The sequence below is a fragment of the Alosa alosa genome, chromosome 16 (assembly GCF_017589495.1).
Source record: "Alosa alosa isolate M-15738 ecotype Scorff River chromosome 16, AALO_Geno_1.1, whole genome shotgun sequence".
Taxonomy (NCBI): domain Eukaryota; kingdom Metazoa; phylum Chordata; class Actinopteri; order Clupeiformes; family Clupeidae; genus Alosa; species Alosa alosa.
The window spans coordinates 18,170,593-18,274,256 of record NC_063204.1 but is presented as its reverse complement, the minus strand read 5'-3'; the positions used below and the strand labels follow the sequence as shown (position 1 = coordinate 18,274,256).

Here is a 103,664-nt window from a genome sequence, read left to right as displayed (position 1 = left end):
AACGGTCTTGAGGCTATTGAAGGCCTTATCAGCAGCTGCTGTCCATTGGTACGGTTGTTTAGTGCTGGTTAGCGCCGCGGAGTGGTGCAGCCACTGTGCTATAGTTTCGGATGAACCTCCTATAAAAGTTTGCAAAGCCCAGGAACTGTTGCAACTTTTTCCGAGACTCAGGGACTGGCCAGGACATGACAGCCGACACCTTGGTGAGATCCATCTGAATGCTGCCCTCGTTGATCACATACCCCAGGAATGAAACGGTCTTGGCATGGAACTCGCACTTCTCTGCCTTCACAAAAAGAGAGTTCTCCAGCAGGCGGCGCAGGACCAACTGGACATGGTGCGTGTGTTCTGACAGTCTTTGAGAATATTAAAATATCGTCAAGGTACACAAAAACGAATGTATTTAGCATGTCCCTGAGGATATCATTCACTAGGGCTTGAAAAACTGCTGGGGCATTGGTGAGGCCGATTGGCATGACGAGGTATTCATAGTGGCCGGTTGGTGTGTTGAACGCAGTCTTCCACTCGTCTCCCTCTCTCACCCGCACCAGATGGTAGGCATTGCGAAGGTCCAGCTTCGTGAATACGGTGGCTCCCTGCAGCAGTTCGAAGGCAGACGAAAGTAAGGGCAGTGGGTAGCGATTCTTAACCGTGATGTCGTTCAGACCCCGGTAATCTATGCATGGACGAAGAGAACCGTCCTTCTTACCGACGAAGAAGAATCCCGCTCCTGCGGGGGAAGAAGACGGTCTGATTATCCTGGCGGCAAGAGAGTCATTAATGTAGTCTTCCATGGCCTTTCTTTCCGGGGCTGACAGTAAATACAGACGACCCTTGGGAGGTGCTGTGCCAGGCAGGAGATCAATCGCGCAGCCATAGGGTCTGTGTGGGGGTAGAGATGTCGCCTTGGATTTGTTGAACACCTCTTTCAGGCTGTGGTAACAGGTCGGAACATTGGATATGTCCTGGGTAGCGCTAGAAATTTCCCGGTGAACGGGCAGGGTGGCCCCCCTTAAACAGGTCTGGTGACAACTCCTTCCCCACGCACGGACTGTTCCTGTCTCCCAGTCGATGTGGGGGTTGTGCTGACGGAGCCACGGGTATCCGAGAATGAGTGGTTGGCCAGGTGAGTGTAGGAGGTGAAACTGGATGGACTCTTGGTGGTTTTCTGACAGCAGAATTGTCACAGGGGCTGAGATGTGAGTGACCGTGCCCAGATGATGTCCATCCAGGGCTCGTGCAGGAATGGGTTGTGCCAGTTGATGATGGTTCACGTCCAGTTGCCGTGCAAGCTCAGGGTCCATGATTGCTTCGGCTCCAGAATCCACAAGGGCGGCCAACGTATGAGTCGTGTCGGAAAGCTGAAGGCGGAGATGAAGCAGGGGTTTTCGGATGGAGGGAGACTGAAGACTTGTTGAGCTCACCCGGATCTCCCCTACACCTGGTGAGCTGCGGCTTTTGCCGGACAGGTGGCGACCACGGTGATTTTCACCACCACAGTAGAGGCAAAGGTTGGAGGTTAGACGGCGCCGACGCTCCTCGGGAGTCAGAGAGGCACGGCCAATCTCCATGGCCTCAGGCTGATTGAGTTGGCCTTGGGACTTGACAGGCAGGGGCTGGACAGAGGAGGTATCGACCCGAGTGCGGATGGCAGGTTGACTGAGACGCCCCTTCTCCCTCCTCCGGGTCTGTATACGGCGGTCAATGCGGACGGCAAGGTCAATGGCGGCATCAAGCGTTGAGGGCGGGTCATGAGAAACAAGCTCGTCTTTGATATAGTCCGCCAAGCTGTGGAGGAAGGCTTGCACCAGTGCCTCCGAGTTAAACGAGCTTTGACTGGCCAGGGTACGAAAGTCAATGGAGAAGTCTGCCACTGTCCGATTGCCCTGACGGATGGTGAGCAGAGCTTGTGACGCTTCGGCTGTTGGCGAGCCTAGATCAAAGACCTTTAACATCTCCTCCTCAAAGGCACTGAAGGAGGCACAGGCTGGGGTTTGCCGGTCGAATTCCGCCGTTCCCCACAACCGAGCTCGGCCGGTGAGATGGGTGATGACATACCCCACCTTGGCTCCCTCCGTTGAGAAGGTTCTGGGCTGTAGTGCTTAACTGGATTCGCAGCTGCTCAAGAATGGTCTTACTTGCTTTTGGTTTCCATCGAAACGTTCCGGGTTCCCAATCTTTGGTTCAGGAGCGTGGGGATCTGGTGGCAGCACTGCCGGTGGTACAGGAACAGAAGAACCAGGGGTGGGTGCAGGTAGGGGTTTGAGGGTTGCAGGGCTTGGGCTAGCAGTTGTTGCTGCAGTTGGAACTGTTGCTGTTGTAGCTGAAACTGTTGCTGCTGCTGTTGAAGCTGTTGCTGCTGGATCTGTTGCTGCTGGTTGGATTGCTGTTGTTGGTTGCCTAGCTGGAGAAGGGAAGCGATGTCGCCAGCCATCCGATTGATGTCTCCCTCAGTGCGTTCCAGTCGCTGTAGGGCAGTCATCTCGGGCTCTTCCTCCATAGTGGTCAGGAGTGTGCTGGGTCCATGATGGTCAGATCGCTCTGTCAGGGACAGAAGACGCACCCAAGAGCGCAAGTTCAAATTCAGAGTCTTTTATTGAAGGGTTCAGGGGGGAAGAGGAGTGAGAGAAACGTGAGGTCTTGGAGGTTCCGGTTCCAGGGGTGCTAGGAGTGCCAGGGGTGTCAGGGGTTCCAGGGGTTCTCGGGGCTCTGGGGTTTTCCAAGTCTCCGGGGGGTTCCAGTCCAAGGTGCTGAGTGTGTGTGTCCCCCAGTGATCGAGTGGCGTCTCGGGCTGAGGGTGGTGACGCGTCGGGGCTCGCTCGTCTGGTGGTCGGAGGCCTGGGGAATCACACACACAACGAGGTGAACAGCAGGCAGTAGTACAGACCAGGGCTAGGCACTAAACGTGGTGAGAGACAGAAGGCAGATTCGAAGTTACCCGGGGCTGAAGATTGGAGAGTAATCGAGAAGATCCGGAAGGCAGGTCGGGATAACCGGGGCAGTAGAACAGGGAGGCAGTCAAGAAAGGATCCGAATCACAGGTAGGAGTCAGAGAGTAGACAGGCAGGCAGGTTACTGGTCCAGGTTTGAAGACAATCTGACAGGGCTTGGCTGAAAAACAGGGCTTTATATACTGGGAGAGGTTAGTGGAGAAATGCAGTGCAGCTGGCAGAGTAATTAGAGCAGAGTGGGGCAAGGTGAGGATGGTGAGTGGGAAATGCAGCGCAGCTGGCCAGGTAACAAGAGCAGAGCAGGGCGGAGCCAGGTGGAGCTCGTTAGGCAGAGTAGAGAGAGAGTGAGCAGAGTGGCAGAGAATTGAATCAATTAAGGTTGTTACCAGGGAGAGAGAATGCTCATGACAGTAACAAATAACTTTTGTAAAACATCTGAAGCACCTAACTTTGTAGATGCAAAGATAGACCTCCTCCCAATGGAGATTAAATCTGCTCCAATAGTAGCCTGTTTTAAAAAGAGACATAAAACTGCACTATTTTCTACTGCCTTTGACTGATTGTTATTTTATTTTGTTTTAAATAGGCCATATGGATTGGAAAGTCATATACTATTATTTTTTATTTCTATTTTTTATTATTCATTTCTATTCTTTTATTTCTTTTATTATTTCCATTTAACTTCTTTGTTATGTCTGAGTCTAGGGCTCCTTCCATTCAATTTCTTTGTCCTTCTTTGTAAACCACATTGAATGACAATAATGTATGATAATTTTCTATACAATTGACTTTGACTCAATGCAACAAGAAAGAGAGTATTTTCAAGTAAAGCAGTAGTGAACTAGAATGAACTTTTCCACCATATACAAGCTAGATGTGCATGGAGAACAATTTCATTACAATGGTAGAAATTGGTTCTTGAGTCCAGTGCCAAAGGACATGCATAGCATCACAATACGTACCCATAAATATAGCCTCAATAATTTGACCAGCATCAAATCAATGTAAAACGCTTGTTTTGGCTAAGAAAAATATATTTGGAGACGTTTCATACTGACAAGCCCAACTATCACATCTCTGGTCGGGTGGCACTCGGGGTCGCCAACTGGATTCTGGGGGTGGCCTGTCACCCTGTGCCCCCCATTTGGCTCTGCCCCCGATGACTATGCTATTGACATACAGTATGCAAAGACATAACATAATGTAATGATTCACAATCATCAGATGTGATTATGTTTACAGTGGAGATCAGGCTGATTAGGCCTAGTGACCAGTCACTACAGAAAAATCTATATTTTCTGTATGTTGCTCTGCTTAAAAGGTGCAATCAGGGATGTTACAGTACATGATTTCAAGGCCATAATGTTTTTGTCACATTCAGCAATCATCTCCTCACGATCGCTAGCTGGCCATTCCATGAGTACACTGTAAAAAAAACTGGAAACAAACAAAGTGGGGGCACCCTGCCCCCAAACAAAAACGAAACCCTGCGTGGAATTTCTCTGGGGATAGGGGAGAACGAGGTTAATTGAACATAGGGGTAAAATGAGCCACCCCTTTTTTCTAGGAAACCATGAACAAATGTTATCATGTGACAGCATTTTGAGGAAGAGGCAATCATTCTTTACAATCTGTGGAAAGATACATCACATGGCAAATGTGGTAAAAATATACTGTATGTGGAATCTTTTTTTTTTTCCAGATTTTTTGCTCTTCAAGTGGATTCCATTCCTGTCCAGAGTTAGGGTAATTTAGAGAAAACATGAATAGAACAACATTCAGATGCATTACACCTCAATTGGTGCCCTTTTAAGCTGTGATGTGAGGGCTAAACTGAATGTTACCTTATGAATGGTACCTTAGCTTGTTGTGAGAAGCATTTCTTTCAAAATGGTTGTTGTGGGGAAAGATGAGCCACCAGGGCTGGGCTAAGTTGAGCTAGTTAACTAGTACTAGTAATGCATCTGTAAGATTTAAGTTTGCCTTGATTTTGTGACTTCATAATGACCGCCGCTAGCGTAGCATGTAGCTCCACTAGACTTTTAATAAAAATGTTTGGCCCCTAACCGTACCCCACCCCCGAACGCACTGGGGTCCCCAAAATCCCCAAAATGCAGTTTTTTCTAAATAACTACCTGAACCGTGGCACAGAGGAGGAAAAAATGTTTATGGTATGTTGGTCTCTTAGGCATTTTCCAAACTATTGGTATCACCAATTATAAAACTATTGGTATCACCAATTAACAGCCGATAAATAATTGTTTTAAACTCAGTAAAGGAAAACTAAATATTGATCCTTCCTTTAGTCTGCATTTCCAGTATTGGCATTACATAGTTTGTCCACCAGATGGTGCAGCGTCTTGCTGGAAGACACATGCATTGCTTGACTTGGCTATGCGGTACATCTAGTTCTATATGGTTCCGTAGTGTTACTAAGAGCTAAAGACACTATAGGCAGAAAATTAATCTGAATTTAACTGAATTAAATGGGCGAATTCAAAGGTAAACAGGCGACAACAAATGTTATAGGCACCTGTCTTGGCAAATTTTCAGTTGAATCTATTTGGCAAATTCTCAGTTAAATGTGGGTGTGTTTGTTACTGTTTGTAGAAATGAAATTATATTATTATTAAGAAAATAATAATATATACCTGATCAGGTTATACCAGAAATCTTAGTTTTGGCTCATCTTACCCCACAGAGGTAAATTGTGCCACGAGACCAACTTTTTTGCAGAGACCATATCTCTTTGCCCTTATAAGTAGTTGTTAGTTACAGAAGTAGAACACTTTCAATTTGTGTTTGGTGTGAAGGTTACTAAACAAAATCTCTTACACATTAGAATGATGAAGAATGTACCCCGTTCTCCCCTACTGAATAAGGGTGAGCTACCTCTCTGGCGTGTTTCGTTTGGTCTTATATTATATTAAGTTTTTTGGCAAAAACATCTGCTAATAAATATAGCAGATAAATAAAGATAAACATAAACAAACAAATGTGACTTCCTGCGAAATCCCTGACTGCACCTTTAAGTGAGCTTTTATACTGCCTGCTCAACCGTTTGTAGAGCACACTTTAAGACACCATATCTTACCAAAAAATCCAACTGTTTTGAGTGTAAACATATGGAGCCATATCTACCACTTGAGCACTACATGTTAAGCACCAAATATTTGCTTAGTACCTCTAATGTCGAAGGCCACACCTTCTCATCATACGCGATTTAAGAAATTAATTTACACGATTTTGGCCATATTTTGTAGAGTCACAACTACCAAGTTTTCAAAAGTAAAACTTTTTTTCTTCATTATTATGTTAAAATGAAGTGGAATACCACATGTATTAACTCATATTAAAATATATATATATATATTTTCATGGTCAAATAATTTTTTGTAAACATGCTCAACAAATTATGGTAAAAGTCAGGTCCGTATAGATAATACTAGAAAACATGACAAAGTTTATGAATGAATCATATTAACCATTATCTACTGCTTTTAAATGTATACTACTACAGTAAACACAGCATATATACATTTAAACATATTATGTTTAAAAAGCATACTGTTACGACCTAAGCCGCAACATAAAGAGGGAGTCGGGACAACAGAGATAACTTTAAGCAACTTTAACCAATAAAGTATTTATTTAAAAGTAACCAAAATCAATAAATAGCCATTACCAAAAGTTGTCTAGGGGAAAGTAAAAGCATGTATGCAAGTGTGTTCATGTGGGTGTGTGTGCCAAAGTCAGTATGATGTTCCAAGATAGAAAGAAGGTGCCAGTGGGAGAGAGATATAACCCAGAGGTGCCTGCAACAGAATGTGCCCCAAATCAAGAGAGAGAACAACCCCTTAAATACCCACACACCTTCACCAGGTGTATGATTAGCTAATTGGGCAAGCTAGGGCTGCATTGCCCATGCAATTGCCATGTCAGGCCTGAAGGGGCACAGGGGGTCGTGACAATGCATAAGCATGAAATATGTCAAATATGCTAACTAGCTATGCAATTCAATACATTTTGGTCTGTACCATAAAGGGGAAACTGATTCAACTATATAAACCATATATTTTCTGAAAGCTTAGACCCTCAGGATGTGATCTAACATGAAACTAGATGTACCGCAGAGCGGTACAAAATATGACCGCCTCCCAGTCCAGCACATTTTTTTCACAAAAATAAATCACGCTGAAAGGCCTATATGATTCTAACTGTCTCACTAAATTGCATAATCCACACTCAATTCTCACTGGTATCTGCTAGACAACAAGTACCAAAACATGATTAGTTCATAGATTTCACATGTAAAATTCATTTTATACAACCCCACCCCCATCTTGCCTGTTCATAATTCTGAGAAATTCTTGTGTGCATGTGTGCGTGTACATGTTTATGTTTATGTGTGTGTGTGTGTGTGTGTGTGTGTGTGTGTGTGTGCATGCTTGTGTGTGTGCCTGCGTATGTGCCTGTGTTTGTGCATGTGCATGCATGCGTACATATGTCTACTGTGTGAGTTTGTGTCATACGTATGATTACTGTGAATGTATGTGTGTGCGTGTGTATCTGTTTATGCACATGTGTGCTGGGTGTGCACATGGAATGGGTTAAGATGACCCCTGGAGGCAAACATACGGAAAAAATTGGTCATCCTAGGCCCTACGGTTCTCAAGATATTCACAACTGTGTCTGCCCTACTTCAGGGGGTCCAGTCCAGCAGGGGGGCTACAGATCAAAACGAAAAATGATGGTTCCATGCTATCCATGTGGGGTTACATGCCCAACAAGTTTCGTGTACCCCGGTCTTTCAGTGTCCCAGGAATCCTTGACGGAAATTTAGACATGCGAAAAAGAAAAGAAAAAAAGAAAAATCTGACTTCGCTGCGCGGCGGTCATAATAAGACATGTCCCACCCTCCTCACAAGTATCCTGCCCATACATTATACATTGGCTATTGGTAAATAGTGTATATGGCTAATACCATTTTGGGCTATCATGTCATGAGGAGGGTGACAAATGTCAAAACCCATGTTAGTTCACATCTTGAGGATATATGCTTTCAGACCAAAATGTATCAGTCATATGCTTAATTTACCAATACCCAATGTGTTATGAATGGGCAGCATACTAATGAGGAGGGTGGGACATGTTAGATCACATCACAAGAGTATAAGCTTTCAGAAAATATTTGATTTATATGTTTGAACCAGTTTTTCCTAAATGGCACAGACCCAAAGGTATCAGCCATATACCCGATTTACCAATACCCAATGTGTTCTGCAGGGGCAGCATACTAATGAGGAGGGTGGGACATGTTTCATGTCAGGTTAGATCACATCCCGAGGGTCTAAGCTTTCAGAAAATTTATGGTTTATAGTTGAATCAGTTTTATCTTCATGGTACAGACCAAATTGTATTATGTGTACACTTTCTTCACCTAAATCCATAAAATCCCATTAATTTCAATGGGAAATTTACTTAAGTGGTCTACCAGGTACAGTGGGAATGAGTTTATTTCTTGTTAACAGGATTTTTTTTAACTCTAGGACCAGGGCTACAAGATAATACCACTTTTTTGGGAAACAAACTTTTTTCTTTCAGTAAAACACAATGATCTCATGCCAAAGTCTGATAACTGACTTTTACCATAAACTGGCACCAAACCAGATTTTTCATACTACAGCCTAATAGAGCAAGATAAAACAAATAAATATTTTTTTCATCACTTTTATCATGGTGTGCCAGTTAGCACACAAACAGCAAGGTTATTGGTGCAGTTTCGAAAGATAATGATGAAAAATATGTTATGAAAAATATTGTGGACATATCACACCACACTAAATAATTAAACTGTATGCTTGTTTTATTTATATGACTACAGCAGTACATCTCAAATCATAACAACCAGGTTGTATCAAGTCATCTACACACAGATCCACAAATCACACTCTCAGAGGTGTGTATTGTTTATAGAATGAAACAAAACAACACAAAAGCAACAGAAGTACACATATTGTAACAAATGCTTCAATTAATTCCATCTTTTTACTGGGAAGCCACCTAATTTTGGGTCTTAATTGGTTTGTCCTGTTCTGATTTGTAGACAGCTCCCTCTCTCTCTTGTCAGCCATGTAACACAAAAACAATTATTTTTGCTAATGTTAGTTTGTTTTAAAACTCTGCCACAAGTATCAGTAAAGTGACAACACAATCTGGGAGGGAATGTTTGAACAATCAGGCAAATGGCCCCGTTCCCAGAGTCCCAGAAACACATTTAACCCTTAAATACCTCATCTACAACTGACCTGCGCTGTTATTGCTTACAACCATTGTATTTACTTTCCAACACAACAACAACACTGCCACAAGTGTGATGTGTGGCTGGAAAACCAACATTCACCATGGCCCGCCAAGACACGCAAATGTTTCTCCTACATCTGTTCATGGGTGTCCAACACATTGTCTATGATTATATGTTTAATTAAGGGCATGCCGTCAGCATTCAGCTGCCACCACAGGCACTCTTTGGCTTTCAGTGAACTACTGGGTTATACCCCTAAGAGCACTGGAGGCCAGAAGCAGAACTGAAATCTAAGCTCTGGCCTCTGTGAGCATTCCTGATAAAATGTTATTCTGCCAAACATATCTATATGTCCCTTCACTGACAATTTTGTGTATACCAGTGTAACTTTACAAATTTTGAAAAGTTAATAATTTGAAGACGTCATTAACCAAGTTAGTTTAAAGGTTGTCAAAAAAATACAATTTCAGCTGACACCTTCAGTAAAAACAAGTACATTGTGTGAATGTATACAATCAATTAATTTGGGTTTAGAAACCCTTACAGAAATTTCAGGTGTCTGGCGAACAGTTGCTGCAAATTTGCGGCAAGGCCATCTTTTCCCATGCAAATTAGGTTTCTGGCAAACAGTTGCAGTTAATTTTTGGCAATATTACAGCAAATTTGTAGCAATGTCATATGCAAATGAGGTTTGTCACCAGAAGTTCACTGAAAGTTTGCCATTATTGGCTAAGTGTGGTGGCAAATCACTAGCAAACACATTCGCCTCTAGTGGCAAACTTCTCATTATTGCCAGAACTTTACTGGAAATTTGGCTGTAGCAACCAACATGGGCAAATCTCTGGCAATATTTTCTAGGGAATTCATTTGTTTCCCACAAATCACCCATACGTTTGCTGGAAATATTTAATTTTTGTAAGGGAAGAGACATTTCTTATGAGGAGTAACAGATTGATCTATAGAAAGGTTGATAATAATTTTGAGCCTTTCATTGATAGTTACCAAAAGTGGATGAATGATGAACTGTACCAATTATTTGTTTGGTCAGCCCTATCCTAACAATTAAGTCATTTCTGTAATTAACGGCAAACTATCAGTTCCATTTGGTAACAAATGTCATACAGGGCATAATATGCAACAAAAAGTAAATGCAAAATCCTACATTTAATTATGTTGAAATGCTTTTTCAGTATTTTAATTTCCCATAGAGCTAAAGTTTTTTTTTTTTCAGAATTAATGAGATTTTAAAATCAAAAGACGAATGTTTATGACTGTGCTTTTAATGCATGTGGAGAAATGTTAAAATACAATAACTTTACCACTGTGAGAAGTATCCCAAGTTTGAACACCTTAATTCAGAAAGTCTTCCAGAGCAAAAATAAAGTTGTGTATAGTTTTACTGACAGATATGGAGCCATAAAAGTTTAATTGGTATAATTGGCAGAATATCATTTTATAATTTTAATGACTTCATAGCATATTTTTTATAAGGCCAAGTACAACAATTATTTCTTTATGTACATCTGATGGTGGACTGTTTTTGCACATAACCTCAATAAATTAGTAACTACGATGAAAAGGCTGTCTAGGTGGGCACTTAAGTATGTTCAATCCAATATTTCTCACGATTATTTTTAACTAATAAAAATGGATGCCGGTTTGTAGACACAAAGCATCCAGTGCAGCATATGCAGTACTCCAATACTTTAAATTGACAAGCTTTTTAGAGACTGAAGGCCAGAAATTACTGGTCCATAAGAAAAAATATTGAATTTTCTTCTGAGAAGCGTTCCATTAGAACAGTTCTGGGGTATAGTATACAAGAGAAATGTAAAAAATCTAATGGCAAAAATGTTACCACCTAATGAAAATATGCCTTTAAGTCAATATCTTTACTAAATGACCAACTGGGTTGTCAACTAGGAATTGACAAGAAGCAAATTACATGCAGACAGAGCTGTCATCTTTTGTTCTCTCCCATAACTTACACGCTTATGAAACCACGCTTGCTCTTGGTAATGTGGGTCCCCCCAGCAAGGAGGACATTGCCAACAGGGGAAAACAGAACATGGCTGCTCACCCTAAGGCATGGACGACACTCAGGTCTGAGATGGGCACAACTATCATTATCCCACAACAATGTGGGATGCCTTAGTCATGCCCTGGGTCCTGTGTGGGCCCTTCTCGGGCTGACATGTTTCTCTCTCTCTCTCTCTCTCTCTCTCTCTCTCTCTCTCTCTTTCTCTCTCTCTTTCTCTCCTGCTTATGAGCCTGATCTTCTCACTGATGAATCAATCCCTCTGTCCGTGTGCGTGGCACTTGGACTCTGTGCTCTGCTCTTCTAACTCTCTTTCTCATGATCCTCCTTATAAAGCATCTCCCTCTTCAGCCGAACAGGCACATCTGTCTCCATGGATCCCCCCTCCCCCAGTGGGCAGACTACTCCACAGCGCCCTATCTTCCCTGGGTCACTGTGGCAGTCACCCCGGACGTTATTAGGGATCCTCTGTGGCGACTTAATGCATCCTCAAGAAATGCCACCATCCTCTCACCATCCTCCTAGAGATGGAACAGGGACAGTAAAGGGACAAAATCACTGACAAGAAAATAACATACAATCCATGTACAAAATACATACAAAATCTTGCAATTAATGACTAACTGTGACTTGTGATCTGATAACTCCTCACATGCCTGGTACTCAACAGCGTAGCGTTAATTATGCCATTGACATAATTTCTGAGTTCTGTTCTGAGTTTCTGACAGCAGCAATTCAGTCTATTGAATTAAAACTGATGTTGAGAGGCCATATTTACCATTTGCATCAACCTCAGGTTTACTTACCTCACTGATGAAGGCATAGTGAACCAGCTCATTGACCAGGTCTCTGGAGCTGTCAGCTGGGAACACAAAATTATCAAATGGAAATTACATGTAAAGAATACCCATTTACAACATACTTTATGACCTTCAAAGCATGATTAACACGTCAAATAACTCACTTGGCAGGATATCACAGCTGAGTTGTCGATGTAATTTGTCCTCCATTTTGAGAAACAGGGAAAGCTGAGAGATGATGGAAACATTTAATACAGATAAACCAGGCCTGAACTAAACACACAAGCTTCAAATAAGCCATCTCAACTTACATGAGTTTTGGTCCCTTCGTCATTAGATTCCAGGTTGCAGTGCATCTGCACCACCTAGACAGGAAAGCACACACTCAGATAAACCACACACAATCAGGGTTGCTGTCTGGGCTCTGCTCCAAGGTTGCTAAGCAACAAGTTCCAGTTCAAACATATCAGAGCAAAGCCTCTAGTGTCAGAAAAACCTGTGTCAGTACTGTGTCAGTACTGTCAGTACGCACCTTCCTGCTCTCGGTCTCCTGGGGCTCAGGAGTCGGGGTTTTTGAGGTCTCCACCTGTTCCTGGGACATGGAGAGGGCGCGAGGCACAGGGTGGGGTTTAGTGGAGGCAAAATTCATCAAGGGGTAAATCCCGTTTCTGTGGACGACAGAGGATACAGTCCGCACACTACATACACAAGTGGTGTACAACCCATAGGAGAAAGAGCGGCAGCTCTCTCACTTCCTGCAAGTGACAAACGTCTAAGAGATGCTGTGCAATGACTTAAGTCTCATTTACATAAATAAAAGTGTTTTATAATGCAGTGCCAGGATAGACTTCCTCTTCCATTTAATTTCCTGATAGACCCTGAGGTAGCATCACTTAAAGAACAGGAAGTGATAGTGGGTATTTATTGTGTCCCGAGTCACTCACTTCACATCCTCAAGGAATTTATCAAGCTCCAGCGAAGACACGTGAGAGTACCTACAGGTGAGACAGAGACGGGAAGTGGAAGGGCTCCAAGTAACTGTATCTGTCAGATATTTTAAATATACAACATTATCAGAGGAGAAGGAGAAGAAGAAAAGGAAAAAGAAAAAGAAGAAGATAAAGAACAAAACGATGAGGAAGACATTCCTTACTTCAACTGCACTCCAGGTCGGTCTCCATGGGAAATCTCAGCCATGACAGAATTTGGGTCTATTGACTTTGTCTTCTCCTCCAAACAGTTCTCAGGGAGCAGGTCTTTGGGAGGCAAATAGGAATACAATGAATCTTCAATAGAGAACACCTATGAAAGGCATACATGATGTGTGAATTCCTGTTCAATGTGGTTGAATGTGAAAACTAATTCCCATTCACTGGCAATATACAATTTAGAAAATGTGATGGGCAATGAAAAGGTCTCAAAAAAGTGCAATTAATACAAGTGCATGAGTGTGTAGCTCTCAGCATGACTGAATGACTCATGGGTCCCCAACTATGTCCCCATCCCTGACCCTGTGGCTGGCCGTAGCCATGGTCAGGGGCCTCTCACTCACACTGGTTGCTGATGAGGCAGTGGGCGGCCAGCAGTTTGAGGGAGTGGACTTCAAACAGCACACGGTGGAACAGCAGGTCATGGGCTGTGGGCCTGTCGGTGGCTTCATGTCTCACACACGACTGCGTGAACTCCTGCCAGTGAGGACAGGGGACCGGGAGAAGAAGAGGGGTTTGGATGAAACACCAGGCACATACTAAATTGTACGCAGTCAACAGTGTTTACAATGACTGAATAAGGAATCATACTCTCATAAGGGGGTCCTCTAGCGATTGACCAGCATTAGTTATGGCCTCCTTGGACACAACAGCATCTCCATTAGCTTGGATTTCCAGCACAGCCATCTGTAAACATAGTGCATATTCAAAGTTCTGAAGAGGAAATGTGTGTAATAAATCATATTCTCTTTCTCTGCCAGTCTCTCTCTCTCTCTCTGTATGTGTGTGTGTGTGTGTATTGCAGGCTATTAGATAGCTCAGCAAGGGAAAGGAGAATGTCCAGACTTTTGGTGATGATACAAGTGATGAGTCCCAGCTGTCCCTGTCTAAAATAATTCTGCGCTCGCACACACACATGCACACGCACACACACACACACACACACACACACACACACAGTACCTGTAATGCCTTTAGCGGTCCAACAGAGGGCAGTGCTTACCTCCAAAGCACAGATCCCAAAGGAAAAAATGTCGATGGCGTAGTCATCCTCCCCCGCTAAAGAAGACAAGAGAAGGCAGAGGAGTAGGAGAACAGGAGCGATTACAGACTGCAGGTATGAGCAATGCAGAAGATTAACAACATGGACAGAACAACAGGAATCTGGGGGATCATATGTAAATGAATAAACCCTGGAGTAGCCATGGTAGGCACACCAATCAACAGACAGCACAGATTAACTGACTAAAATAAAATACAGTCCAGACCACAAGAGGATGACACAGACATGAAAACATAAAAACAGTAGCAACATAACAAGAGATTGAGACTGACAGACGGATTGACAGACTTGTCACAGCCCAGTAAGAGAAGCAGACATGCAGTCAGAAGTAATGATACGAGCAGAGGACACACAAGGATAAGGAACGCAACAGAGAAGCAGACAGATGGACAGAATGTCAGGGAGGAGCCTCACAGAGGAGATAACAGAAGAATGACTCTTTGCCGAAAGATAGACTAGAACAGGGACATGTGCACAAAACAGGCAGCAGGACGGTTCAGGAGGGCAGACATTACAACGAAGACAGACTCACAGACAGACACCCTGGCACTCACAGCCATATTCCGGGGAGAAGAAATGCAGGTTGCGCTTCTCGTCGCGCTGGTGTCGCATCTTCCCATGGACACTGGCCTCCGGGATGACTGCCAGAGAAGAGGAGGACGGCGGACATTATACTTACACTTTGTGAATAGTCTGGTCACTCACGATTGGAAAACCTTTTCAACACTAACATGGTGGTGGCCGTAGACATAGCCTAACTTTTGAAATCATTGGTCCAGCCTAAACGATCACATTGATCAGGGATTCATAACATTACTTACCTACTTCACCTACCTACACTTTACAAACTGACAATAAACAGCAGTCAGCAAACAATGTATGTGGGCCTACCTTTGCTGTAAAAAAAAGTACACATTCTTCCGAATGCAATTTTTGATATTTGCAGGCCTTGCTACTACTGTTTACCACAGCCACTTTCGATTTTGAAACTAGCGTCATCCCCTCTCGTCGCTGATTGGGCATAATCTGCCGACCGATGGAAATGTTAGTGAACTATGGTGTTCCAGACTAGAATCTCCCTGAACGGAGATCTAGGTGGGAGTGGCCAGGCTACATTACATACCGTAAATCCTCAAATTGTGGCCGTATTTCATGGTTCACTATTAAGTTTCATGTAGGCTAGTTGAAAGAGTGTCGGGATTTCCACCTGCTGTTTTTTGCGAGACAAGGCGGACGCTTTCATTCATTCATTGAACGTGCGCTGTGCCGTAATGGAAACCTTATTGCGTGGCCAGGTAGCCTAAATTGAGTTATTTTTTTTAATTATGCATGATTTACTTTTTATTAAATTCGTAGGCTGGAATGCCTCGCAGCAACAATTGTGTTTAAATGTAGTACCAATTCAGCAAGCTCAGACGGGGGCGGCAAGCGACTGGTAGCTTGACAGCCACGTGTTGGAGACTCATGGTGAAGGACAACGACTTTTCATTGGCAACAGTATTAAATCAACCAACAAGATAAAATATTAAAGAGCGCTTTTATTTCATTGAGTTAAATCGAAACAATGACTTCTAGTGCTCATATTGTGCATCCTCTTGTATTTGAGGGCCGGCCTTTATTTGTCAGAATCGACCATGCCCCCGGCTATTATCCGAGGCCCGGCTATAAATTGAATCCCGGCCATAATTTGAGGATTTACGGTACAGACACAGGCAAAATCAAAACATCTACACAGGCTTGAGTTTTCAGTTTGACCCAAAAGAAGAAGTTTTTAATTTAAAGGAGAAATTCCGCTAGTTTTCACATAGATCTCCATGAGCTCCCATGTACATGCCCCTAGAGTGTAGCGCTGTAGCTGCCTGATTGCATTAGCTGCTGGCTGTAGCAACTCGAGTTAGGTAACAATTGTTTTTGTTTTTTTTTGTACCAACAGACCTCGACAAAAGGAGATTTATGTGAAAACTCGCCTGATTTCTACTTTAAGCCCAGTGTGCATTGTATTGACTCTACGGTCCAGCCATGCACCATCCTGGGCTCCAACCTACAAACTTATGAGTGTGCTAGCAAGGTGGCTAAAACCAAAGGGTACTAGCTTCTGTCGTTAACACACACTCTCAAGGTTTTGGGAGGGTTTGGTTTTACTCACTGCACAGCACTCTTCCGGCTGGCTACCGTTACATAGGCTACTGTCATGTCTCCATGCACACATGGTGAACTAATTCTTACCATTTACAAACAGCCGATGCCACACTACAAAAGAAGAAAAACAAAACACAAAACTGAGTTCATGTTAATGTTACCTGTTTTGAAATGTTTATGACAAAGGTGTCACATGAGGATTTGTACTCATTTGTGTTTGTGAATGCTCACTCATGTTTGAAGTGTACTGGCTCTGATTTAAGTTTGCTGCAGAGATGTTATTGATGGTCTTACATAAAATATCCAAGTACAAACACCCACAGTACACAACAAAGAGATTCTCTAAAAAGTTAAAGAGAACTGTTAAAAGCAGACCCTGAGAGGAATGTCTGTAAATCACCTGAGCCAATCTTGAGAAGCCCATTGTGCTGAATGAAAATGGTGTCACAAGTCAAGTTGCCATGGATAATTGGGGGATCACATGAGTGGAGGTAGCTGGTAGAGATAGAGACATGTGTAAACATCACTGGAAGACATGCACTTTCATGCTAGCAACTTGTACATTCTTTTGAGGTTTTACACTAATGTTTATAGCTACACTGAAGTGTAAAAGACCGCATGCACAAGTAGTATGTGGCATCTATATTAATACAAATAGCATATAGACAGTGTGGAAAAACTCACAGTTAGTGTCCATTCTTACCGTGGGCAATTATCCCACCACTTCTTGACATACTGTAATTACACAAGCTAATGCCCACTCAACAAATCAGGAGAGCTCAAGATTCCCCTACACACCTGTCCATCATTTTAGACTGCACTACACAGCATATGTATGGGCCTTTTCAGCTGCTAAAAAACCTCTGCCAGAATGGGCCTACTGCCGCTTTGATAAACGGGTGCTCTCTCCTGAGTCCTCTCCACTGAGGCCCCTCTGTGTGAGGTCAGGCCCTTGCTGCAGGGGCGTCTGGTTCTTCTGTGTGAATACCTGATGACTGTGTCTCACCTGAGGGCTGACAGAATCTGAGTGCACCACCGCTTCCACGCCTGAAACACAAACACACCCATGTCACAGCACTGCAAATAGCATCACACTATTTTTGTCTGCCTATTTTACTGGACCCAGTTTTTCCCCAAAGTACTGGAAAACTACAAGCACCGATGACCATCCTAAAATTGTAAAATGCCAACATGTAACATTACTGAAATTAGGGTTAGGGATGAATTATAGTAATCTGTGTGTGTGTGTGTTAGCCTGGGATATGACATTTGTGGCAGTCTCAGTGTCTGTGCCCCATTGCTTGCCCACGTTTGAAGCCTGGCTCTACAAGTGGACTACAAAAGAGTCAGGCCAGATGCTAAAGATTGTTCTGATGCTGTGACTGACCTTTACATTCATGGTCTTGTGATTTTTCTTGGTTTTCTTGAGAAACTGTTTCAGGCTGCCCGAGGACATATACTCTGTGATAAACACAACCTGTGACACACAAAGACAATAATTATTGGAAAGGAAAAACAACATTCTTGGATTTTGCAGTGTGCTGATCTTGGCGTGTGCTGAGACATGTGGTGTTTGTGTGTGTGTGTGTGTGTGTATGTGTGTGCATTCATCTCAGTCTCACTCGAGCATGGTTATCTTTCGTGTCCAGCCAGTACTTGTGGAACTTGACTATGTTGGGGTGTTCCACTTGCATTAGGTTCTCAAACATCTCTTTAATCTTGTCCTGATGGAGACAACATGCAGCATCATAGAATAATCACGCCTCATAGTTCATAAAGAAGCCTTGTTATTTATAAACACACACACACACACACACACACACACACACGCACACACACACACCTCCAGAGCCGTGAGGACCTTCCTGTCTGAGAAGAACACCTCATTCCAAACCACCTCCACTCCCTCCTCGGTATCCATGGCGAGGAAGGCACTCTCTGAGCCTGGGACATTACCCTGGCTCACCTGCAGAGGGAAACATAAAAGAAAGGTTTTTGGGGCTGACAGGAGGTGTAGGTGTGAGCATGGCTGTTTCGTGTCGGGGTGGCATACTCAGGAAAGTGAACATCATAATAGTTGTAGATAATAGTGTGCCATTCTCAGCTTAAAGCTATTAGGGCCTGTGTCCAACAATCACGTTTTTTGCATCGACGACAGCTATTTTCTATACAAATCATATGAAGTTCAGCGTCCTCCGCAGCAAAAAGCCCTCGACGCTGACCCTTTTTTTCCGCAGTGCTCAGAGCGCTGACAGTTTAAATCTGTTCAACTTTTAGAACAGCGCTGGCCTCGTCAATGTCACTTCTCTCTCGACGACCAATCAAAACTTCATAACCTAGCAACAATAAACACTTGATAAAGTGTTCTGAAAATGAGGTTGAGGGCGCTGTCAAAAAACGCGACTGGTGGACACAGGGCCTTAAAAACTGCAGATGCCATAACTGCTTCTGTGCCAAGATGAATCTTGAAATAGAATATGAATGGCAATGAATGAGAAGGAAAGGGGGCCAGAGAGACAGCAGAATTGGGTACACTGAGAGAGACAGGGAACCACTGGGAGCTGGTGTGTCTGTGTCTGTGTGAGTCCCGCATCTGGGTCTGTCAGACACATAACGCCCAGGGCCTCATTCTACATGCCTGAGCTGAGCGCACATTACAGAGTCACACATACACACACACAGACACACACACACACACACACACACACACACACAAGCGTGCGCGACACACACACACACACACACACACACGCACACGCACACGCACACGCACACACACACACACACACACGTCTGCACCAGCCTGGATGCATATACAGGGACATGCTGAATGAACTCAGGAGTATCCACACATATCCACACATGGGACTCAGGACATTTAAGGCTAAACAACTAAAAGGCACATTTAACACAACGCTACATTATGTACTCGTCTAAAGACATGCTGGTTATCACCCATTTTCATCTGTCTAATCAACAGAGAACATGCTCAGGCACTCACGACTGTCTGTTTGTCGAGCCGCCTAGCTGCACATTTACTGTTGTGTTTCTTAAACATTTTTTCAGAAATGTTCTATACATACTGTGCCACCAAATTCTTGCCAATTGAACTGATATATGCCAACATGGCAACCTCACAAGAAATCTCGGGATGGCTTCCCTTAAATGTCATAACGCCTATGCTCAGGTAGGTGAATGGCACCAACGCCTGTGTCACCTATGTGTGTAGAGACAAGGAGCTGACATGTGAAAGTTTTACCGTCAGCAAACTAGAGCCTGCTGTGTATCTGATGCCAGACTGGCTCTTGCTTCAGTGTGAGGTAGGTTTCATTCAGTCTGGATGAGGTAATCCTTGGCCTCACCACTCACCACAGTTATAAACCTGCTCCAGGATGATAATCAGATTATAGGTTTTACAGAACCGGGACACAGACTGTCTGATACGCAGTTGGGCGTGACAATGCAGGGAGCGCCGTGATGCTCCTCTTAACCCATTTACTCCTAAAATGCCTGCTAAAAATGCCTAGAATCCTATGGCATTCTAGACTAAATAACCTTATTTCCTGAGGGTTTTCTGAAAAAATACTAAGAATTGTCAACGTCTACCAAAACCTTTATATCTAAGCCTCTGTACACCTAGAAACATGAAATAAAAAGCATGCTGCGCTATGCAGCAACCGGCGGGAGATTCAATGTTGCGCTATGCAGCAACTGGCGGGAGATAGAATGTTGCGTCGTGCAGCATCCAGCACGAATGGGTTAATGGCGTGGAAGATGAAACCACTTCCACCGCTCTCTGTGTGCCAATGCCAGAGCAGCACCTTGTCCACGTGAGGTGTGTGTGTGTGTGTGTGTGTGTGTGTGTGTGTGTGTGTGTGTGTGTGTGTGTGTGTGTGTGTGTGTGTGTGTGTGTGAATGAGATGAGTGCTGGTGACTGTTGGTATGGCTACCAGAAAAACAAGCAACAGTTCACAATCCCTTTGGATTGCACAACAGATGATTTATGTTGTTGACAACGGGCTAAATGGTGGATGACAAAAGAATTGTATAAATGTTACATTCAGCTGTAGAGTGAGAGTTGAGAGGAGGCACTGTTTAACAAGTCGTCCTAATTTTGTAAGAGTTATATTGCTATTTCTTGTCTCATTATGTGTTTTTCCCTGAATACATGTCACAATCTCCAATGTACTCTTATGGGCCAGACCCAAGATACCAGAGTGCTCTATCTAATTTATCTAAGGTAGTTCACCCTTCAATCTATCTGTACAGTGAAAAGATGGGACAGAAACACACTAAGCTACAGTATAAGAGGACTTTCTCCTATCGCTCTTTATCCCATTTGAGACCCAGCCATCTGTCTGGATTACCCACAATGCACTGCCTGGGGATACCCTCGTGGCTACGTTTGTGTTTTGAATCAGGGGTCTAGAGTTTAGAGAGCTAAAGAGCTAAGAGAGGTGTTTTGGTGAGAACAGAATATTATAGGATACTGAGCAACTGTGAACTGTTGTGACAAAATACTCTGTTATCTGGAGATAAATAAAAGCTATAATGTTCATAATTTAAATTTAAAACAAGTGGATTGCCCTTTCCAGTGTAGAAGAGCATTTGTTTTCTCCCTTCACAACGAGATTGGTAAATATCAAATTCATCAGTCTTGCGAGTGCACTGCATGAGTAAGTACTACACCAGTATTACAACAATAGGGAAAGTAAATAAATCTACTGATTTTGGTCAAATTAACTCATTTTGGCAGAGATTGCTCTTAGATTATTGCCACTTAGATTGCCACTTAGATTATTGTTTTTCTGTCCACTGCCTTCTGACATGCTCAGAAGTGAGAGTGCACTGCTAGTGAAAGGATACTCCACCTGTTCTAAGCTACTTATCTGAATGCCATAATTGTTAACTTGTGATTCAACATATTTACAGCTATAATAACAGCTACACCTTTTTAAAGCATCATCCCACATGATCCCATTTCCAGAGTTTCTCAATGCCTTTGTCTAACGACAGAGACAGTTATGCTTAACACTGCCATATTCTCAGATCGTGTGGAAGGAGCTGGGGGATGTGAAGGCTGACTGAGGCTGCCACTGCCACCACCACACTCTCTCTCACCAGAGTGGAGGTCTGCTGAGACAAAAGCAGCGTGTGGGGTGTCTCTCTGATGGGAAGACATCAGGCCTGGTTCCAGCGCAGAGCCAACTCCCCGTGCTGAGTTAGCCTGCTCCGGCGATACAGGCAGAGGAGGACGTTATCTCACTGACTCACAACCCTCGAGCCGCCCATGCACCTTCCGCCACTGCAGACGCACTCTGAGAGGGCTCCAGGAAAGCAGCCACGAAAGCACTTAGTGGCAAATCGAGCATGTGGTCAGTTTATTGCCAATATCCCGACATGGAGACAAGAGAGGGCAATAAAGGGAAAATAAAGGAAGAGTGAGCTTGGGGAGGATGGGAAGATGGAGAGAATCCCAGGGAGAACTATGGAGGCATTTAGAGACAACATGGGAGATATAAAGCCACACTTGTGCATCACTTTTTTGCATTACCCACTGAATCTTTAATAGTGCCTCATTATAAAACCCTTTCCATGACACAATGCATCTAAGTTTAGAGCCTGCCTCTAGCGCCTGAAGATTTCACAGACCAAGTAATCAGGGTTTCAACCAAGTTCAGATTATTATTCAAGACCGAAAGGCCTCTAGTCCCAGCTGCAACGTTCCTTATCGCCACTTCACCCGGCCTGTGACACAAATCCGTAGAGAGGAGAGGCAGATTAAATGGGAAATATAATCCAGTGTGTGTGACGAGCTTTTACATGTGCCCATTATGTGCCATCTGATAGGGCCGCGTGGCTCAGCATGTCACTATGCTCATCTCCTCAAAAGCAGCAGGCTCCATGCCACAAACCCTGTGTCCCTGCGCCGACCTCTCCTGAACCGACGCTTCAGCCAGATGCTGTCTGTTGACGGTAAAACAACATCGGCCGCGACTATGTTATTGTTCTGGGATGATTCTCTATGGACAAGCTCTATTCTAGAATACAACCCACCAATGGGTACCTTTTCCTATGAAGAAGACTAGCCATCAGTGGCATATCACATCACACTTGGTCATTACCTCTGAGGCCTCCTGGCAACGACCAGGCATGTCTTGTTTCCCACAGGTCTGAAGAATAATTGCAATTGTGGGGTCTCAGAACACATTCCAGCCATGGAGAATGTGGAGCTAATGGACCCCTTGATAAGAATCACTTATATTTGCTGAAATCATATTTCTGCAAAATGCCTTTACGTAACACTCCTACCTATCCAAGCAGCCTGCTCAAAAAAAGCCCTGTGAGTTGCCCTGTCTGGCAAAATACACAAAGGGCGGTTGCACTTAGTGAGGTCATGTTTTCCTTAAGGTCAGACATGCAGAGGGAGGTTTGCTTGTGAACCAATGGCTGTCTCAGAATGAGTCTACTTTTAGTATTATTTTGGCCTCATGTAAATGGTCGATTCACATGACCAGTGTACCTATTTGTAATGAGGGATATACAGCTGTGGGCATTACTCTGATACCATCAGGCAGGCTAAATCCATAGACAGACACTACCTCTTCATACTTCATACTTTTCTAAGTTTCTACATATTTTTCTACTTTTCTTCATACTTCATACTACTTCATACTTTTCACACCACATAAAAAATTCATCACACCGACATAAAATATTTAAGGAGTAGTAAATAAAGCCTACTGTTAACTGTTTTTCAACATGTCTTCAGTACAGCTGCTTAGTCATATTGCAATTAATTACTCATACTATTAACTTTTTCAAAGTAGTTTATTTGGTTTATCAGTGATTCAGTATGAAGTAGTTTACTCAAAAAAATACTTTTCTTAAGACTCCCAGAGGGCCCAGTCTTCAGACTGACCACACAAAAGGTGCTACTAAGCAGGGTGTGATTAGAATTGAAATGACGGGTCTTACATAACAACATGGATTTTTCAAGCTGCACTTATCTTTGAAACAATAAAAGCTTGCTTTGATGTTGATGGCACTGGTGTGTGCAATATTTACCTGTTATACACAGTATCTTTATCAGTATACAATTGCAGATTAACCCTGCATGCATAAAAGCATGCTGTATGTTTCTACATTCTATGAATGCATAAACTCGGTTCACTGTATAAAATAATCACTCTACATTTTATTGAATCTTAGAATGTTAACCAAAAAAGATAATGTACAGAATTTACTTTTAATTACCACATGAAATACTAGATGTTATGTCACCCGACAAAGCAATCTAGTGAACAACAAGGTTATTTTATCAGCCCAAATGTTTATACAGCACTCAAAGTTAATTAACATGACGTTAATCACAATTACACCAGCACAAATTCTGCAATGCAATATTTACACATACCGTAACACCGCCGGTGTCAGTCTGACCCCAAACTCAGCTCAAGGTCTTATCTGGAACAATGATTTTATTGAACTCATAAAAGTCAAGTCAAACTCAAGAGTATCTTCAGAGTTTGTGGCTAAAGGCTCTGTATCTCCCTCTATGCTATCAGCTTCGTAAGCTTCAGGGTAAATGGCTAAACACACATGGAAATCATTCAGGAGACCAGGCCTCACAGACTCTAAACCATTCACGTGGACCCAACGCTGAGAAATATACCACCTCCTTAGCATATGATAAGATGAAGAGTGGAAATGCCATAAGTTTTATCAGAGTGGCGAGCTAAGGATATTGATTAGCTGTCCATGTTCATCTGGAAAACAAAGCCGAAACTAGCACTACAGCTGAGCCGTTCAGCTATTCTTCCTGTAAGCGTATGAACAGAAAGAAAATAGGATCTTAATATAACTACCACTTTTTATTGAAATTGCATAAAGACGGAACACTGCCCAAGCACAGTTATATTATCCAGCTCAAGATAATATCTAAACACAGAACTTGTGGATTACACAGTTAAGCGATACAAGAAAGGTGTCAATATGGGCTGCAATTCTATGTTCAAGATGGAATGTATCATATATATGCTTATATATATATATATATATATATACATACATGCATACTGCTGTTTCTATAACCCATTCCATCTTGAGAACTGAAAGTATTGTCACACTGTTAGAAGCTGTTATACACAACAGGCCCAAATCTGGTCCAAACAATCAACATATTGTGGAGAGAAGGATATTTTGGTGAGGGGAAAACACATCCCCTTTACTGCTGCCTTTTCTATAGCCTTTGCACCCTGTAACAATATTGGCAGAGGACAAAAAGGACAAAAATGGGCCAAGCTGGCCGAGTACAATGAAGTGCTCAGAAAGTGGTCATATTTGGTTGGTGAATACTACCTACTTCCAGGAAAGTGGAATTATGCTGAGGCGAGACGGCTCCACAACACTTTCAGTTAATGTGGACGACTGATTTGGAAGTGTTTGTTTTCTATGGGCCTAAAACTGGCACACGTCCCATGCTTTTAAAGGAACATCTGGACTTGCTTTGTTCCCAGAGGGAAATAATAGGAGCTGGCATATAGGGGCTTTATTGAGGTCTACTATAAAGGCCTGGTAATTGCTGTCCGTTCCTCAACAACTTCAGTCCTGTGAAAGGTAAAGGGAGGGGAGGTGGGGGGACCTTATGGTTTCACAGCTACTGACACAAGTGTTGGCTTTATTTTCTGATACAAAAATATGCTAACCCCTTGAATATCAAACCTTTAAACTTTAATTAACCTTACAATAACAGAATGAATGAACCAATATAAAACTGTTCTTTTCAGATATCGCTATACAATAAACACTATTTTCCTCAACAACTTCAGTCCTGTGAAAGTTTAAGGGAGGGGGACCTTGTGGTTTCACAGCTACTGACACATTGTTGGCTTTATTTTCTGATACACAAATATGTTAACCCCTTGAATATCAAACCTTTAAATTTTAATTAAACTTACCATAACATGTGAATGAACCAATATAAAATGGTTCTTTTTAATAGATATCACTATACAATAAACACTATTTTGACCTTTAACATTTGTGAATTTGTCCACTTGTGAATTTCCAATGGTGTGGCATGTCATCTTAATTCCCAACATCGCTGTTAAATCCAGAAGAATGTTGTAAAACTTTATATAATTGGATTTAATTGTATAATATGGGGGGCGGGGGGTAGTTCATGCCAATAAAACCAAGCCACAATAAGTATTAATTAATGAGACTAAGGAATATCTTCATGAGAAAAAAAAAAAGATTGTCTACTTCTGATAGCAGGCAATCGAGAATACTATAGCAAAAATAAAACGCTTTGAACACAGAGCTCCAGGGAAATATAGAGAAAACAAGTTTGATGAAGGAGCGAGTAGAATAAGAAACAGAAAATGTATACTAAGCTGGTAAGTGTATTAAGCTGGGTGAAAGCTGAATCACACTTTAGTTGACGTCAGCCCGTTCTTCAGAGCGCTTTTTATGCCATCTCTCCTTTTTATTAAGGCTATTCTCTGACAGACACATTTCCAAGTTCCTGGTATTTGTCAGCGTTTTTAAAGACTCCAAAGACCTTCAAGGTGATGTGGCGTGGTGATGTTCGAAACCTCTTCAAAAGCTGTGATGAAGACCAGAAGTGGTCTTCATCATGTTGGCTGTTTTAATGACTTTATTATATTATAACAAAGGCTTTTAGAGACTTCCTTCCTCATTGTTACTAAATTTGGAGTGCCTTGATTCCTGCATTGGTTCAAGACATAATATTTCATTCTGACAGTCTGGGGATTTATTTGGGTTAAGGGTTTACATTTACCTGAAGTGAGATTAGATCAAGCACTCTCCATAAAATACTGATTGGACCATACAGTCCCAGTAAACACGTAATAGGAATATACTGGTACTCTCAGTTTCATACTTATGAATGACTTCAGAGAAAGTAGTGATTAATGCCAACATCAAACTTTTTTGTGCCTGACCTAATTTTTGCTTCCCCCCTCCATATAACCCACTGTTTAGTCTAAACAAGGACTGCGTTGGACGTCCTCAAACAAAAAGCACAAGAACTCCACCACAGTTCCTATTATGCTAAAATACAGCAGAATGTGACAGAGTGTGACATGGAAGTGGACAAGGTTAAAGGTCACTTCCTTGCACACAGGCCTCTTAATTAATCTTTGCCCTGCCGAAGGTGGCTGGAAAATAGCTTACATGCCTGACCTGTGGTAGCAATATTAGTGAAAATTATGCAAAGATGTCAAAATAATACAACTGAACTAGCATAGTTGAATCATTAAAACAATATAAATTAAAAAGAGAAGTTTGCAATGCCCTCAGCAGTTAAAAATGGGAACTTCCTATGAGAACTTGCTATATACTCTGTCTATTGATATTGTGAAGTGAATTGTGTTTTGACAAACATGTAACAGTAATAATAAGAGCAAGAAGAGACATTATTTATTTGATATTTGCTACTGCCTACTGATTTTTGTCATCTGTGTCCGCAATATTCACTACAATTTCCTAATCAAATGGTATGCCTATTATCACTGATGCCTCTTAATGTCTGTGTGGTGACTACACCAGAGTGAAATGAATCTAGGTATGAATCTAATGTGAATCTGTATGTCTGTCTATGGTAAATCCTCAGACTAATTGAATACTGATATGTGTTGCAGTGCCATTGGTTCTTCTTTAGTCTTGCTGTTTGCTGGAAAAAACAACAACAAAAACAACCAAAATTACAACTAGGGGGATCATGGACTCATAGTGTGTCCTGGCAACAGTATTCACACTTGTGCACCTGCCAGCTTCTATTCTTAGTTTTAGAGAACCACCCACTCTCTCTTCTGTGCTGCTTCTTATGGTAAAACTGTCCAACCCAGTCACACAAGAGTCCAAGTGTCCAGGACTCAGGTGAACCAGGACAGAACCTGTCTATTGTCTTTGGCATCATCAGTCTAAAACTATAATAATTCATTCCTATGGTACTACCACTATCCAGTGCATGAAAATCAGTATAAAAAAGTAAACAAAGAGATTAAAGTAATTAAAGTATACAAAATGACAGATGTTTGTTTTCACTGTATTCTGTGGTCTACAAGTCTGGTAAAATATTCCGGCCTACATTTAATTTGTGAGGCAATTTTTCTCAGTGTGGTCCTAAGGCAATTAGAGGCCATAGAAGAGGGTCATAAACATTGTGACATTGGGCTTTAACATGTTTGCTGACAGCTTTACAGCTATCTCTCCTGTAATTGCACACGGAAGACCATTCAAGGGTCACACAGGGGAAAGAGTATACCTTCAGTGATTTACAAAATGTAGAGTGTTGATGAAATATGTTTCATGTCTTTTTAATTCTAAAGTCACACTTTAACTAATAGAGTGTCAGTGATTTGAGTCGAATTTCGCCTGCTGATGTTATAGCATTTAAAATAGTCCACATAAGAATATTAAAATACATGAAAAAACCTGATTAATATAAATAACATAATAAATTACATTCATTTGTCTATTGTTTCCAATTTCCATAGATTACCACAAACCATGTGAGAGCTGTATCAGAGGTCAATCCAGGCTAACCTATTTCATTATTTAGTTAAATACTCTGGAAATAATCAATGACTGCTTCTGGGACAAAATGAGTCCATACTCCTAATTGTTATTGCATAACAGTGAAAGACGCTTTGAGTGACAGACAGCGATTATGTTTTTGCCCTACTGTAAAGTGCAAACATACAAACAGGTGGCCTGCAGCAGTGTCACTTGTCCTTGTGTCCCCCTGGGAGAAATCTGAGTGGGTGCCATTCCACACAGGACAGCTGCCATCCAGGGAGTCGACTCTGGCATCAACACACTCATTAGACTGCAAAGTGCACATCAGTAAAGAGATCCCCTACAGCACAACTGCACTTGCAGTTGTTTGTGTGTGTCTGTCTCTGTGTGTGGCTCTTTATACAGTATGGATCTTTATAACTAGGTATTAGACTAACTTACTAGAAACTTGCTAATGTCAGAGTTTAAGAAATATTAAAAAATGCACAAATAATTTAGCAATTTGTTCAATTAGCTACATTTAGTTTGTTTCAACGTAACCCTGAGAGTTCAGCTACTTAAAGCTAGTGGTCCCATGTTCTCTTTTGGTTACAATGGCAGGCCTGTTGTGTAGTGCAGCAGCACACATGCAAGGAGCAAAGGTCACAAGACGAAGGCCGTTCGGTTCCCTTCACAGTTCCAATGAATATCAGCACTTCAGAGGGGCAAAGCAAACACAACGCAAAAGTTCACCATGCACTGTTTGCATTTGTTCTGAAACATGTCTAACAGTCGTCCTGACTAGAAAATGGGATTTTCAGTATCTATCTGTGGTCAGCCACATGTTTCTTCACCTGGGATGGGTTTTTAGCTCGCTGGAACACTGAATTACAATGTCTTCACCCCTTTTCCTGGCTTTTTTGCAACATTTTGCAGTATTTATTTCATTTTGTTACTACTTACTAAGTGCAAGTTTCTTTGTCATGCCATTTTATGTGGGAAAACACACCTCACTCAAGGGCATTTGGCCTACTCAGTACCAAACATAGACTCATGTTCACATTTGTATGGACCTTGTTAGGGATAATCACTGGCAATTGGGCACTTCACAAGGCCAATACATTTTCCATGTTAACAAAGGTGAAACAAGTCTACCATCAGTCTACCAAGGTCGGGTAATCTTGAAAAGTTAGTCTTGATTTAGGATTTTCCCTCAAAGAACATTATCATTGTCTGTGTCTAGTATTTTAACATATTTGATCTGATGACATAGCACACAGGACAGATGTTGGTCTGTGGATGTAGGCCTAATACATGCCTTGTGGGTACAGCAGAGTTTTAGGTTTAGTCCTACTGACATGCACATTTACAGCTGCTATAATCTGTCAGTTCTTGTTACCTTTCTAGGCAAAGTCACTAGTAAGTGAAATTTGTGTTTGGATAGCAGGATTATTAATGTCTTCGGAGCTTTCCTCATCAATATCAACTGAAAAAGGCAGTGAACGTGATTGCTGTACCCAAATAGTTGTTTTCCACAGTAATATCAGAGTATGGATATTCATAGGATTTGGCTATGACCATAAACCCTAAGACCTCTGAAGAGCACCACTGACTTATGGTAGGCTGGTAGGCTGCCTATATAAGGGACCACAGCTTAGTTGCCCTACGTCTGAAAATGACTGGATACTGCGTGTTACTGACTGTGACTGTTGAAATCATAATTTAATATTGAACATTACTGTTGTGAGCATCTGTAGAGCGCGTCCCACAAATGTTTTCGTGGCGAAGAAACACACTTGACGAGTAATCAATGAATGGAAAAACACCAGAGGGGGAGGGGCGGTGCTGTGCCTGTCGGTCTAGAGAACTATTCTGTTGATATGACGAGTGCGTGTTGCAGAAAGATAACCTTCATCTAATCTAGTCTTTTAGTACACCACGACCAGAATATTCTGCTTTTACATGACATCGATATTATGGCGCACACCTACATTAATGTCGGTTTGGTACAAAAATGAACAGACTGTTGATTTGAATAAAATATACTAGCATTTGAAGTTAATAAAATTGTCTCGTAGAAGAAATGATAGGCTAGCTAATTGTGATTGACAAACAGGACAGGGCTCGCATGAACTCATGGTGCACCTGCTGCAAGAACATTATAATTGGTGAAAACATCCTTCACTAACAGAATACATTTTTTTAAAAACACCTGACCCATTAATCGTAATATGTTCACTAGATAGGTCAGCGCGCAACAATTTTCCCTAGGTGTGTTCGCGGTTTGGTTACCACCAGCATCGACATGGACGGAGCGTCGTCCGTCCGACCCCGCCCCTCAGCCGGTAACAACAAACGGTGGCTTGATATATGACAGCCGGTTGCTATCCACTTGAATATAAAACCACCCCGTGTAGCCTCTCATTGTCAATACGAGACCTGACTTATGAGTATTTCGAAATTGTACCCATGCACGGCCAGACCGTAGCCTAGACTGTAATGCTATGCTGCACACAATCAAGGTCTAATAACAAACAAAGCATATAATCAGTCTTACCTTATCCTTTCTTTTTTGCCAGCGTCCACATGGGCTCTCTTCCAGGATTTCACTTTCATCCTCACTCTCTTCTTCCTTGCCCTCAGAGCCTGAATTCCTCTCGGGTACTGACATAGTCATTGTATTCCTTCCGAATATTTTTTCTCTAGGCTTCTCCAATAACTTGGCGTCGTCGCAGACAAGCTTCTCAACTTGCTCAGCCTAAAGGCAGAATCGCTGTAGACAGAAGACCAACTGATAGCCTACAGTATGCCCCCAGTAATGACGCGCCTGCATCAATGCAATTTCATAGTGGGTAACGTAGCCTACGCTCTATCATATACAGGTAAGGTTACCGATAAAGATCTACAAACACGACTTTGCAATAAAGTGCATTAGGCCTATACGTTAGGCGACTGCTGGTTTCAGAGGAGATGGGAAGTAACCGTCTAGAACTACAGTTAAAAACAATTGGGTGAATTTAAAATGACAAATACGAAAAAAAATGCGAAATACCTAGCACTACGAGAGACGCTCTTCTCAGTGGTAAAAAGAAGACAGTATTCCATTTCTCAAATATCTCATAAAGATTCTATTTTCCATCCTTGCGCAGAGACGTTGTCAATAACCTGCTATTGTAATACACATCACTGTGGCTGAGTTATGCTCGGAGCTTGAAAAGCTCTCTGTTGGCGCAAGAAGACTACCGTAAATGACTGTAAGTGGGCGCAATCTAAAAAATGAAGTGTATAAATATATGCCTTGAGTTATATAATATTTTCTACTCTCATTTTTAGGTAAAGCTATGCAAACAAAAAAACGACATGTTAAATCAATGAACACCTTAAAACTAATCAACGTAGGCATATATTTTATTTGGGTTTAGGCTAATTGTAGAATGTAAACTGCACTGCCCAGGCTAGTGTGCCTGTTTGTGAGAGTAGGGTAGGCGGAGGCATACTATAATCTAAATCTAATCTGATATAGCCTATGAGACACAAATGAGATTGTGTATAGTTTATTCATAAAACACATTTTGTATGGGCTGTTTTGAATGAACTATTTATTCATTGTGGAGCTCATAAAGTATAATGTGACAAGCAGGAAAACGCTCACAGCCAAGTAGGCCAGAGGGTTTGTGTTTGTGTGTGTGTGTGTGTGTGTATGTGCTGTTGGAACTACTGAGAGTAAATTTCCATAATAAACACTGAAAGCAGTTGAGAAAACAGCCTTTTTGTTCTGTTTCTGAGCATTTGGTTACTAAAGGCCATTTCTTGTAACATTTGACTAATTCATTGAACAAAAAGGTTAAAAAATGTTTTTCAACTCTCTATAGGCTACCTTAAATAGAATATATTTTCATCTTATGTGCATACTGTTTGCATCAAGCTGTTTTCACTGTGCCATTATACCATGCAAAATACAGAAGGTCTAAGCATGAGAACATCATATTCAACATGTTGACCCTGTCACTGACTGGTGCAACTAATGACTGTAGCCTATAGACAGGATGACATGAAGGACACAGTGAAGCATGACAGCATGAAGGAAAACCTATAGGCCTAAAAGTCAGTCATGGTTTGTTGATGTGGTGATAGGCCTATTTGACATTAACTCAAATAGACAAGGATACAGTATAGTGAATCAAGTGTTCAAGTGTTTTTGCACAGTAGCCCAGTGTACTTTTTTCCTTGAGCAAAGGACTGTTACTGTTACTTGCATGGCTTTATGCAAGAATGGCATGGACTTATGATGTGTTAATAAAGTGCTGTAACAAGATCAGACAAACCAGAGAGTGGCCTAAAGTGTTCTACAGTGGACAAATTAAGCAGCTCTGCTGCCACCTTGTGGTGAGTAGGCGTATCTTCTGGTTAAGAAATACATACATGATATATAGTTAGAATTTGTCGAAAGTCAGAGCAAATAATTTGGACAACTGTGAAATTTTGCATTGACTTTGAGTATGTTGTGTTGAGGTGTATTTTCTGGACGTAAATGTGACTGGTAACATTTTGCCTGTATTAATCAATCACTGGCCAACATGTCTCAACATATTACTCCCTCTTACCTTTCTTCCCTTGTGACATGCCAACAAACTATTGTTTGACCTTAATGTGAAAAGAACATCACTGAGCTTGTCGTCAATCCCTCTCATCTTTAATGAGATTTATCCTTGGCACAGGCCACACCAGCAGGACAATTGCGACGTCTAGACAGGCCTTGTATCTGGCTATGGCAGACAGCACCCATGGGAATCCCAGTTGTAAAGTGGGCAGGGGGAATGCCAGCTCAGATGCAAGGCCATCCCATAGTGGCAGGAGAGCTGCCAAGGGCTAATGACTGAGTTTGAGTGATTTATGTTGGCCATCTCTAAAAATAGACATTTTAGAATTTAACATCTGAAGGTCTTTGTGGTCAGAAATAATTCAGAGATGATTACAACAGATATGGGTTAAAGGGTACAGTATATATTGTGATGCCAAATAACCTCTCCCTACAAAAGGGAGAATACATTATTTCAAGTAGTATTTACTAATACTGCATAATGTATTCTTTTGTGTGTATCACATATTGTAGCCAGGGTCCAAGGAAGAATTGCTGAACTTACTCAGGGGCCCAAGGGCTCAAGGGGCCCTGAATCCCAAGCCTCTATGTGAAGTTGCTACTATGTTCTCTTTCCTTGATATGGGACCCCACAGTCAAATAGCATGGGTTATGTTATGTAATATGTCTTAATAGTGCCCCTCAATCATATACTATAGGTTGATATGTGATAATCATGCTTTGTAATTGGTATCTTTTTTCACAGCAACATTCCTTGAATCTGTCTTATGTTATCTGTCTCAATCTGTCCATTTATTCCCAAAAAACTCACCAGAAGTCATCAATTAAGGGGTTATTTAAAAAAAAAAAAATCTTATGGGGGACCTGCCTCCTGAGCCCCCTAGCTTAGCTACCAACCATCTATGCCCAGGGGCCCAGTGGCTCATAATCCGTCCATGTTTGTATCCAAGTGAGCATTTGAAATGTACGTAATAGGAGAATCTCCAACGGCATATGCATATGAATAAATCAGAATAAATTGAAATCAACAAAATAGTTAATTGTATAGTAATGTCAAAAACACCCGATTCTTACTCTATCTCTCTGATTACAACCCTGAAAGCCTTAAGTTGAAAATGAACAGAGAATTACTCAAGACAGGCAGAATATATTTTCCTTGCAAGTTTTATTCAACAAGAATTCCAGTAAGAAATGACTTGCAGACACTGGGGAGGCACATGGTAGGTATTCTTGGTATCCTTGGCCTGACCACTCTGAGGAAGTGTCATCGCCAGGGTCCCTCTTCACTTGTGGCCCTTGGACTGGGCAGAGGACCACACCTCCTCGCTGTCCCTCTCCACCACCATGGTACCGTCGTTGCGCAGCCACATGCGGCAAGTCTTGAAGCCTCCGGAGGCCTGGCTTTTGGTCTGCCACATCATCTTGTTGTCCCTTTTGTACATCACAAAGTTGCAGTCATCTTGCATGCACAGGCGATGGGCATCCCTCTGGCCTGCCGTGTCCGAGCTCCACATGGGCTTCCAGCCGTAGATGACAAAGTTGCCATCCTCCTACAGAGCATTTGAGAGATATGTTATGGGGATAGTACATTTCTCCTTCACATGTGTTTGGTTTGAAGGTAGATACGGATTTTACATTCTTGTTCATAAGACACTTATGTCTGTAGACACAGTATTCTACCTGGAACACAGCCTTCCACTCATGGTTGTTGGACATAAGGTAGTCTCCCCTGCGGAGCTCATCATACTTGGACATGTAGTTTCTGCTCATGGTTCTGCAATGTACAAAATGTGAGACAGAGCACATTATTTCACATTGTTTTTTTATGTGTAAATATAGCCTGGGAAACAGACAAATATGAGACACATTGAATTTGCTCAGGCAGATCCTGGTGTTAGCAAGGCCAGTACAAATATGACAGGCCTATCTTTAGGACAGGATAGGATTGATCTTTCACAAAAACTATTGTTTTCCAAAACAAAAATATCAACTTATAAAAATAACAGAGAATCAAAAATACAGACAAGTAATACACTAGTAATATGCAAAGAATACAATATAGACAATACATACATTGAATATGACATTAATATCCCTATAACACATGCTTCTATGGCCAATACTGTCACAAAAACTACTGACGTCTAAACAGCAACATGGTACTCACAGGCTGGGACGGACGTAGGCGATCTGTCTGTTGAAGCTGGATTTCAAAGTGCACTGATAAGGCATAGGATGGGGCTCTTTTATAGCAAAATCCCAGAGAACACTTCTCAGTGATAAACAGGACACTGTTTCCACAAACAGAACTCAGTCTTTGATTTGCAAGACTGGTGTTTTATGTCTCTTAAATGGTTAAATGAGTTAAGAGGCAGATTCTGTTAAATGGGCTTTAATTGTTTACACCTGGTGTGTCTGAGTGGTGTTAGTGTGACACTGTCTTTTAAGTGGATTCACACTTTATAACATTAAGCAGAGGCTTGTATAGACTACTGTAAGTTACAACACTAATGTATGTGCATGTAAGTCTTGTTAACAAGTAATGTTGCAAAACATGTTAATGCACTACAGAATTCGTATTCATGAATAGAGATGCTATCAACACTCTTTCATAGTTATGTCGGTTGCACAATGACACTGTCTGAAAATGCAGTCCCACATGATTCAAAAGTAGTTTTCATTAAACAAGCCAACTTATGACATTATTTCATAGAAGCTCTCAAGCCAAATAGAAAATACAGTAATAACATTCTTATTTGAGATCGCCAATTTGAAAGAAAATGGTCTACAAGAGCCATCTGGTTTATGACACCCAAATTTATTGGAAGAGAGAATTCTATGTTTTTCAGATAACCAGTATGAGTGGATAGAGAGAGAGAGAGAGAGAGAGGGAGGGAGGGAGAGACAGAGAGAGCGAGCGCTCCAGGCATCTCCTCACGCTCAGCTTTAATCATGCATACTCCGGGTCCATTCTTGAGAAATTGTCTTTCATAGTGAACATGTTTTTAGAGCACAGAGCACTCTTAAGACCATTGATTGAGGTGGTAAACTGAGTGTATGATTCAATTAAAGTCTAAAGTGTATTTACATGCACCCAGAAAACAAAGCAACACTGTGCATGTAACTCTGAACTTTGTTTTTTTTTATATGTTTTTACTTTAAAATGAAAATCAATCCACACATGGTGGCCATAAGTAGTCTATGACTACATTTACATTCACTTCAGTATCCCAGTTATTAGGCTTGTCCCGGTTTTGATCATATTGGGGATGTGGTGTTTACATGAACACAGAGAAACTCGGTTATTAATATCCTTGTATACAACCCCAAATCAGAAAAAGTTGGGACGTTGTGTAAAATGCAAATAAAAACAGAATCTACAACTGATTTATGTATAGCTTCCAGTTGTGCATAAATATCTAGTGGTAGTTGATTAATTGAAGTTTATATACCTTTTTCAAAGGAACTCTATGGTATTGGGTGCCTGTTTGTGAAATTAGATAAGTGGGCCAAAACTGTGACCAATAAGGCTCCTTTGAATGTCAAATTAAATGTACCTGGAATGTTCCCTCATTTAAATGGCCTTTGATCTTCAAATAAACATAATCTATTGAAGTCAGTGTTCATTATCAAGTGTAATCCAAAAAGCATTTTTTTGCACTATGACAATTATTTTATACTGAAATTTGAATGACATTGTGAACATCTGGATGGGTTTACAAGGAAAAAACTAAAAAAAAATCCACAAAAGAAAAAAACAAAGACAAAGTGGCTACACACTGTCATTTTGATTTTAAAAATCAAAATGAAACAAAAAACAAAAGATGAATGGAAATGGCTGATGCAGGCACTGTTCAGTGTTGTGGCCTTTGCCATCCACAATACTCTAACCACCTTGGTTAACTTCACAGATGCTTGTTATCACTCAGTATATGATCCACATGGATACAATGATATGCCACTTTTTACGTGATACATTTTTATGGGCAACTAGTTTGGTATCATCTTCAAATAATTTTTAGGATATATGGTCATGTTTGGACAAAGGACAGATAAACACACTGGCTTGCAATCAAGGCTAAGCCCTCTGTAGTGCTGTGATTCAGGTCTGACCACCCTGTAAAAATGTAACACATGCTTTCCCAATATATTTTCACCAGCTATGACACCAAAATACAGCAGTTTAGCATACCAACACAAGCTTTTATCAGTTTATTGTTGGAGTTGGTCTTTTATGTAGTTTTATGTTACTTCTAGACAAAACTGCTGCTTCAAAGGAGCAATACACAAGCTGACAAATATTGCCATCTGCTGGGTGACCCTCATGGTCACTGATTTCCACTTTTCAGCATAAAACAAGGCACAACCAAGATTGATATTACGTAGGTCTACACTAATCATTTGGAAAGGTTGTTGAGCTTTGTTTGTTATGCGCTCAAATGACAAGAACTCAGATTAGACTTTTCCTCTGAACATGGCGGTATGAATTGCCATGTAATATATACTATACATCTGACAATATCAAGGTCTGAGGACTCAAAAGAACGACCAGTTTCAAGAGCTGCAAATTCTTCAAATGGCAACATTGATCATTTGCTTTACATAACAAGGGCAGTCAGATAGTGTAGATCTTGGCCAAAGTAATGTCACTCTGGTGTATGCAATGCAAGATATCAGTACAAGTAAGACTGGCGCTATCAGTAGCCTATGTAGTCAATGTAAACACTGTCCAATAAAAATCGTAAAATGTACTATTTTCATGCCTAATGCCATGCCATGAGCAACATTCTAAGCATAAACATTGATGGGTCAGTTCAATGCACTCACATGCCACATGATGGCTTTAGTTTATGGATTTGACAATTTATGCATTTGCAATTTGCCTTGAAATGAATGCATTAGACAGGTATACAGAACAATGAATCAGATCATTAAAATGAATAAACATGTATATGAACCAATCAACCAAAGAACATGTATCCTTAAAAATTACGATGTTATGTGTAGAGCCCTGCTTTATTTGACAACAAATACATGCTTGAAGTGAATCAATATGCAGTTGACTGAGACGGGTTATCGTGAAGGCAAGTCAGGGTCAGAAATGAAGCTGCATATTGATGGAATTTTTGGGTACAAGTAGATGGAAAAGGCTCATCATGTTCTACCCCTGAAAAGGCTCATCATGTTCTACCCCTGACATCCAAACCAAAAAAAATGGCATACCTAATGGCATAGGTTTATTTTTTCGTTAAGATATAACCAAAAACCAGGATAGAGCGGCTGAGTGAATGTGGTCTGGACTTTGTGCAGGAGGGTCATTTTGTCACTGCAGATGCTGTAAAAAGACAGAATTCCAGCATTGTGATCCACATACACTCCAATTCTTCTGCTGGGAATAACATTGAGTTGAGTCACCTTTCCATTGTGTATGACAGAGCTTGCACTAGTTGAGCAGTCTAAACTCCAAGAGTGCATATTGTACCCAAACCAAGCCTGTTGCCCGTTTCCTTTCCTGCAGATCGTTTTGTAGGATACTGCTACAAAAACTCTCAGGCTCCACTCCACCTCCCAGTAGCATATTCCAGTCACAGCCTCTTTACACAGCACCTGTTGCCAATAGTCAAACCTCTCTGGATTGTCAGGATATGACTGTATCTCACTTTTACAAGTAACTTCCTTATTATTATTAGACAAAGTAAGATTGGAATTTGCTGTGTTGGGATCTAGACTGAGTTGACACAGGTCTGGGGAAGCAAAGGTATAATAACAGTTATTGAGTTAATGATTGTCATATTTATTTTTTATTAAAAAAACAGTACTATGTTGTTCTAGAACCTAAAATTTTAGTGGTCATTGATTGTCACAATGTAATAGCTAAAAATGTGTATGACTAGTTCACTCCTAAATTTAATTTATACTTTAATTTACTTACGGAACACTGGAGGGGTCATTGCATGATACTTTTTGGTGTATATCCAGAAAACGTGCACTCATTTTACCAAATCGTGTGCAGGTTTTACTAAATAGTGCACTCATTTTACTAAATTGTGCTCTTAATTTTAGTAAATCGTGAGCACAATTTACTGTGCACACATTTTACTAAACAGTGTGCTCATTTTACTAAATTGTGCTCTCATTTTAATTTTTGAAAAGTTAGCGCAGAATTTAGTAAAATGTGTGCACAGTTTACTAAATTGAGCGCACAATATACTGTAATAAAATGAGATCACAATTTAATATAATGAGCACACAATGTACTAAATTGTGCACACAATCTAGTAAAATGAGCGCACATTCTCTCGATATACAGAAATATATTGCAATGACACCTCCGTAGTTACAGCCCTGCTGCAGCGTCTTCTAGCTGTAATGTGCATGATTCTTACATGTTAAGAAGTCTTGTCTGGTCAAGAGCTCACTGGGACGGAATATTCTTATCACTTTTGCTGTAGAGAGAAGAGATCAGTAATCAAACTGGTTTTCACTAACATAGAATACAATTTACCAACGAAGGTGGAGTCATATAATGTGTATGTTCCTTGCATATTCCTTACCCCTGATAGAAATCTGGTCTAGTCCATGCTTAAGTAAATCTTCCCATTTATCTTTCAACTGAGACAAATGTTCCTTCATTTTCTCAAATGACACTTCTGAACAGAAACTGATGTTGGATGATGAATCCTCTGGGTCAGTCAAAGAACACAGAGACTGAAAACTCTGTAAAGAGACACAGTCTGTAAGTTCATGTTGGTAAGTGAGGAAAACACATTTTTGGCATGACGTGTCATTTCATCACATCATTGCAGAAAGATTACCCGGAGAAAGCTTGTATGATCCTCTGTTTGTGAAAGCTGCTTCAGCTCAGCATCTCTCTTCTTCAGCTCAGCAATCTCCTTCTCCAGTTTCTCCATGAGTTCTTCAGCTCGACTCACTTCAGCCTTCTCCTGATCTCTAATCAGCTTGGTCACCTCAGAGCGTTTTCTCTCAATGGAACGGATCATTTCAGTAAACATCCTCTCACTGTCCTCCACTGCTGCATGAGCAGAGTGCTGTTTGGAGATACAAGAGGACATTTCAGTGCTATTGCCACTCTGTTTCATAACTGGCATAAAGGTTTAAATGGTTTTTAGCCCTATAGGTTGGGAAAGCCAGCGGTCTGTGTTGAAATTGTGCACTTAGAACGTTCAGACTAGGCATATTTTTCACAGCTGCCAGTGTCCGTTTCGAATTATAATCCTATGGAGTAGACTATGTTTTCAAAAAAGTCCTTGGAAAAAACGCTTACGGAGCTTTTTTGGGACAAAAACTATGGCAGATTTTTAAAATACTGAATAAATTCTCTTGTCAGAAAAAGAAGTCAAGTCTGAACGTACCCTTAGAATAAATAGCCTAAATATCAAAACTTTAGATAGCATGCCTGAGTGGACTTCCAATCTCTCTGGGCCCACATTGTGTTCTGGGCACCTTGAAACCTCCAGACTGCCCCTCTACCTCTCAGATTGGAACTCACCTTAAGAGACTTAATGGCCTCTTTCATCTGCTCCAGGTGCTTATGTCTCTCATGGATTGTCTGCTGGGTTTTTCTGCAGCTCTCCTCCAACTGTTTCTGTGAAGAGGTAACATTAATCCATTTGCTATCTCACCACATATTGTGAGATATTTTAGCAGAGTTGTATAAAGTATCCAAAACCCACAATTGAGTAGAATTACAGATATTTGATCAGAAAATGACTTAAGTAAAAGTAGCCTAATCTATAAACATACCTCTTAATTAAATGTCTTAAAAGGAACCCCAACTAGTACGAACCGTTGACGATATAATATTAACGTTGGCATCAGCTATAAAAAGGTGGTATAAAAACACTCCAAATGTTTTAGTTTTTATTAAAAAATGTAGAAAACCCGTTCACTCGCAGGCCTTTATGAAGCGTACATTTGTAGCAATTGATGTAGTGCTATCAAACACACGCACACAAATCGCCGCCAGTACGCACAAGAACCGACAAAACCCAATGCTATTTTAACCTCTATGATAATAACTTTATCATAGTTCCAATACAAAAACCGAATGTCACTTAATAACAGAAGCGTTATGTCATAAACGTTTATGACTTGTTTATGACACGTTCATGACAGTGTCATGTCACTCTTATGTTGACACTATCAAGTAAAGTGTAACCGCATTTTTCATGTGAAAACATGATAAAGATCCTTTTGAAATCCCCTTTGTAATCCATCTTCGGATATCTATTTTAAAACTCAACAGCTATGCTACCTCATTAGGCTATAACCAGAGAATGTCTAATAATGGGCTCTGCAAACAGTAGCCTAGCCTAACTGACAACTTTAACTGGAATCCACACATTTTGGAACTTCTAGCTCCCCTGCACCTCAAATCAATTCGCCCATGTTGGATATAAGAGTTGTATTAAGCCTAAATTGAGTAGGGCCAATTTTGAAATATGATTAATTATTATTTTGTACATAACATAACAACTGTTAAATAATATAAATATTACTCCATCAACAAATTATTATTGCATAATGTATTAAGTATTACAAATAATTTATAAGCACATTTTTATAGGCTTGTTTATTATGATCAAACCATTTGAAGAGTTTGGTTCCAAAATGCTATATAAATATTAAAAAAAATAATGCTATTTAATTTTATATTTCAAGTAATATCAATCAAACAGTTTTGTTGTTTTGATTGAGTAAAGATAAATCAAATAACAAATACCTAATTACATTTCTACTGAAGTTACTTGGAAAACAAAATGTAAAAAATATATATTCATGAAAATTCATTAAAATGATGGATATAGCGTTTTGGAACCAAACTCTTCATTTATAACTGTGTGTACAGATGCTTACTGATGATAATTAATGTAGGAACAATACTTTATAAATGATGAACAAACCAGTAATTGTTTGCAGATGCTTAATAAATGATGAATTGTGTGTAGTTATTATAAAGTGTTACCCAAAACTCTAACATGGAGAATGGAAACTATGGCTGTGACATTTTCACTTTATTTTAGCCTACTTTCTACTTATACTGCTAATAAAAATTTAGTGGAGTAAACGTATACATTCAATTTTAAAATTGTGAAGTAAAAGTAAAAGTAGGAAGAACAATAAAAACTCAAGTAAAGTACAGACACTCCCATACTTAAGTACTTACTTCACTGCATTTTAGTAACATTAGGTATTTGGTGTTCATACTGTACAAACACTCTCTTCAAATATAAGCCAGGGGGTAAAGATCACTACCTGGCTTATTGCAAGGCAAGGCAAGCAACGGATATTTTTAAAGTGCATTTCATACACAGAGGCCCTTCAATGTGCTTTACTTATTGTTTATTGTAGTCATAAGCAAACTAGGAAATAATTACTGGACTCTCTTACCTGTTTTTCCATTCTCTCTGCCGCAGCGGAAACTGTATCATGTCCTTTGTGTTCATCCATAACACACAGCACACATATGCATGTCTGATCAGTGCGGCAGAAGACCTCCAGTAGTTTATCATGACAAGAGCAGATCAGATCTTCTAGTTTACCAGCAGCATCAACCACTTTGTGTCTCTTCCCTGGGTTGAGATCATTGTGAACTCTGAGGTGAGTTTCACAATAAGAGGACAGACACATCAGACAGGACTGGACTGCCTTTCGTTTTCTTCAACGCAGACGTCACATTCCACATCTCCAGGTCGAGCATAGTTTGGGTACAGGGAAACAGAATTGATTGCTGTCTTTTTGAACATCTCTATCATATCAGCCAATATGGTATTTTTGCCAACAACAGGCCTTGGAGTGAAGGTCTGTCTGCACTGTGGGCAGCTGTAGATTCCCTTCAGCTCTTCCTGATCCCAGCAGCCTGTAATGCAGTCCATACAGAAACTGTGTCCACAGGGAAGAGTGACTGGATCCTTTAGCAGATCTAGACAAATTGGACAGCTGAACTGATCCTGAGATACTGAAAAAGTAGCCTCTGCCATTCTGCTGGAACAAACAACCACTTGTGGAGACAGGAAGCAGAAATCACTTTTGTTTCTAGTAAAGTGGAACAACACAGCAGTGCCAGTGGCTTATTGGTCATGTGAGCAGAGGGTGGTTTTAGGAAAACAGATAAAAAATGGTTTGCAAGACTATATTAAGCAAAATAGATTGTGTCTCTGTTTTTGCTTGCATAATTTTATTTAATGTATTTCAAGCCTGACTTGCCATACCATACATATTTCAGAACTGTTTCCCAAAACCCTTTATGTATTGCAAGATTCAATACTTATTTGTTGTTACATCTAATAGTTCTACAAGGAGAGAAAATAATCTTTATTTTTGTCTCCTCTACCATGTAGCAATACACATGAGTATTTTGCATATCCCAGAGGTACTTGACATGTCTGTGAGATGTCCTGGAGAGGTAGACTAGATCAGAGTTTCTCAATCTTTTCAGGGCTAAAGCACCCTGAGACCAAATCAAAATGCCAATTCACCTTGGTTATGGTTACTGATTCTAAAGTAATGTTATGTCACACTAGGCTAAAACAGTTTTCTGGGCGTTCAAGACCACAGACCACAGTGCTCACATGAATGTTGACTGAGCTATTTAATTAAGAAGCTGTGTCATTAATTCATTTAAAAATAGCCCTATAGTCTATTTCATGAGCCTGTGTAAAAATGATTTCTTTAACACTCCACGGGACACACTTAACGGCAACCACTGGACCATCAATATCTATCCAATCCAGCAGTAAAATATTTTCAGTATTTCAGGAATGAATGGGACCAGAATTGTCTTGTATATGAGGTATCCAAATAAAGTTATGCCCTCAGGACCAGAAGGCTGCTGAACACTAATAAGCTACCTCCCTCTTGTGGCCATTGGTGGAACTGTCACTGATGGAGTCGAGCACAACCAAACATTTATAACATGTTTCTTTTTCTTCCTTTTTTTCCATTACCATAATTTACAGTTGTTGCAGGCCTATCGAATCCAAATGCATGTCCCATGAGTTAGCTAAGCTGTCATTTTCAAACAATATGGTACTTAAGTTTGTCATTGTCATGTCCTGGTGAAATGTTAAATACAGGGTTCATGCAGGTTTCAGTAAGTCAAATTTAAGACCTTTTTATTGAGACATTTTAAGACCATAAAGTTTTAGCCTCCAAGCTCCAGTTTTTAATGAATAATGAGTAAAACTGAAAATGATACAAAACGGGGTCCGTGTATCATTCGTTCATTTGATATTCAATTGAGAATCAAAAACGAAAAAAAAAAAAATTACTTATTTCATTATTTGTTTATGAATGTGATACAAACAAACAACACGTTGTTTTCCAGGCTTTTGATTTCATGGTCAGATCAAAAGTATAACGTTTAAAAAATGGCTTCAGGGCCTAAACTGATTTTGATATTTATTTGTTCCGATTTCTGTGACCAGGGGTCCGTTGCACAAAAGCAGAATTAAGACATCCGGGATAAGTTACTAAGCTGCGCTCAATGAATCCAAAACACGATCGTACAGGCTTAATTGGTTGCACAACGAGCAAGGATGAGCAGACACGGATTCATCAAGCCAGGTGAAACCTATCCTGGATAAGTGCGCGCTCACGGCTCCCTCAAATAGAACCCGCCACCGATCACAGATTCACTGATTCACCATGGCAACTAGAGCGGCTTCATTGCTACGGTGTGAAGTAGGTAGATAGCCTTCTCACAACAGCAACAAACAGCAACACCTCTGTTAAGGAGAATATTGCAACTAGTTCCGCGACCACCACGCGTGAAATGGTTAAGCACTCCCGTGACGTCACATTGTCGCATATGCAGGTCGGGAATGGCGAGTATGTAAAAGTTATTTAATGATCACAAACGTTTAAATAATGACAGTGGGTCTAGGTATATGTGATAACAATGTGTAGTGGGTAGTGGAAAAATTATTGGTTTCCGTTTGTGGTGACTGCTGACTGAGATAAGGGATGAGATTAAATAGATCCTGGAACTTAGCCTGGTCTGGAGCAGGCTAGCTCCACAGAATAAATCGCCATGGTAACTTATACCATAACATATCCTGCTGCCCCCTATCCCGCGTTTGTGCAACTGGATCACGGATAAATTGAGCCAGGATAACCAAGATATCTCGGCTTAATCCCTTATCCTAGTTTTGTGCAACGGGCCCCTGGTCTAGACCTGTCAGTGCTCAGTGTTGCCAATTAGTGATTTTGTTGCTAGATTTAATTTTGGCCATCCCTAGCGACAGAAAATATTGTCTAACTATAGCCAGGGGCGTATGGCGAGCCAAACAAATCAAAAGCCTGGCCAACACAGACACCACCCATTCAGTTGCACTTCGAGCTATTGAGTCAAGCTGCGCTAACCTAAGACCATCGTGCGCTGTCCAATGTTACAACTGCGCTATCGAGTTGGCCGACACCACCTATTCAATCTGCGCTAACATAACCAGAGACCATCGCGCGCTGTCCAACAACTGCGCTATCGAGTTGGCCAACACAGACACTGCCTAGTCAAGTTGCGCTAACCAGAGACCATCGCGCGCTGTCCAACAACTGCGCTATCGATTTGGCCAACAGACACCACCTGTCAAGTTGCGCTATAACCATCTCGCGCTGCCTAAAATATCAATAACAGGATTGCAATGTTTTCAATGTGTGTAGAAAGTAGGGGTGTAACGGTTCATGCACTCGTATTGAACCGAAACGGTACGGGCGTCAAGGTTCGGTGCATGAATTTACACGGAGAATACACGGTATAAAAATACATAAAACTCGTGTGTGGATTAATTAATGTCATGCGCAATTACTGTTAAGTAGCGAGAGTTACGGTAGTTCTTTAGCGACACCTAACTCTGTGTCGGCGTTGTTCAGCAGTTGGGTATGTGAGTGGAAAAAATGCTACACATATTTGAAGCCATCACCCAGATGATGTAGGCTACCAATCACTGAAACGAGGGATAAAAAACGTCCCCTGCGCTTCAGCAGCCTTTGGATACATATACAAATAGGGCCAAAACCTATGGCTTAAATTAAACGATTTCGTAATGACAGAAAGCTATGTAAATCGCGTGATAATTACCTGTTGGGGTAACTTGTAACTTCTCACATGAGGAGCTGGTAGTGTTAAGTGCATAGACAGTAAAGTGACAACGCTAACCAGGCTAATAAACAAACCATGCTACGGTGAGTTAACGTCAAAGGGCAAAGTCACGTGACTTCTAGTTGTAGTCTGTTTATGAAATGAAAGGAGCAATTTCGTTTTTTAAAAAAAGGCAAAATAGTGTGATATTTTCACAGTTAGTAGGCTAGATTATTACTTTACACACAATGAAAAATATTGAGGCAAATTGTAGACCCTTCCATATACAACTTAACACAGATGCGAAGGTCTTGCTTAAGTGGATTTTTAAAAATAATTTTTCTATGTAATTTCAGAAATAAGAGATGCTGTAGGCCTATTTTCAGTTTTATAGCTGATTGTTTTATTTTGTTTACAAGTTACAGATGGAGTCTGGGTACTTATTGTACTGTTTAGCCTACATCTTACACACTTCAGGCTGTTGCAGATAGCTCAGGGAAGAGACTGTATGACACTAGGTGGTACAGCCTGAGAAATGTACAAAAAAAAATGCTTTCTGCATTTTTGTTTTGCTTTTCCCTCCATTGTACCAAACTCGTACTGAACCGTGATGTCCGAACCGAGGTATGAACCGAACCGTGACTTCTGTGTACCGTTACACCCCTAGAAAGTCACATGCTATTCCCATCAAACTGATCACGACTCAGATACTTATTTGAACATGGGATTATTGGGAGATTACTGAAATTATACGGTATTATTATCAATGAAAACAAGCACACAGTCAACTTCCGTACAACTCGTTACCAGGTGTAACCCACCTTAAAGTTTGGTTACTAAGACCATAACCAAGTTTTAGAACAGTTTGAGTTCAATAAATATTTTAATATATAAATATGAATAAATAGCAAGAAGCTGAGTTTACATGATTATATGTATTTCTTTTTTGGTCTGCTTGAAAGTGCAGGTATTCTAAAATACTTTTATTGTGGTATAGTCATCTCCTAGGTGACGGGTTTGTTTTTTCACTCTCCAGACTCCACTTGAATGATATTGATTAGACGTTACTGATAATCCTCTTAAGAAAAATAATATTCTTTATCTAACTCTAATCTAACTTTTTCTAAATCTATCTCTCATATTGAATCATTTTACCTTTCCTTATATCTATTTTTCTACGGATTGTTGAAGACCTGTGTTGTTTGAACCTCGAACTCCGGTGAGTTAAAATACTTCGCTAGAGTGATTAGCACAGTTAGCTGATAGTGCATTCAAGTCAATAGGATGATTAGCATGCTAGAAAACTGAGCTAACTAATTAAAAACCAATCGGAGATGCTTTTACTTTATTGTTCTTTTAAGTGCTGCTATTGTAATAATATTGTCTTTAAGTATGTTTTTGAGTAATAGAGAAGTTGTTAATGAATATTTTGAATTACATTATTTTAAATATATGATCGTTGGTAGCAAAGATTCTAGAACAGAGCAAGATAGATTACTGGCAGGAGAATACGTTGGATATGTTGAAGTAGACTACGTTCTATGCGCCATTTTGGTAAGCTCAGGTGTCGTCACAGACGCTGGCTACCGTGGGAATCCTATGGCGCTGATCCTAACATGTTAACAATATTTATTCTGTAAAGCTGTATGTTGAAATTAGGTGAAACCCAATAGACCACACCATGTCTAGACCAGTTAAATATATTGTATAAAGACAATGTAGAATTATTTCCGAGGGTAAATTAGGCTAGGGCACTGACATCTGTCCATCATCCACCAAAGTTCAATAGGCCAGTGTTGGGGGTAACGTGTTACTGTAATTTCGTTACTTTATTGGGAAACGAAGTAGTCTAAAGGTAACACATTACAATTTAAATTTCAGTAATTCGATATAGTTACTGAATAACTGTAACGTCCATTCCTGCATTAGGCCTACTCACAATAGGCTATCTGTCTAGCCTATTGACATTGTTTCCATGATTGTTTTGCTACATTATTTCATAGAGATGTGCGTAGTGTAGGGCACCCATTCTCTCCCTGCACCTCTCTCCCTCAAGCGGGTTCAGCCCGCATCTCCCCTACGGAAATCAAAACGGTGGCTTGTGCAAGAACTTCATGCAGACTACAACTGGCGCGGTGTAGCCTATACAACTTTGTTCAAAATTGATGCATTCAAGTTGACTTTGCAAAAGTTAGAATGCCTATTTATCACAACGTTGTCAGTCGCGTTGTCAATCGCAAACTTATTCAAACGACTACGGAATTAACTGTAGCTTAATTTGTGGAGGTCGAAGAGAAAGCACCTGTTTGACATAGGCTACGCGTAGCCACGGGCTGGCCTCCTTGTCAGTCTTGCCCGTCCGATTAGAGGGCTTTCCTTCGTATACGCTCATCAAAGACGCGCAAGTCAGCACTGCGCTGAGAGCTCAATAAATCAGTAAAATCGCGGCCACAGCCCTGTTTATTTGTCAGGTGTGATGAAATGCGTTCATATTCCACTTTTTATGTCATAAACGTTGCATGCCTATGGAAAGGTTTTGTGGTAGGATTGTCCAATGGTCAAGCTGTGCGGCTTCAATTTGTGTTTTAATTTATGCGACGCACCGATGCTGGGTTCATCAGTTTTGCGCAAGTTTAAAACGTTTAGCCGACTGCGCAATTTCTCATTTTCGTTGTATAAGTTCCACTTTTCATGTCATGAATATAACATGCCTATGATAAGGCTTTGCAGTTGTACAATATGGTCAATCTATTGTCTCAATTGTGTTTCATGTGACGCGCGCACCGATGCTGGGTTCATGCACTTGGCCAGCCTAGAACAGGAACATTTTGGAGAGGGAATGAGAGAATGAACGCACGCAAGAAACACTTTTTAATTAAACGTAGCCTAATTTACAAAGATATGTTTTAATTTGGCTCCAGCCTGTATATAGGCTAATGATTTTTAAAACGAACTTCTGTGGTCATATGCATTTCACATAGGCAAGCAGGACAATTTGGGAGTTTTTGACTGCATGGAAACGATAATAATTAGTGTCAAGCACGGTTGTGTTTAGCCTAGGCCAACTATTTGCATTTATTTAAGTTACATCAGACGCTTGAGTGAAATCTTGACCTTATTAGTGATTGATAATAATAGCCTATGCCTATGCTCTGTGTTTAAGCAGGCCGTGAACAAAGGGTTAACGTATAGCCTACAGGTAGAAAAAAGAACAATGGTGATAATATAACGTTAGCTAAATTAGTTTGCCTGCTAGCTAGCTTATCAGTAGGCTATAGTCTCTCAATGGGAATTTATGTGATCTATTTACCAGTGCAATAGCTACTTCTGTCTAAATAATAGGCCTATTTACCTATCCTTATTCAGTGTAAACTTGGAAAAAGATAAATCAGGCCTTTCACACTGTCAGTTCTTGCAGTTCATTACCGAGTAAAAAAAAAACAGCTGAGGTACGGTAGGCAGCAATGGCTTACTGTACTTGCCAGTTAACCATGCAATAATGATTGGGGTTGCTACATGGGTTTAAAAATATATGTATTTGTATGTTATTACAGTGCATGAAAATGCACTGTTCTGTTATCCGAAGTTCTTCGTCTTCATCAACCATTTACCGTAGAAACTTCGTTCAAACTTTGTAACATAGGTCTTGAAAAGGCCACGTGGGGAATGTATTTTTCACTTTTGTAAACTTTATACTTTGAGATAAAAAAACAAGCTTATTTTTCCCCATAGACTTAACATGGGCTGATGACATACAAATGGGCTAATTAACTTGATTTGCACCTGTATCAACTTCCAGCTGCTCACTACTAGGACCCATCAAAGGGCCAGTTAAACTGATTGCACCTGTATCAACTGCTTTCTGCTTAACTAGGCCAACTCTCTCTGTGTCTCTCCATTCTACAAGGATATAAGGCACATTCCATCCAACTTTCTATCCATTCATCCTCTTCAAACCATTCACTCATCCACCCATTAAACTATCCACCAACATCCATTAAACAATCTGCCTATCAACATCCATTCAACTTTCTATCAACATCAATTACACTATCTAAATTCAACTTTTAAACTATATACTCTCTCAGGCTTTAAGCATACAATCTGGCTCTTAAGACTACAGATTCTGTTCCTATTTCCTCTGCCCACAACTGTTTCAAAATAAATGTCCTCACTACAATAATTCACTATTAAATAATTTAACTATTTAAACTACTCAACTATTTAACTGTTTAGACATTCCAACTGTCAGTTGTTATCAACTATGACTCCTGCCAACTGTTTCCAAATAAAAGTTTGTTTTGCATTTTATGTTAATATACAGTATATTTATATTTTCATGCACTGGTAATTTCCTCAATTACATTTTCTAGTTTTTATTGTAAGATTCAAGTGCATACATTTTGTACTGATTAAAAGTTCTTTGTATTGATAACTGTAAAATTATGACTTATGTGGCATGTATGTGATAATTGAAGATGATGTATGTTATTAGTAAAATCTTGTTCTCTTGTTTGCTATAGATCACAGCTGGCTTGTTTGCTATAGATCACAGCGTGACAGTCTGACCACTGTTTTCCCCTGATTAAATTTAGTTTTTTTTTTTTGGTATGCCCATAGTAGTGACCTGCTCTGTCCTTAGCCCATTATTGTTCCTTGCAATGCCAAGGTTGGTTTTGGTAGGTTGGTTTATGGTCAGGTTGAGTTAGTTGGTTGTTCATCCCCAGTTTGTTTGTTTTCTGCTTTTCCCCTCTCCTACCCTGTCGGTTTTTGAGCAGCCCTCTTAACCACCCGCTCGAGGGCTGCCTCAGTTAATGTTCCCCTCCTGATTTTTCTCCCTTTTACTGGTTTGAGTTTTATTATTTTTATTTGTTTCCTCTTGTCTCTTTGCCCCTCCTAGCTGTGACCTATTGTAACATTCTGCTAGATAGACAATGCCTGTATAGCAGTAGGCTCCCTCTTAGTATATGCCCTAGTGGCCAGTGTGGGTTTCAAACCATTTCATGAGTGTTCTTTAGTGTGATTGATTACTCACTCCTGATGATTGCAGTGTAGTGGCACTTGTGGGTGCGTGTGAGCACAGTTTTGTTCCCTCCTAGTCGAGGGACTGTGTATGGTATTTTGCTAACTAGTGCTTAAAAGACAGTCACAGCTGTACCCAGTATTTTCCCTGTGTCATTGTCTTTGTTATCCCCAAGTTTATTGAGTTATTATTGTTTGTTTCTGTTCTGACATTCCCCCTGACCAAGTCTCCTTTCCCCCTCCTGGAGCAGTTAGAGAAATAAAAAGCAACAATTATTGACCAAAGATCTCTGTTCCTATCCATTTATTTGGGTCACCTGCAACTAGGGCTGTCACTTTATGTGCGAAAATCGATTGGACCAAGCAACACAAGTTTCGAAAACTAAAATAGGGAATCGATTTTAACCAAATATGTACACTATTAATTTTAAACGAATTAAACAAATAAAAAGGATGGATGTCACAAAGATAAGAATATAAAGAATTCCGAAGTGCAGTAAGCATTGCGAAAGCTAAAAAGAAAATTCCCACCAATTTTACGCACCGGAAACAGCTGTTTCAATCAGCTGCTGTGCTGCTCGTGTTTTGCCAAAAAATGGAGGACGACGCGATCAACCTGTGCGACATGAGACGAGTGATGGGCCCTAATAACTTGAGGAGTTCGATGTGGAATTACTTCGGATTTTTGGTATATCAAACTATGGAGAAGAACAAAGTGGTAGGCTATGCAAACAAACTGTGCAATCGAGTTCTATGTAGGTGAAATTTGTTTGACATTTCTAATCGTAGACACAGATACGTTGAAGACTGCAGTAATGTTTGTCACTGATGTAATGGCAGTCCACTCGGCTTATTGCTTTTCGAGAATGTTGCACTCCTGTTTGTCATTGTGCGCGAAACTTCACGCCAATAAATCATCAGAAATATTGCTGGCTTGCATCTACAAGCGCCCTCTTTACGTTCGTCCTAATGCCTGTTAGTTGTTTGTGGATTAGCCTATATTTGGCGTTGAAAATGGAAACGTCTTTAGACATGAGAAATCGATTTTACAATCGATTCAATGAACACTTATGTCTCAAAAATCGAACAGGATTTTGTAGTAAAAATCTTACCTTTCACGAGTTGAGTCATATCTCCCACGTAGGTATGTGCACTCAAACGCTCTGGCGCGCGGCGCGAATGTGTTAGCATGTTGCTATGCTAGCGGGCTCTGCCGTGGCCGTAGAGAGAGTAAGATGGCATTAATCAAACACATCCACGTTTTCCCTACTTAAATACAGTTGCACAAGTAGTTGATTAAAAATGTTAGGGCACACAACATGAAACGTGACGATTTTCCAAGCGAATAAACAGGAGAACTACAATGTCTGGCACAATAGCACTTGGGAGTAGGTTACTTCGACCTAGGTAGTAGGCCTAATATTAATTAACACTTAATTGTAGATCCTATCCACCACAGAGTTTAGAATCCATGCTTGATCGACCCCTCAGCCTCCCCCTCCCCTCTGAGCGAGAGAGGCACACACACTAGAGACCAATTTTTGACCAATTTTCAAAACCGCACCCACCCGCCATCTGCTGTGTTTATAATGTATATGGGATGTTTTTAATGTAGCCTATATGGGATGCGGCGCTGCTGACGTGAGGCTAGAAAGCTCTTGCCTGTTCTTTCTAGAAAGACTGATCCAATGCAGCAAATATATTAAAAGGCTAAAGTCCTACATTGGCTATGTTGTAGCCTATATCCCCAGAATATCAGCAGCAAACTCAGTCTCTGTCTCGCAAAACAGTCTCCAAATAAAACGCACATCGGCCTGTTGCCTAGCCTATTCTGTGTGCCAATATAGCCTATCGTCCAAAATGCTTGATTGCATTGCATTCTCCACATTTTTAGCTAAAGTTTCATGTACCACATCAGCGTTTTTGTTCAGTGAATCTTTTGTAAATTGCTTTACAATTACCGCCGGGCCTAGGCCTATTGCCTCAGCTTCGGTCACGTCCTTTTACAATTTTATCATTGTAATAAAAAAACGCAATTTGGCACATAATTTCAACATGCTGCTGGCCTACTAATTAATGCCTATTGTACTTTATTTTTTGCAAAAAGAAAGAAATCCTTGATAAAATAACAAGCCATTCACATTACTTTACGCACTGGCATGTCAGGGTGACACTGACAAGCCTGTTCTGAAGACTCCCATTCATTTTGACTGCATGGGAAGAGAGCGCCTCTTTTTCAGACAGACAGCGCAATTCATGATGATCGGACAAACTAGCACCTCGATATTAAAGAAACGCCGACTCCATTCATTCCGAAAGTCCACCGCACAACAGTGCAACGTGCATGTTCACATTATAACCGCCAAACTTGCTTGCCTTCTAAGTTTTCCGACTTTTTTTCTTACCTTCTTTTTTCCGCTGTGGATGCTATTGAGCTTGTAGAAGTCATACGAGTCATATCACTCTCTGTCTCTCTTTTAAATGCCTATTCACTGAAGGCTACAATTACTATTCCCTGAAGGCTACAATTACTATGTGTTTGATATCGAAACAAAATAACCCAGGCAGTCTCATCTAGGATATAGCACAGGTTGAAGTCAACGTCAAGTTGGTTCTATTTACTGAGGTGTGTGTGTGTGTGTAAACATCTTGTAGATGACTCAGAAATTACATCGGAAGAAGGAGTGAATAGTGGCAAGAGGCAAGCCGAAGGCTGCTGACAAGTTGTGGTACATGAAAATTTAGCTAAAAATTGGAGAATGCAATGCAATCAAGCATTTTGGACGACGTGGAGAGACAAGCCGGCAGCAGATTAAATGCTCGAGAGAGAAAAAGATGCTGTTTTAAAAGGACGTGCAGACCGGAGCTGCAGCAAACAGGTGATATTTAGACATTTATTTCACAAAATCCAAGACTAAGAACAGACTATGTAACTGGACACATTGAGGCCAAAAATATTGAGAATTCTACAGGGAATGTTGAAGACGAAGGAGTGAATAGTGGCAAGAGTCGAGCCGAAGGCTGCTGACAAGGGTCCGACGCTATTGTAAAGCAATTTACAAAAGATTCACGGAACAAAAATGCTGATGTGGTACATGAAAATTTAGCTAAAAATGTGGAGAATGCAGTCAAGCATTTTGGACGATAGGCTATATTGGCACACAGAATAGGCTAGGCAACAGGTCTGTGCGTTTTATTTGGAGACTGTTTTGCGAGACAGAGACTGAGTTTGCTGCTGATATTCTGGGGATATAGGCTACAACATAGCCAATGTAGGACTTTAGCCTTTTAATATATTTGCTGCATTGGATCAGTCTTTCTAGAAAGAACAGGCAAGAGCTTTCTAGCCTCACATCAGCATCGCTGCATCCCATATAGGCTACATTAAAAGCATCCCATATACATTATAAACACAGCAGATGGCGGGTGGGTGCGGTTTTGAAAATTGGTCAAAAAACTTTGCTGATGGATGGATTACGTTTTGCTATGCAGTTATGGTTGAAATAATAGCCCATCAGCGCATCTCTAGTGTGTGTGCCTCTCTCTCGCTCAGAGGGGAGGGGGAGGCTGAGGGGTCGATCAAGCATGGATTCTAAACTCTGTGGTGGATAGGATCTACAATTAGGTGTTAATTAATATTACTACCTAGGTCGAAGTACTCCCAAGTGCTATTGCGCCAGACATTGTAGTTCTCCTGTTTATTCGCTTGGAAAATAGTCACGTTTCATGTTGTGTGCCCTAACATTTTTAATCAACTACTTGTGCAACTATTTAAGTAGGGAAAACGTGGATGTGTTTGATTAATGCCATCTTACTCTCTCTACGGCCACGGCAGAGCCCGCTAGCATAGCAACATGCTAACACATTAGGGTCAAGACGCCAGAGCCGCGTTTGAGTGCACATACCGACGCGGGAGAGGTACGACTCAACTCGTTAAAGTTAAGGTAAGAACATATATTTCTACTGATTTTGGGTGGCGTGTTCCTTTAAGGTCCACCTTGTTACACATATTTGGGTTCCATAGCCAAGTAATTCTGCTACATAACGTTGAAAACCGATAAATGCACACATACAAATGATGTAGGTCAGCTTCAAGTAGGCCTATGCACACTTACGTGACTACTTCAAGTATTAGCCTACGCACAATAGATTTTTTTTTCTTTAGCCTAGATAATGCATAGATTTTGCAAACAAAAACAACAGCTGTGACAGCGGCTGCGTATATTCATTAGTCATAACATGCCTCTTGCAAACTCTGCAAGCCCCCACCCCTCACTTGACAACCACACGGAGATTCTGTAATGTGTGTCTGTCGTTCACACATAGGTCAGTATAAGGTCCACAGGTTAGCATCATATCTGAATCACCCGAACGATCGGACCTCCGTTTGACAAACCTCCGCGTATACTCCGGAGGTTTTGTCTGAAAGCCCTTTTTCATTCTTCAGCGACGTCTATTGCCACTGGTCTGAGGACAGAAGAATAGGATCTGAAACAACTGACGGAAGACAGAAGAATAATTTTTTCTGAAAATAATATATAAAATCATTAAAAAGCAAGTATGTCCGAGGGAGCCCAAATGAAGAGGTGTATCCAGGGGTGTGGGCAGTTCATCCCCACCCTGGACCCACATTCCATTTGCATAAGCTGTCTGGGTATATCTCATGCCCAGGTATATCTCATGCCAGAGTTGGCGGTCCCACAATTCTGCTCGCACTGCGAGAGGCTAGGGCCTCTTCCTGGCTCGCTTGCTTGAGGAGATGGAAGCCAACGGCCCCCCTCCCAGCCCGCGTCTCTCAGCCTTATACTGCGGATACCCTTGCCTCATTTTTTACAAACAAAGTGGCGGCAATCAGCAGTCAATTCTCTACATGCCCACACAACGCATCAGACTCAGATACCACACTCCTACAACATCTAGGGGCTGCTGCAACATCTTTTTCAGCATTCACGGCTCTCTCCGAGAGTGCAGTATCTAGACTCCTGACATGCAGCCGTCCTACCACATGCTCGCTGGACCCTATACCTACGAGCCTATTTAGTCCATCAGCCCGACCATCGCTCCAGCTATCATACATGTGATCAATGCCTCGCTAACCTCCGGCACATTTCCAACAGCGTTCAAAATGGCCCGGGTAACACCGTTACTTAAGAAAACTTCTCTCAACCCTGCTCAAGTCGAGAACTACCGCCCTGTCTCACTCCTGCCTTTCCTATCCAAAGGAATTGAACGAGCAGTCTCCAAACAGGTCCTTTCACAGAACAACCTTCTGGATTCAAATCAGTCTGGGTTCAAAAGCGGCCACTCTACCGAAACGGCTCTGCTGTCTGTAACCGAAGCCTTAAAGAAGCCAGGGCGACCGCTCGGTCATCAGTACTCATTCTGCAGGGTACAACAACAACTTTGTATTTGACTCACTTTATTTCTCATTTCACTTAGTACACAACACAACATTCAATAAAGTACCTTCATTCATCTTTCTTAGAGGTTATATGTAACATCACAATCGGTGACAACACCAAGATATACCTTGATAATAATTGATCAAACCCATTAACACCTACAATATCTCTAATAAAAGTTCCACAAATTGTAGCTTCTTTGTTGTCTTTAAAAGTAATTGTTACCGGAACTCAATAAAGTATCAATGTGCTAATACTTGGATATAATGTGTATGCTTGTAAAAAAAAAATAAAATGTTGTACCAGCATTTTTTCATTTATCAGTGTGTAATTGGTGCTTCATGTGCTCATTCAAATGGCTTGTGTTCACTGTAATAACACAAAAAACACTGTTTTAAAAAAGGGTTTGGGGAATATTAGTAGAGTTGTTTGCTTTTCCAAGAGATGTACAGTATAATGTTTTGCTGGTTTAGTGTAAGGCTTTATAGTTAGTGTGTAGTTTTGCACAAATAACCTGTAGTTTCAAGGACAGAACCTAAGCAGTCCAAAGAAACTATAATGTAAACTGTAATTCCTGTTTCTTTCAGATTTGTTTATCAGTCAATACTTGTGATTATACATTATATCTAACAGTAATATGGCGCAACAGTGCAAAGTTTTATCACATGTTATCACAGGAAAATGGACAATACAACAATATTTTACATACAGTAAAATGTAGTCTTCAAAAGTGAATTAAATGTAATTTAAAGCACTGAGATTTACATTCAAAACACAAATTATATAAAATTAAGGTATATTATGATCACAATATGAATAATGACCATGCTATGTGCAAGTAAATCATTCATATTCACAAATTAATTTATACACTTTTCTTATGAATAAAAATTCTTGTAAATTTACAAAAGCTTTTTAGATGAAGTTATATCTTAAATTTAACGCTTCACAGCAGATAGCTCTGATAGTCTTTAAAATCATCATCACCATTGCCTGGACTTACACACCTGGAGTCTATAATGGTGTATCATCATTCCTGTCTTCTATATCATCTTGTAAATGTTCCATTAGTATTAGTGCCAAGTTTGAAATATTTAAGTTAGGATCCAGTAATTTGACAAGAGGGATGTTTATACCTCTCTCCTGGAAGATAATATTCTGCAGGGTCATGCCCAACATGGAGTCAACACCCAGAGCTGAGAGGAATGTTTCATCATTCAGCTCATCATACTCAACACCCAAGGTCTCACTGAGTACCCTCCTGACAAACTCATTTGGGGAAGAGGACGATTCTTTGTGTTCAGCCGGCACATCAGACATTTCTTCATCAGTCAGTTCACCTAAAACCAAAGTGCCCAACCGTTTAGAGAGAGAGGTATTTTGTGAAAACCCATGGTGATGCATAGCTTTTAAGTTGAACTTGCAAACGACTTGCTGAGCTTTGTTCAACATAAGACACTGCTCTAGGCTCTGAAGGATTTCTGGACCATGCATCACCATCAATCCTTTGGTCTCTAGAAATTTTTGCAGATGGTCTTTGTTCAACAGAAGGCCAAGGTTTAAGGCCCCCCAGTTGATGGACTGCGCCGCAAGTCCGAGACGCCTTCTATAATGACAGAAGGTATCAAGAAATGAGTTAGCAGCTGCATAGTTTGTCTGGGCTGCATTGCCTAAAAAGGAGGCAATTGATGAGAAGCACACAAAATAGTCAAGCTTACAGTGCTTTGTGGCATGATGGAGATTCAGCGCTCCATTCACTTTAGGCTTCAGGACTTTCTCAAAGAGGGATTTGTCAAGGTTCCCTAAAAGCGCATCATGAAGTACAACTGCACTGTGAAATATTCCCTTTATGGAGCAAGAGGTGAGACTTTCCTCAATGGTATGGATGGCCCTTTTCACTTGTTCAGGGATGGCAATGTCACATTGCAAACTAACAATCACCACCCCACACTGCTGCTTCACGGCATCAATCTCTAGTTGCGTCTCAGAGCTGGGGCTCCTCCTGGAGAGAATAACAATGTACCCTCCACCTCTCTCAGCAATGAACCTCACAGTCTCAAACCCAAGTCCTGTGAGTCCTCCAGTCACAATGTACACACAGTTCTTGTTGAAGAGCCTGTGTTCTCTTGGAAGCAGTGAAATGTCAGAGACGGCATGCTTACCTTTGCTTTCATGTAGCATCACCATGGGCATAGTTCTGACACTGAAGTAAGACTCTGGTTCATCAAAGGGCAATATGTCAATGCTTTCACTTATGCTCCTCTGAAATGTAATAGTTGTGAGAGCTAACAACTTTTTATCTAGGTGCAATGCCTTCAGCCATTTGTAAATCCGTGGCTGGTTTGCTCGGATTGAGCCTTTTGCCAAAATGCTGGAGACCTCAATGGTCTGAATGCAAGCAACATCATTGTCTTCTCTAAAAATGTTTTGAGAGCCAATAGTTGAAAACTTACTGTCACAAACAACAATATTTTTGACACCAGAGATGGTGCAAGCTTTGACAAATAGAGATTTGTCAAATGGAGGTAGTAAGACAAGTGCATCAAATTTGTTCAGATCTTGCAGTGGCCCACTCAGCTCAGTTGCAACAAAGGCATTCCATCCAGACTTATTTGCAATCAGAGTGAGGGCTTTCACCAAGCCTGAGTCAGGGACAGAGGAGAGGATGCCCAACTTGCCATCCCATTTCAGTTTGGGTAAAGTTAAGTGGAGTATCCTCCAGATTACTACATAGTATGAAACACATGGGAGGTCACTCAAAAATGGAAGTTTCTTTGTTCTGTAGCAAACATCTTCTGGTACTACAATTTTTGAGGAGGCCATTACAGGGTAACATGCAGCAATGTGGTCTCCAACTTTTAGTTTCCTCACACCTTTCCCCACAGCTGTCACAATGCCACTGAAGTCAAGTGCCAGGAGCTTGTGATTCTGATTTGTGTGTTTGTTCCAGTACATTGTTTGACCAAATTTGTGGTCAGCGACACTGACTGGATAGTAATCTGAGGAATGGACACAAATTTTACTGAGCTGAACCTCAACATTTTTCTCTGGTATTTGTCCAACTTCCACATCAGAGGGAATGGCAGATATACTGGTTATTTTGAAAGGGTCTGCTGTCTGTAAAGTGAAAGCCTTTGCTTGTGAAAAGCAAACCTTCTTCTCTTGGCTCACCGTGACGGGTATTCTGGTGTTTACAATTTGTGGTTGGAGAATCTGACCATCTTTTACTACCAACTCTGGGTATTCGCTGCAGGGGTAGGTGGTCATGACCTGATTAAGGGCTCTAATGTCCTCAGCTGAGACAGAGCTGATGTCAATCAGCTGAAAAGTAAATTCAGATATTTCAGCTGCACATGCTCTTGTCATACCTGAAAGGACAAACCCTGGACTGATATGGTCCACTGTGATCTCTGAAGATCGATGGGTTACTACTCTAACAGAGTTTGAGTAATTCATCTTCCTCAGTTCTAAAAGTATTTGACGCAATAGTTCACAACAATTTGCCATGTTTGTCAAGATGTCATCGACTGTCTGAGTGGAGAGGTCTTGATTACCCCACATGAACAAAATATCTGTGATATTTTTCCATACATCTGGGATGTTTAACTTAGCAAACAATGCAGCTGGTCCTTGTTTCAACACTGTATTTGCATATTTTAAGGAAATATATTTTGAGCCATTACTTAGATATGGTTTCATGGCCAAGGAAATGGCATTATGGTCAGAAAAGACCAATGCATTGCCTTGAGGCATTGTTGACTGTACATCCTCTGAAATGATGCTGAGATCATTGTGAAAGAAATTCTCCTCTAGAACACGAGACAAACTCCCAACATACTTGACCACTAAATGTCTCACCTCAACAATAACTCTCCCTTCCCTGTCTGTGAGACAGCCACACACTACAAAGTGATCATTTGCCAGATCAGTGGCTTTTAGATATATCACCATTTCCTTCTGGAGGGGTTCCAGCACAATGAAACTACCAACAGCTGAAGGAAAGCTTGGTCTGACTACATTCCCTTGGCAACCTGTAATGAGTGTCATTTGCATTAGGTAATCCAGGATAACTGGATGAATGCAAAAATCATGTACTTGACATAGCAACTCCTCTGGAAGAGTCACAAGAGAATATGCCTCCCTGAATTCCTCTCCCCAAAGAATGTCTCCCTTGTTCTTGAAGACACCACCATATTGGAACCCTCCCATGTCTAGTTTCCTATACAACTCATCAGATGTGATAACAGATGTGCATCTGTTAGATATGCAATCTAACAAGATGCTCCTTTCATCCACCATTTGCTCTCTTTTACATTCTATGCTCCCTGATGCAAAGACTGTGCTGCTGGAATGAATCTTAAAAAGAGTCTCATGCTCAAGTGGTTCAAGTGTCACCTTCAGCTCAGGTTGACGCTTAGTCAGCAGAAATGGACTCAAGAAGTTGATACTCAGTTGCAGTGTGTTGAGTGGAGCCTTTGGTTTGGCATTCGCCATGTAAGCAGCCAGGCCAATCTCAATATATAAAGCCCCTGGGATGATGGAGACTCCATTGTTTTTGTGTTCTGACAAATATGAGAGTTCTTGGGATGACAAATCACAAACAAACTCATGGGCTCCTATCCGTGTCTGTTTAAAGACAGGATGGCCGCCTGCTGTACTCTCTGGTGCATGTGAAAGGGTGATGTGTTTCTTAACACAGTCAAACTGATACCTCGGAAGGGAAGTTGGAATGATCTGCATGCCGGAATAGAATTGATCCCAGTTAGCACTGAACCCTAACTCAAACAGCTTACTGAAAGTGGCAAGCAGTGTCTCATGATCTTTTTCAGGCTGTGCTGAAGACAGGACAGTAGAGTCATTCCCAAGTGTCTCAATGATGTTTCTGTACAAAGATCGCCTGGGACCGATCTCTACAAACACTGCATTCTTATTGTTACTAGCTGCTAATATCAGTGCCTTCTCAAATTCAACAGGTTCACGGATATTCATAGACCAGTATGAGCCAGTACAGAAATCATGATCGCTAGCTATTTTGCCTGATACAGTTGAGTACAATTCTGCATCCATTTTATTTTTCTCCAAAAAGCCTATGCTGCTCTCTACCTCTGAGAGAATTGGGTCCATCATGTGGCTGTGGTATGCAGCAGGGACATCCAAGACATGAAGAAACAGAGTCTTGCCGTTTGCTGCGTTGCTTAACATTCGATGTAGGGCCAAAATGGATTCTGCATCACCTGATAGAGTGCAAGATATAGGACTATTATGCGCTGCACAATAAATCTTTCCTGAGAATGAAGGCAGGTATTGAAGGACATCTGTTACAGACATGTTACTGACAACCAGCATCTTCCCACCAGTTACCTTGGTCTGCAGTGCACTTCGGTAATGGATGACCTTGACAGCATCCTCAAGTGACAACAGTCCAGAACAATGAGCAGCAGCAATCTCTCCTACAGAATGCCCAAGAACAGCATCTGGTTTAACACCCCAGTGCTTTAGGAGAGAAGCAATTGCAACCTGAACAGCAAAAAGGAGAGGCTGAACTGTATCAGGTTTTGAGAAATCAAGTTCCTCAACAATGTCATTCTCAAGTGCATCTATCAAACTCAGGCTTTTGTAGCGTTGTAAGACTGTCTCAATTTCCTTGATCTTTTTCCTGAACACAGGCTGTTCTTTGAGCAGCTGCCTGCACATGCCTCTGTATGTCACACCGTTCCCACAAAAAACAAACACTAATCTAGGATCTGGTTTGGAGGGAATGATCTTTTTGTCAAGACTAGAGTTGAGCTGTACTCCCAAATCTGTCAAAGATGAAGTTCTAAAAACTCTTCTGTATTTGTGTTTTTCATGACTTCTCTTACATGCTGACGTGTATGCAAGACTTTGTATGTCAGACGTTGCCTCCTTGCTCAGCTGATCAGTCATATCAGCAATCATGCTCGTAAGAGATTTTTCTGATGCTGCTGAGAGCACAAACATGTGCTGAAATGTTTTAACCTCTCTATCTAAATGAATTTGTTGTATGTGCTGTTTGATAATCACATGGGCATTGGTGCCCCCAAAACCAAAGTTGTTTATCCCTGCAGCTCTTCCAGTGCTTGGGGCTATCCATTTTTGTGGCTGAATAGGTACGATTACATTCAGTGATTTAGCATCAATGCTAGATCCATCCTCTGTGTAGAACACTGAGGGCACAATTGTTTCATGTTTCATCATTAGGAGAACCTTAATCAGTCCTGCCACCCCTGCTGCTGATTCAGTGTGCCCTATGTTTCCTTTAACTGAGCCCATATAAATCTGCCCTGATCCCGATGGTTTTGCTTTGGCAATGACCTTTGAGATACTGCCTGCCTCTATTGGGTCACCTACTGGTGTTCCAGTCCCATGAGCCTCTATGTACTGGACACTGGTCAGGTCTCTCTCTGTAGAGTAGATTCTGCTGAGTAGCTCCTCCTGCTGAGCCATGGATGGCTTGGTGATTGGAGTGACAGTGCGGCCATCTTGGTTTACTGCAGTTTTGCTGATAATGCCCCATATGTGATCACAGTCCATTAAAGCCTGGAAAATGTAGTCCGAATATTGATGTGAATGTTAATGAAAATAACATTAAATAGTAATGTTAATATTATTAAATGAATTTAATATTGCACCTCTTAGCATATTACTACTTGACTTTAAGACAAATATACATAAAATAAGTCCATATTTCTTATAAATATTGAAGTGAAAGTAATGTTAATATTAACCATTTTAGTAATATGAAATTTGACTATCATCTACTTTTTAACCATGAGTTAAAATTACAATGTTTATAATAAAAATGTCAACATGTGTTACCCTTTTCAGAGGTTTTAAAAGGACAATGCCACAGCCCTCCCCTCTGCCATATCCATCTGCTTTATTGGAGAAAGGTTTGCTAGTGCCATCAGGTGAGATCATCTTGGCTTTGCTGAGAGCCACAAAAATGTTTGGCTCAAAAATGCAGCTGACGCCTCCACACAGAGCCATATCACAGTCACCTGTATGATTACACAAATCCAGAGACATTCATATGATGACATGTTTATGGTGAAACCTTGGAACCTATTGTTTTCATATCACCAATATGAGTGCAATTATTAACTCTTAATACAGTATAATAACATTAGATTTTATAGTTACTTCCAAGTAGAAAGAATATAAATACTATGCCATGTCTCATTAAAATGTAGGCTATGAACAATATCAATTAGTTCTGAAACTTTTGTGTTGCAACTGTGCTTTTACCCTGTCTGATGCCTTGGCAGGCAGAGTGAAGGGCTACTAAGGAGGAGGAGCAGGCACTGTCCAGAGCAAATGAAGGCCCAGTGAGATTGAAAGTGTAGGAGATTCTGTTGGCTGCCACACTCATAGCCGTACCCGTGGAGAAATAGTGGGTTATTGTGTTGCTGCTGCTACTTAGACGGACCTCATAGTCCCTGTTCATGAGACCTAAAATGACAAAGTGAGTTTGTTCATGCAGGTGCCACAAATTACTTTCACATCCATGATGTCTTGCTGTTTGACACTAAAAGTCTTTCATATCCAATTTTCTTCATATAGACACTATACTCCCGTTGAGGCCTAGGCTATTTCCAATGTCATTTTATTACCTTCACTTTTAAGATCTTATCTTGGTCATTGTAATGGCCATCTATACATGCTGTTTCTTGTTGTTGTTTTTTTTTTTTTCAGGACAGTCTGGGCTACCCATATCTGAGAAAGTATGATGTGATAATACTTGCATATGTTTTATGTCAGCTTTTATGTCAAGGAAACGCATTTGTGTCTCCAGGAAGCATGCCAGTAGAAATATCTATTCATATTTGTGTAGGTGGGATTGTCTGGATTGGAATAATAACTATAACAATCATGATGGTGGGATACAGATATAAATATTTTATTAATTATGAATTGTTTTATTCACTGAAGTCTTGTCACTGAACGACTGGATGAAGAATGTGCCTTGTACTCCTCTGCATGTGTGACCTGATGTAAGCTGTGCTTGCATACCTGAAGATGTCATGTAGCCAAAATCACTGTTGATCTGTGCATGCTATGACCAACTTTTGATTCTTTGATATGGAAAGGAAGTTCATTATTTTGGGGTGCTATTTCAGAAATTTGCTGCAATTACAAGACCGGATTGCTTGGGAACGGCTTATTATACAGAGGACTACTTTATATCTTTTTATGCGGTTAGGTCTGCTGTTTATTTTGTTGATTCTGTTGATTTACCATGTGTTGAGTGAAGATATGATTTTACTGCTGATTTGAATTTATTCAAATCAGCAGAATTTATTCAGGCTTTGTGATGTAATTTAAAATGCTATTTTATTTTTGAGTATAGGGGGTCCGTTTTAAGTAAATGTGCAATTATCAAAGGGAAATGTGCAATATCAATATAGGGAAATGTGCAATATCAATATCTGGGGAGAAAGAGGGACTGTGCAATATAATTGAGAATTGTGAAATTATATTCACTGGTGTATGAGTGCAACACAACTAGGAAATGTGCAATACAATACTATTGCCGTTAGAGGCTATGAGCAATATGAATGGTTTAGGTGTGTTTCTCTGGGGGCCCCGTCAGTGCTGGGCCTTTAGAATCATCCTAACCCCACCCCATCCCCCAGCGGTGGCCCTGGGGTGCAGAGCTGTGTGCAGAATTTAAATAGGAATACATTTCATGTATATTCAAAGTTAATTTTCTCACGAATATCTCCTGTTTATCATAGCAACTAGCCACTTCATATCATTATAAAGCTTAGTTTGCGCAGTTTCACATGGTATAAGTGTGATATCTGTATGACAAGTACTTAATGAGCAATTATACAGAGAAGAATTGGTGTGAATTTGGATGCAGTTGGTTTAACTGACACCATAGGATTCCATGCAATATGCAATACATTATGCAAAATATGACATTAATATTGCAGCAAAAAAAATTGTGTTGCACAATGCTTGTACAAGATATTTCCAGAAATGTGCATTGACTTTACCTATATAAACCCCTGTTCTGGTGCCACTGGCTTTCTCCATGGGAATCCCAGCATTCTCCAGGGCTCTGAAGGAACACTGCAGCAGCAACTTGTGCTGAGGATCCATCTGGTCAGCCTCAGCATCCGTGATGCCAAAGAACTTGTTGTCAAATTCATTAAACCTGGGTAAGGAGATTGAGAAGTTACTAAATCAATGCAACATGAGGACTATAATTTTTCCGAATTTAATCACCATTGTAGAAATATACCCATTTATAAGAGCAGCCCTCTTGGTCCGTGTCTTCCCAGGTTTGTTCTCATCTGGATCATACCACTGAGAACAATCAAATCTCTCATCTGGAATCTCTACTGCACAATTCCTCCCTTCCACTAGAACCTTCCAGAAGTTGTCGAGCCCTTCACCTGAAAAATGATGGCAGGCAAGTTTAAATGATATGTGACACACATATAATGGTTGTTTGGTTAGTACTTGTATTGGCATCTGACAGTGCAGTTAAAGATATTTTTGTCTGACAATGAGAAGAATAAAGTGTGGATTGTCTAAAAGATGGCGAAGCCAGTTTTATAAGCAAATCAATAAGTCATCAGGCATATGAATTAATCAAAACGATCTCAGTAAAGATAAGATGGCTAAATATTGTTCTCACCCCCTGGAAAATTACATCCAATCCCAATCAAAGCAATGTCATCCATGTCACCAAAGGAAACGGCTATATTTCTTTATTTCTCTACAATGTCTCTTCAGGTAGGCTGTGTATGTTTTTATAAACTGTAAGACTCAGGGGAGGCGTTAACTTCCTTGTGCTGTAAGTAAGGGGGGCAGGTAGGTTCTTACAATGGTCAATCAACAGCCAAGCCTATATAACATTACACAACATGACGCAGAATACAGTAACAATGACCAGTTGTATTAAACATTAAACATCTGCTCTATTATATGTATATACATATTTATCATTGTGGAAACAATACAACTTTAGCCTTGTGGACTATATATGTCTCAGCACGTCTGGGTCATGGTACACTTGTTAGTATCTAGATTTATTCCATTATTGAGTAACAGCATAATTCAAAAGCTTCCTTAAAAGTTCATTGTGTTCATTCCCATCAATCAAGTATCTATCTATCTTTTAAAATAATGTAAACCTCAGATTCAAATTGAACATTTAACACATGAAATACTGTTATATTGAAATTACTCAAGACTTCTCAGTAATATCTGCATTTTGTTGTAATATCTGCAGTCATTGTTTTAAGCCATCACATTTTAAACTGATTTCAGTCAAATTCCTCTCACATTAATTTAGCTGTCCCTGAAATCACAAGGAAGCATGAAAAAGGAGTGGTTTTAAAACTATGTCTAAATAAATGTAACTGGCAAGTGGAAAAATAACAATTTTTATAAAAATATTCATGTAAATAGGCTACTACCATTTCTGAGTAGGGTATTCCTAAATACACAAAAATGCACTTTATTAACCCTCTATACCCCGTAGCGGCCGTCGACGGCCGTTCTGTATTCTCCTGTAACGGCCGCGGCCGGCCGCAATTCTTAAAGAGACATCTGCTACAGTATAACCTTCATACATGAAATAATACAGCGTTAGTGGATAAATAAACACCAGACTTTTATTTTGACACACTTAAATGGCTAGGTCGCTATTGACATTTCTCCGGTATTTTTGAGTTTAGCCTGTTGACTGACCGGCTGAGGACTTACGGTGCCTCTGGAGTTATGGCTTCTAACAAGCGTCCGCGTCTTTTCTCATTAGATGAGATGGTATTGATGTGCATCCACCATGTTTTGATGTAAGTGACGATCATATTGATGTAAGAAAATGACAAAATAAAAACATGAAAGTGTAATAAATTTAACGTTAGCATCCTCCCGTTTGTCATGACTGACTTAGCTGCCTCTCTGGCATAAAAACATTGTATGGCTGTCACTGTGAAAGTCAGTTTGAGTTTAGCTAGCACCAGCAAAATATAGGCATAATTCAATGATGGGTCATGGCCTAATTAACAATAAAGTTTATGATAAACCCATGCCAGGTTTATTTGCAGTTATATCTTAACACATAACATTAACATTACCCCTTTCTGGCATGTACAGTAAAGCTAACATTATCGTTATCCCACTTACAGATAGTTATTGCAAACTACTACTTATGTATGTCTCTCTAAATGAGTTTTTGTTGACTAATAACCAAAGCGGGAACCACCGTTGTGTTTTCTGCTTATGGATGTCAGGAAAATGTATTTGTATACAAGTAGGCCAATGTCTCGTCATCTTCGTGATTACAAAAAAGCCTGCTAATTTGCTACCTTCACTGATGTGACGCTAGTCTGAGACTCGTTATGTTAGCACAGGATAGGTTGAGGATAGGTTGAAGGTTAGTGAAAGAGTGCAACAGGTTCATTATCATCAACTGATCAAGTTTAGATAAATTATATAACATGATGTGCATATAAAACAAAACGTAAATCCATGTCAGGATTAACAGTCCCTGTTGTTGGTGACATGCTTATCAAATGAGTCACGATTTCATACGCTATGCTTCATGGCCTACGTTAGTTCATATCCTCATCATTTTTTTAGCTGTAAGGCTCACTGTCCAGCTAAATCCCAAATAAGTGCAAGATATGCCAGTCTATTTCAATGAAATCAGTACTCATATAGTATCGTGTTTCCCAGCTTCTAATACAGAAATATGTGAACCATATTTATAACTTTTTGTTAGTGAAAAACTTTGAGACTGTAAGTGAGTAGGCCTATGGCTGTCTATGGGAAACATGAATATATAATTTTTAATGGATCATATATCATTTGAAAGAGCAATTTCTAATCTTTAAACTGAAAGAAACTTACAATTGACACTTTTCATTAGATTTTTAGTTATTCTTGGTTATTTAAAATGTTTCTCAAATTGCCCTTTTCTCTTAAAATTCCCAGGAATCTGAAGCATTGTTGTAGAATTCCACTGGGGTATAGAGGGTTAAGTAAGTGAATATTCTACTGTAAATTGAATCATCGACTTTACGTTTTATATTGCTCTGAAGCGAGGATCACACTGAAAATAAGAGAGTAGCAGCAAAGTGTAATGCAATGCTAAGACTATAATAATTAAATTAATTCAAGTTGTATTTCATAGCTAAGTGATGCAAAGTACTCATGTCTGCACAATGGAAAGAACTGCCTTGCCCCTATGAAGAATTTCACTGGTTTGATTGGTCAGAAAACGTGAAATATTCCCAGGACAAATTAAACTGACAGTGATGAGCTTTGCGTTACCCTCTTGTTGAAGTTCTAAGGATGGAAGATATGTAAAAAGTTAACACAAAAGACACTGTACAATAAATAAAGGGTATGTTTCTCATATGGTGTATCTTCTTCTATGAGTATTTCTAAAACCATCGCTTTAGGGTTCACTGAGGTGCAACTCTCATATGTGTACTTGGAAGACAATATAATTCTGTAGGGATCAGGTTGACTTGAATGCACCAGTATGTTTATGGCACTCTTCTAGTCAAAGGATATCAAATTCAAAGTCCCCATGGAAACAGTCACATAGTTTACTACTGAGGTAGTGTGAGCTGAAAGATAAAAACAAATAACAGATATGCCTAGCAGACAGTAAACTTTAGGCTCAGCCTTGTGATAACTGATAGAAATCTGTTCTTGGAGGAAGTACAGATCATTTCTGCTATTTATTACTCTCAGAAAACCCCACTGGTAGACCTTGAACTCACTAGGCAAGCATTTATGACTTGGAATAGGTTAATTTCAGATGTAGCCTACACAGGAGGGGTGTTAACTTCCTTGTGCTTGTGCCCATAGTGGCTAATGAACAACCAAGTCTATTTAACATTACATTCCATGGATACAATGACAACGGACAGTTGTATTAAGGAAATAAAAGACTTTTATTGACAGACAGGTAGTCCTAAAACACACGCCAGGTGCAGGTGACCTTTTGACCCAAAACTGTCCTGAAACATAAACCTTACTGATGGAAATTAATGTTGGAACAATGCTTTAGAAATTATGAAAAAAGTAGTTTACAAATGCTTAACAAATGCTTCATAGTGTGTAGATATTAGTGTTACCGACACAATTGTTGAACAGTAAACCAAGGCTATGTTTCCGATAAGGTGTATTCTTATAAGTGGTTCTAAGACCATGTCTTTAGGGTTCACTGAAGCACAACTCTCATATGGTAAATGGTAAATTCCCCAAAAAGGGAAACTTTTTGGATTTATTATTTAAATACAATGTCTCCCCATGGTCTTAACGAAGAATGTGATATAAACCGTTCTTATAATATATATATATATATATATATATATATATATATATATATATATATATTATATTATATTATATTATATTATATTATATATTATTTTTTTTTGTAAGAAGCTCTCTGTATTTGAACTTACTATATTGCAGCAGGTTTTATGCCTGTGGGGGTAATGTCCTTTAATTGTTTAATCAACTTTCTTGAAAAATGGTAAATGGACAACATTTATACAGTACTTTTCCACTCCTCCGAGCACTCAAAGCTACAATGTCATGCCTCACATTCACCCAATCACACTCACACACTGATGGCGAAGACTGCCGTACAAGGCGCCAACCAGTGGTGGGTAGTAACGCGTTACAAGTAACGCAAATGAGTAAAAAAAGTACTTTTTTCGGGTAACAAATACTTTCCACGTTCCTTTTTTAAGGCTGTAATTTTACTCTTACTCGAGTAAATATTTGTACTAGAATTGTACTCTTTACTCAATTACATTTCCCATTGGGCCTTCATTAAAATGAGTATTTCGATAGAAGTAGGCTACACATATCTTCTTTGACTGGAATACAAGCATACATCGTTAGCGTGGCGCCCTCCCTAGGGTTGCAACATTGTTACACAGCAGAGAAGTTTAGTCGGCCGTTACGTTGGTACTGAGGACTAGAAACGCCATGGATGCAGAGATGAACGTTAGTAGCCTACTACCAAAAGCAGCCCCCACTCCCATGGTCAACGTCTGGCCACATCTGCAACACTGTTCCGTCCCATGCTAAGGAAGGGAGACAACCGTATAATGAAAGGAATGTGTCAGCCTAAGCATAACAATATCAGCCTTCAAAATGTTGAGGTATTATTTTCTATCAGTGGTTCTCGTAGTGCTACTTAGCGAGCTAGTACTAGCTGTATTCGACTGAAACAAAGGCTATTGTATACAAAGGCTATTATATTGTTGACATAACTCAGGGGTCTCCAAAAAGGGTGCCCGCGGGCACCATGTAGCCTGCGGGATGCCTTTACGGCGCCCACATCGCACTTTCTAAAAATAGCCAACAAGTCGCCTTCAGATCACGCTCTAAAACATCCTCCATTGTGGATATTTAATTGTAGGCCATGCATCTGTAATATTGGCTATATTAGCTTGCTCATCTGGTGTAGCCAATGCAAGCATATCTCTGCAAAAGTTCTGTGGCTATTCCGTGTCCGTACGGTTCGTGCATGATTGTTCAAGGACTGAAAAACAATTGCTTTAGGTCACGGGCCATTTCTCCTCCGTAGCCTACTGGTGTAGCAATAGCGTTGAAAATCTTGTGGCATACCAATAGGACTGTCAGATCATGGAGAGATTTCCGATGTGCAATAAGGCGTCTTCCTAAGTTATAATGGTGTTGGTGATTGCTATTGAATGTTACAACCGAATTGTTCACTGAAATCAGAACTTAAACAACCTCTGAAATATGAATGGTGGGCATGCTATTTGTAATCTACATTATTAATTGCATTAAAGATGGCTTTTTTCGTTTAAAAAATTAAATCAGATTCCTCATGGAAACTTTGAATTGAACTAACTGAACAAAAACGGTCAGTGTTGCATATTGATATTGATGTATTGAAGAATCAGATGAAAATACAGTTGCTTAATATAGAAAGGCTCATAGGCCTACATAATATTGATAACTTAAATGTAAAAATCACATGGGTCTATTATTTAGGAGGATCACCCTCGCAAAAAAGGAGTGAGGGTCTGTTTGTTTCAAATGAGTAGCCCTATGATTTTGGATCCTTCAGGTAGCCCTCAATCCTAAAAAGGTTGGAGACCCTGGTATAACTAGTAGAATGTATGCTTCAGGAAGGGTTGACAACACAATGTAACTTGCTGATTATATGCAGCAATTATTGTATGGGATTTTGTAGATTGCTTAACCAAAATGTAATAGTTGGTAACTTGTTCCAGCTATCATCTCCCTCTACCATTCTCCCTCTCTCTCTCTCTCCCTACTTTGGTAGTTGTGTTTCAATTTGATTCCTTGAAATGCGCCACTGACTATCAAAATACAGATGTGCTGTTTGAAGTTGCAGTGCTTGCTTCTAAAGGGAATGACAGGTGTCATTCTGATTGGTTTAAGCACCAGGCGCCTGGTTTTTGCACCAGGTGCCTGACGTTCAAAACCACCCCGAGTGTGGACTGGACAAACCCCTAAATGTATTTAAGCTATCCGCAAGTAATCATGTGTTTTAGATCACCAAAATAGGGCCTGTTATGTCTTTTTCACTGATCCAAGCACATCAATACAAAAATGAAAAGTAACTTGTAATTTGAGTAGTTTCATAACAAAGTACTTTTTTACTTTTACTCGAGTAGGTTTAGGTCAGTGGGGAAAAACCCCACTGGCAGACCCAGAAATTACATTGAAGGCAAGCATTGATGACTTAAATTTGATGCGGGCCACTGTAGATAGCCAGTGGAGATCAATGAGCAGTGGCATCAATGTGCCTATGTTGGCTGATTGAAAAGCAGATGCATTGCCCTGTTTTGGATCATCTGTAAAAGTTCCACTGTAGAAGCTGGGAGACTCATTAGAAGTGTCTTACAGTGGTCAATGTGTGAGATTATTACAGAATGGTTGTTTGGATAGCATTGTATTCGTATCTGACAGTGGCAGTGAAAGACAGCCTTTTTTCAGTGTCAATGAAAAGATAAAAGACTATATATCTTGCACTTTAGCGCAATTGACTTTTCGCAAATCGCTTTGTGGGCGGATCTTGGGCGCTGTTTCTATTTTACCTGCGGGATCATGACTTTTGCGCCCAACGCAAATCTAAAATGGGGTGGTCTGAAGTAGCTACATTAATCATGGGTGTAACGTGCAATAAACCAATCAGAGCGTCATCTCACATTCCCTTTAACAACAGGCACGCTTGTTCCATAGCGGATTGCTATTATGATGGTGGAATTGCCAGGAGCAGTCAGGAACGGTTCACAGCGCTATAGTCAGTTGGGAACAGTTTGCTATTGATTTTTCCTCTTGACAAAATGTAATACAGAAATGTCACTTTCCGATGTTTTGAGATCACTCTCACTGAATCACGAGGTTATGAATGTGTAACGGATGCCAGCTAGCTTAGCTGTGCTTGTGGAACGTTGGTAAACCTCACTCCCCGACGCCTCAAGAGTGCTGCTGGCATGCGAGCCAGTAGCCTGGGCTATTGGCTCAATTGTTAGCGCGCTCGCCTCCCGATCCGAGGTGCTGCTGTTCGCGGGGTGGAGTCCGGGCGTGTGCAGGGCTGAATCGCGCAGGTTTAACACAACGCAGGTTACAAATGCATGGCGATATTTTTGCAATCTACCTCACTATAGAGTATAGACAATGCAGATCTGTCAGATAAGCTCTCCTCTCCCGTGCTGCTGCTGGGGCATTTGGATTAAATGGCAGTGGCATGCTGTTCAACATCACGTCTCATTAAGTCCTCTAATATGTCCTAATTTATGTCATCAACACATCCGTGATTCGTGGAAATGTGTACGCTAGATTTATACCTATTTTTTCACATCGGACACCACACTGATTTCCCTCGTGTAGCAATATTTGTCCTTGTAATTATGTATGATTTGGAGAAATGGGAACTGCGTCGTATAGATGAGAGAAGCAAAGTGCACAGGCAGGGGCGGATTATGAACTTTCGGGCCTCTGGGCCCAGATGTATTAAGGGCCCCCACTTATTGTCGTGATATGGGGATGGGGGGGGGGTTGGGGCTCCTCCCCCAGAAATGTTTTAATTTGTTTGATGTGATTTCCTGTATTCTGGTGCATTTTGGGGATGGCCAATACTAAATTCAATCAGATTCATAGCCTACATCCTGATTTGTTGATATTAAGGCAATGATTCCATGCAAAGGCTTGGGCTTCAGGGCCCCCTGACCCCTTGGGCCCCTGGGCCTGGGCCCGGTACGCCCGTGCAGTAATCCATCCCTGTGCACAGGCGCCCAAGCAAGCGCTCCTGCAGGTGTAAGCTACGGCTGTACCTTACCATCAGGCAACAGAAACAGTTTCCAAGTTGACCTTTCCAACTCTGCACAGTATCCCATTAATTGCATGACAATAGGCTATTTACAATATTTTATGTAAAGTAGATTTTGTAAACACGTTATAATCAACTTAATGCACGCACAACTTTTGTTTGAGCAGGAGAGAGAATAACGATGAATGGACGCAGCAACTACAGAAATTGTAGCCAAGGCTGGTTGCTGCTTTCTTTTACTGTCTATGGTTGCTGGTTAACAGCACATAATAAGCTTATTTAAGCGAATTCACAAACTCAAGACTTCAAGGCCATCATGGATATAAAACGTTTTTTGAAAACAACGAAAGGATAGAGGGAACATAGCAAAGCTTGGGAGTTATTTCAGATGGGCTACAACAAGGTATGCAAAATTGTGGTCCTTGTCAAAACCTTAGCGCAGCTGGAATACTGGAATAATGCTTATAGGCTGATGTTAAAGCGCACACAATGTTAATGTAACTTTGCCTTAGTAACAGAATGTCCCGCCTAGGGTAGACAACTGAATGACTAGACAGAGGCTGATTTACCAAAATACAAAAATAGATTTTATTTGCAACCACTATTATTTTCAAGGTTCTGGGGGTTGATTTTCTCACAATAATTAGACAGTAACAGGCACCCCACACAGACATTCAAACATTGTAAAGAAAATAAGAAAGACATTTCCCACCCTAGTGGCAGGCAAGGGAAACAAAACAAAACGGGGCAGCTCTCTACTATAGCCACTGCTGAGGGGCGGATGCGGGTATCAGGCCAACCACAACGAAGTGGAGGCATAAGGCGTAGTACCCAGACTGAACACAGGGGAGAGGGGTCTATGGGAAAAAATGGGAAAAATTACTTTTCTACTCACAATGGTGATACACCCCAAAATGGGCACCCAATGAACCCAGTAACTTCTTGATACTATAACTAGTGTAATACACCCCGAAATGGGCAAGCTGATGTATGCACACACACACACTGTGAATAGGCTAATGCAGGGGGAGGGGGATAATTGAAGAGGTCAGGTCTGGATATCACGGACAGGTGACTCGACCCATAAACACAAAAGAGCAGGACAACTATACAGTAGAGCTACACAAAGAAAACCCAAACAAAACATACAATTTTACACAAAACAAAATAACAACCTTTGGGTGCACTGTTACAAAGTGGCCAGGGGAAAACAGTGATTGACCGCTTTATGGTGACGTTCGAGGGTGCGGAGAAACGGCACACCTCCAGGTTCGGGAACTTAGGATCACCACAGTAAGACAGCCAGGCCGTAGCCTACAGAGATGAGTCGCGCTACCGGCACAACCGCAGTCGCTAGTTGCAAAAACACACGGTTGAGCTGCAACAAAATACAACGTGGAATAAAGCTACAGTGGGCATTGCTTTCAAATGACCACTTCATTCGCGCATTACGCGGCGTGAAGCTGCGTGAAGCTTTAGTACCACTTTCAGCCACTGTGCGTCCGCTCTGCCACTGTACACGCTTGCTCTGCCTGCCGTCCCTTACATAATTGTTGCAGAGAGTAATCCCAGCCTACGAATTCAATAACAAAATAAATCATGCATAATTAAACATTACCTCGATTTAGGCTACTTGGGTATGGCTTAAGGCTTGACTACACGAAAATCGAAATCGAAATTTGCTGTCTACATTATTGTCAGTGTTGGGGTTAACGCAACTACGCAAATCAAAACAGTGGTGTGATAATTGAGCCAGTAGAGAAATAACTGTTCAGAATTAATCTGTAGCCTTGGGTAGGCTTCTGCAGAAAACAATGTTGTTGCCGATTTAATACTATCTGGCGACGTTTTTAACAGGCTACGCAATAGAGGCTTAGACAACTATGACCCACGTTTTAGTTTCGTAAATTAATTTGCCCTACTTCTTGACTGCAATGTAGTCAATTGACTGCTTGACATGTCTTTTTTTTTTTTCTGTACAATAAACAATTACATCTGCTTTATGCCGCAGAATTACATTCATATTTGGCTGACTGCAGACGCGCCACTTCCCTCCCCATATTCCAAGATTAAGATAGTATGAAGTGCTTTTTGTAGGCTACTATCATAAAAAAATGGTTAAAACGAATAGCTATTTGCAATTTGACAAAACACTGGTTCTCATTTTGCGAATGCGAGGACGATATGAGCCTGTTGCATTTAGTTAGATGTCCGAGTCACGCATAATGTTTGAAAACCACTGGCTCGTAATCACAATAATTTAACACACGACAGTTGGATAACCTACTTAATCATGTCCCCATGCCTACATTTTTGTGAGGTGGTCAGCGGGGCTGAATGTGTGAGGTGGTCAGCGGGGGACAATTGAGACACACATTGGATTGTGTTATTACTTGAACATTCCACACTATCCTCAGCTGTGGTAGGCCTATCAGGGGCAGGAGGATTACTGTCAGTGCAGACTTTATATAAAATTCTTCAACAGAAGGCCTCGAATGTTGTCTTGTTTGTGGAGCGCTTTGCTTCGCTTCTGTAATTTCGGCTTCATTGAAAATGAGGGCTTCCCTCAATGACCCTCCGAGAATAAATAAAGGTTGAATGAATGAATGAATGCTTGCCCAAAATAAAGGCATGTGGTTTGCGCAGCCTACAGTAAATAACAGACCCGCCAGAATGTGCGTTATGATGCTTTTTTACGAGCAAGATGTTTTTGGTACCCTACGCACACTGTATGTTCTTAAATAACAATGATCATTAGTAATATTCGACCATTAATTTGGGTAAATGGGCAAGCGTGACCACCTTGATTGGCTGATTGGCTGATGATTGTAACGCGGGCTGGCGGGCATGATTCCAAACACCTCCCTTACGATGATGAGTGACGGGTCTCAGAATGCGTGCGCTACACAAGGACGGAAGATGATGAATAACTGGGGCCGTAGGCTGTTCACAAAGGCTTTTATCTTACTACTAGGAGTAGGCTACTCCTAAATCGCACTTAAAGATTTTAGATTGGAGTTTTCTCTTAAAAGTTATTCACAAAGCCTTTCAGACAACTCCTAAACTAGGAGTGAGTCTTCGTGGCTATGGATGACGTCATTACTCATGCACGAGCTTGACTGAAGTGACCACCTTGATTGGCTGACGATTGTAACGCGGGAATTCCAAACACCTCTCTTCCGATGATGACTGACAGGTGACAGGTCGGAGAATGCGTGCGCTACACAAGTAGTGCGAAGGACGGAAGATTATTAATAACTGAATAAAAAGGCCTAGCCTAAATGAATAAAGAGTAAGGCAAAACAAATAGCTTAGTAGCCTAATGAAACATAGGCCTATGGATTGATGCAGTAGCTAGTAGATTTTAATTTGATTCACAATGAAACGTTACATTTCATTTACATGTTAACAATGAGTAGTTTTGGTTGTTGTTGGTGGCGTTATTGCATCCCTTTTATGAATGCAAAATTGTTCCCTCATGATTGGAAGCTCCTGTTAGCATAGGCTATTTCAAAACATCGCGAACGTAAAATGCCACAAAAAAAGCTGTTTATGAATAGGTCTTAGTGAGTTAGGAGTCCCTCTCGACTTAAGCTGTCCCAGACTTAGGTGCTACTTTTAGGTCTAAAATGCTTCGTGAATTACTTTTTTTGTGAAAAAATTAGAGTCCTAAAGTTAGGAGTGACACGCCCATTATTTTTTAGGAGTTGCTCCTAAATTCGCCAGTTAGGAGCTACTTTTAGCCTTAAAATTCTTTGTGAATACGGCCCTTGAATAAAAGGCCTAGCCTAAATGAATCAAGGCAAAACAAATAGCCTAGTAGCCCAATGAAACATACGGATTGATGTAGTATCTTTGTAACATTATTAAATTATTCTGTTACTATGCCTACGTTTGCAAAAGAGAACATTTTAATTTGATTCACAATAATGTTACATTTAATTTACATGTTGACAATGATTAGCCTAGTTTTGGTTGTTGTTGTTGGCGTTATTGCATGTTAGTTATGCCTAATAATGCAAAATTGCTTCCTCAGCGATTGGAAGCTCCTGTAGCTGCATAGGATTTCAAAACCGCAGGTTTGTGAATAGGTCTGTGAGTAAGGAGTCCTCTTGACTTCTTTTAAGCTGTCAGAGGTGGGGAAGGTGTGATTTTTTTTTGGGGAAGGGCCGGATTAACTGGGCACAATTGTCTGATGGCCCCCCTCCCCCAGCCAACGTGGAATCGGGTGGTTAGTTAATAGGCCTATCGTGAAGATTTTTTCCTGCCATCTAAGGCACGAAGCATCTGTGAGGCCAAGCCTCACCAAGTAGCTCGTTTGTTTACAACTAACATTCTATTTAATTAAACTGCTTTATAGGCTATGCCGAAATAGTTTTCAACATTTTGAATATTAGTGTCGGGTGAATTGAAATGTTCTCAAAGTAGCCTTATGGCTGAAAGCTGCTTGGGACACCCCCCCCGTCAAGCAATATAACCATACAAACGCGCTTCCTGCACTCCATTGTTTCAAAAGGAGTAATTTTGGCTTTGTCAGAACTGAAGAGCTGTGGACGGCACGGTGTGCCCAATGAAAATAAATTAACGCAACGCAACACAACACAACACAGACCCCACTTCTCTCGCGTCAGTCACTGACAGTAACCTAGAATAAATGCATGGGGGAAAACACTTCCCCATGACAAAGACATTGTAAAACACTGAAAGTTAATATTTTGTCACTAGCAACATTCATCTGTCCTTTGTCAAATGTATTATGTTCCAAGTACCCTATGCGTAATTCTGCTTCATAAAGTTGAACAAATACATTTGCTTATTTCACAGAAAAATATAAATAGCCAGTCTACAGTGCAGAGTTGGTAAGTTATGGTAGGCCAACTTGCAGTGAACATACAAACGGAAATTATTTCTCTTGCAGCTGAGTAGCCTCAGGTGTACGAGACATAAGGCCGAACATGCAAGCTTAATGAATCGTGCTCTCCGACAATCAGCACCGTTAAACTTAAATAGGTTAACATCACTCTAAGTTAAGCCTTCAAGCAAGGAAAACGATGATTTGAAGACATCTGTTTCGTTGGAAGGGCAGGGGTAGCAACAGGGCAACACAGAGACAGGCCCGATGGCAGGGCTGTTATGAGAGTATTAAAATATGGGATATTCTACGGAAAACATTAAAACGGCAAGACAGGGGAAAGTTAAAATACGTGATAAACACGGAAAAAAAAAGTTGGCATGCATTGTTTCGGGTCCCCGTGCACAGGGATTATTTGTCATACTATTAATCACATATGATTATTTGTGAAATTGTGCAAACAGGCGCAACACATTTGAAAAGGAAGGACTGGTAGCATGCAAGCTCACGGGAAAGATTGATTTAAGAATGATATCACAAAAGTGTGTGGCTGTGGCTGTGGGCGGAAGACAATTGGCAGGGGAGGGTCATGTCTTTTTTAACAATTCTGTCGGAGGGTCATTGAACAATTTCTAGCAGGCAAGAGAGGGTCATGCAACTTCCAACTGAAGCACTCAAAATTCCTCCGGTGGCCCCTTCAATAAATAACGATCAGTCCCTAGATTGCTGCTGGGCTATATGTCTTGGTTCTGTTAACAACTCATTGTCAAACGCATAGCCTATCTCGCGGTTGCATCCATTACAAACAAACATGCAATGTGAACGTCTGGGATTGGGGAGAGCACTAAATGCTCTACTGAATAAGCACGAAGTCAAAAAAAAAAAAAAAAAACACTCTTTAATAATCCAAAAAAATAAACCGCTAATGAAGTAAACTTGTGACCATCAAAAAATCGCTTATCGCTTAACTCCGGTGGATACCAGGACGTAACAGGAAGGCATTTGGCTGAGCAACGGAGGTTAATATGCTCCATGTTTTGTCCAAATGTTGACTGTCCATCATCGTTGCACTTTCGGAGAAAACCGAATGTTTCATTCTTCCCCGTTTCAATCGCCCCGGTTGTACCTACTCAAAACGCAGATAGAACCTTATTATTCTAAGGTAGCGAAATAGCGTTCAGCATGATTCATGCCCAATTAATTCCCCTGTTAAAGTGTTCGCCTTTGTAGTTTGGTTTTCGTGATAGCCTATGATAAACGGCTTATGGCCAAATATGTGAAAACGTTAAAATACAGTAGGCGATAAACCGGAAAAAAGTTGACAGTGATTTTTTCATAATCACTTTGGAGGGTCATAGAAAAATGTATTGCTGGCGAGGAGGGTCACGTCTTTTTTTGGACTAATGCTCCCAAAACTCCTCCGTAGCCCCTTAAATAAATAACGAACAGTCCCTAATGAAGTAAACTTATCAAAAATCGTTTTTATCGCCTGTAACTCCATTGATAACAGGACGTAACAGGAAGGCATTTGGCTGAGCAACTGAGGTTAATACTCTATATTTTGTCCAAATGATGTCTGTCTATCATCGTTGCACTTTCGGAGAAAACCAGAATGTTTAATTTGTCCTGCGTCTCACGGCCTGCAAACGGATTCACTGCAGTTAACCAAATATTTCTTTATTGGGGCAGGGCAGGCATATTTCTGGCTATTACATTATTTCTAAACTAGTCTGCTAAAGTCTGTAGTGAAGTCTGTGTAGGGTTTTCCAGGCTCCATTTCTTTTTAGAGACACCCTGCTCACTTGAGCCATCTACCGGTTGTTTGGGTTGTTGCAGCATCTCACTGGAAAAATACAAATTAAAGTCGCGTGATACCGCGTGATCCCACGCGCGGACCGCGAGTGAAGCTGGCCAAGTCGAAGCACTGCCCACTGTATGCGTCACTGAATCAGTCACCACGACAGAGGTAAAGCAATACTGCAATACTAGTTGTGATTACCAGGATTAACATCCCGCCAGTGTGAATGTCTGTTTATACTGATAAAATAAGTAACACATACCAAAGACGCGTTGACTGAAACGACACAAAGGATGAGTTCGGAGGGACAGCAACGAGAAAGCAGACACCAAACGCCGACACCAAACAATTCTCCCAGCAAGACAGCACAGGTGAGCTTTCGCGGGGTCATTAATTTAAAAAGACGAATGCCCTACGTCAGGTAAGCCTCGCAGCCAGGTGAAGGCGGAGCATAGGCAGGGATCTTGGGACATGTAGTACGCTTGATCTACCCGTTACATTAAAAGCCATACACAACGGTAAATTGGAACAAAACTAAAGGTAACTTTAGCCTTTATAGGGCTCTATAAAGTTGTCCAAATTAATAAGTCGTAATTAGGCGTTGTTGTTGTTGTAAAGATATTGCATGTAGATGTACTATATACAGTAGGCTACTACATTTTTAGTTGACCAATGCACGAACAAACCCGGGAAACGGACAAATATTATCAAGGCTTTAAATGTATCTGTGCACAGGGTGTCTGTAGATCGGTGTGCATAGCATTCATTCCTGCAGGCCTGTGGCCATGCATGCGCCCTTAAAATAGCATCTAAATTTGCGCCACTGACTTTAGACCAGGAGGTTCCTGTGGTGGTATTGTTTTCTGAAACTGCAAAATATCAACTGGGACAGTTTGCGCCGGAACACGCCCTCTCTTTTCGCTGAAACGCCCTTAGTGCAAAATAGAGCCCTAAGTCTTAAAGTGTTTGTCTCTTAGGCATGGTCATGGGCGTCTGAGCCATTATACGACTTTTTAAAATTGTTAGTTTGGACCCCCCCACTTTTGCCATGCGAAATACCAGTGCTGTTTTCAGCATCTGTTTAGTGCTTCATTGTCATTGAATTCTCCCATCATCCCCCTCATCCCTCTCATCCTCAAGGGTCATCCCCCTCACTTTTGATAAGGAAAAAAGCCGCCAAATAAATAAATAGGCACGCCAAATAAATAAAAACCTATAGATTTACGCTAGGCTACATAAAACTCCCCATTAACAGCATCATGTCACTAACTACAGCCATCTAAGACTCAAATTATGGCCAGGGTCTTAAGACAAAGCACAGGCCTTTATTTGCGGCAGGCTTGTATTCGAGAGGCTCTGGCAAGCTCTGGCAAGGTGGCAAGCGACTGAGCTTGAGAGCGACGTGTTGGAGACCCAGCTGCTGGAAAGGGTCTTAAGTCAGTATACAGTGTTGGGAGTAACACGTTACAAGTGGCATAATGTAGGCCTAATTTGCTGTAACGTGGTAGGCTAATGTAAGGCATTACAAAAAAATTGGTAAATATTTTACTCGGGACAAACTTCAGTAACGCGCTCTAATGCATTTTAACCCGAATTAAGTGGTATTTTGTTTTTATACTCCTACGTGACCGTTCTACACGTAGGCTGCTGAAGTGCTGCGAGGGCGCAGCAAATGAACTTCAGAAGGAATATATCTTTAAGCTCACGACATTCAGACTGGCACAAAAAGTTAACGGCCCACCGTTAACTTGTTATATAGAAGTATCTAAATAACCTGTTAAAATGTACCAGGATTCAGAAAATTGCGTCTAGTCCAAAAAAAAATTTGGGGGGGAAGACCCCCAAACCACCCGCTGAAATGCCCACCCACTTTCAGAATGCCTCCGACGCCCATGGCAATAATGAAGCCATTTCTAAGCACATATAACATTTTAAATGAATCTAAATGATCTCAAAAAGATAAGATATGTAAATATTTTTATTTTTCTCACCCCTTGGAAAATTGCATCCAATCCCAACACAACATTGTCACCTATATCACCAAAAACAGCTATATCTCTTAATTACTAGACAGTGTCTCATCAGTGTTTTTGTAAACTGTAAGATTTCAGATACACGCGAGAGGTGACAACTTCCTTGTGCTGTAGGTAGGGGATTTCCAACCCAGTTCACAGTGGCTAATAAACAACATTACAAACAAACATTAAACATATTGTCACTGGCTATACCAAGAGGAGAGCCAGAGTGTTCTGGATCATCTGGTTTCCCTGTACAAGCCGGGAGACCCACTAGAAGGGTGTTACAGTTGCCAAGGTGTCAGACAAACATGGCCTGTGTTGGTATTCAGTTAACTATGGCCTTTAACTTATTAACCCTAATGCAAAATGTCACGAGCAAAGTGTATTTGGGTAACAAAGTCAGCTTAGTCAGAAAAAGCTAGTTTGTTATTAATCATGACACCGAGGTTTCTAACAACCACACAACAGAGATTTTGAAAGTGATATTGTAATGTAAGGTTTATTTGTCCAGCAAGACCAACAATTTAGTCTTTTAGAGGTTCATCTGAATGTGGTGTTCCTTCATTCATGCGGATATGTCTGAGAGACACCAAGACCAGAAAACCGATAACACATCGTCCTCATTTTCTCCAATCATTGAAATGATCAATAGCCATAAACATGTAAAAGTTTAATTTAGGTCTGATTGTGTTGCAGTTTTGTTCAGTGGTATTGCAGAACATTAAGATACCAATGGGATTTTATTATGTGGAAATAATTGTAGTGAATTTGTTACAGAGGAAAAATACAGAGAAAATACCATTTGAAGGGAACGGACGCCGTGTTTGGTTATGAGAGAGTCTATGGGTGTTGTGTGCTTGGAAACATTGAGTTATTTGCAGTCCGCACAACCAATTACAAATTACGGTTTACAGATAGCCGTAGCCTGTCAGCTCCCATCATGCAGTAGTGAGAGATTATAAAACAACTGCAAAGAATGTTAAATAATGGTAAATAAAAGGGCAATAGCTTAAAGATAATAAAGTACATAAAACAAAAATAATTAAGACATACTGTAAAACAGAGTGCATCTGATTAACAGGAAGTACATTTAATCATGCACTGGACATCATGCAAGTACATTGGGAAGTGCATTTAACTAGAAATCATCTGATTGTAAGGTCCTTAGTCTAAAGTCATCTGCACCACTGAACAAGATTGAGCTCAAACATGCTTTTCCTGGAAACGGTCTTCCTCCTTGGCCTGACTTCAGTCAAGCGAGTGAGTGATTTAACTGCCCTGTCAGTGAACTCTGTATGCATGCACTTCACTACGAGTGACACAAAAGATTGTCCTTCATCCAACCCAATTTACCAGCCCAAGGTGCTCCCCTCTGCCCTTAGAAGCAGAGTGAAGGAACTACCTGCTTTTCACCCTGACGTTCAGCAGGAGGAACATTGGCTACATAACCTCTGCCAGGTGAAAGCAGGGGCAGCACAAGATCCTGGGCCCTATGCATAGGCAGTCCTGATGGGCCCCATGTCCCCCCGCTCGTATTCCAAACTTTTCAATGGGTCTTTCCCCTCTTGTGGCCCTGGTAATCAGTCCCACTTTTACCCCCAGTCTGACGCCCCTGGGTGAGAGTGCTGTGTTTACACCGAATTCTGTACATCTGCTACGGGGCTCATCAAAACAAAGGATCTCCCATTGGCTGGATGGGGCCATTACTCTAGCGTACAAAGCCTCAGGTGGGACCCACCCTTAAATGTTTAGTAGCTCACTCCACTAGTAGCGTGGCTCCATCTAGGGCAGCATGGAAAGGCATTTCAATGGAAAATATATATTTAAGCACAAACTGGGTTTCAGGCAGTGGTGTTTTCTCCTGGAGGCAACATTAATTTAACCTGACCCTAGCCAGATGAATGTCGTTCCACTTAGCTCCGCCTAGCTTCACTCACATCCATCTGGGACCTCTTCCATTGAGAGTGATTTCTCCAACCAACTTTATGGTTTAGCCAATCAGGGCCGCAGGGCGGAGTTTCATAGATGTGACATAGCGTAGAAGCGACTGTGAGTCTGTTATTAGCGTCACGGGTTGGCTTCGATGTGTGGTTGAAGTAGCACGTCAATAGATGACGGACAAGTGGCTTATTCAATCATATGCAAGCATTTTTTATTAGGCCCAGCCTTCTGAAGCAACACTTCAATGGATCGGTTCCAGATGGATGAGTGGAGCTAGGTGGAGCGAAATTAACATTAATTGGGAACGCAGGGAAGTTGGGGGCAAGTACTCACCTTCAGGAGAACACAGTGAATACTACAACTAAAATACATTCAATGCCTTTGATAATCTCAGGATCAGCAACCACTACACATGCACAGCAAACTCAAAAAGGCCTAAAAGTAAGGAGCCTACCCTACAACCTACAACTTAGTGACCCTTAAATTATTTTTGAAACCGACCCCATTATCCAGTATGCTTAAAGATTGTATCAGCGATTGCAGGACAAAAAAAAGGACCAAACATAAATGATCACATTCACTTCCATCTTTCCTAATGATACGCTATCTGCCCAGTGCCCACCCCATAAGCAGGCCGTCAAAAAAACGTGTCTCTGTAGGCAGCCTAGGCTCTGAGATCTGCACACAAAAACAATTGCTAACAACAAGTGTTGCCAACCACTCAAAGGCAAAATAAAGTGTTCCAACCAATAACCGACGAGATGCACGTTCAGGAGAGTTTCAATTGCACGGGAGGGAGTAGCGAGCTAGCTCTCTGTTTTGTTTGAACACCAACAGAAGTGATGTTACCCCACCATCGCTAATACAACCTTTAATGCATGCTAAATGAACAAGACTTGAAACTCATATTTTAAAAGGTGAAACGGTGCTACTTTACTCATTTTGGTGTAGATGTTAGTGTCCCATATATGGAAAGTGTTAATAACATTCAACAGCCGTCCTGTGTTTGACTGGCAAACACTTTTAATCCATGTGAGGTGCCGCTGACAATAGCAACAAAGAAGCAAGTTCATTGTGGAATATCTGATGTTTTATGATATTATCAGTCTTTGTGAGAACATTCAATAATGTTTCACCTATAAGCTGTCAACAACACTATCAACTGATCATAAATACCATTGTCTTATAGAGAGGATATAAAAAAAAATGAGGTAGTTGATAGTGATTGTGGGAAGTGTTTTATCAGCATCACCAGGTCTTTTTTATCACAAGGATCATCAGGATAGATTTATGCATCATAATATCTAATTGGGTTCCGGAGCTGTCAAATACGAACATGCATTGATGTTTTACCAAGGAATGTTGTCCCTTTGAGATACAGTAAACCCTAAAAAATCCTCAGGGCCCTTATCTATAAGGCATCTTCTAAAAAAGGAAGCAGCATCTAGTATATATACTCTTTTGATCCCGTGAGGGATATTTGGTCTCTGCATTTATCCAATCTGTGAATTAGTGAAACACACTCAGCACACAGTGAGGTGAAGCACACACTAATCCCGGCGCAGTGAGCTGCCTGCAACAACAGCGGCGCTCGGGGAGCATTGATGGGTTAGCTGCCTTGCTCAAGGGCACTTCAGCCGTGCCTACTGGTCGGGGTTCGAAGTCCGAAGCGCTAACCAGTAGGCCAGGCCTAATCGTGTTCGTGCCCCTTTTGAAATTTAAGCACCTGCCCCTCCAAAGGTCTCTGCACTGCCCTGCTGTTAATGTTTCACTGGAGTTATTAGCTTACAATCTGTCCAAACCTTATTGTGCTATAAGCCTGATGAACTACAGTTCAGCACTGCTTGAGTCAGAGGATAGCGTAGCATTCATCCAAAAATACCGGCTTTAAAATGCCCAAATGCAACACAAATTGCGTTGAGAAACCGCTAGCAAAAGGATTTGAAAAACTTGGACGTATCGTCGGTATATATCCATGGGTGTTCTTTATTTCACCTCTGATAATATCAGCGGGTCTTGGTGCAGGGTTTTATTTTCTAAAAGACAGAGAGGCGAACGACATCGAAGAACAATTCACTCCAAAAAACGGTCCAGCTAAGGCGGAGAGAGCATTTATCAAAGAGCATTTTCCGCAAAGAGAAGAGTTTTCTAGTTTGAGGCTTTACACAGAGGGAACATTTGCTTCACTAATCGCTGTGCACCCAACAAACATTCTCAACTTAAATGCTTTCGAAGAATTAGTAAAGTTAGACCACAAAGTGAAACAGATCAGAGTAAACGGTAGTAAGCTGACATTTTCAGACTTGTGTGCCAAGAAAAATGGAAAATGTGTGTTAAACCCGATTCTGGATATAATGAACATCTTTATTAATGTTAACACAACGATTAATTTCCCTTGGCACAACGGAGAATTCACAGGATCAGTAATTGGCGGCGTGAGTAAACACTCGAACAATACCATTCAGTCTGCGCAGGCAATACGAATGTTCTATTATTTAACGGAGGACAAGAAAAATGAAACAGACCTTTGGTTGAATAAGTTCATTCAGACTTTGTCAGAAGAAGAAGCAACTGACAAAAAGGTAAGTGTAAAAACAGCAAGAGAAGACATACCAGCCTCTAGCATGAGAAACATGCATTTTTGTGAAATAGGCATACAATGCCTCAGGACATAATAGGCATATACCGTCTTTCATCATTATAATGAGTAAGAAATGTATGTGGAAATATAGGCTATTGTCTATTAATTAAATAAAATGGCTTAGGAATAGGCTGGGACCTACTTAACTCCATCTTAATCCAAATTACATTTGTACATTATACATATGCCATTAAATGTCCTTGCCAGGCCTTATCCATTAGGTTATCATTGAAATTATGGTTTCCTAAATAATCTAAGACAGCTCATCAATAAGGTTGATATTAAATGTTTTTGGTATTTCAGTCGTGCTGAGCCCAGCCTGTATTCTCCTCTATTATAATATAGACTGTAGATGTTTCAAAGATCAAATACAACTTTTTTCAGTTGCTTAGCATGTATGTTTTTGCTGTTACAGATCTCTGTTTCCTATTTCACTTCAATATCACGGGCAGAGGAATTTGAAACAAATCCACAGACAGTGATACCACTGTTCTCCATTACTTACTTTTTGGCCATTACCGTCTCCATAGTTTCGTGTATGAGGTACTGTTTTGAAATCATGTATTGTTGTTTCCACTGTAAATGATTATTTGATTACGTATATTATATGGAATATCTGTGTGTGAATCTGTTCAGTTGATATAATATATCACTTCAGTTTACTGAAAACATATGTTGTGTTGACTATTGAAGTCATTTCATTATATTCAACCTCTCAAATGAGCGCTCTTTGAAATTCTATGAAACAGTGCATACATTATGATAACAGCAACACACCCAATCGATCATTCACTTTCAACAGTATTTCCCCCTACTGTTTTCCCCTTTGTGTCAACAGAAAGAGTAAACTTTGTGAATACTTCTGACTGTATAGATTCATGTTTAACCATATGGTGTCATGTGCTCATTCAGGCTGGACTGTGTGAGGAATAAGGTCTGGGTGGCCACCTTCGGGGTGCTGTCTGCAGGCCTGGCGGTGCTCACCAGTTTTGGACTGCTGCTCTTCTGTGGGATGCCATTCGTGATGACGGTGGCGTCTTCTCCCTTTCTCATTCTTGGTGTGCAAAAAGACATCCAGTTTATGTTCTTTTCTTTCAAAGCTTTTCTCAGCACAGTGAATCTAACAATTCCTGGGGTTTGGGATCATCACTGAAAAGATAATAACCCCCCCCAATCATATTCTATGGTTGAATTACTTTATAGATGTAGTCCATAGCTTTTACATCATTGTCAAATTGGTTTGCCCTCTCTTGCCACAGGTATTGGTGTGGATGACATGTTCATCATGATTTCATGCTGGCAGAAAACAAAAGTCAGAGCTAAGGTGGAAGATCGCATGGCCGAGACGTACAAGGAGGCTGCTGTTTCCATCACCATCACCACTCTCACTGACGTCTTGGCGTTTTACATCGGCCTCATGACCCCTTTTGGGTCAGTCCAGTCCTTCTGCATGTACACCGGCACAGCCATCCTCTTCTGCTACATCTACAACATCACATTCTTTGGTGCCTTTCTGGCACTGAACGGACAACGAGAGGGAAGCAATAGACACTGGCTCATATGCAGGAAGGTTAAAGCTCCCAGTCCAGACAACAAGGGCAATGCCTGCTCAGTTGGAGGAGCTTATGATCCTGAGACAGGTGCAGAGGAGGAGATGCCCATTAATATCCTCTTTAGAAAGTACTATGGTCCATTTCTGACAAAGCCTTGGACTAAAGTGTTTGTTATTTTGCTCTACTTAGGATATTTGGCCGGTAGCATATATGGCTGTTTGCAAATGCAGGAAGGGATTGATCTAAAAAATTTAGCACCTGATGATTCGTATGTTGCTAGCTACTATGATGACGAAGACAGATATTTCTCAGAGTATGGCCCTTTTGTCATGTTAGTTATTAAAGATAAAAACTTCCAATATTGGGAGAAAAGTGCTCGTGAAAACCTTGACGCATGCCTGAATGAATTTGAATTATCCGACATGGTTGCCAAAAGCATGACTATATCTTGGCTTAGAGACTATATAAATCATGGAGATGCATTAGGATTAAATCTTGCAGATGAAAAGGGTTTTATGGGAAATTTACCCACATATCTTCAACGGTCAGGTTTGACACAGGATGTTCTTATTTGCAATGATAAAATACGGGCTTCCCGACTATTTATCCCCACAGTAAACATCAGAACTGCAATTGATGAGAAGGATATGTTGAACTTTTTCAGAAACAAAACTCCCACTTGTGGCCAAAACATGGATCTAATGGTCTACCATCCTGCCTTTATTTTCTATGATCAATATGCAGTCATTGTTAGCAATACCATCCAAAATATTGTAGTTGCTACTGTGGTCATGCTTGTAATTTCTCTTCTGTTGATTCCACACCCTCTCTGTTCTCTGTGGGTGACCTTTGCCATTGCCTCTGTAATAGTTGGTGTAGCTGGTTTCATGGCTTTATGGGATGTTAATTTAGACTCCATCTCCATGATCAACCTGGTAATCTGCATCGGCTTTTCTGTTGACTTTTCTGCACACATTTCTTACGCCTTTGTCTCAAGTGAAAAGAGAACAGCTAATGAAAAAGCTGTTGACGCCATATACAACCTTGGGTATCCAATTATACAAGGAGCTGTCTCTACTCTTGCTGGTGTTGTGGTCCTCTCAGCAGCAAAGAGCTACATTTTCAGGACATTTTTCAAGATTATGTTTCTGGTCATCTCATTCGGCGCACTCCATGGCATAATGTTCATTCCCATATTCCTGACATTTTTTGAGTGCTGTCGTGACTCAAGCAGCGTACGGGATAAAAAGGACCAAACTGGTAATGGACAAAATTGGAGAAGTAGTAACACTGGGCAATTTTCCATGTCTGGGAAAAGCACAAACCAAAGTCGTTCAAACTATACAACAGATCCCGACTGTCCATAAAATTGTGGCAAAGTATCATGTATCGACACTGAAACAGAAATATTGATATATTACAATGCTGTCACCTTTACATAGGAGATACATATATATTTTTTATTAGAGTTTCTTAGAAATGTGATGTAGATTCCATATGAATATGTAGGTTTTACAGTAGCCTACACACTGGTTCAATATACAGAATTGTAATAATGCTGATATCAGTCATATAGTTTATTTATGCTCTATGTCTTGGTAGCTAATATTTGAATATTTTGTAACCACAGTATGGATCCTTAATATTTAAGACCCAAGCATCGGTCCAGAGGTATAATAATTGAATGTGGAAAGACGTGCAGAGACTATTCATGAAACAAATATAGGGGAGGAACAAGGTATGTGATCTTGAGGACAAAGTATAGTAGAGGAACAATTTGGGCAAGGCATATACGAGAGAGAAATATGTCCCTAAACAATGTAAACCTTTCATCACCTCATGGTAAATAGTGATTCTAGATTAACAATCTAGAGAGAGGAATTGGAGAATAAAAATGTAACCATGCACTCAGAGCTCCTAGAGAAAATGTGGCAACTGTGTTTTGTTAAGCAATATATGGAAATGTTGAATGTAGGCTTTTACAGAGTTCAGTTATAACATGGAGAAAGCTACTTGTGATAATATCATATTCATATCAGCTTATCGCTCATGCATTATATGCTGTTACTTTTCTGCAATATTTCACCTGAACTTCAATATGCAGATTTATGCTTCACCTTTTTTACACTGCATGGAGTGATAACATTGCTAACATTAATCACACTGTTGTGTTATCACAATTTTAATAATATTTCAGTAATATCCTCTGTACAGTAGGCTTCCCTTAGCTCTCATTTCTACATTCTGTTTTGATTTTGTATTCTGTATAACTGGTAATAATCATGATAATAAATGATTATTAATAACAACCGTTTTAACCTATTTTTAGGCTACAAAGATTTGCTGAAATTACATTTGGGATGGGATCATTATCCAATTTAAAAGAACCTTTTTCTAAAACAACATGCTGTCTGAAAATCTGACTAGTGCCTGGTCACTTATAGGGGATCAGCAAGACCTTTTTTTAATAATCTCTGAAGACTTTATAAAATAATCATGTCAATAGAGATGAGGCAGCAAAAGATACAAGAGAACTGGTGTCATATCAAAGTCAAAGTCAAAGTCAAAGTCAAAGTCAGCTTTATTGTCAATTTCTTCACATGTTCCAGACATACAAAGAGATCGAAATTACGTTTCTCACTATCCCACGGTGAAGACAAGACATATTTTACCAATTTAAGTCCACAGACAAACATAACATTCAAGTAAACAAAAAAGTAAGTAAATAAGTAAATAAGAGGGCACATATAATAATGAAAAAATAAGAGCAGCAAAATTTGGTTGAAATTGTGCATAGACAGTCAATAAAATACTAGTGCAAAGTCAGGCCAATAAAAGGCTTGGGTAGTTCTGTTTGACCTAAGTAATAAAGAAAGTGGCATAGTGGTGCAAGTTATGTAAGAGCAGCAGAAGTGTTGTGTTTTCAGGACAACAACACCAAGTTGTAAAGTGTACAAGTGTGCAAGTGTTCAAGTGTGCAAGTGGAGTAGTGCAGGCGGCCATTGTGGGTTCAATGTCCAGGATGTTATGTAGCTGAGGGTGGAGGGGGGGAGAGGAGGGGAGAGTTCAGCATCCTTACAGCTTGGTGTATGAAGCTGTTGGTGAGTCTGGTAGTCGGGGCGCGAGGCTTCTGTACCTCTTCCCAGAGGGCAGTAGATCAAACAGATTGTGAGCGGGGTGACTTGCATCACTCACAATTTTGGTCGCCTTATGGGTGAGGTGGGTGGTGTAAATGTCCTTCAGGGAGGGGAGTGAAGCACCAATAATCCTTCCAGCTGTGTTCACTATGCTGCAGGGCTTTCCTGTTGTATTCAGTGCAGCCCCACACAGCGATACAGCTGGAGAGGATGCTCTCAATGGTGCCTCGGTAGAATGTGGTCATGATGGCTGGTGGAGCACTTGCTCGCCTGAGTTTCCCGAGGAAGTACAGGCGGCGCTGAGCTCTCTTCGCCAGTGATGCAGTGTTGGTGGTCCAGGAGAGGTCTTCACTGATGTGCACCCCCAGGAATTTGGTGCTGCTGCTCGCTCTCTCCACCACAGCACCGTCGATGGTCAGTGGCAGGTGTTGGGTGTGACCTCTCCGGAAGTCAACAACAATCTCTTTGGTCTTGCTGACGTTCAGCAGGAGGTTGTTGTCCCTGCACCACGTGGTCAGATGGTCGACCTCCAACCTGTATTGAGTCGTAAGCCCTTGGTGATGAGACCCACCAGAGTTGTGTCGTCAGCAAATTTCACTATGTGATTGTTGCTGTAGGTTGCAGTGCAGTCATCAAGGCCAGCAGGGTGAAGAGCAGCGGACTGAGCACGCAACCTTGGGGCCCCTGTGCTCAGTGTGATGCTGCTTGAGGTATTGTTGCCAACACGCATTACTACTTGGGGCCTCTGACAGAGGAAGTCCAGTAGCCAGTTGCAGAGGTAGGTACTGAGTCCCAGTTTGTCAAGTTTGCAGATGAGTTGTTGTGGTATTATGGTGTTGAATGCAGAACTGAAGTCTATAAACAGCAATCTCACATATGAGTCTCTTTTTTCCAGGTGGGTGAGGGCTGGGTGGAGGGCAGAGCAGATTGCATCCTCTGTAGACCGCTTGGCTCGGTATGCAAACTGGAAGGGGTCCAGGGTGGGGGGGAGAATGGCTTTGATATGTGACATGACAAGCCGCTCAAAGCACTTCATGATGATGGGTGTCAGTGCCACAGGGCGGCAGTCATTGAAGCAGGATGGAGCAGTTTTCTTCGGCACAGGTATGATGGTGGCAGCTTTGAAACATGATGGGACGATGGCTTGCTTCAGGGAAGTGTTAAAGATGTCTGTGAAGACATCCTTAAGCTCCCCTGCGCAGTCCTTCAGCGCACGACCTGGGATGTTGTCTGGCCCTGTTGCCTTACGGGTGTTGATAGCAGCAAGTGTCCTATTCACGCTGTCGGCAGAGAGGCACAGGGGCTGCTCATGTAGAGGGGATGGGTCTTCTGTGGGCAGGTGCTGTTTTTGTGCTTCAAAGCGAGCAAAAGAAGCGGTTCAGGTTGTTGAGCAGAGGGATGTTGCTCTCACAGCTCTGTGGCGCGGGCTTGTAGTCCGTGAGGGCCTGAATGCCCTGCCATAGGCTTTGTGCGTTCCTGCTGTCTTTGAAGTGGGTGGTTATCTTGTGAGTGTATTCCTTTTTTGCTTCCTTGATGCCACGGGACAGGTTGGCTCTCGCTGTTTTCATGCCAGCTTCATCCCCAGCTCTATATTATATAACTATATTATATAACTATATTATAGTATATACATTTTATATTCATATGTGTTTGACATTTGTGTTGTATGAAACATCATAGCACATTATAGCATTTCCTATTATTTCCATCATAACACACTTACAACATAATGGTATTGGAATGAAGGATTTGCATATGTGCCACTAGATGTCAATGACGTATCAAAGCAGAGTTACTGTTATTGGAGGGAAGCAATTGCAAGACATGTTACTTCCTAATTACCGAGGTACAGAAATACCATGGTTAAGTTCTGAGAAATGCTTCCTTTCTTGTCCTAAGAAGCTAAACTAAAAGTGCAGTGGAGTTTCATCCTCATGACAAATACAAATGATGTTGGATGCATTGTGTGCCCACATCACCCTCATGCAGTACAGTATACTTTCACACTCAAGAGTGCATGTATACACATACTGAACATTCATAGAAGCATACACAAAAAAGAGATCATACACAAGATTTTGCAGGTTTATGCGATTGTGTCGCTAGTGATTGCTAGTGTTGATTAGTTGATTAATGGCTAGGCTATCTGGTCCTTGCCTCAAGGGCATACTGTAATGGCATTCTGAATTAGCTATTATTAACAGTATTATGCAGTGTTAAGTAATTATATTCCCTCATTCTGCACACATCACACACCACACACCTTCACACACACTGACAGACACACTAACACACACACACGCACTTGACACATACGCACACACACACACACACACACACATTTAGACCCACATGCACATTGCCTGGTTGGATAAAGAATTGAGTTCAAAGATTACATTACCAAAACTAATATACTGTATATCCAAATCGAATGAATTTAACACTGATACCAATGTGTGCAAATATACACCTCAATAAATGTTCTGCATAGTGCTATATGCTCCATGCAAAGAGAATACATTTCAGATCATCTATGGTAAGACTAAAACTGACTGTGACATCATGATTCATATGCAAAGGCACTGTGCAAGACAATCCTGTGGGTGGCCAGTGGTCTGGGGGGCATAGATATATAGGGGGCTTCAATTTGACATAATCAAAAGTCTTTTGGGGTTCTGCATAGTGCTATATGCTCCAGCAAAGGTGCAACGCCCTTTACCCGGTCGGATTAGTGCCGCTTCTCCGCTCCCTGGCACCAGTGGCAGCACTGTCCTTTTGCGCGGTCCCAACTCAGTGAGCACCGGTGTGCCTCTGGGACATGTGACCTGCCTCCCTTTGGATATACGAGGGTCAGAAAGACATGGCACCCTAGCAGAAGCACTTCTACATCCGTCTCCTAGAACTATGCACCATGGAGCTACAGTGCCCGTATCACAATTGGGCCTAAGAATTTGGCACTCGGCCTTCAGTCTTGTACCTACGGCTGATAGTTGCAGCGGTGGGGATATCTTCAACCCCACTCCCAGTCGTGTCATATTGCTTAAATATAGGAATCATTTAGGCAAAAATTGTGTTCAATATTATGTTTTATTTATGCATATGCACATGATGGTTTTAGTTTAATAGGATGAAAGCAAAGAACAGTACTTGAGTTATTTCAGACTGTATTTACAACCATAAAGAAGTAAATACACTTCGCTATCAGAAATAAATACCACATGATTGAGACAGCAATAAGTAATTTTCATTTTTTTCCTGTATTCAACAAAGTTATAGTCCTATTGAGATTTAAAAAAAGACAATCAGACATCAGACAATAGTCACCTCCTAAGTTCTTAATAGTAGTAGTAATAATACATATTTTCATTAGTATGTTATTATCATCTGCAATCTAGTGCATGAATATTCCAACTAGACTCAAGATCAGAAAACTGAGGTTTAGTTTAAGGTCCGAAGCTTCATTACACAGGCACTCCTCACAGCAAGAGAAGTTACCAAAGCTGCCAAGGCCCTGCAGAGCAGGACACACATTCCTGGATGCACAGCCACGAATCAAATTGCTGTTTGTGAGGGGAAAGCCATTTGGAAAAGTCACTGAAAAAGAGAAAACAATCTCACTTTAAGTGGAGAAATGGATGTTTGTAGGTTTAGCATGTGATAGTTGTTGGTTTATGTATCTTTTCAGTTCAGTGCCCACACTGTTGTGCGAACTACATAAACATATATTAAATATACAATTCAGTAACAATGGAAGATAAATGATTAATGCAACGACAATACATGAAAAGCCATACAAGCCTTTAGTGTCTCAAATCCAATTGGTCTCAGATTAGATGATACAAATAAAAACCTTTAGGCCTACATTAAAACTGGTCATTGCAAAAATGGGTTATTTATAATGGGGTCATGGATTTTTTCTGAAATGCAAGAAAAACACACAACTCACCGGAGCCGTTAAAGCATCGATCTTCTATTCCCACACAAGTGACATTAGAGAGACAGACCTGATCAGTAGTGCTATTGCAGGTAAAGCAGGATAGGTCTGTCTTTGTTGTATTCATAGGAGCTGAGGTAAAATACACAAGCACATAAATAATTTACATGCACATGGTCAACAGAGGCATGTCATACATGAAAAAAAAAACAATTACACATTGAACATATTACAAGCATAAGTACAAGATTGGGAAAATTAAATCTGTCACCCAATGTCATCTCAATACAGAAAAAAAAAAACTATCAATATGTACAGATTAAGAAGAAAATATAATTATATATTGGATATATCACATTGAGAAGATATTTGGGAAAATAAATTGTCCCACAACCTGGTGGTTGATTAGAATTGCACCCAGCTGTATTGCAACAGGATGCAGCAGTGGTGACACGGGTGAGTCCCAAGCCAAATGAAAAGGTCTGTGTCGAGGTCAGGGCATCCAGATCATTACACACAGTTTGTGGAATGCAACCTCTGATGGGGATGGTAGAAGGGGCATTTGCTAGAAGTAAAGAGAAATATTAATGTAAAGAAAGTGATAACTGCTAAATTATTTGCCAAATGGACTAAAAATGAAAACTTTACAGTGTAAATATGAAGTACAACAACTATGATTTACAATTATACATCTGGATTAACACATCCTGATCAACGGCACATTGGAAAAAGTTTCATGTCATAACTTACAATCAGTGGTTACTTGGCTGGTTGATGTAAAGCATATTTCTCCAGTGCTGCACGGTTGGGTAAGTGGGGTAGTACAATCTAAAAGGCACACTTGGCACTGCAACTGCGCGGAAACTGTCAGAAAGTATTATCAGTTCAAAATGCTCCATATGTTAACAGCGCATATCTAATTTCTGACATGATCTAAACAAACAGCTGATCTCCATCTTTCAACAGCAAATCAAATATACTTGAGAAATGTTAAAATGTTTGTTTTACCTTGATAGAGCAGTGCAAAGGTCAATACAATATTGATAAGAAGAGACATCTTGAATAGACACGTTTATTGTGACAAGAACCACAAAGCAACAGGTGTGGTTTTATATAGTATGTGGGCAAGATATGCCCTGTGGGTGGAGAGTTGGTAAACAACCTGAAACATGAAACATGAATAAGGAAAAACATAAAATAAATAAATTCTTGTCTCAATGCCAGAACACAGCCCAAACTACATTTCTGTCTCATTTCAAAGTCAAGTCAAGACAAGTCAAGTCAACTTTATTTATAAAGTGCATTTCATACACAGAGGTCATTTATTGTGCTTTACATAAACACAAGCAAACAGTAATAGCTAATAAAAGCATAGAAGGGCAATAGTCAAAGACCAGTTTAAAACTTAAAGAATAAAAAAGAAAATATAGAACATGCAAGGTAATATACATAAAAGCATAAAAGGGCAATATTTTAAAAGTGTATAAGTGTATAAGAGTTAATAATTAAAACACATAAAAATGTCCAGAAAGTAATTATTAAAACACATAAAAAAAACAACATAGTATGATTACAGTCATTTTAACTTCACAACGAGTTAGGCGAATTAATATACAAGTGTGATACGGCCAAAAAATTGGATCTATTTCATACACAGTAGGTGTGCAAATAACATATGTTAATACACGTTCTAAAGAATGCAGGGCAATGGGAAATTCAGCCAAGCAGTGGAATAAAGTCCAATAACACTATAGTCAGGGGGGAAACTTGCAAAATAGGCTGGACCCCTTAAAAAATAAGTTATTGAGGTTTTTGCATTTTTGGTATCATTACGACATTACATTTAGGAAGTGGCAATTTTTTATTTCCAACATGGCAGCCAAAACAGTCGAATGGAAAATAAGAATAGCATATCTCCACACTTAATGGGTAAATTTTGATGGTTTTGCTATCAAATCAAAGGTTTTCTGGGATGCTGCGTCCATTTTTGGGGTGAATGAAGAGGTTGGGGGCCAAATTCATATTGTTATGGTCATATTGTATATGGCCACATTTAAAAGGAGATGGTTGTTTCCACACCACACCACAAAAGCTATTTACCAGTCAGGGGCGGACTGGGACCAAAAATCGGCCCTGGCATATTTGGTCCAAGCGGCCCTCAAATCGGTCGGGCACACCTAATTAAATACAAAATATTTGCATTACCCTTAAATATGCATATATTTTCAACTGTCATGGAGCACTGAAAGTAATGTAGGCCTCATTGGCTATCACTCTGACTGATCAGAGGTAGCCATGGAGCACATGATCTCCATATTCAAGTAGCCTAGGCTATACAAGCAATTATTATGACCGCCCGGCGCTTAAGCCGGGCGGTCATATAGGTTTAGTTTTTTTTTTTTTTTTTTTTTTGCATGCCCAAATTTCCGTCAATGATTCCCGGGACACTGAAAGACCGGGGTACACAAAACTTGGTGGACATGTAACCCCACATGGATAGCATGGAACCATCGTTTTTCGTTTTGATCTGTAGCCCCCCCGCTGAATTGGACCCCCCGAAAGGAGGGTAGGGCAGACACAGTTTTCTGTGAATATCTCGAAAACCGTAGGGTTTAGGAGGACCATTTTTTTTTTGTATGTTGATCTCAAGGGGCCATGTCAACCCATTCCATAACCACTCATTTCATGTATAGCGCCACCTAGTTAAACACAAAAAAGTAAAAATGAGGTGGTGTAATTGAAGGTATCTGTGACCTAACATAGTCAAAACTGCACAAAATTGGAAGTGTAGGATCATTATGACACCCTCTGTATGCACGCCAAGTTTTGTGGAATTCCGTTCATGGGGGCCACACAATAAATTAATTTATGTTACCATACACCAACTGGCCTGTAGGTGGCCGGAGACAGTTTTCTGTGAATATCTCGAGAACCGTAGGGCCTAGGAGGTCCACCTTTTTTTTTTTTGTATGTTGGTCTTAAGGGGCATGTCAACCCATCCCATTACCACTTATTTCATGTATAGCGCCACCTAGTTAAAAAATTAAAAGCAAAAAAATTAGGTGTTTTCATCTCAATATCTCTGGCTGACAAGGTCAAAACTGCACGAAATTAAAAGTGTAGGATCATTATGACACCCTCTGAATGCATGCCAAGTTTTGTGTACTTTCGTTCATGGGGGTCCTTACAATAAAATAATTTATGTGTACATTTAGTGACGTACACCAACAAGGATTCCCGGGACACTGAAAGACCGGGGTACACAAAACTTGGTGAGCATGTACCCCACATGGATAGCATGGAACCGTCATTTTTCGTTTTCATCTGCAGCCCCCGCTGGACTGGACCCCTAAAAGAGGGTAGGGCAGACACAGTTCTCTGTGAATCTTTTATGGTATGTTGGTCTCAAGGGCCCACATCAACCTGGCTCATAATCACTCATTTGTGATTTGCCCCGGTAAAAAATGAAAATCAGTAGGATTAAAAGAAAGCCAAAATAAATATTCATCATCATCATCATGGCTGCATTTTCAGTATTGGCGAGAAGTAGTCGTTTGTCCACTAGATGGGCGATCGTTGCAGTGAGGCGTAATTTTGTTGGAAGTTAAAAGTGGGTTGGAAAAACAATGGGCGCTTCATACAAGGACTGTAATTTACCGCAGCGAACATCTAATAAGGATAGGACGATGTTCACATGAAGTGTAATTCCCATTTCTTCTTGAAGCCGAAATAAATCTGAGGATGTTTATCGGACATGCTTGGTTTTTACTGCAGGTACATTAATCTTGTAATATCAATAAGGACCTAGGTAATGTTACCGTTAGCGTTGGTTGAGTGATGGAGGCATTTGATTTATTGCATTTGTAGAAAACTATAAATGCGGTAATACCAAGCAAATGTATAGCAGCACTGTTTGTATCTTCGACTGTCATTTATTGCCGTGCTACAAAATCATTCTGTGCAATGGAAGATTTACCAACGTTACACCCGGTCTGATACAGTTTTGCCTATACATGCGTGAGACTGAGACGCCTGTTTATTTTGTTTTAAGTGCGTGCAGGGTGTGAGAGGGGAATCGATGTGCTTTGATTACAGCTTGGTAGTTGTAGTCTGTGAAATTAAAAAGCACGTGTGTGTGAAGTATCCAAATAATGACACCTTCATTTCATTATGGCTGCTTTAGCAAAACACCTTAAGCTACTGTGTAGTGGGTCCCATTTAGAAGTGGCTACTTCATTCAAGCGCTTTCCTTGACTCATGGAGCTGCGTGAATGTTATTACAACTTTTAAGCCGCGATATGACAGTTTAAGTCCGCTTGATACTGTAAAGGCGTAAGCCATTGGTTTCCAAAGGAGATTTTATTTGTGTCGCCAGCATAGCCTATTGACAATTTATGTTGTCAATAGGCCTACCTTATAATCCTACCTGTAGCTTAGGGAAGCTAACAACTTTCTATTAGGATCTAGTTTGTTAGTTACCGTTTTGTCATAACTCCCTGATGCATTTTTGCATTTAGAATAGCCAGAGCGTGTATATCTCAATCGGGAAAATTAAACAATATCGGTGCCTATGGACTAGGCTGGGTGAACCCAGCCTGATCTGCCCGCTATTTATTTTTTGATTTCTTAAAAGATTGAGCTTGGTCTGATGAAAGCCAGACTAGCCATGGACCTCAGTTAAACAATGCAAGGGAACATGAATCAGCCTATCTTTGCACTAACAATAACGGACAAAAGCTCTTCAACTTTGGCCCGTTAAAATGTGTATGAACAGTCTAGCCGACGCATTTCATCAAGGCCCATTTGGACATGTCAGTTATTTGCACCACTGGTTAGATGTAAAACAGCATTTCGTTTCAGACTAGGCTACTGTTACTTAATTTGTGCATTAACAATAACGTTTCAGACTACTGTTACTTAATTTGTGCATTGACAATAAAGTATTACATGAACTAAAGATGACTAAAATCTTATGTAGAAGAAGAAACATTCACAAAAAATCCATCCATCCAAAAATGACCTTTGTTTTTGATAGCTGTTGAAAACGGCATGGAACTGACAGAGATGTTTTTGTTTATAAATACATAAAAAATAAATAAATAAATAACATTATGCTGATACCTTTTGCTTTTCCCAAATACAATGTAGCCTACAGGTGTAAGTGACCTTTCATCAATCCAGTTGCAATGGATGAACTGTGATGAAGTGCCCTACTTGTGATTGTTTAGAGATTTTAAAGGTTTTACAACAATTCTACATCTTCTTTGGCTATTCTACAATCTATTCACCTTTTCAGCACCAGTAGGGTACTTTCTGTGCAGCCGCACACACACACTCAGGCATGCCAAACAAGCATACACAAAAGTTTCAAGAGTGGGGAATGGAGTAAAATATGGAGACAAATTGAAGTGTGATTTATTTTCGCGGAACGGATGTACAGGACTGAGCGGCGGTCATATTTTGTACCGCTATGCGGTACATCTAGTTAAAGAAGAGTTTCTGCTTGAATTCAAAGTATCATTTCAAATTATTCAATAGGCTACATTTAAACTATACAATGCTCAACTGACAGCAGCACCAAACAGTTAATGAAGCCTATGTGTAAAGAGCTAAATTAGGCATACCTAGATTGTCGTAGACGTTAATCACTGTAGGACAACTGAGACAACACAAAATAAACAGGGCTGTTGCTGGAAATATTTTATTCCTGTAGGTTATACTACATTGCTGGTACGTATTTTGGAACATTATAGCTACATTAACTAATTATCTTTGATGTCTTCCAGTAGCATCATATGTTACTGTATATTAGTTGGCTTGCATGAAAATGACTTTATGTTTTGTAGCCTACATTTCCGTCAGTCTACAGTCTTTTAGCCCATCTTTACCAAGAGAACTCTTCCAAGATAGAACCCTTTCTACGCTCTACTTTGAGAGGCCAACCACCACTCATGCCATCGATGTTGAATTTTGGGCGTCTGACGGAAACTGATTAATCTGACCAACAATTAACATCGATTTGACAGTCTTTTGCTGTCTGGGTTTGCAAATCATTCATTTAGAACATTTAAGTTGCGCTATTTGTTATTATAATCACAGCACGGCCTTACGTTATCATTACCATATCATTACCGCAATTGCAAGTCATCATAATCATCATCGTCAGCATGGCATGTCACACATTGACCTCTCCAGAATAAGTCCCGCCTCCGTAACTTCCGTATCCATCCAACTTCCGGGCTTGGATTGTCTATGGGAAATAACATGGTGTTTCGAAATATCATACGGGTAAAACATCTGTAGGTAGCGAAATTGAAAAAGCTGGTGGGCAGATTGGCCTACACACTTCTGCCATCTAGTTTCCACTGGATTTTTTTTATTGTCGGTGCCGTTTAAGTAGTATACTATAGACTATACTACTTAAACGGCACCGAAAGTTTAAGTAGTATACTATAGACTATACTACTTAAACGGCACCGAAAATCAAAAAATCCAGTGGAAACTAGATGGCAGAAGTGTGTAGGCCAATCTGCCCAGCAGCTTTTTCTACTTTGTCACCTACAGAGTTTGAGAGGTACGATCTTTCAAAACGCCATGTTATTTCCCATAGACATTTGACTACCGAAGGTTTGATGGATACGGAAGTTAGGAGGCGGGACTTATTCTGGAGAGGTCTATACAGTAGCCTACCTGCTCCACCACTGAGTTCTTATCATGTAGCCTCAACTAGGCTCCACCACCTGCTCACTGTCCTTCTGCTCTGGTTGCTTACATGCTCGTTCAAACTCAACAAACTTCAACATGTTGCTGACATATGCTACCCTACTTGCAATATTATATTTTTGAAGCTTCTACATTGGTGTTACTTTTGCAATATTGTCACTGCTGGCACCCGCCGCAATTTCGTGTAGGCAACTCCGATTAACTTTTTGGCTCACAAAATCCTGGCTCTGAGCCAAAATGCGAGGGGTGGGGCCTGACGTGAGCTTTCATTGGATCAGTCGAGTGTCAATATGGAAATGTAACCAATGGGCCGCTGATTGTCCTTCCTTTTGGGCCGACACTGTATCAACTTGATTAAATTATATAGCCTATTCTATCGGCCCAAAAGGTGCGTCGGCCCAACGGGAAAATGCCCGGTATGCCAGATGGCCAGTCCGCCCATGTTACCAGTTCTCTATCAGGTCTCCTCCCCATCCTTAACACCACACAACTGCAGAGTCACAAATATGAGGAAGGAAATTATTCTCATCACATCAGCTCATGTGACTAGCTCCTTATAATATCGGAGCACCTCTCAGGTAATCAGACAACAACTGCAGTGAGTTGGGAGAGAGAAAGCAAGAACACATAGGCTACTACTGGCCAAATCCTCTCCAATTGTTAGAATTGGACTCTGGGCGTTTGGGAACAGCTGAGGGAGGAGGCTACTTGAAACTGTGAGTTTCGATTCGGTGTGAGCGGCGAACTTTCAGTTGACAGTAATTAACACCCTTTTTGAACAATCTAAGCTGTGCGAACGTCAGAGGGCGGTCACGCTGATGCATCATTAGTGAGACAGGAGGACAGCTGCATGCAATTCCCTAGCAGAATAAAAATAGTGGCTGCTGCTGAAGCGGCAGCATAGCGGCAGCCCTTGTTTCAGCCAGCCGGCGTGTAAAGACGGACACGGTCAAGACAAGCAGGTTGACCTGTGCAAGTTCACGAGCACAGGCACCGACAAAGGCACAATGTGCCGTTCCACCATATCTGTTATCACCGGCCATTGCAGAAAAGCGGCATCATGCCAAAAGGGGCAGAAATGTCAAAAGGGGCAGAAATCCCTTCACCTCCAGGAACTTAAGCGGTCCTCACCGACAGAAACCCTCCTTCTCCATGGGCTTGTGGAACTGTCAATCCGCAGTCAACAAAACCCGACTTCATAGCTGGCTATATGCCAACCACCTTTCATTGGAACTCCTTGCTCTCACTGAGACTTGGATCAAACCAGAGAACACTGCCACCCCGACTGCACTCTCCACTAACCTTACACTATCCCACACCCTCGCCTATCTGGGCGAGGAGGAGACGGGCCTGCTGATCTCCAACAAATGGAAATTCACCCGCTACTGCCTTCAAACAAATATGTCTCATTGAATTCCATGCCATCACAGTGATGGCCCCAGCAAAACTCGTGCTGGTCATCTGCAGCCGCCCTCCAGGCCAACTAGGCGACTTTATTGACAAACTTGACACTCTGCTTTATCCTCCATCCCTGAGCATGACTGTCGCTTCTTGTTCTCGGGGATATGAACATCCAC

General features: G+C 40.8%; 6 protein-coding genes and 2 long non-coding RNA genes across 12 annotated transcripts; 3 read left to right on the top strand and 5 right to left on the bottom strand.

Annotated features, from left to right (window-relative positions):
* Positions 1-8,799: 8,799 nt before the first annotated feature.
* Positions 8,800-31,236, bottom strand: LOC125309623 (nuclear receptor-binding protein 2-like). 3 transcript variants are annotated; one of them, XM_048266667.1, is made up of 19 exons: positions 31,082-31,235; positions 30,587-30,802; positions 18,347-18,469; positions 18,126-18,227; positions 17,891-17,980; positions 17,510-17,550; positions 16,904-16,998; positions 16,591-16,614; positions 14,919-15,005; positions 14,305-14,360; positions 13,893-13,988; positions 13,646-13,778; positions 13,247-13,349; positions 13,038-13,088; positions 12,626-12,761; positions 12,405-12,458; positions 12,258-12,321; positions 12,100-12,155; positions 8,800-11,814 (listed from the first exon to the last, which is right to left on the bottom strand). In XM_048266667.1, exons 2-19 carry the CDS (start codon positions 30,704-30,706, stop codon positions 11,710-11,712), a joined length of 1,536 nt encoding a protein of 511 aa, XP_048122624.1. In that variant the 5' UTR covers positions 30,707-30,802; positions 31,082-31,235; the 3' UTR covers positions 8,800-11,709. The 3 variants fall into 3 exon arrangements, with proteins under 3 accessions (XP_048122624.1, XP_048122625.1, XP_048122623.1); XM_048266668.1 differs by lacking the exon at positions 31,082-31,235 and adding an exon at positions 23,921-23,970 and having other exon boundaries at positions 30,587-30,602; XM_048266666.1 differs by having other exon boundaries at positions 30,587-31,236.
* A 2,604-nt stretch (positions 31,237-33,840) lies between these two features.
* On the bottom strand, positions 33,841-34,932 carry LOC125309624 (mannose-specific lectin-like). Its single transcript, XM_048266670.1, has 3 exons — positions 34,797-34,932; positions 34,310-34,403; positions 33,841-34,179 (listed from the first exon to the last, which is right to left on the bottom strand). Exons 1-3 carry the CDS (start codon positions 34,859-34,861, stop codon positions 33,913-33,915), a joined length of 426 nt encoding a protein of 141 aa, XP_048122627.1. The 5' UTR covers positions 34,862-34,932; the 3' UTR covers positions 33,841-33,912.
* A 531-nt stretch (positions 34,933-35,463) lies between these two features.
* On the bottom strand, positions 35,464-45,749 carry LOC125309622 (tripartite motif-containing protein 16-like). The gene is given in 8 exon segments (XM_048266665.1): positions 35,464-38,373; positions 39,016-39,075; positions 39,184-39,346; positions 39,445-39,678; positions 40,140-40,235; positions 42,041-42,312; positions 42,315-42,650; positions 45,729-45,749. Coding segments are annotated over 7 exon segments (1,662 nt in total). The 5' UTR covers positions 42,631-42,650; positions 45,729-45,749; the 3' UTR covers positions 35,464-37,852.
* A 1,030-nt stretch (positions 45,750-46,779) lies between these two features.
* Positions 46,780-63,529, top strand: LOC125309353. The gene is made up of 3 exons (XR_007196121.1): positions 46,780-46,947; positions 62,999-63,081; positions 63,439-63,529. It is a non-coding gene; the product is annotated as an uncharacterized LOC125309353 (long non-coding RNA).
* On the bottom strand, positions 56,104-66,129 carry LOC125309348 (highly reducing polyketide synthase PKS6-like). Of its 2 annotated transcripts, XM_048266179.1 has the most exons (6): positions 65,820-66,129; positions 65,421-65,574; positions 65,173-65,333; positions 63,419-63,622; positions 62,990-63,171; positions 56,104-62,710 (listed from the first exon to the last, which is right to left on the bottom strand). In XM_048266179.1, the coding sequence occupies exons 1-6, from the start codon at positions 65,863-65,865 to the stop codon at positions 57,167-57,169; spliced, it is 6,291 nt and encodes a 2,096-aa protein (XP_048122136.1). In that variant the 5' UTR covers positions 65,866-66,129; the 3' UTR covers positions 56,104-57,166. The 2 variants fall into 2 exon arrangements, with proteins under 2 accessions (XP_048122136.1, XP_048122135.1); XM_048266178.1 differs by lacking the exon at positions 65,820-66,129 and having other exon boundaries at positions 65,421-65,813.
* LOC125309352 lies at positions 63,550-65,549 on the top strand. Of its 2 annotated transcripts, none has more exons than XR_007196120.1 (3): positions 63,550-63,635; positions 64,291-65,337; positions 65,461-65,549. It is a non-coding gene; the product is annotated as an uncharacterized LOC125309352 (long non-coding RNA). The 2 variants fall into 2 exon arrangements; XR_007196119.1 differs by having other exon boundaries at positions 63,566-63,635; positions 64,103-65,337.
* Positions 66,130-85,750: 19,621 nt separating the features above from the next.
* On the top strand, positions 85,751-90,602 carry LOC125309350 (patched domain-containing protein 3-like). The gene is made up of 4 exons (XM_048266180.1): positions 85,751-86,681; positions 87,156-87,283; positions 87,653-87,798; positions 88,000-90,602. The coding sequence occupies exons 1-4, from the start codon at positions 85,992-85,994 to the stop codon at positions 89,658-89,660; spliced, it is 2,625 nt and encodes an 874-aa protein (XP_048122137.1). The 5' UTR covers positions 85,751-85,991; the 3' UTR covers positions 89,661-90,602.
* A 3,896-nt stretch (positions 90,603-94,498) lies between these two features.
* Positions 94,499-96,446, bottom strand: LOC125309351 (urokinase plasminogen activator surface receptor-like). The gene is made up of 5 exons (XM_048266181.1): positions 96,373-96,446; positions 96,115-96,228; positions 95,759-95,929; positions 95,377-95,496; positions 94,499-95,024 (listed from the first exon to the last, which is right to left on the bottom strand). The coding sequence occupies exons 1-5, from the start codon at positions 96,419-96,421 to the stop codon at positions 94,822-94,824; spliced, it is 657 nt and encodes a 218-aa protein (XP_048122138.1). The 5' UTR covers positions 96,422-96,446; the 3' UTR covers positions 94,499-94,821.
* Between the last annotated feature and the right edge of the window lie 7,218 nt (positions 96,447-103,664).

What these genes read in the sequence shown, in the direction of transcription:
- LOC125309623 (XM_048266666.1), bottom strand. Translation starts at nt 30,706, where the DNA reads ATGACTATGTCAGTACCCGAGAGGAATTCAGGCTCTGAGGGCAAGGAA. An exon ending in CTTCTCCCCGGAATATGGCT is followed by an intron (nt 14,361 to 14,918) that starts GTGAGTGCCAGG and finishes TGTCTTCTTTAG; the next exon opens with CGGGGGAGGATGACTACGCC. An exon ending in ACGAAGGGACCAAAACTCAT is followed by an intron (nt 12,322 to 12,404) that starts GTAAGTTGAGAT and finishes ATCATCTCTCAG; the next exon opens with CTTTCCCTGTTTCTCAAAAT.
- LOC125309624 (XM_048266670.1), bottom strand. Translation starts at nt 34,861, where the DNA reads ATGCCTTATCAGTGCACTTTGAAATCCAGCTTCAACAGACAGATCGCC. An exon ending in GCCTACGTCCGTCCCAGCCT is followed by an intron (nt 34,404 to 34,796) that starts GTGAGTACCATG and finishes TGTACATTGCAG; the next exon opens with AACCATGAGCAGAAACTACA. An exon ending in AGTGGAAGGCTGTGTTCCAG is followed by an intron (nt 34,180 to 34,309) that starts GTAGAATACTGT and finishes AATGCTCTGTAG; the next exon opens with GAGGATGGCAACTTTGTCAT.
- LOC125309348 (XM_048266178.1), bottom strand. Translation starts at nt 65,653, where the DNA reads ATGCCAATACAAGTACTAACCAAACAACCATTATATGTGTGTCACATA. An exon ending in AGGGCTGCTCTTATAAATGG is followed by an intron (nt 65,334 to 65,420) that starts GTATATTTCTAC and finishes CTCCTTACCCAG; the next exon opens with GTTTAATGAATTTGACAACA. An exon ending in TTTTAAAACCTCTGAAAAGG is followed by an intron (nt 62,711 to 62,989) that starts GTAACACATGTT and finishes TACATTTTCCAG; the next exon opens with GCTTTAATGGACTGTGATCA.
- LOC125309350 (XM_048266180.1), top strand. Translation starts at nt 85,992, where the DNA reads ATGCCCAAATGCAACACAAATTGCGTTGAGAAACCGCTAGCAAAAGGA. An exon ending in TCCATAGTTTCGTGTATGAG is followed by an intron (nt 87,284 to 87,652) that starts GTACTGTTTTGA and finishes GTGCTCATTCAG; the next exon opens with GCTGGACTGTGTGAGGAATA. An exon ending in TTCTCCCTTTCTCATTCTTG is followed by an intron (nt 87,799 to 87,999) that starts GTGTGCAAAAAG and finishes CTCTTGCCACAG; the next exon opens with GTATTGGTGTGGATGACATG.
- LOC125309351 (XM_048266181.1), bottom strand. Translation starts at nt 96,421, where the DNA reads ATGTCTCTTCTTATCAATATTGTATTGACCTTTGCACTGCTCTATCAA. An exon ending in CTTTGCACTGCTCTATCAAG is followed by an intron (nt 96,229 to 96,372) that starts GTAAAACAAACA and finishes ACTTTCTGACAG; the next exon opens with TTTCCGCGCAGTTGCAGTGC. An exon ending in CAATTCTAATCAACCACCAG is followed by an intron (nt 95,497 to 95,758) that starts GTTGTGGGACAA and finishes ATTTTACCTCAG; the next exon opens with CTCCTATGAATACAACAAAG.